The sequence below is a fragment of the Heterodontus francisci genome, chromosome 22 (assembly GCF_036365525.1).
Source record: "Heterodontus francisci isolate sHetFra1 chromosome 22, sHetFra1.hap1, whole genome shotgun sequence".
Classification (NCBI taxonomy): domain Eukaryota; kingdom Metazoa; phylum Chordata; class Chondrichthyes; order Heterodontiformes; family Heterodontidae; genus Heterodontus; species Heterodontus francisci.
Genome location: NC_090392.1, coordinates 37,665,629 through 37,809,807, shown reverse-complemented (window position 1 = coordinate 37,809,807; position 144,179 = coordinate 37,665,629). Strand labels below are relative to the sequence as shown.

Sequence of the window (144,179 nt, the reverse complement as noted above, 5' to 3'; positions counted from 1 at the left end):
GCGCTGCTCTCACACTCCGGTCATTGTATACTGCCACCTGTTCGTTAGGTTTCCTCTGTGTGATTCTTTGAGCAGCGCCATCTTTAGTCCTGGCAGCTGCCTCGGTCGCAATCTGTGACGTTTTAGTGGCACATGCTGTATTTGCGCATGTGCCAAAACAGCGCCACCTACCGTTTGCGTTGTCAACAAATCCGGTCTTGGTTATATGGCATGTAAAGCAAGCGACCTAGTGATGAGCCCTGTGGAAACCCAACAGGAAAGCAGGCATCACCAGTGAATGTGCTGGTGTCTCAGCAGTTTGTTTGAATTAGCAAATCCCTTCCCACACACACAGCAGGTGAATGGTCTCTCCCCAGTGTGAACTTGCTGGTGTCTCAGCAGATTGCCTTTACTTTTAAATCTCTTCTCACAGTCAGAACATTTAAAAGGTCTATCATCAGTGTGAACAAGTTGGTGTTCAGCTGGGTGGCATGCTGCTCTGAATCCCTTCCCACATACAGAGCAGGTGAATGGTCTCTCCCCGGTGTGAAGTCGCCGATGTATCAGAAGGTTGGATAATCGAGTGAATCCCTTCCCACACTCAGAGCAGATGAACGGCCTCTCCCCTGTGTGAACTTGCTGGTGTCTCAGAAGCTCAGATGAATCCCTGTATTTCTGCCCACACTCAGTGCAGATGAATGGTCTCTCCCCATTGTGAGCTTGCTGGTGCCTCAGAAGGTTGGACGATTGCTTAAACCCCTTCCCACATATAAAGCAGTTGAACCGCCTCTCCCCAGTGTGAGTGCGTCGATGAATTTTCAGCTTAGACAGGTAATTAAATTCCTTCCCAAAGTGCCCACATTTCCATGTTTTCTCTTTGATGCGGGCGTCCTTGTGTCTCTCCATGTCAGATGACCAGCTGAAGCCTTGTCCAAAAACAGAACACGTGTACAGTTTCTCCCTGCTGCGAATGGTGCGATGTTTTTTCAGGCTGTGAAAATGGTTAAAGCTCTTTCCACAGACAGTGCACTGAAATACTCTCACTCGGATGCGTGTGTATGTCTTGGTGCTTTTCCAGTCACACTGATGTTTGAAATCTTTTCCCACAGACAGAACAGACAAACATTTCTCCTTCCACAATCAAAGGCTGACGATATTCAGGTCCTGATGAATCGAGTGACTGTCAGGTCTGACGAGATGTTTGATTTGAGTTTCTCATCCGTAAATCCTCCCCTTCTAATCCCTGTAAAAGGACAGTACATAGGATGACATAGAATACAGAACACACAAACTGGCCATTCAGTACAACTAGGCTGCACAGGTGCTTATACACCTCATGCATCTGCTCCCATTCCAATTACCTCATTTGAGCCTTTTTATTCCCTTTGCTGTCATGTTTTCATCTAGTTTCCTCCTGAAAGCATCTCAGCTATCTGCCTCAACCAAATCCACATTCTCTGAGTAATCTCTCCTTATTTCCCTATTAGATTTAGTAGTAACTGTATTCATGGCCCCTAGATTTGGATTCACTCACAAGTGGAAACATTCTCTCCATGTCTACCCTGTCCAACCCACTGATAATTTTCAAGAGCTCTATCATGTCACCATTAAGTCTTCTATTTTCTAAATAAAAAAGTTCCAACCTTCTCAATCTTTCCCAATAGCTTTAATTTCTCAGTTCACAAAAGACATCACTGTCAACCCAGGATAGAGATTCAGAAGATACTAACATTTGTCTTGGTTTGAGTTTGCTGTGTGTAAATCCTGTAAAAGGAATTTATAAAATACATCACTATCAATCCAGGATGGAAATTCACAACATTCTCTCCTCCTGTTTCCTGGCCCAGGATGGCCCTGCATGCACACTGCCTCTATGAAGATGGTGGCCGTTATCCTGGGCCTGTCACTGGAAGAAGCCCCCAGCTGCCGTCCCGCTCGGTACAAATGTGGGACCGGTAGCTTCTTATTCGAGCTTTGAGGCCTACACCGGATGTTTAAGAAGCCTCACCACCCACCCACTGGCTCCATTCCTTTCCTGCTCTCGGCAGTTTCTCACCTGCTGCGGAAGTGACACGGCTGCCTTCCTCGAGCTCCAGCACCCGCACTGCACCTGCTCCCATCACAGCCCGCACTGCGCCTGCACAGGATCTCGTAGTGAGGATAGGGCACATGATGTCCCATGAGGAATGCTGGGTAACAGCTCTGCCATTGAAAGACCATATCACTGAAGAGAAAATAACGTTATAATCCGATTGCGATTGGAGCCAAGGGGCTAAGATATAAAATTAGTAATTAATTAATATAGAAACCGAAGTACAGGGGCTCTGTATCTTAATTTCACCCTGGATGTAATTAACAGTAGGAGTAATAGCGAACCAACCCCAATAGCCAAATGTGAACTCCCTGGTCTGTCAGAAAGTGAGGTGAACAAGTGAATCTCTTCCCACATACACAACATTTTCAATGGAGTCGATCCCTTCGCACACTTGAAGTCAGAGTTATTATCTTTCTTTGGGCCTCCTTATTTCGAGAGACAATGGATACGCGCCTGGAGGTGGTCAGTGGTTTGTGAAGCAGCGCCTGGAGTGGCTATAAAGGCCAATTCTCGAGTGACAGGCTCTTCCACAGGTGCTGCAGAAAAAGTTGGTTGTCGGGGCTGTTGCACAGTTGGCTCTCCCCTTGCGCCTCTGTCTTTTTTCCTGCCAACTGCTAAGTCTCTTTGACTCGCCGCATTTTAGCCCCGCCTTTATGGCTGCCCGCCAGCTTTGGCGGACGCTGGCAACTGACTCCCACGACTTGTGATCAATGTCACAGGATTTCATGTCACGTTTGCAGACGTCTTTATAGCGGAGACATGGACGGCCGGTGGGTCTGATACCAGTGGCGAGCTCGCTGTACAATGTATCTTTGGGGATCCTGCCATCTTCCATGCGGCTCACATGGCCAAGTCATCTCAAGCGCCGCTGACTCAGTGTACAAGCTGGGGATGTTAGCCGCTTCGAGGACTTCTGTGTTGGAAATACGGTCCTGCCACCTGATGCCAAGTATTCTCCGGAGGCAGAGAAGATGGAATGAATTGAGACGTCGCTCTTGGCTGGCATACGTTGTCCAGGCCTCGCTGCCATAGAGCAAGGTACTGAGGACACAGGCCTGATACACTCGGACTTTTGTGTTCCGTGTCAGTGCGCCATTTTCCACACTCTCTTGGCCAGTCTGGACATAGCAGTGGAAGCCTTTCCCATGCGCTTGTTGATTTCTGCATCTAGAGACAGGTTACTGGTGATAGTTGAGCCTAGGTAGGTGAACTCTTGACCACTTCCAGAGCGTGGTCGCCAATATTGATGGATGGAGCATTTCTGACGTCCTGCCCCATGATGTTCATTTTCTTGAGGCTGATGGTTAGGCCAAATTCATTGCAGGCAGCCGCAAACCTGTCGATGAGACTCTGCAGGCACTCTTCAGTGTGTTAAAGCAGTGTTAAAGCAGCATCGTCAGCAAAGAGGAGTTCCCTGATGAGGACTTTCCGTACTTTGGACTTCGCTCTTAGACGGGCAAGGTTGAACAACCTGCCCCCTGATCTTGTGTGGAGGAAAATTCCTTCTTCAGAGGACTTGAACGCATGTGAAAGCAGCAGGGAGAAGAAAATCCCAAAAAGTGTGGGTGCGAGAACACAGCCCTGTTTCACACCACTCAGGATAGGAAAGGGCTCTGATGAGGAGCCACCATGTTGAATTGTGCCTTTCATATTGTCATGGAATGAGGTGATGATACTTAGTAGCTTTGGTGGGCATCCAGTCTTTTCTAGTAGTCTGAAGAGACCACGTCTACTGACGAGGTCAAAGGCTTTGGTGAGATCAATGAAAGCAATGTAGAGGGGCATCTGTTGTTCATGGCATTCTCCTGTATCTGACGATGGGAGAACAGCATGTCAACGGTCGATCTCTCTGCATGAAAGCCACACTGTGCCTTAGGGTAGATGCGCTCGGCCAGCTTCTGGAGCCTGTTCAGAGCGACTCGAGCAAAGATTTTCCTCACTATGCTGAGCAGGGAGATTCCACAGTAGTTGTTGCAGTCATCGCGGTCACCTTTGTTTTTATAGAGGGTGATGATATTGGCATCGCGCATGTCCTGGGGTACTGCTCCCTCGTCCCAGCACAGGCATAGCAGTTCATGTAGTGCTGAGAGTATAGCAGGCTTGGCACTCTTGATTATTTCAGGGGTAATGCTGTCCTTCCCAGGGGCTTTTCCGCTGGCTAGAGAATCAATGGCATCACTGAGTTCCGATTTGGTTGGCTGTATGTCCAGCTCATCCATGACTGGTAGAGGCTGGGCTGCATTGAGGGCAGTCTCAGTGACAACATTCTCCCTGGAGTACAGTTCTCGGTAGTGCTCAACCTAGCGGTCCATTTGTTTGTGTTGGTCAGTGATTATGTCCCCGGATTTAGATTTGAGGGGGGCGATCTTCGTGATGGTTGGCCCAAGAGCTCTCTTCATGCCATCATACATTCCTTTGATGTTTCCGGTGTCTGAGGCCAGCTGAATATGGCTGCATAGGTGTTGCCAGTAGTCGTTTGCGCAGCGCCTAGCTGTTCTTTGTGCAGTGCTTCTGGCTGCTTTAAGTGCTGTGGATGTTAAATCGCTGGGGGCTTTCTTGTAATTCAACAGTGCAATGCGCTTAGCGGCTATGACAGGTTCCAGCTCTTCATTATGAGATTGAAACCAGTCTGCATTTCTCTTTGCACTTTTGCCGTAGGTGGTCAAAGCTGACTCATAGATGGCGTCTCTGATGTGGGCCCACTTGGTCTCAGCATCCCCTGTGGGAGTGTTTTGAAGGGCTGTTACAAGTGAATTTAGAAATTTTTGTAACAGCTGTGGGTGAGAAATTCTGCTCGTGTTGATGCACGGGTGGCCCTTCTGCTTGGAATGATGCAACTTCTTTGGTCTGAGTCTAACCTTGCTGCACACCAGGGAGTGGTCGGTGTCGCAGTCCGCACTGTGGAAGCTGCGTGTGATTTGAACACTGTTTAAGGAGGCTCGCCTTGTGATGATGAGGTCTAGCTGGTGCCAACGACGCAATCTTGGGTGCCTCCATGAAACCTGGTGACAGGGTTTAGTGTGAAAGAACGAGTTGGTGATGCAGAGGTTATGATAGGCACACAACTCAAGCAGTCTCTGCCTGTTCTCATTCATCCTTCCAACGTCATAGCGCCCAAGGCAGGAGGGCCATGAGTCATGGTTGGCCCCAACCCTGGCATTAAAGTCCCCCAGCAGGAATAGGTGTTCGGTGTTGGGGATGCTGCTAATGATATTATGGAGTTCCTCGTAGAACTGGTCTTTAGCTTCAGGTGGGGAGCAGAGGGTTGGAGCATAGATGTTGAGTAGGTGTACTGGACCAGAGGTGGTGAGCAGTCGGATGGACAGTATGCGTTCCGAGCCATTTGAGGGAGGGTCTATCATGCTGAGCAAGGGGTTTCTGATGGCGAAGCCCACTCCATGCTGTCTTGGTTCTTCAGGATCCCTGCCCTGCCAGAAGAAGTTGTAGGCTTGCTCTGCTGGAGAGCCACTCGCGGGGAGGCGAGTCTCCTGAAGTGCTGCAATGTCTACATTGAGTCTACTGAGCTCGTTGTTAATGATGGCAGTCTTCCGAGAATCGTTGATTTGTGTAAGGTCTTCCGACAGGCCAGGACACATAGTTCTGACGTTCCAGCTTGCAAAGCGAAGGGCTGGTACCTTCTTTCCTTTTTTCGTGTTGTTTGGTGCGGTGTATCAGTCCACCTTTCGGGCAATGACCCTGAGCTCCAAGCACCCATTGAAGCAGGTAGACTGTGGCGGGACAGAACCTTATTGACCGGGGACTGCCCAGTTTGAGGCGGGCGGTAGCTGTCCAGTGAGGTGCAATGACCTCTCCCACCGACAAAGGCAACCCGTGGCGCCCAGTTTCTACACCAATTTATCTGGATTTATAACCCGTAACTGCTACCTTCCGTGTTGTGTCAGTCGCTGTGAGGCAACTATGGAGTGACCTCTCCATGGCGCATGCCGGGGCAAATTTATGGAGGTTGAGAGTTGCCCAGTCGTCAAAACCCCCCTCTCAGCCTTTCTGGTGGGGTCCAAAGGAGTGCCGGGCACGACGTGTGGCACCAGTATGGCTGCAGGAACTGCCGGAAACATGCCAAAGGTGACACATGTTATTATGGCATAGAAGGAAACCGTTCAGTCCATTAAGTCACGCCGGTTCTCTGTAATGCCATCCAGTCAGTCCCACTCTCCTGTTCTATTCCCCATAGCTCTGCAAGTTTATTTCTCTCAAGTGCCTATCCAATTTACTTCTGAAATCTATCATTGCTTCTGCTTCCACCACCCTCATAGGCAGCATGTTCCAGGTCATTATAACACGCTGTATAAAAACGTTCTCCCTCATATTTTCCCTGTATCCCTCACCCAAAACCTTAAATCTGTGTCCATCAGCTAATGGGAACAGCTTTTCTTTGTCTACTCTATCCAAACCAATCATAATCTTGTACACCGTTGGCAAATTTCCCCTTAATCTCTTTTGCTCCAAGGAGAACAACTGCAGATTCTCCAACCTAACCTTGTCGCTAAAATCGCTCATTCCCTGGAACCATTCTGGTAATGGGCTGACAAGCGGCAAGTAACATTTGTGCCACAGAAGTGCCAGAAAATGACAATCTCCAATGGGAGAGAATCTAACCATCTCCCCTTGATATTAAAATAGCATTACCATCGATAAATCCCCCACTATCAACATCCTGGGGCTTACCATTGACCAGAAAGTGAACTGGAGCAACCACATAAATACCGTGGTCACAAGAACAAGTCAGAGGCTGGGAATTCTGTGGCGAGTAACTCACCTCCTGACTCCCCAAAGCCTGTCCACCATCTACAAGGCACAAGTTTTATTTATATATTATTCTTTCATGGGCTGCGGACATCAATAGCAAGGTCAGCATTTATTGCCCATCCCTAATTGCCCACGGACTGAGTGGCTTGCTCGGCCATTTCAGAGGGCAGTTAAGAGTTAACCACATTGGTGTGGGTCTGGAGTCACATGTAGGTCAGAGCAGGAAAGGACGGCAGATTTCCTTCCCTAAAGGACATTCGTGAACCAGATGGGTTTTTATGACAATCGATGATAGTTTCAGGGCATCATTAATGATACTAGCTTTCAATTCCAGATTTTATCCATTAATTGAATTTATTAATAGAATTTAAATTCTACCAGCTGCTGTGGTGGGATTTGAAGAAAAGAACATAAGACTCAGGAGTAGGCCATTTGGCCCTTTGAGACTGCTCCGCCATTTGATAAGATCATGGCTTCTCTGGTTGTGGTCTCAACTCAATTTTCCTGTCTGCGCCCCTCCCTCCCCCATAATCCTTGACTCCCTTGTCTATCAAAAATCTATCTAACTCAACCTTGAATAAATTCAATGATCCAGCCTCCACATTTTTTCGGGGGAAGAGAATTCCACATACTAACGACCGTCGGAGAAAAAAATTCTCTTCATCTTTGTCTTAAAAGGGAGACTTCTTATTCTTAAAATGTGGCTCATAGGTCTAGTCTCCCCCAAAAGAGGAAGCATCCTCCAGGTATCCTCTCAGGATCTTACATGTTTCAATAAGATCACCTCACATTCTTCGAAACTCCAACGGGTTTAGGTCCAACCTGTTCAACCTTTCTTCATAAGATAAGCCCTTCATCCCTGGAATTAGTCGAGTGAACATTCTCTTCCTCTTCTAAAGCAATTATATCCTTTTTCAAATAAGGAGACCAAAACGTAAACAGTACTCCAGATGTGGTCTCACCAATGCCCTATTCAGCTGCAGTAAAACTTCTTCTTGCAATAAATGCCAACATTCCATTTGCCTTCCTAATCACATGTTGTACCAGCACACTAACTTTTTGCAATTCTTGAACCAAGACACACAAATCCCTCTGTACCACTAAGTTCTGCAATCTCTCTCCATTTAAATAGGATACTACTTTTCTATTCTTCCTGCCAAAGTGAACAAGTTCACATTGTCCCACATTACACGCCATCTGCCAAATTTTTTGCCCATTCACTTCACCTATTTATATTCCTCTGTAACCTCCTCTTGACAACTTACATTCCTTCCTATCTTGGAGTCATCGGCAAATGAAGCTGCCATACATTCAGTTCCTTCATCCAAGTCATTAATATAGATTGTAAATAGTTGAGGCCCCAGCACTGATCCCTGTGGCACTCCACTAGTTACAGCTTGCCAACCCAAAAAAGACCCATTTATCCCTTTTAACTCATGTCCCCATGGCATTAGCCTAGGCCTCTGGATTACTAGTCCAGTAACATTAACATGATGCTCCTGCAGAGGTGTGATGGAATATTCTTAACTTGCCTGGATGAGTGAAGCTCCAACACCTGGAAGCTTGACACCATCCAGAACAAAGCAGCCCGCTTGATCGGCACCCCTTCCACCAACTTAAACATTCACTGTCACCACTGCTGACGCACAGTGGATGCAGTATGTACTACAAGATACACTGCAGCAACTCACCAAGTATCCTTCAACAGCACCTTCCAAACCAGTGACCTCTTCCACCTCGAAGGACAAGGGACACCACCACCTGCAAGTTCCCCTCCAAGCTACACACCATCCTGACTTGGAAATTGCCATTCCTTCACTGTCGCTGGGTCAAAATCCTGGAATTTCCTCCCTAATAGCACTGTGGGTGTACCTACACCAGATGGACTACAGCGGGACAAGAAGGCAGCTCACCACCAGCATCTCAAGATCAATTAGGGATGGGCAACAAATGCTGGCCTAGCCAGGACGCCCACAAGCCATGAACGAATAATTTTAAAAATCTGCAAAATACACTACAGCAATGCATCCCGCCTCCTTCAACAGCAACTTCTAAACCAGTGACCTCTTCCACCTAGAAGGATATGGGCATTAGTCGCCTGGGAACACCACCACCTGCAAGTTCTCCTCCAAGTCACACGCCATCCTGACGTGGAACTACATCACCATTCCTACACTGTCACTGGGTCAAAATCCTAGAATTCCCTTCCTAACAGCACTGTTGGTGCACCTAAACCCTAAGTACAGCAGCAGTTCAAGGTAGTTCACCACCACCTTCTCAAGGGCAGATATGGATGAGCAACAAATGTCGGCCTTGCCAGCGACGCCACACATCCCATGAAACCGAATAATTAAGAAAAATATCTTCTCTGCACCTTCTCAAGGACCTTCACATCCTTCCTAAAATGTGACCGGGACTGGATGCAATACTCCAGTTGGGGCCTAACAAGAGCTTTATAAAGTTTGAGCTTAACCTCCCTGTTTTTGCACTCAATGCTTCTATTTCGGAAACCCAAGATCCCATATGCTTTGCTAACTACTCTCTCAATATTTCCTGCCACCTTCAAAGGTCTATGCACATGTACCCCCAGGTCCCTCTGTACACTCTTTAGAACAGTGCCGTTAAGGATATAAGATCTCTCCCTATTCCTTCAGCTGAAATGCATCATCTCCCACTTCTCTGTATTAAATGCCATTTGCACTTGTCTTCTCATTCTGCTAGCCTATCTATGTCCTGTTGCAGTCGATGGGTATCATCCTCAGTTTGCCAAACCTCCAAGTTTGGCATCACCTGCAAATTTTGAAATTTTACTTTGTATTCCAATATCTAAGTCATTTATTTATATGAAAAAAGCAAGGGTCCTAACACTGACCCTTGGGCAACACCATTGTCTACCATCCTCCAGACTGTAAAACAGCTATTTACCACAACTCGCCATTACTGTCCTTAAACCATTTTTTTAATCCAAGCTGACAGTGACCCTCCTAGTCCATGAGCCTCAATTTTGTTAACCAACTTATGTAGTACTCTGTCAAATGCTTTCTCAAAATCTATACAGACCACATCCACTGCATTCCCTTCATCAACCTTCCCTGTTACTTCATCAAAAAATTTAATTACATTAGTCAACACGATCTGCCTTTTACAAATCCACACTGGCTTTCCTGAATTAACTCAAACCTCTCCAAGTGCCTGTTGATTTTTTCCCTGATTATTTTTTTTTACCCACCACAGTTGTTAAACTGATTGGCCTGCAGTAGGAATGTCCTTGCACCCTTTCTTGAACAAGGGTGTCACATTTGCCATTTTCTTGGCACCTGCCCTGTATCTCAAGAAGATCGGAAGGATATGGCAAGCCCTCCCACTATCTCCCTCCCATTTCCTTTAGCAACCTGAGATGCAAGCCATCCAGACCAGGCAACTTATCTACCCTAAGCACAGCCACCCTTTCCAGTATATCCTGCCTGTCAATTTTCAGCCCATCCATTACCTCTACCATCTCTGCTTCGATTGATATTTTGTCAGCATCCTCTTCTTTAGTAAACACCAATATAAAGTATTCTAGCCTTGCCCTATGCCTCTAAGCATATATTACCTTCATTGTCCCTAATGGGCCCACTCCATCTCTTACTACCTGCTTACTATTTACACGCCAGTGGAAGATTTTTGCATTCCCTTTTATGTCGACTGCTATTCGACTTTCATACTTTCTCTTTGCCAGTCTTATTTTCCTCTTCACCTCTTCTCTCAACTTATTGTATATGTCCTGGTTGTTTGGGCACAAATATTTGAGGGTGGCAGGACAGGTTCACAAAGTAGTTAATGAATTATATGTGAACCTGAACTTCATAATTAGAGGCATTGTGCACAAAGGTCAAGAAGTTACACTAAACCAATATAAAACTGCCTCTGCTGCTTCCCTCCCGAAACCTCACTGCCTTTTTACATTTTTCCTCCTTTAAGATGCTACTTAAAATTACCTTTTTAACAAAGCTTTTGGTCACCTGCCCCAATATCTCATGCTGTGGCTTTGTGTCAAATTTTGCTTTGTAACGCTCCTGTGAAAAGCCTTGGAACATTTTGTTACATTTAAGGTGCTAATATAAATACAAGTTAGTGTTGTTGATTTTGGACCTTTATTGCCATTCCTTCATTGTCACTGGGTCAAAATCCTGTAACTCCTTACCTAACAATATTGTGGGAACACTTTCATGACATGGACTGCAACGATTCAAGAAGGCAGACCACCATCACCTTCTCAATGGGCAACTGGTGATTCACAACACATGATGGTCCTGCTAGGGGAGCCCATATCCTGAGAATGAAGTAAAAAAAAAAACTCTGTATATGTAAAATGCATTAAAAGCCTCCACAGCAATATTTGTTCCTAAAATCAATACTCTTTTACATTGTGCAGACAATGTCTCTGGAACAACCTAATCTCCCCTAGAATCTACCTCCCCTGACAGTCCCACATGGGAAATTGTTTAGTCGGACTGGGCTCAAAGTACTCAGGGTTAAACCCAGCAGCTTCTCCTCCATCTCCACTCCAGCTCAAAACTTTTGCAACAAAAATGATCTGCAGAGGAATCCAGGGACCGACTTCCACATTCAACACCCATTCTAATTCAAACCAGCTTTTAATTGATCAGTCTAAGCTTCTAGACTCGGTTCCGTGAGCAGCACCTGCAATAAAACAAAAGCAAAATACTGCAGATGCTGGAAATCTGAAATAAAGACAGAAAATGCTGAAAATAAATAAGGTCAGGCAGTATCAGTGGAGAGAGAAACAGAGCTAACATTTCAGGATGTGCAGAATTTGGTCAATATAAGCTCAGAAATGGAAGAGAAGTGGACTCTAGCGTAGGAAAAACAATTCCCAACCATGAAAGATACAATGGGAAGATAAAGCTGGTAACTCAGCAATGCACGGTTGGGGATTGGTAGTGGTGGAATTAGGAGCAGGAGTAGGCCAATTGGCCCCTCGAGCCTGCACTGCCATTCAACAAGATCATGGCTGATCTGATTGTAATCTCAACTCCACATTTCCACCTACCCCTGATAACCTTTCACCTCTTTGCTTATCAAGGATCTATCGAACTCTGCCTTAAAAATATTGAAAGACTGCTTCCACTGCCTTTTGAGGAAGAGAGTTTCAAAGACTCATGACTCTCAGAGAAAAAAAATTGCTCCTCATCTCTGTCTTAAATGGGCAACCCCTTATTTTTAAACAGTGACTCCTAGTTCTAGATTATCCCCCAACCGGGCAACATCCTTTCCACATCCACCCTGATCTTATATGCTTCAGACAAGTCGCCTCTTACTCTTCTCAATGCCAGTGGATACAAGCCTAACCCGTCCAACCTTTCCTCATAAGGCAACCATCCCAATCCAGGTATTAGTCTAGTAAACCTTCTCGAAACTGCTTCCAACGCATTTACATGCTTCCTTAAGTAAGGAGACCAATGCAAACACAGTACTCCAGATGTGGTCTCACCAATGCCCTGTATAACTGAAGCATAACCTCCTTACTGTTATGTTCAATTCTCCTCGCAATAAATTATAACATTCTGTTAGGTTTCCTAATTACTTGCTATACCTGCAGACTAACTTTTTGTGATTCATGCACAAGGACACCCAGATCCCTCTGCATCTCAGAGCTCTGCAATCTCTCACCCTTTACATAATATGCTTCTTTATTATTCTTCCTGCCAAAATGGGCAATTCCACATTTTCCCGCATGATACTCCATTTGCCAGATCTTTGCCCACTCACTTGACCTATCTATATCCCTTTGTAGCCTCCTTATGTCCTCTTCACAACTTACTTTCCTACCTGTCTTTGTGTCATCAGCAAATTTAGCCTTTGGTCCCTTCATCCTTGTCATTTTATAAACTTGTCATTTATATAAATTGTAGTGACGGTCAGCAGAAATGACAGGAAAGTACCAAACATGGCTAAAGTACAGCCATTATTAGAGGGAAAGTAAGTTAGACAACGGCAGAGGCGCGATCGGGGAAGGCAGAGGTGAAACAGAGCAATAAATGGAAATGGATTCAGATCCACAGCAAAGGAGCACATCAGCCATAGAACCACTCACAGATAACACAACATAGCACAAAAAGTTCTAAATTATAGATAAATGTTCAAAATTCCTCACCTCTGAAACTACTTCATTCTTTTCAAATGCAAAATCTCCTCCTGGAGCCTGCAGCGGGAAAGTCCTGAAGTCACAGATTTCTAAATAGCCAAACAGTGATTTCTGACAACGCAGCAGCCCACTGACGTCATCGGAGTGCAGCAAAAGCGCAAGCACATGCGCAGATACATCTTGCCGGGTCTAAGTGGCGCGTGCACGGCATGACGCCATTGCGCAGCGTGACGTCATCCAGCATTAGCACCTGGTCCTCCTCCCCCAACTTGGCTGGAATAGCGGCTGAATGGGAGACTTTGAGGCTGGAGCTTGATCCCCGTCACTCGCTCCCGCCCCACTAGCCACTCTCCCCCCTCGGAAACTCACAGCAGGCCTCGACGCTTCCTCCCCTCGGCCACTCGTACCAGACCTCACTGCTCCCCCATTCCCCTGGCCGATTGTTCCTCGCTTTGCGCCATCCCGCCCTCTGGCCGCTCGCTCCCCGCTCCCCTCCAGCCGATAACTCTAGGCCACGCCGCTTCCCTCATCTCATCCTGCCAGGACTAAGTGGCATGGGTTGACGTCATCCCGCGATGTAAAGTTAGTTTGCTAGAACAATCCAGCCATAAACACTTCCTGTGATAAATTGAGCAGCGCCATCTTTAATCTTGGCAGCTGCCTGAACATCGCAGACACTGACGTTCCAGTTGAAGAGCCTGCATTTGCAAGTACTGTGCCACTTAGTGGTTGCGTTGTTAGCAAACGCAGCCATGGTAATAACCCTGTAACTTGGCTGCAGTTTAACATTCTGCATAAAAATCAAATAAATCAGTTTTGTTTTAAACATACTGTTGTAGATTTTTGTCTTTCTCACTGAGTGTTTAGCATCACCTGGCTGGAGCTCAGAAAGGACAATCTGGAGGAGGTGGGGGGGGGTGGGGTCAGGGGAGTATCGTATGACAGGAACAGAACTTTAGCCTGGACACAGTCCTTCAGGATCACACTGACAGGGACAAACGCACACTTTAGTCTTTCTCATTTTTCTTCACTCAGAACAAAGTCCCCATAAGGGTTATTCTTGAGACCTGTAAGAAATGTGTCCCAGTCGCTCTATTCCATGGTTCAGAGCACCTGGGCACGGAACAGAAGGCTCCTTTATAACTGTGTATAGAGTAAGCAAGAACAACGATGAATGCTGGAAACATGCTGTCAAATCAGAGATTGGTGAAAAACTGTGATGCGTTCCTAACTGAAAGTGAAACGGCAGGTTTAAGTTTCCAATCTGAAAATGACTGCAGTAATAATTTTACAAACCGTTATGACTAAGGCGGGAGGAGTGCACTGTTAATTCAGTCCCACTTCTCCACGAGTCACAGCATATCAATAAATTTTACCACCTACAAAAGAACAGCCAATTCCACACTCTATTTGACCCCCAGAATAAAGCACACCAACCAAGTTTCTTTAAGCAACATCAAAATTAACTATATTTTGTTAATAAACTAAGTCCTAACCAATAATGATAGAAAGCTATATACGAGAAGCTCTTTACTTCCCTAGCCCTCATGCACACACACATACATTCAAAAAGAAACCGATTATCTGGGGGAAGGGATTTTGGGGTATACAGTTGTTCCATAGGAAGAAAAGGAACAATAAAATTAATCAGTTTGTCAGGTTCTGGTAGGAAATTCTTCAGTTTGGTGAGGTGTCCCAGAATCAAATAGTCGGGTGCCACTTCAAAGTCTCTCCAGGCAAGGTTGAGGAACAGGCTTTGATGGGTAGGTGTTCAAGGCAATTCAACTGCAGCAGGCTTCACATGGGTCTTTTAGCAAGGGTGTATCAATGGCCTGCTTGGGTCTTAAAGCAGCAGTGTAGCAGTAGAAGTCGTCTTCAGATTTCAGGATTTCTTAAAACACAGGAGGCAATAGGAACCACACTTGATGCAGGGATTCTTCAGAGACAGGAGGCAATAGGAATCTGCTACCTCTGGCATACAGGGGTTTCTTCTCAAGAGATGCAGGCTTCCTTCACAGAGAAAGGTAACACTTTTTCTTGAGTCTTCCTCTCTGATCTCCAGGCAGGTCAAAGCCAAATTTCAACTGCCTGCTCTTTGTCCAACTCACTGTTTTTTAAAGGGTCCAAAGTGAAAGCAAAACTTTTCTGAGCAATCACATGACCAGACATAGAGTCTCCCTTGTCATTCGAAGAGTTGCTCTGAGGAAGTCAAAACCCCTTGCTGGTTTCCTTGAAATTACCTGCTTTCCTGTTCTTGTCAACATTCAAAAATTCAAGCTATTTGCAGGTGTCAAGGTCCATTGAAAAATACCATTTCAGTTTTTTAAAACACACAGAATTCTAAGTTTTTAATACAAAAATAAAACCCTTGTAACACTGTGACCTTCAGTTCTAGATTCACCAGCATTTTCTCTAAGTCCCTTAAGGGTTTTATATGTTTCAATTAGATCACCTCAAATTCATCATACTTAAAGGACTATCAGCCTCTTCTACTTAATCTCGACTCATCGAACAATCACAGAATCAAAACAGAGATCTCTGGTAATTTAAACTGAAGGAAGGGAAGTTAGACTGTGACAATCTTTTATCCCTCAAAAACTCTAAAGTCAGATTGATTCTATTGAAAGTGTTCGCAAGTTGTTAATTGTTGAAATCCATCGCTGAAGAAGGAAGAATCACTAACTGCTGGAGTTAGACTACGGACTGTTCTACTCTGGACAAACCTTTTTGTTGCATCGGATGGCTGTGAGCACTTCAAGCAACATTCTGTGAGGACTTCAAGCAACATTGGACTGTAAATTAGCAAGGACTCTAATTTTTTCTATTTTTCAATGTTGTTTATATCTTCATAGTGATTAAGAATTTAGTTCTTCTAATTAAAGAGTTAATTTGTTGAATTAAAGACACCTGGTTTGGTTAGCCTCATTCGGGGGTTAATAGATGGTACAAGTTGGCTGGGTCTTTCTTTAATTTGGAAAGTTTTGAATGATATGTTAGGTGATCTGTGGAGCGATGGGATTGAATTAACAGTGCATTTCTCCCAGGACAATCAGAATTGTATATTTTGATTGGGGGCTTTGACTGGAGCATTTGGAATCACATATTTATTGGGTTTCTTGTCTGGGATTTGAATAACATATTAATTGGGGGCTCACTCAAGATTTGAATCATATATTAATTGAATTTCTCGGGATTTGAATCATATCTTAATTGGGGGCTCGCTCGCAGTTGAATCATATTTAATTTGGTGTCTCACGTCTGGGATCAAAATCAGACAAATTTGGAGGGCTCACATTTGGAATCATAGTAATTACTCGTCTCTGGGATAATATATTTAAACTGTGGTCTTACGTTTGGCATCAGATTAATTGCTCTTAAATCTGCGATCTTATCAATTGGAAACTTGATTGTTGGGATCTAAATCTGACACCAATTACAAAGAAATTAAAAGAACCAGGTCTCTTGTATAATAAGGTACAGTCTATACCATTGTTATGGCATTAGGTGTTGCAGCAGAGTTTTGGGGAAAGCAGAATGTTTCCCTGAGTGACTTGCTAAATTTAACTATGAACAAATTAAAAGAATTGGCAGCAAAATTGGGGTTGGACTTGAAATCAGATGCCAAAAAAGCAGAGATAATTGACATAATAGCGGAACATCTGGAATTAGTAGAAGAAGATGATGATGATAATACAGATGAAGAGCAATATGAGGAACACGAAGGTAGTTGGTCCAAGAGTGATACAGTGGTATAGGCTAGGATTTAGTTAGAAACAAAAAAACTTGAGGCAGAAAAAGAATTAAGAAAACTTGAATTGCAAAAAGAGGAAAAGGAAAACGAAAAAGCAATATAGCAACAAGAAAACTTGAACTTCAGAGAGAGAGTGAAAAAGAAGAGAGGGAACTTAAATTAAAAGAGATGGAACTAAGACAAAGGGGTAGTCTTAAATCCAGGGAAAACTTGGGTCAGGAAGAATCTGAATTGAGATCAGAACCCAGCGAGAAGTTGTTTAAATTTATACAGGCTCTTCCTACGTTCGAGGAAAGGGACTTAGAGTCTTTTTTCATATCTTTTGAAAAAATAGCCAAACAGATGAAATGGCCGAAAGAAAGCTGGACATGGCTCATGCAGGGCAGGTTGGTAGGCAGAGCTCATGAAGCTTATGCCATGCTTTCTGAAGAGGCTTCTGCAGATTATGAGATGACAAAAAAGGCTATTCTCTTTGCGTATGAGTTAGTCTCTGAAGCTTACCATCAGAAGTTTAGAAACTTATGGAGATTGACTGGGCAGACATATTTAGAATTTGAGAGGGTGAAGCAAATGAATTTTGACAATTGGATAGGGGCATTAAAGATAGAAACCACATATGAGAACCTTCGACAATTGATTCTGTTAGAAGAGTTTAAAAACTCCATTCCTTCAGTAGTGAGAATTCATATAGATAACCTGAAAGTTTTGAAATCTAGGCAAGCAGCAGAGATTGCTGATGATTTTGAGCTTGTGAATAAGCCAACCTATTTTGTCCGTCAACCCCATAAACCCAGGAAGGATAGAAAGTGGGAGAGTTAAAGGAAGGCAAGTAGCTAGGGACAAGAAGGAACAGCTGGGAATGCCCCAGGATCACCTCCTCAGGTCAGAAAGGAAGGTGCTGAGGGTAGAAGTGAGGTTTGCAAACCAAAGTGTTATCTTTGCAACAAAACGGGTCATCTTCATTCTGAATGCTGGAAATTGCGAGGTAAACCCAAAGGACTTGTTGGGCTACGCAAAGTTAGTGCAGAGGAAAAGACTCCGGCTGAGAGTATCGCAGACCAGGCTCTCGCTTTAACGATAGCTGTGAATGTGAAACCAGACACTAGAACTAAGAGGAGTGTAGAGGTAAAGAATAAAATACCTGAGTTATAATGATTTTTTGTTAAAGGGGAGAGTAACTCTGTATCTTGTAAGTGAGGCAGGAAAACCTATCATTATACTCAGGGACACAGGAGCAACCCAAACACTCTTGCTGGGAAAGATATGAGGTTTCCACCAGAGAGCGCCTTGAACACTAAAGTTTTAGTAAATGGAATTGGAGGGGAATATATACCCGTACCATTGTATAAAGTATGCCTAGAGAGTAACTTAATATCTTGGATAGTAGCTGTAGGTGTTGTCCGCAGTTTACCAGTAAAGGGAATTGATCTACTCCTAGGAAACGATGTGGCTGGATCAAAAGCATCAGTTTCGCCTATAGTTAAAGAGGAACCAAGTGAAATTAAGGAAACGCGGCAATTACAGGAGCAAGTTCCGGGAATATTTCCTGCATGTGTAGTTACCCAAGCAATAGCTAAACAGGATCCATTGTCGGAGGTAAAATAGATAATCAGGCATCTGAAACCTTCATTGGAGATTTTGATAATCCAAATGAGATGTTTAACAGATCGTCTATCATTGCAGCACAGCAGGCTGATCCAGAGATCTACCAAATAGCACAGATGACTCTGTCAGAAGCTGAGGTGAAAGAAGTTCCGGAAGGCTATTATATGGCAAACGGGGTTTTGAGGAGGAAATGGAGACCGCCTCGTAGACCTGCCAACGAAGACTGGACCGTTGTTGAACAGATAGTTGTACCTCCTAAATATTGACAAGGATTCTTAAGGTTAGCACATGACATTCCTTTTGCAGGACAGGGAAATTCGGAAGACCAAATCACAGATAAGCCAACATTATTACTGGCCAGAAACAAAAACAAGAAATGCTGGATTCACTCAGCAGGTCTGGCAGCATCTGTGGAAAGAGAAGCAGAGTTAACGTTTCGGGTCAGTGACCCTTCTTCGGAACTGACAAATATTAGAAAAGTCACAGATTATAAACAAGTGAGGTGGGGGTTGGGCAAGAGATAACAAAGGAGAAGGTGCAGATTGGACCAGGCCACATAGCTGACCAAAAGGTCACGGAGCAAAGGCAAACAATATGTTAATGGTGTGTTGAAAGACAAAGCATTAGTACAGATTAGGTGTGAATATACTGAATATTGAACAGCAGCAAGTGCAAACCTGAAGAAAAACAACCTGAAAAAAACAGTGGGTAAGCAAACTGAACAAACTAAGATGAAATGAAATAAATGCAAAAAAAGATTGTAAAAAATGTAAAAAGGAATGTAAAAAAAAAGGAAGAAAAAAAAGGAAGAAAAAATAACTAAAAATGAAAGTAAAGTGGGGGGCTGTCATGCTCTGAAATTATTGAACTCAATGTTCAGTCCGGCAGGCTGTAGTGTGCCTAATCGGTAGATGAGATGCTGTTCCTCGAGCTTGCATTGATGTTCACTGGAACACTGCAGCAATCCCAGGACAGAGATGTGAGCATGAGAGCAGGGGGGAGTGTTGAAATGTCACTGACCCGAAACGTTAACTCTGCTTCTCTTTCCACAGATGCTGCCAGACCTGCTGAGTGAATCCAGCATTTCTTGTTTTTGTTTCAGATTTCCAGCATCCGCAGTATTTTGCTTTTATTATTACTGGCCAGGTCTTACAAAGGGTGTGAGACAATTTTGTAGGGCATGCCACACCTGTCAAATGGTGGGAAAACCACAACCTACCATAAAACTAGGGGATGAGGTATTAGTGTTGTTACCATCACAGGGAGAACCAGTGAAAGCACGGTTCAGTGGTCCACATAGAGTGATCAAAAGAGTGGGTAAGGTAGATTACTTGATTGACACCTCTGATCGCCGTATGAAGAATCGGTTGTGTCACATTAATTTGCTCAAACCATATTACTGCAGGGAGGAGGATAAGCCAGTACAGGTATGTCAGGTAATCAGGACTGTGGAGAAGGAAAAGGAAAGTGAGGATGAGGCAGAAGTAGGCCTAGGAAATTCTTACATTGAACCTCCATCTATCCAATCAGCGAATGCAGAATGGCTAGGAAAATTAAACAATAAGCTTTTATACTTAGAGGCAAAACAGTGTGAAGTCCTAACCAGGGTTTTCACAATGTTTCAAAAAGCTTGGAGGGATACGCCAGGATGTACAACCTTAGCCACACATGATGTGAGTAAAGGGGGAACCATTCCTTTAAAGCAACATCCTTGTCACTTAGGTCCGGACAGACAGCCCAAGTGGAAGCAGAGGTATAATGCATGCTGAAAGGTAGCTTAGATGAACCTAGTCAGGACAGCTGGAATTCGCAGATGGTCTTGATGACTAAACCTGGTGGGGCGGCTCAAACTTGCATAGATTCTAGAAAAGTCACTGTGGTAAAGAAGGTGGACTCCTACCCAAATTCTCATTTACAGGACTGTAAAGACAGAATGGGCAAGACAATGTGTCTTAAAGAGACAGATGTGTTGGAAGGACACTGTCAAATTCTTTTGACACCCCAGGGTACGAAAAAATCAGCTTCTGTTACACCGGACAGGGTTTTCCAGTGTCAAGTGACACCACATAGGTTAAGGGGTACTCGAGAAACTTCTCAGAGAATAGTGAACCCCCTAGTGGTCAGTGCTCCTAGCTGTGCAGCTCACCTGGCTGAGGTAATGGACAAAAGGGACACTTGGAAGGAAAACATGAAATAATTGGAAAACTATGCTTGTAAATTTGAAATGGGTTAATTGGAACAACCTTTTGAAAATTTAAAATCGAAATGTTCAGGTGGAACTTGTTGCTGCACTCTAAACATTTTTTTTTAGAAATGTGTATATCTGTAAATGCATGGGGAAAAAAGTTATTGTTTTTTCAATTTGTATTTTTTTTTACCCATTGTAATAAAACGCATTTCAGGAAAGGCGTTTCATTCCGCTAGAGGCGGAGGTGTCATGGTCCTGTAGTTTTTTTTCCGGCAATATGCAGTTTGCCATTAAGGCTTGCCAAGGATCAGTATTGCTTTAAGAACCAGCAAGCCTCAGGAGTTATAGGACGATGCATTTTTGTGCCTTGGAAACAGCCATTTGGAGACTGCGATTCAAAGGGTACATTCTCGTTACCATAGATACAGCCACTGGGAGCGAGTATGAAGCGATACATTTGTTACAATTCAGTTTTGAACTAGCTTATTAGTTGAAGACAGTTTGTTCGAACAGAATACAGACACAGAGGACACACAGACAGACAGCTGTGGTGTTTAGCACCTCAAAAAAGAGCTCTCAACCATTTAAACTGAAAGAATAGGATTTTTGTTTGTTAATTATTATCTCTCAAAATTCTAAAAAAAAAGTCAAGCCAAAACAGAGATCTCTGGTAATTTAAACTGAAGGAAGGGAAGTTAGACTATGGCAATCTTTTATCCCTCAAAAACTCTAAAGTCAGATTGATTCAATTGAAAGTGTTCGAAAATTGTTAATTGTTGAAATCCATCGCCGAAGAAGGAAGCATCAACTACTGCTGGAGTTAGACTACGGACTGTTCTACTCTGGACAAACCTTTTTTTTTGTATCGGACGGCTGTGAGGACTTCTAGCAACATTCTGTGAGGACTTCAAGCAACATTGGACTGTAAATTTGCAAGGACTCTATTTTTTTCTATTTTTAAATATTGTTTATATCTTTATAGTGTTTAAGAATTTAGTTCTTCTAATTAAAGAGTTAATTTGTTGAATTAAAGACACCTGGTTTGGTTAGCCTCATTCGGGGGTTAATAGATAGTAAAACTTGGCTGGGTTTTTCTTTAATTTGGAAAGTTTTGAATGATATGTTAGGCGATCTGTGGAGCGATGGGATTGAATTAACAGTGCATTTCTCCCACCACAATCAGAATCATATATTTTGATTGGGGGCTACAGGGTCGGTCGTAACAATGTTTCAATTAGATCATCTCAAATTCATCAAACTTAAAGGAATATCGGCCTCTTCTACTTAATCTCAACTCATCGAACAATCACAGAATCAGTCCAGAAAGCCTTGATTGTACTCCCTCTCAGGCAAGTATATCCAAAGTTTTATTAATCACATCCAGGTCTCATCCTTTGCAGAGGGTCCTTGTATTTGGGTTTCTGTATGAGTTATTTAATAATTTCATCAAAATCGGACCACAGAGTATCACTTTTCATCATGAATTAGGGCTGCAAATGACAGGGTTGTTACCCAGCAGGAATAAAGAAGTCTTACTAAAATTGTACAGGGCTTTGGTGAGACTGCACCTGGAATACTGTGTGCAGTTTTGGTCTGCACATTTAGGAAAAGATATACTTGCACTGGAGGTGGTGCAGCAAAGATTTACTAAATTCGTCCCTGGGATGAGGGGCTGAGTAAACTGGATCTATTTTCTCCGGAGTTTAGAAGAGACAATCTAATTGAAATTCTGAAAGGACTTGATAGGGTAGAAGCTGAGAGATTATTTCCACTGGTCAGCAAATCTAGAGCGCAGGGGCACAATCTCAGGATAAGGGGCTGATCAGTCAGGACTGTGATGAGGAGAAATTACTTCACTGAAAGGGTTGTGAATCTTCAGAAGTCTCTACACCAAAGGGTCGTGGATGCTCCATCGGTGAGTACATTTAAAGCTGGGATAAATATTTTGGTCTCGCAGGGAACTGAGGAAGATTGGGAGACGGCCAGAAAGTGGAATTGAAGCCCAAGATCAGCCATGAGCGCATTGAACAGCGGAGATGGCTCAATGGGCCATATCGATTCAGAGAGATACAGCACTGAAACAGGCCCTTCGGCCCACCGAGTCTGTGCTGACCATCAACCACCCATTTATACTTCTTCTTTGGCCTCCTTGTCTCAAGAGACAATGGGTAAGCACCTGGAGGTGGTCAGTGGTATGTGAAGCAGCGCCTGGAGTGGCTATAAAGGCCAATTCTAGAGTGACAGACTCTTCCACAGGCGCTGCAGATAAAATTGGTTGGCGGGGCTGTTACACAGTTGGCTCTCGCCTTGCGCTTCTGTCTTTTTTCCTGCCAACTGCAAAGTCTCTTTGACTCGCCACACTTTAGCCCCGCCTTTATGGCTGTATGCCAGCTCTGGCAATCACTGACAACAGACTCTCACGATTTGTGATCAATGTCACAGGACTTTATGTCGCGTTTACAGACGTCTTTGAAGCGGAGACATGGACGGCCGGTGGGTCTGATAGCAGTGACGAGCTTGCTGTACAATGTGTCCTTGGGGATCCTGCCATCTTCCATGCAGCTCACATGGCCAAGCCATCTCAAGCGCCGCTGGCTCAGTAGGGTGTATATGCTGGGGATGTTGACCGCCTCGAGGACTTCTTTGTTGGAGATACGGTCCTGCCACCTGATGCCAAGGATTCTCCGGAGGCAGCGAAGATGTAATGAATTGAGACGTCGCTCTTGGCTGACATACATTGTCCAGGCGCCGCTGCCGTAGAGCAAGGTAGAGGACACAGGCTTGATACATTCGGACTTTTGTGTATACTAATCCTACATTAATCCCATGTATCCTACCACATCCCCACCTTCCCTCAATTCTCCTACCACCTACCTACACTAGGGGCAATTTACAATGGCCAATTTACTTAAAAACCTGGAACACTCAGCAGAAACCCAGGGAAAACTTGCAAACTCTGCACAGACAGTACCCGGAACTGAACCCGGGGTCGTTGGAGCCGCCCATATAATCTCCTCCTACTAATATTTCTTGTGTTCCTGTGAACATTCACGCTACTGGAGGCCAGCGCGCAGGCGCGGTGCTGGACTGTATCTGGAGCATGCGCAGTGTCACTGTGGATCAGAACCATGCGCGTGCCGGAGCCGCTTTTGCAGCGGGTGAGAGCTGTGGGGTGGGGGCAGGGAGGCTTCAGAAACACCTGGCGTAGGCCGCAAGCCTCGAATAAGAAGCTCCAGGTCCCGCGTTTGCACGGAGGGAGGCGGCAGCTGCAGCTGCAGGGTTTCTCCCGGTGACAGGCCCAATTTGAAATCAGTAAGAAATTAAAAGCCAGGGCTAAGTTTCCTATTGAAGTGAGACCAGGAATCTTCGGGAACAAAAACAAGAACCACTGATGGACTGGGGCGGCTCGGGAGCTGGGAGGAGATTGTCGCGCAGGCGAACAGTGGCACTGACCGCCATCTTGGACAGGGTGGGGCGGCCAGGGAGAATACGGCCATCTTGATGTGGGCACAGAGTGGGCGGGGCTTCAAGGTCTGTGTTCCCAACCGGGTCTGAGTGCCCGGGAGATGGAGCATTCTGAACAAGGGTTGTGTAAGGGATTAAGCAGCTTCCCTCACTTCCAGGCATATTCAGGCACTTCCATTCAGTGTGAGAGATTACAAATTACCAGAAGGGACTGATGCACAACTTTTAGTTACAGTTTAGCCATACGCTCCTATTCTTTGGTTCCTCGGTGTGAAGGGGTTTGGGTAAGTTGGAGGATCTTCTCCTGGATAAAAGCAAAATACTGCGGATGCTGGAAATCTGAAATAAAAACAAGAAATGCTGGAACCACTCAGCAGGTCTGGCAGCATCTGTGGAAAGAGAAACCGAGTTAACGTTTCGGGTCAGTGACCCTTCTTCGGAACTAGCAAATATTAGAAATGTCAAAGGTTACAAGCAAGTGAGCTGGGGGTGGGGCAAGAGATAACAAAGGAGAAGGTGTAGATTGGACAAAACCACAGAGTAGCTGACCAGAAGGTCATGGGGCAAAGGCAAACAATATGTTAATGGTGTGTCGAAAGACAAAGCATTAGTACAGTTAGGTGTTAACGAACTGAAGATTGAGCAGCAACAAGTACAAACATGAAAAAAAAACAGTGGGTAAGCAAAATGAACAAACTACAATGAAATGAAATAAACAAAAGAAAAAATATTGTAAAAACTGTAAAAAAGAAAAAATAACTAAAAATAAAAGTAAAATGGGGGGCCTGTCATGCTCCGAAATTATTGAACTCAATGTTCAGTCCGGCAGGCTGTAGTGTGAATAATTGGAAAATGAGATGCTGTTCCACGAGCTTGCATTGATGTTCACTGGAACACTGCAGCAAGCCCAGGATAGAGATGTGAGCATGAGAGCAATAATTTCAGAGCATGATGGCCCCCCCCCATATTACTTTTATTTTTAGTTTTTTTTTTGTTTTTTACAATTTTTTTTCTTTTGTTTATTTCATTTCATTGTAGTTTGTTCAGTTTGCTCACCCACCTTTTTTCATGTTTGTACTTGCTGCTCAATCTTCAGTTCGTTAACAGTCCTATCTGTACTAATGCTTTGTCTTTCAACACACCATTAACATATTGTTTGCCTTTGCTCCATGACCTTCTGGTCAGCTATTCTGTGGCCTTGTCCAATCTACACCTTCTCCTTTGTTATCTCTTGCCCCACCCCTGGCTCACTTGCTTCTAACCTTTGACATTTCTAATATTTGCTAGTTCCGAAGAAGGGTCACTGACCCGAAATGTTAACTCTGCTTCTCTTTCCACAGATGCCGCGAGATCTTCTCCTGGACTTGCTCCTGGGCCTGGTTAAAACACCAATGTGTAGATCCAGGATGTGTGAGTACCATGTTAGGGTTGGGGAGTGGGGCGGAGCGTCACTCTGCCTGCCAGCCTCTCTTCTGTAATTTTGTCCGTGCCCGGGTGGCCCTGGAGAGGGAGCATGCTTGATACCTTCAGCGTCCGGTGGGCACCTCAGGGTATACAGTGTCTCTGACACTGCTAACAACATTCTGGTTTAGTTCGGAAGATTCCCTTTGCTTTTGGCTCTTTACAGTCTCTGGACTCGACATTGAGTTCAACAATTTCAGACGATGAACCCCATTCTGATTGTTTTCTTTTACCATGTGCTGGTCTTAAACTTATTTTTCATGTTCTTTATTCTCCCATTCACATTCTCTCTGGACAACTGTTTTTGTCTTCTGCAACTACTAGCACTCCCTTTGCCTTTTAGTCCATGACATCTTTGTCATTTAATCTCTCCCGGCATCCATCTGATCACAGACTTTCCCTTTTGTTCTTTTTACCCCCCTCTTTAACTTCTTCAAAGCCGATGAGATTTCTAATCTTTGCCAGTTCTGAGGAAAGATCATCAACCTGAAACATTAACTCTCTTTCTCTCTCCACAGACACTGCCGTTCCTGCTTAGTATTTCCAGTACTTTCTGTTTTTATTTCAGATTTCCAGCATCTGCTTTTATTCCCTCTGCTTTTTTGGGGGGACTTTGTTGCTTATTTTGGCTTCTTTTAGTTTGAATGGACCATTTTGGGGGGTACAAGAGAGAAAAGAATGTTCCATAGAAACTAGAATTGTCTGTTCTGAATTTCTATCCTGTACTGCCAGTGACGATGTTTGTAAACTCTTTACAGAATATTAGAAGGGGAGGATTTGCAGACAGGAAATTCAAACCAACATCACATCAAGATCTGACAGAGTCACTCCATTCATCAGGATCTCAATATCACCAGCCTTTGAAAGTGGAAGGCAAAATGTTTGACTGTTCTGTCTGTGGGAAAAAATTTCAAACATCATTGTGAGTGGAAAAGCACCCGAGTGAGAGTGTTCCAGTGCACTGACTGTGGAACGAGCTTAGCCAGTTACGCAGCCTGAAAAAATATTGCATCATTCACAGCATAGAGAATCTATAGACGTGTTCTGTGTGTGGACGAGGCTTCAACTGATCAACCAACCTGGAAAGACACAAGGACACCCACACCATGAGGAAACCGTGGAAATGTGGGGACTGTGGGAAGGGATTCAATTCCCCGTCTTACTTGGATGTTCATCGACGCACTCACACTGGGGAGAGGCCATTCACCTGTTCCGTGTGTGGGAAGGGATTCACTCAGTCAGCCAACCTACTGACACACCAGCAAGTTCACACTGGGGAGAGGCCATTCACCTGCTCCGAGTGTGGGAAGGGATTCACTTGTTCATCCAACCTACTGACACACCAGCGAGTTCACACTGGGGAAAGGCCATTCACCTGCTCCGAGTGTGGGAAGGGATTCACTTGTTCATCCACTCTGCTGACACACCAGCGAGTTCACACTGGAGAGAGGCCATTCACCTGCTCCGAGTGTGGGAAGGGATTCACTTGTTCATCCACTCTGCTGACACACCAGCGAGTTCACACTGGGGAGAGACCGTTCACCTGCTCCGAGTGTGGGAAGGGTTTCACTTGTTCATCCAATCTGCTGACACACAAGATCATTCACAGTGATAAGAGACCTTTTAAATGTTCTGAATGTGAGAAAACCTTTAAAAGCAGACGTGAAATGGTGAGACACCAACTCACGCACACTGGGGAAAGGCCATTCACCTGCACTGAGTGTGGGAACAGATTTACCTGTTCATCCACCTTGTTGGCACACCAGCGAGTTCACACTGATGAGAGACCTTTCAAGTGCTCTTACTGTGGGACTGGGTTCAGGCGATCATCTCACCTCACTGTACACCAACGTATTCACACTGGGGAGAGGCCGTTTACTTGCTCCATATGTGGGAAGGGATTTATTCAGTCATCTGACCTGCTGACACACCAGCGAGTTCACACTGGGGAGAGGCCATTCACCTGCTCAGAGTGTGGGAAGGGATTCACTCAGTCATCCAACCTACTGACACACCAGCGAGTTCACATTGGGGAGAGGCCATTCACCTGCTCCGTGTGTGGGAAGGGATTCACTCACTCATCCAACCTGCTGACACACAAGAACATTCACAGTGATGAGAGACCTTTTAAATGTTCTGAATGTGATAAGACCTTTAAAAGCAGATTTGAAATGGTGAGACACCAACGCATTCACACTGGGGAGAAGCCGTTCACCTGCACTGAGTGTGGGAACAGATTCATGTGTTCATCCAATCTGCTGAGACACCAGCGAGTTCACACTGATGAGAGACCTTTCAAGTGCTCTTACTGCAGGACTGGATTCAGGCGATCATTTGATCTCACTCTACACCAGCGTACTCACACTGGGGAGAGGCAGTTCACCTGCACTGAGTGTGGGAAGAGATTCACCTGTTCATCTGACCTGCAGAAACACAAGCGAGTTCACACCGGGGAGAAAAAGTTTATCTGCACTGCATGTGGGAAGGGATTCACTCAGTCAGCTAACCTGCTGAAACACCAGCGAGTTCACGAGTGACTGCATGGGTTGGATTCTGCTGTTATTGGTGCTGTTACTCATATCTGGGACTGAACCATGTTCATTCTGTTTTTATTTCAGATTTCCAGCATCTGCTTTTATTCCCTCTGCTTTTTTGGGGGGACTTTGTTGCTTATTTTGGCTTCTTTTAGTTTGAATGGACCATTTTGGGGGGTACAAGAGAGAAAAGAATGTTCCATAGAAACTAGAATTGTCTGTTCTGAATTTCTATCCTGGACTGCCAATGACGATGTTTGTAAACTCTTTACAGAATATTAGAAGGGGAGGATTTGCAGACAGGAAATTCAAACCAACATCACATCAAGATCTGACAGAGTCACTCCATTCATCAGGATCTCAATATCACCAGCTTTGTGAAACTAGACTTCTGGTCTTTGCATTTTGTAGAAGAACAATAAACTATTGATTTCAAGGGCCAGCTAAATTTAACAGACTTTCTGGAGAAAAACAGGTTGTAAGTAATGAAGCATCACATTGTAGCCTGAAGCTGGCTGTAAGAAGAGAATCCATCGGGTGAGGCCTCGAGGGAAGCTGTAAGAGAAGACACCCAGCAGGGGCAGCTGGAAGGAGAGAGAGAGAGCGCAATTGCCTGCTTTCTGAAGATATATAGCGAAAGGCTGAGTAAACTTCAACCTGTTTTTTTTTTAGAGTTGAATTGTGGAGGAGTAAAGGGTCCCACAGGATCACTGGAAATCACATTATCCATGGACGTCCAGGTTAGAAGTGCTTGGAGAAGTGAGCGAAGGAAAACATATTCTTTTTGCAAAGTCTGGGAGATTCAGCCCATTGCAACTGGGAGATAGTCAAATGTTGGATGAGTAATGACATTACCTTTGATTGTAATTTGGGTTATCAGCCATTTACAAAGTGCTATTTAGTTAATTTGGGATTTCTTTTAGTTTAGTTGTTTATAACAAAGGACTTAATACATGAAATCTTGTGTAATTTGACACAGACACAATGGGCTGAATGGCCTCCTTCCGTGCCATAGATTTTCAATGTTTCTATTCTGACAGTTGGGGGTTTGTTTCTGCTGATACTAATAAACTTATAACTTGGCTGCAGTTTGATGTTCTAGATAAGTGTCAAATAAATCAGCTTTGCTTTAAACACATTGTAGTAGATTTTTATCTTTCCCACCTCAGTGTTTCGCATCACCTGGCTGGAGCTCAGAAAGGACAATTTGGGGGGGAGGATTGTACGGCAGGAACAGAACTTCAGCCTGGACACAGACCTTTAGGGTCACACCGAGAGGGACAAATGGCACTTTGGTCTTTCTTACCTCTCTTCACTGACAGCAAAGTCCCCATGCGGGTTAATCCTGAGGCGTGTAAGAACTGAGTCCCAGCCGCTCTCTCCCATGGGATTCCATCACACTCCTGACTTGTGCCTTGTAGACGGTGGACAGTCTTTGGGGAGTCAGGATGTGAGTTACTCGCCATAGATTTCCCAGGCTCTAACCTGCTCTTGACCCCACAGTATTTATGTGACTGGTCCAGTTAATTTTCTGGTCATTGGTAACCCCCAAATGTTGATGGTGGGGGATTCATGATGGTAATACTGTTGAATGTCAAGGAAAGATTATCTTTTGTTGGAGATCCTTGTTGCCTGGCACTTGTGTGGCATGAATGTTACTTGTGTATGGGGCCTCCAGGAGTGGAATTTAAGAAAGCTGGGTTTTAATATTCTGAAAAATACATGTTGGGGAACCAGAGGAATCCTTACTAAGGAACTGTCTTGGTTTTAACTGTCAGCATAGATCTGGGGATGAATGATGCCTGACTCCTTCAACTGTCTTACATTTAACCCAGTTTGGAACAAGGTGGATTCTGTTTCCAGGAGAATAGGGACAAATATCAGCCGCAATTGAGGGAGACAAAAGCAGCAGTAGAGAAGAACAAAGAACAAAGATAATTACAGCACAGGAACAGGCCCTTCGGCCCTCCAAGCCTGCGCCGATCCAGATCCTCTCTCTAAACATGTCGCCTATTTTCTAAGGTTCTGTATCTCTTTTCTTCCCGCCCATTCATGTATCTGTCTAGATACCTCTTAAAAGACTCCATCGTGCCCGCATCTACCACCTCCGCTGGCAATGCGTTCCAGGTGCCCACCACCCTCTGCGTAAAGAACTTTCCACGCATATCCCCCTAAACTTTTCCCCTTTCACTTTGAACTCGTGTCCTCTCGTAATTGAAACCCCCACTCTGGGAAAAAGCCTCTTGCTATCCACCCTGTCTATACCTCTCATGATTTTGTACACCTCAATCAGGTCCCCCCTCAACCTCCGTCTTTCTAATGAAAATAATCCTAATCTGCTCAACCTCTCTTCATAGCTAGCGCCCTCCATACCAGGCAACATCCTGGTGAACCTCCTCTGCACCCTCTCCAAAGCATCCACATCCTTTTGATAATGTGGCGACCAGAACTGTACGCAGTATTCCAAATGTGACCGAACCAAAGTCCTATACAACTGTAACATGACCTGCCAACTCTTGTACTCAATGCCCCGTCCGATGAAGGAAAGCATGCCGTATGCCTTCTTGACCACTCTATTTACCTGCGTTGCCACCTTCAGGGAACAGTGGACCTGAACACCCAAATCTCTCTGGACATCAATTTTCCCCAGGACTTTTCCATTTACTGTATAGTTCACTCTTGAATTGGATCTTCCAAAATGCATCACCTCGCATTTGCCCTGATTGAACTCCATCTGCCATTTCTCTGCCCAACTCTCCAATCTATCTATATTCTGCTGTATTCTCTGACAGTCCCCTTCACTATCTGCTACTCCACCAATCTTAGTGTCGTCTGCAAACTTGCTAATCAGTCCACCGATACTTTCCTCCAAATCATTAATGTATATCACAAACAACAGTGGTCCCAGCACGGATCCCTGTGGAACACCACTGGTCACACGTCTCCATTTTGAGAAACTCCCTTCTACTGCTACTCTCTGTCTCCTGTTGCCCAGCCAGTTCTTTATCCATCTAGCTAGTACACCTTGGACCCCAAGCGCCTTCACTTTCTCCATCAGCCTGCCATGGGGAACCTTATCAAACGCCTTACTGAAGTCCATGTATATGACATCGACAGCCCTTCCCTCATCAATCAACTTTGTCACTTCCTCAAAGAATTCTATTAAGTTGGTAAGACATGACCTTCCCTGCACAAAACGATGTTGCCTATCACTGATAAGCCCATTTTCTTCCAAATGGGAATAGATCCTATCCCTCAGTATCTTCTCCAGCAGCTTCCCTACCACTGACGTCAGGCTCACCGGTCTATAATTACCTGGATTATCCCTGCTACCCTTCTTAAACAAGGGGACAACATTAGCAATTCTCCAGTCCTCCGGGACCTCACCCGTGTTTAAGGATGCTGCAAAGATATCTGTTAAGGCCCCAGCTATTTCCTCTCTCGCTTCCCTCAGGAACCTGGGATAGATCCTATCCGGACCTGGGGACTTGTCCACCTTAATGCCCTTTAGAATACCCAACACTTCCTCCCTCCTTATGCCGACTTGACCTAGAGTAATCAAACATCTGTTCCTAACCTCAACATCCGTCATGTCCCTCTCCTCGGTGAATACCGATGCAAAGTACTCGTTTAGAATCTCACCCATTTTCTCTGAGTCCAAGCATAACATTCCTCCTTTGTCCTTTAGTGGGCCAATCCTTTCTCTAGTTACCCTCTTTCTCCTTATATATGAATAAAAGGCTTTGGGATTTTCCTTAACCCTGTTTGCTAAAGATATTTCATGACCCCTTTTAGCCCTCTTAATTCCTCGTTTCAGATTGGTCCTACATTCCCGATATTCTTTCAAAGCTTCGTCTTTCATCAGCCGCCTAGACCTTATGTATGCTTCCTTTTTCCTCTTAGCTAGTCTCACAATTTCACCTGTCATCCATGGTTCCCTAATCTTGCCATTTCTATCCCTCATTTTCACAGGAACATGTCTCTCCTGCACGCTAATCAACCTCTCTTTAAAAGCCTCCCACATATCACATGTGGATTTACCTTCAAACAGCTGCTCCCAATCTACATTTCCCAGCTCCTGCCGAATTTTGGTATAGTTGGCCTTTCCCCAATTTAGCACTCTTCCTTTAGGACCACTCTCGTCTTTGTCCATGAGTATTTTAAAGCTTACGGAATTGTGATCACTATTCCCAAAGTAGTCCCCTACTGAAACTTCAACAACCTGGCCGGGCTCATTCCCCAACACCAGGTCCAGTATGGCCCCTTCCCGAGTTGGACTATTTACATACTGCTCTAGAAAACCCTCCTGGATGCTCCTTACAAATTCTGCTCCATCTGGACCTCTAACACTAAGCGAATCCCAGTCAATGTTGGGAAAATTAAAATCTCCTATCACCACCACCCTGTTGCTCCTACATCTTTCCATAATCTGTTTACATATTTGTACCTCTATCTCACGCTCGCTGTTGGGAGGCCTGTAGTACAGCCCCAACATTGTTACCGCACCCTTCCTATTTCTGAGTTCTGTCCATCTTGCCTCACTGCTCGAGTCCTCCATAGTGCCCTCCTTCAGCACAGCTGTGATATCCTCTTTGACCAGTAATGCAACTCCTCCACCCCTTTTACCTCCCTCTCTATCCCGCCTGAAGCATCGATATCCTGGGATATTTAGTTGCCAATCATGCCCTTCCCTCAACCAAGTCTCAGTAATAGCTATAACATCATACTCCCAGGTACTAATCCAAGCCCTAAGTTCATCTGCCTTACCTACTACACTTCTTGCATTAAAACAAATGCACCTCAGACCACCAGTCCCTTTATATTCATCATCTGCTCCCTGCCTGCTCTTCCCCTTAGTCACACTGACTTCATTATCTAGTTCCTTACAGGCTTTTGTTACTACCTCCTTACTGTCAACTGACCTCAATTGGTTCCCATCCCCCTGCCACATTAGTTTAAACCCTCCCCAACAGCGTTAGCAAAAGCACCTCCAAGGACATTGGTTCCAGTCCGGCCCAGGTGTAGACCGTCCAATTTGTAATAGTCCCACCTCCCCCAGAACCGGTCCCAATGTCCCAAAAATCTGAACCCCTCCCTCCTGCACCATCTCTCAAGCCACGCATTCATCCTGACTATTCTTTCATTTTTACTCTGACTATCACGTGGCACTGGTAGTAATCCTGAGATTACTACCTCTGAGGTCCTACTTTTTAACTTGGCTCCTAACTCCCTAAACTCTGCTTGTAGGACCTCATCCCGTTTTTTACCTATATCATTAGTGCCTATGTGCACAATGACAACTGGCTGTTCACCCTCCCCCTTTAGAATGTTCTGCAGCCGATCTGAGACGTCCCTGACCCGTGCACCTGGGAGGCAACATACCATTCGGGAGCCTCGTTTTCGACCACAGAACCGCCTATCTACTCCCCTTACAATCGAATCCCCTACGACTATAGCCCTTCCACTCTTTTTCCCGGCCTTCTGAACAGCAGAGCCAGCCACGGTGCCATGGACCTGGCTACTGCTGCCTTCCCCTGGTGAGCCATCTCCCTCAACAGTATCCAAAACGGTATACTTGTTTTGGAGGGAGATGACCGCAGGGGACTCCTGCGCTGCCTTCCTGCTCTTTCTCTGCCTTTTGGTCACCCATTCCCTTTCTCCCTCAGCAATCCTAATCTGCGGTGTGACCAATTCACTAAACGTGCTATCCACGACCTCCTCAGCATCGCGCATGCTCCAAAGTGAGTCCATCCGCAGCTCGAGAGCCGTCATGCGGTCTAACAAGAGCTGCAGCTGGACACACTTCCTGCACGTGAAGGAGTCAGGGCCATCAGCCATGTCCCTGAGCTCCCACATTGAGCAAGAGGAGCATGATACGGGTCTGAGATCTCCTGCCATTTTTAATCTTAAGTTTAAACTTAGTTAAATGAAAAAGGAACAAAAAGTTTTTACCAATCACAATAAAACCAGAGAAATCGAAAAAGCCTTACCTTATAAACACCCCACCGAGTCCTTTTTTTTTTTGGTTAGGGGAGGAGGGCGGGTGGGAGACACTACAAGTGTGGTGTCTCAGGTTTAGAAACCGCCCAAATATATAGTCTTTTACTTACCCAGCAGCCCCCTGGCCTCCGCCGAAAAACAAAAGGAAATTAAATTTACTTTCAAACTGACTTTCCCAGTGCTCACTCGCTCACACTCTGCTCCCGAAAAAGCTGCTGCACTGAAAGGAAAGTTATTTTAAACCGCCCAAATATATAGTCTTTTACTTACCCAGCAGCCCCCTGGCCTCCGCCGAAAAACAAAAGGAAATTAAATTTACTTTCAAACTGACTTTCCCAGTGCTCACTCGCTCACACTCTGCTCCCGAAAAAGCTGCTGCACTGAAAGGAAAGTTATTTTAAACCGCCCAAATATATAGTCTTTTACTTACCCAGCAGCCCCCTGGCCTCCGCCGAAAAACAAAAGGAAATTAAATTTACTTTCAAACTGACTTTCCCAGTGCTCACTCGCTCACACTCTGCTCCCAAAAAAGCTGCTGCACTGAAAGCTGAGTGATCTTTGGAAAAGAAGATAGTGCACAATTTATCGAACCCGATCAACATATCCTTTCATTCCTTTTTCCCTCGTACTTGTCTAGCTTCCCCTTAAATATATCTCTGCTATTCACCTCAACTACTCCCTGTGGTAGCACGTGCCACATTCTTCCCTCTCTTTGGGTAAAGAAGTTTCTCCTGAATTCCCTATTGGTTTTAGAAGTGACTATCTGATATTTATGACCACTAGTTTTGGAATCGCCCATAAGTGGAAACATTTTCTCTACGTCCACCCTGTACACCCTTTTAACAACCTTAAAGACTTCTATCAGCTCACCCATCAACTTTATCTTGAGAAAAGAGCTCCAGCCTATTGAGCCTTTCTTTTCCCTAAAATATACATTATTCATGAAATTTGTAAAAAAATACATTCCAAAATAATTCAAATTGGACATTTCAGAAAGTGCAATAGAGATAATATTCTTTCGATACAGAATATGAAGTGCCTCACAACTCTTGCCATTCCATTTTAATGTACAACGTACATTTGCATTGCATAGCAAAAATATTCCCAGGTGCATACAGCCCCTCGGTATACTATGGCAAGAGGACCTTACACAGTGGCCTTTCCCCATTGAACCTTTGCAGCTGCTGCCCCAAGCTTTAGTGCATCCCTCAACTCGTAATCCTGGACCTTGGAATGTGCCAGTCTGCAACACTGGGTCGTGGACAGCTCTTTACACTGGAAAGCCAGCAAGTTTTGGGCAGATCAGAGAGCATGTTTCAACAAGTTGGTGATCCTCCAGCAACAGTTGATGTTTATCTCTGTGTGCATCCCTGGGAACAGACTAGAGCATTATGGAGCTGCTCGGCAAAAACCACTGCATCTCTTTCCAGACCTGCTTTTCAAAGGCACATTCCAGGAGGACGTGGACCCCAGTTGCCTCAAGGACAGTGTGCAGAGACAGTGAGACTCCGGGCATGCAGGAGAATGTGATGGGGAGGGCCCTTCTCACCGTCAGCCAAGCTATGTCTTGGTGCTTCTTTGAAAGGTCTGGCGATGAGGCATTCTGCCAAATGAGTTTGACAGCCTGCTCAGGGAATCATCCAACAGGATCCACCTTCTCCCGCAGTGCCTCACAAACGTTAAGTGCGGACCACTGCCTGATGGATTTGTGGTCCAAGGTGTTTTTCTGCACAAACTTTTCTATGAGGGTCAGGTGTTACGACACGGTCCAACTGAATGGAGCATTCCATGGCAATGTGGCCAAACCCATCCTTCGCAACACCAGGGACAGATAGAACCTCAGCACTCAGTGACATTTGGGGTTTGTGTACCAGGGTGTGTACACACAGCTTGATGCAGCCACATACAAAGGTGGCCATCAGGATGAGGGTGTCATTGGATACGTTTTCTTCTCCTCCCCCACCCCCCCCCCCCCCCCCCACCCCCCCCACGCCTCCACCAGTTAACCGTTTGTGTATGCATGTGTGTGAGGGCTAGGATAAATAAAGGGCTTTAATATTTCAATTTCTGTGTATGTTCTATTTCATTACTGGTTAAAACTTGGTTTACAATAAACTGATAATTTTGTTGTTTATTAAAGAAACCTGGTTCGTGTGCTTAATTCTGGGGAAAAATAGAGTATGTTTCAGTAAGTGGGAAAATTTACATATATGTTGTGACCTGTGGAGAAGTGGGATTGAATTAACAGTGCACTCCTCTCGCCTCAGTCGTAACACCATGTCTGGTGAGTGTGGCTGTCCACTACCGCCATGGCAGCTCATCAAACTCTCCCAGTTAAAGACCGACCAACAGATCGGCTACAATCAAATGGTTCCAGTCATGGAAGGTGCATTAATCAGCCTGTGAATCTTTCCACTAATTCACACTGTTCTCCAAGGGAAGAATTCAAAGAGAAACAATCACTGCACTGCATTATTTCCTGAAATAATCCCTGCTGTCTGTCCTAAATGAATCCATGTCACTAACAAATGTTGAAATGTTTTCTCCACACCCACGGGCATTCATCTGTTTAAAGCCACAACAGAAAGGGCCAGTTTGCTCCTGGAATTTGAGAGAAATCAGCTTTCAAAATGATACAGAGTTTCAGCCAATGAGCGAGATCTAGGCTCAGCTCCGCCCACATGGTGCCACAGGCCCCGCCCCTCACTCCCTTCAATATAGTTGGAGGCCCAACTGCTTGCTCCGAACTCCAGCCCCAACCTGCTCTTCCTATTTGTTGGGAGCTGCCAGGTAAGAGGTGTGGAGGCAGCGGGTTAATAAATCCCGATGGGGAGCAGCTCCCGGGTTCACCCCGGCCGGAAAGCACAGTGTAAGCGGCAAACTCAGGGAGGAACAGCAAGACCTGGGAACTCTCAGGGAGTGTCTGTAAATTGAGGAGAAATAGAGACTAGTCACGGAGCATCTGGATTGGACTGGAAACAGCTACTTGAAGGTAAATCAGTGTCAGAGCTGTGGGAGGCATTCAAAGGGGAGATTCAAGGGTTCAGAGTAAACATGTTCCCACAAAGAAAAAGGGTGAGACAGCCAAACCTAGAGCCCCCTGGATGTCAAGGAGCCTACAGGGTAAGATAAGGCAGAAATGGAAAGCTTATGTCCGACACCGAGAACTCAATACTACAGAAAGCCAAGAGGAGAAGAGAAAGTGGAGCGGTGAAATCAAAAAAGAAATTAGGAAAGCAAAGAGAGAGCATGAAAGAATATTGGCAAGCAAAATCAAGGTGAACCCAAAGATGTTTTATCAATACATTAAGAGTAAGAGGATAACTAAGGAGAGAGTAGGGCCTATAAAAGACCAAAAAGGTAACCTATGTGTAGGGGCAGAAGATGTTGGTATTGTTCTTAATGAATACTTTGCGTCTGTCTTCACAAAAGAGGGGGACGAAACAGATATTGTAGTTAAGGAGGAGGAGTGTGAAGTATTGTATGTGATAAACATAGGGAGAGAGGATGTATTAATGGGATTAGCATCCTTGAAAGTTGATAAATCACCAGGGCCAGATGAAATGTACCCTAGGCTGTTTAAAGAAGCGAGAGAGGAAATAGCAGAAGGTCTGACCATCATTTTTCAATCTTCACTGGATACAGGTGTAGTGCCAGAGGATTGGAGAACTGCTATCGTTGTACCTGTTTAAAAAGAGAGCGAGGAATAGAATGAATAATTACAGGCCAGTCAGTCTAACCTTCGTAGTGGGCAAATTATTGAAATCTATTGTGACAGACAGGATAAACTGTCACGTACAAAGGCACAGGTTAATCATGGATAATCAGCATGGATTTGTTAAGGGAAGAACTTGTTTGACCAACTTGATCGATTTTTTTGAAGAAGTAACAAGGAAGATAGATGAGGGTAGTGCAGTTGATGTGGTCTACATAGATTTTAGCAAGGCTTTTGACAAGGTCCCACATGGCAGACTGGTTAAAAAAATAAAATCCCCTGGGATCTAAGGAAATCCAGCAAGATGGATACAAAATTGGCTCAGTGGCAGGAAACAAAGGGTAATTGTTGACAACTGTTTTAGCGACTGGAGGCTGTTTCCAGTGGCGTTCTACAGGGCTCAGTACTGGGTCCCCTGCTTTTTGTGGTATATATTAACGATTTGGACATAAATATAGGGGGCATGATCAAGAAGTTTGCAGATGACACAAAAGATTGGCCGTATGGTAGATAGCGAGGAGGATAGCTGTAGGCTGCAGGAAGATATTGATAGTCTAGTCAGATGGGCAGAAAAGTGGCAACTGGAATTCAACCTGGAGAAGTGCGAGGTGATGCATTTGGGGAGGTCAAACAAGGTAAAGGAATACACGATTAATTGGAAAATACTGAGAAGCGTAGAGGAAGTGAGAGACCTTGGAGTGAATGTCCAAAGATCCCTGAAGGTAGCAGGACTGGTCGATAAGGTGGTTAAGAAGGCATATGGAATCCTTTCCTTTATTAGCCGAGCTATAAAATATAAGAGCAGGGAGGTTATGCTGGAACTGTACAACTCATTGGTTAGGCCACAACTTGAGTACTGTGTGCAGTTCTGGTCACCTCATTACAGAAAGGATGTAATTGCACTTGAGAGGGTACGGAAGAGATTTACGAGCATGACAGGACTGAAAAAATGTAGCTATGAGGAAAGATTGGATAGGCTGGGGTGGTTCTCCTTGTAACAAAGAAGGCTGAGGGGAGATCTGATTGGTTTGTACAAAGTTTTGAGGGGCCTGGATAGAGTGGAGGTGAAGGGTCTATTCACCTTAGCAGAGAGGTCAGTGATGAGGGGGCATAGATTTAAAATGATTGGTAGAAAAATTAGAGGGGAGATGAGGAAAAACTTTTTCACCCAGAGGGTGAACTCACTGCCTGAAAGGGTAGTTGAGGCAGAAACCCTCAGCTCATTCAAAAGGAGTCTGGATATGCACATCAAGTGCCATAATCAGCAGGGCTACGGACCAAATGCTGGAAGGTGAGATTAGAATAGGTGGATCATTTTTCGGCCGGCACAGACACAATGGGCCAAGTGGCCTTTTTCTGTGCCTTAAACTTTCTATGATTCTATGATCTGTAAATGAAGGTGAAATGGAGACTAGGCAGAGAGTGGCTGTAAATGGAGGGGAAATGGAGACTGGGCAGGGAGAGTCTGTAAATAGAGGAATTTTTTTTTTAATTCATTCATGGGATGTGGGTGTCACTGACTAGGCCAGTATTTATTGCCCATCCCTAATTGCACTTGAGAAGTTGGTAGTGAACTGCCTTCTTGAACTGCTGCAGTCCATGTGGGGTAGGTATACCCACAGTGCTGTTAGGAAGGGAGCTCCAGGATTTTGACCCACTGACAGTGAAGGAACGGCGATATAGTTCCAAGTCAGGATTGTGTGTGGCTTGGAGGGAAACTTGCAGGTGGTGGTTTTCCCATGTATTTGCTGCCCTTGTCCTTCTAGTTGGTAGAGGTCGCGGGTTTAGAAGGTGCTGTCGAAGGAGCCTTGGTGCGTTGCTGCAGTGCATCTTGTAGATGGTACACACTGCTGCCACTGTGCATCGGTGGTGGAGGGAGTGAATGTTTGTGGATTGGGTGCCAATCAAGTGGGCTGCTTTGTCCTGGATGGTGTCGAGCTTCTTGAGTGTTGTTGGAGCTACACCCATCCAGGCAAGTGGAGAGTATTCCATCACAGTCCTGACTTGTGCCTTGTAGATGGTGGACAGGCTTTGGGGAGTCAGGAGGGGAGTTACTTGCCACAGGATTCCTAGCCTCTGAGCTGCTCTTGTAGCCACGGTCATAGAGTCATACAGCATAGAAACAGGCCCTTGGGCCCACCGCATCCATGCCGACCATATGCCTATCTATACTAATCCCACCTGCCTGCATTAATTTCATATCCCTCTATGCCTTGCACATTCTAGTACCTGTCCAGCTGCCTCTTAAATGTTGATACTGTTCCTGCCTCCACCACCTCCTCAGGCAGCTCATTCCAGATACCCACTATTCTTTGTGTGAAAAATTTACCCCTTTGATCCCCTTTAAACCTCCTCCCTCTCACCTTAAATCTATGCCCTCCAGTTTTAGTCACCCCTACCATGGGAAACAGACTCTGGCTATCTACCCTATCTATGCCTCTCATAATTTGATATACCTCTATCATGTCCCCTCTCAGCCTCCTTCGCTCCAGGGAAAACAGACCCAGCCTATCTAATCTCTCTTTACAACTCAAGCCCTCCAAACCAGGCAACATCCTTGTGAATCTTTTCTGGACCCTCTCTAGCTTAATCACATCTTTCCTGTAGTGCGGTGACCAGAACTGCACACAGTACTCCAAATGCGGCCTAACCATCATTATGTACAACTGTAACATGATGTCCCAACTCTTGTACTCAGTGCCTCGGCCGATGAAGGCAAGCATGCCATATGCCTTCTTCACCACCCTGTCTACCTGTGTTGCCACTTTCAGGGAACTATGTACTTGCACCCCAAGGTGTCTCTGCTCAACAACACTCCCCAGGGCCCTGCCATTCACTGTATATGTCCTGCCCTGGTTTAACTTCCCAAAATGCATCACTTCGCACTTGTCTGCATTAAATTCCATTTGCCACTCCCTTGCCCACTTTCCCAGTTTATCTATATCCTGTTGTAACCTGAGACAACCTTCTTCACTGTCCACTATACCACCAATTTTGGTGTCATCTGCAAACTTACTAATCATGCCCCCTACATTCACATCCAAGTCATTAATATATATGACAAACAACAGAGGGCCCAGCATCGATCCCTGCAGTACACCACTGGTCACCGGCCTCCAATCTGAAAAACAACCCTCCACTACTACACTCTGCCTCCTATCACCAAGCCAATTTTCTATCCAATTTGCTAGCTCACCCTGGATCCCATGTGTTCGAACCTTCTGGACCAGCCTACCATGCGGGACCTTGTCAAAGGCCTTGCTAAAGTCCATGTAGACAACGTCCATCGCCCTGCCCTCGTCAATCCTCTTGGTCACCTCCTCAAAAATCTCAATCAAATTCGTGAGACATGATTTCCCACGCACAAAGCCATGCTGACTATCCCTAATCAGACCCTGCCTTTCCAAATGCATATAAATCCTGTCTCTCAGAATCCCTTCCAATAACTTAACCACCACTGATGTAAGGCTCACCGGCCTATAGTTCCCTGGCTTATCCCTGCTGCTCTTCTTAAATAAAGGCACAACATTAGCTATCCTCCAGTCTTCCAGTACCTCACCCATGGCTAACGATGATACAAAAATCTCTGCCAGGGCCCCAGCAATCTCCCCCCTTGCTTCCCATAGCATCCTAGGATACTCCTGGTCAGGCCCTGGGGATTTATCCACCTTAATGCACTTCAACACCTCCTCCTTTGTAATGTTGATATGCTCCAGGATACCGCTGTTCCCTCCGTTGAACTCACTAGCTTCCATGACCTTCTCCACGGTAAATACAGACGAGAAGTATTCATTTAAGACCTCGCCCATTTCCTGTGGATCCACACATAGATTACCACACTGATCCTTGAGGGGACCTACTCTCTCCCTAGCTACCCTTTTACTCTTAATATACTTATAGAATCTTTTAGGATTCGCCTTTATCTTATCTGACAGGGAAATCTCATGGCCCCTTTTCGCCCTCCTAATTTCCTTCTTATGTGTAGTCCTACATCCCCTATACTCCTCGAGGGACTTGCTTGATCCCAGTTGCCTATACCTGACATATGCCTCCTTCTTTGTCCTGACCAGACCCTCAATATCCCTCGTCAAACAAGGTTCCCTAAACTTGCCAGCCTTGCCCTTCCATGTAACAGGAACATGCCGGCCCTGTACTCTTCCTATCTCACTTTTAAAAGCCTCCCACTTGTCAGACGTCCCTTTACCTGTAAACAGCCTCTCCCATTCAACATTTGAGAGTTCCTGTCTGATGCCATCAAAATTAGCCTTCCCCCAATTTAGGACTTCAACCTGAGGACCAGTCCTATCCTTTTCCATAACTATCTTGAAGCTAATAGAGTTATGGTCACTGGTCCCAAAGTGCTCCCCCACTGATACATCAACCACCTGCCCATCCTCATTTCCTAAGAGGAGGTCGAGTGTAGCCCCTTCTCTAGTAGGGCCATCCACATACTGCTTCAGAAAACTATCCTGGACACACTTAACAAATTCTTCCCCATCTGATCCCTTAGTACTAAGGCAGTCCCAGTCAATATTAGGGAAGTTAAAATCACCTACTATTACAACCCTATAATTCCTACACCTATCTGTGATTTCCCTACATATATGCTCCTCCAATTCCCTCTGACTATTGGGAGGCCTATAGTATAATCCCATCAAAGTGATCACCCCTTTCTTATTTCTAAGTTCTACCCATATGGCCTCACTGGACGTTCGCTCCGGGATATCCTCTCTAAGTACTGCCATGATGTCCTCCCTAATCAATAGTGCAACTCCCCCTCCTCTCTTACCTCCACCTCTGTCACGGCGGAAGCATCGGTATCCCGGAACATTGAGTTGCCAGTCCTGCCCATCCCTCAACCACGTTTCCATAATAGCTATAATATCACAATCCCATGTACCGATCCATGCTCTGAGTTCATCTGCCTTAGCTGTAAGGCTTCTTGCATTAAAGTAAATGCAGTTTAGCCTATTAGACCTTCCACGCTCCCTGTCCTGCCCCTGTCCGGCCTGCCTACTGGACTTGCTTGCTTTAACCTCTACATTTGCCTCGACTATCTCATCGTATTTATATGGCTACTCCAGTTCAGTTTCTGGTTAATTGGTAACCCCCAGGATGTTACTAATGGGGGATTCATCGATCGTAATGCCATTGAATGTCAAGGGGATATGGTTAGATTCTCTCTTGTTGGAGATGGTCATAGCCTGGCACTTGTGTGACACGAATGTTACTTGCCACTTATCTGCCCAAGCCTGGATATTGTCCAGGTCTTACTGAATTTCTACACGGACTGCTTCTGTATCTGAGGAATCATGAATGCTGCTGAACATTGTGCAATCATCAGTGAACATCCCCACTTCTGACCTTATGAATGAAGGTCATCGATGAAGCAGCTGAAGATGGTTGGGCCTCGGACACTATCCTGAGGAACTCCTGCAGTGATGTCCTGGAGCTGAGATGATTGACCTCCAACAACCACAACCATCTTCCTTCGCGCTAGGTATGACTCCAACCAGTGGACAGTTTTCCCCGATTCACATTGACTCCAGTTTTGCTTGGGCTCCTTGTGGGCGGCACAGTGGCGCAGTGGTTAGCACCGCAGCTTCACAGCTCCAGGGACCCTGGTTCGATTCTGGGTACTGCCTGTGCGGAGTTTGCAAGTTCTCCCTGTGTCTGCGTGGGTTTTCGCCGGGTGCTCCGGTTTCTTCCCACATCCAAAGACTTGCAGGTGATAGGTAAATTGGCCGTTGTAAATTGCCCCTAGTGTAGGAAGGCGATAGGAAATATGGGATTACTGTAGGGTTAGTATAAATGGGTGGTTGTTGGTCGGCACAGACTCGGTGGGCCGAAGGGCCTGTTTCAGTGCTGTATCTCTAAATAAAAAAAATTAAAATGCCGTATTTGGTCAAATGCTGCCTTGATGTCAAGGGCAGTCACTCTCACCTCACCTCTGGAGTTCAGCTCTTTTGTCCATGTTTGAACCAAGGCTGTAATGAGGTCAGGAGCTGAGTGGGGGTTACGGCAGGTAGCGTCTGTAAACTGTGGAGAAATGAGGATTGGGCAGGGAGCATCTGCAAATGGAGGAGAAATGGAGACTGGTCAGGGAGCATCTGTAAATGGATGAGAAATGGGGACTTATCAGGAAGCATATGTAAATTGAGCAGAAATGAAGACTGGGCAGGGAGTGTCTGTAAATGGAGGAGAAACGAAGACTGGTCAGGGAGTGTTTGTAAATGGGGAGAAATGGTGACTTTCCAAGGAGTGTCTCTAAATCAAGAGAAATGTGGAAAGGTCCGGAAGTGTCTTCAAGTGAGAAGCAAAGGCAACTGTTTTGGGAGTGTCTGCAAATGATGCAGCCACGGTCACTTATCATCTGTGAAGTAAAGAGATTTGGTACAGGTCAGGGCTTGTTTATAAAGAATCAGACTTACCTATTTAGCACACAGGCTAAAAGTCAACAGAAGCACTATCTAGAGACACAGCAATGTTACATTGGTATCTTCAGCATATCTCCTCCAGTCAGTTTGCTAAACGCTGTCATCAGTCTGATTAACCCTTTCCTTAAAGAGATACAACTCTCCCTGTCTCTCGGAGCCATGGCCCCATTACTGAAAACCATGTCATCAATTCTCAGGCCGTCACTGGACACATCTCTTCTAGAGGAGAACTGAACCCAGCCAGAGTCAGCTCCTTCAGTGCAGGAAAGAGAGGGGAACCAGTGAGTGTAGAACTGAACCCAGCCAGATTTGACAACTTTGAAATAAAAACAAGAAATGTTAGAAATACTCAGCAGGCCTGGCAGCATCTGCGGAGAGAGAAGTAGAGTTAACGTTTCAGGTCAGTGACCCTTCATCAGAACTGACAAATATTAGAAATGTAAAAAGTTTTAAGCAAGTAAAGCAGGGCTGCGGCAAGAGATAACAAAAGAGAAGGTGCTGATAGGGCAAGGTCACAGAGAATAACTGACCAGAAGGTCATGGAGCAAAGGCAAACAATATGTTAATGGTGTGCTGAAAGACAAAGCATTAGTACAGAGAAGGTGTTATTGACAGAAAACTGAGCAGCCTGGCCCCAAGCACAAACATGAAAAAAAGTGGGTAGGCACAGTAGAAACAAACTAAAATAAAATAAACACATAAAAAATAAAAAAAATAAAAATAACTAATAATAAAAATTAAAAGGGGGGGGTCCGTCATGCTCTGAAATTATTGAACTCAATGTTCAGTCTGGCAGGCTGTATCGTGCCTAATCGGTCAATGGGATGCTGTTCCTCGAGCTTGCGTTGGATGTTCATTGGAACACTGCAGCAATCCCAGGGCAGAGATGTGGGCATCAGAGGGGGGGGGGGGGGGGGGAGTGTTCAACAACTTTGGAGGTGGAGAGCGAGGGGAACCAGTGAGTGTTGAACTGAACTCAGCCAGAGTCAGCACCTTCAGGAGAAGAACATAAATAGGAACAGGAATGGGCTATTTGGCCCTTCGAGTCTGCTGCATCATTCAATAAGATCATGGATGATCTTCTACCTTAACCAGACTCCCACACTATCCCTATATTGCTTGACTTCCCCTAGCATTGAAAAATCTATCACTCTCTGTCCTGAATACACTCAATGACTGAGTATCCCCAGCTCTCTGGGGTCCAGAATTTCAATCCTGACTGAAAAAGGATGTATTTGCTGACAACACAGCCAGATGTGGCGACACTAGCACATGCGCAAATGCAGCCTCATTGACAGATCATTGTGACGTCACCGGAAGCTGCCGGTAATAAAGATGGCGCTGATGAATATGACACAAAAAAGTGAATTAAATATACACCCTTTCATTGGCCGCGATCTGATACCTGCTTAATCGCCGCTTCTCTTCCCGCACCCGTCTGCTCGACGCTTCCCTCTCGCCTCTCTATTGGGATATTCAATTGCAGGGTTCTGACCCAATATTCCCTCTTCACGCCACAGGAGACCAGTGCGCAGGCGCAGTGCTGGAGAGTTTTGGGGCGTGCGGACTGTGAGTGATGACAATGGAGAGACGCTGGTGAATCGCATCTGCAGCTGGTAAGCGCCGGCGGGCGGGGAGGCTTCAGAAACCACTAATAAGAAGGTTCTGGTCCCGCGTTTGCACCGAGCGAGGCGACAACTGCGGACTTCTCCTGGTGACGGGCCCAAGATAAGGGCCGCCAGCTTCCCAGCTCTTTTGGAGGAATTCAAGATTAAAAAACAATAACATCAAAGGGCAAAACTTTAAAGGAAACTTATCAGTTATAAAGGGGCCTGGGGGAGGGAGGGAGAAACTATTTGGGACACCACACAGGCCAGATGGTCCGCACTCCCTGCTTCCACAAAGACTGCCCTTGGACTGGGCCACACCTGGGCAGGGCTGGCTCAAGGTGCAGGAAGCTGCTGGGCTGAGCTGTGGACTGGGAGGAGTGGGGGGTTTGACTGACAGGCCTGGGGAGGGGGATATCAGGGCAGGTAGACACACTGCTCCGCCTTTTCCTGCTGGGATGTTCTACTGGAGTCGTGTTGGTGAGTGTTTCTAAACTCTGTCTCCCTATCACAGTAACGTAGGTGGATTGTAAGTTGTTGTGAGTGTTGGACTATATTGCCTCTTCTCATTCTTCCTCCTCCTCATACCCTGAGTTTCAGGCTGCAGGCTCTGGTGGTTTGATGCGCCTGAAATGTTAATTCTGTTTCTCTCTACACAGATGCTGGCTGACCTGAGTATTTCCAACATTTGCTCTTTTTATTTCAGATTTCCAGCATCGCAGTATTTTGTTTTATTACAGGCATTGCTCACCGAACTGAGTACGAGAAACACAGATAGGCCAATTAAGAGCCAGTTTGTATTGGGTTGGGTGTTGGATGCAGAACTAGGTCCCTGACCTGCGTAGGTCTTTTTTGCTGCAACAGTTTGAGCTGGACTGGAGATGAACGAGAAGCTGCTGGGTTTCACCCAGAGTACAGTTGGGCCCAGCAATTTCCAGTGTGTGACTGTCAAGGGAGGTAGATTCCAGGGGAGATGAGGTTGCTAAAGGGACACCAACCACTCTATGTAAAAGAGTATTGTTTTAGTAACAAGTATTTCTGTAGAGGCTTTTAATCTGTTTTACATATGCAGATTTTTTTTTTTACTTCATTCTTTGGATATGGGTGTCACTAGCAAGATTAGCATATATTGCCAATCCCCAGTTGCCCATTGAGAAGTGACGGTGGGCCGCATTCTTACAGCTTTGATCTGTCCCATCAAACGCTCCCAGGGCAGATACAGGCATGTTACTGAAATCTTCCTAGGATACCAGCATTCCAGGGGGTAACGTGCAGCAGGGAGCATGCATGGCCGCCCTGGGCCAGGAAGCAGGAGGAGAGAATATTGTGAATTTCTATCCTGGACTTACAGTGATGACTTTTGTAAATTCCTTTTTACAGGGGTTAGAAGGGGAGGATTTGCAGACAGGAAACTCAAACCAAACATCACATCAAGATCTGACAGTCACTTGATTCATCAAGACCTGATCATCACCAACTTTGAGTGTGGAAGGAAAAAGATTTGCCTGTTCTGCCTGTGGGAAAAGATTTCAGGTATGAGTGTGACTGGAAAAGCACTGAGATACACAAAACCCTGGTTAGACCACACGTGGAGTCCTATTTCAGTTCTGTGCACCACACCTTAGGAAGGATATGTTGGCCTTGGAGGGATTGCAGCACAGATTGACCTGAATGAAACCTGGATTACCACCTACCACACTCCCTCTGCTGATGAATCAGTACTTCTTCATGTTGAACACCAGTCCGAAGAAGCACTGAGGATGGCAAGGGCACAGAATGTACTCTGGGTGGGCATCTTCAATGTCCATCACCAAGAGTGGCTAGGTAGCACCACTACAGTCCAAGCTGGCCAAGTCCAAAAGAAGATATCTGCTAGACTGGGTCTGTGGCAGGTGGTGAGGGAAAACCTATTTGACCTCGTCCTCACCAATCTACCTGTCGCAGATGCATTTGTCCATGACAGTATTGGTAGGAGTGACCACCGCACAGTCCTCATGAAAGCAAAGTCCCGTCTTCACAGTGAGAATACCCACCATTGTCTTGTGTGACGCTACCACAGTGAAAAATGGGATAGATTTTGAACAGATCTAGCAATTCAAAACTGGGTATCCATGAGATGCTGTGAACCAGCAGCAGCAGCAGAACTGTATTCAAACACAGTTTGTAACCTCATGGCCCGTCATATTCCCCACTCCACCATTACCGTCCAGCTGGGGGACCAACCCTGGTTCCATGAGGAGTGCAGCAGGGCATGCACAAATTGCAGGACAAATCCGAAGCGGCCAATTACCGCCCCATCAGTCTACTCTTGAACATCAGTAAAGTGATGGAAAGGGCCGCGACAGTGCTATCAAGCAGCACTTGCTCAGCAATAACCTGCTCAGTGACGCTCAGTTTGGGTTCTGCCAGGGCCACTCAGCTCCTCACCTCATTACAGCCTTGGCCCAAACATGGGCAAAAGAGTTGAACTCTAGAGGTGAGGTGAGAGTGACTGCCCTTGACCGCACGCCAGCATTTGACTGATTGTGACATCAAGGAGCCCCAGCAAAACAGGAGTCAATGGTAATCAGGGGAAAACTCTCCGATAGTTGGAGTCATACCTAGCATCAAAGGAAGATGGTTGTGGTTGTTGGAGGTCAATTATCTCAGCTCCAGGACCTCATTGGAGGAGCTCCTCAGGCTAATGTCCTAGGCCCAACCATCTTCAGCTACTTCATCAATGACTTTCCCTCCATCATAAGGTCAGAAGTGGGGATGTTCGTTGATTGTCCAATGTCCACCATTTGAGACTCCTCAGATACTGATGCAGCCAGTGTCCAGGTGCAGCAAGACCAGTTCAATGGCATTACCATTGCTGAATCTCCCACTATCATCATCCTGGGGGTTACCATTGACCAGAAACTGAACTGAATCTGTCACATAAATACCGTTGCTACAAGAGCAGGTCAGAGGCTAAGAATTCTGTGGCAAGTAACTCACCTCTTGTCTCCCCGATGCCTATCCACAATCTACAGGACACAAGTCAGGAGTGTGATGGAATACTGTCCACTTGCCTGGATGAGTGCAGCTCCAACAACACTCAAGAAGCTCAACACCATCCAAGACAAAGCAGCCTGCTTGATTGGCACCCCATCCACCCCCTCAACCTTCACTCTCTTCACCATCGACACACAGTGACAGCAGTGTGCACCATATACAAGATGCACTGCATCAACTCACCAAAACTCCTGCGACAACACCTTCCAAACCCACAACCTCTACCACCTAGAAGGGCATGGGCAGGAGATGCATGGGAACACCACCTGCAAGTTCCCCTCCATGCACACACCATCCTGACTTGGAACTATATCGCCATTCCTTCACTGTCGCTGGGTCAATACTCTAGAACTCCCTTCCTAACAGCATTGTGGGTGTACCTGCACCACAAGGATTGTAGCTGCTCAAGAAGACAGCTCACCACCTTCTCAAGGGCAATTAGGGATGGGAAATAAATGCTGGTCTAGCCTGCAGTGCCCACATCCCATGACTGAAGAATAAAACTCCAAAGGATAAATTACGAAATGAGATTACACAAATGAGTCACTGAGTCATTACAGAACAGAAGGAGGACATTCAGCATTTTGATTCCATGCCAGCTCTCTGTAGAGCAATCCAATCAGTCCCATTCCCCCCACTCTATTTCCTGCAGCTTTATTTCCCTCAAGTGCCCATCCAATTTCCTTATGAAATCATTGTCTCTGCTTCCACCACCCTTGTAGGCAGCGAGTTCCAGGTCATTAGCATTTGCTGCGTTTTTTAAAAAAAAATTCCTCACATTCCCACTGTATCTCTTGCTCTAATCCTTGACCAATCTGTTAATGGGAACTGCTTTTCTTTGTCTACCTTATCTAATCCTGTCATAATTTTGAACACCTCTATCAGATCTCCCTTCAATCTCCTTTGCTCCCAGGTGAACAACCCCAGCTTCTCCAACCTGCACCCTTTCAAGGACTTTCACATCCTTCCTAAAGGATGACCAAAACTGGATGCAGTACTCTAGTTGTGGCCTAGCCAGAGCTTTTTAAAGATTCAACATAACTTCCCTGCTTTTACACTCAATACCTCTGTGAAGCCCAAGATGCCAAATATTTTGCCAACTACTCTCTCAATATGATAAATAAAAGCAAAATACTGCAGATGCTGGAATGCTAAAATAAAAACAAGAAATGCTGGAAATACTCAGCAGGTCTAGCAACATCTGTGGAGAGAGAAGCAGATTTAACGTTTCAGGTCAGTGACCCTTCTTCAGAACTCTCTCAATATGTGCTGCCAGCTTCAAAGATCTATGCACAGGAACCCCAGGCCTCTCTGTCCATACACACTGTTTAGAACTGTACCACTTAGTATACATTGCGTCTCCCTATCCCTTCTGCCAGAATGCATCACCTCACTATGAGGGTTGTATTCTCGGGAATTTAGCAGATTAAGGAGTGATTTGATCAAAATTTTCAAGATATAATTGAAACAATTAAGGTAGATAGAGATTAACTATTTCTGCTGGTTGCAGAATCCAGTACTACAGGGCATAGTTTAAAAGTTAGAGCCGGATGTTTATTTAATCCACCCCTGGCTCTTGTAAACCCGAGCATTAATCCACCCTGGAGCCCTGTAAATCCGAGCATTAATTTCCCCCCCCACCCGTGTCCTGTCAACCCGAGCATTAATCCACCACCGGGCCCCTCAACCTGAGCATTAATCCACCCCTGGGCCTTCTCAACCCGAGCATTAATCCACCCCTGGGCCCTCTCAACCTGAACATTAATCCACCCCTGTGTCCTGTAAACCCAAACATTAGTCCACCCCTGCTGTACATACACAGAATTACAGCCCAGAAACAGGTTGGTCAGCCGCACCAGTCTGTCCTGATGTTTATCATCCGCGTGGACCTCCTCCCAATCTAATTACCACGTCCCACCCTGCCCCCATATCCCTCTAATCCCTTCTCCCTCATAAATGTATTGAGCCTCCCTTAAGAACATCATTGCTCTCTGCTTCAACCACTCCACATGGCAGCAAGTCCCACATTCTCACCACTCTGAGTAGAGGAATTCCTCCTTCATTCTCTCTTTGACCTTTTGATGTCTGTTGTCTTTGCTGCCCCCTTGTTCTTAATCATTGATAATTTTGAAGACCTCTTTCATCTCTCGTCTTCTCTTTTCCAGAGAAAGGAGCCCCAGCCTGCTCAATCTTACTGGATAGTAGCATCCTCTCTGGTGACATCTTTGTAAATCTATTCTGCACTTTCTTCATTGCTTCAATATCCTTTTTTAATATGGAGACCAGAACTGCTCACAGTCCTTCTAAGCGAGTCTCTATAAATTTAAGATTCCATCCCTGCTGTTGCATTGTATTCCTCCAGAAAAGAACATCAGCTCTTTCTCTGCTCTCTTATCGACTTGTGTTGCTCCTTTTAGTGATTTATGTGACTCTGTTCCCAGATCTCTTTGCTCCTCTGCTCCATTTAATTTCTTGCATTCTAAACCATAATTGGCCTCCTTATTCCTCCTCCCAGAATGAACCGGCTCACATTTCACTCTATTGAATTTCATTTCCCATTTATCTGTCCAGTCTGCCAGCCTGTTTGTCTTGCTGGATTTCAGTACAGTCCTCCGCATTATTAATTCTAGCACCCAATTTGGTGTCATCTACAACTTGCGAGAACATCCCTTGAGTTCCTGAGTGCAAATGTGGGTAAAGGACAGAAGTCCCATTGTCCTTCGAACCATAGCTTGAGCACTCGGGTATCCATAGGAACATAAGAGCAGGAGTAGGCCATTCAGCCCATCGAGCTTGCTCCGCCATGCAATACGATCATAGCTGATCATCCACTTCAATGCCTTTTACCCACACTATCCTCATATCCCCTTATGATATTAGTATTTAGAAATCTGTCAATCTCTGGTTTAAACATACTCAATGACTGAGCTTCCACAACCCTCTGAGTAAAGAAATTTCTCCTCATCTCTGTGCTAAGTGGCTTCCCCTTATTTTGAAATATTTATTTAATTTCGTTCATTGCCTCTCAGTCTCCAATCTCGATGGGATGACACGAAAATAATCATCCATTCAATAACTGGAGCTTTCAATGGTGGATTAATTAGCAAGACTCCCCGTATATCAGAAAGTCCCTCTATCATTGACTACAGGAGCCCAGTGCACCAGCGTGGGATCGGACTGTGCTCTGTGAATGCACAGTGCAGACCGTGGAGAAGGACTGAGGCAGAACAAGAGGCTCGAGAGGCGGTTCTTGGTGTTGGGGGTGAATTGGAGCTGTGGGTGGATTGGGAAGCGTCATAAACACCTGGGGTAGCCCTGAGGCCCAAATAAGAGCCCTGCGCCTACCCCATGTTGACAGGCCCGGAGGAGCGGAGGCACTGGCTGCCATCTTAGACAGGGCAGGGTCAGGGCAACTGCATAGCTGTCTTGGTTAGCCCAAAGAGTCTGCAGGGCTTTAGGGTCTCTGTTTCCAACCAGGTCCTAATGCCCAGGAGATGGAGCAAGCTGGACAACAGGGTTTTAAGCAGCTTCACCTGCTCCCAGGCTGCATGTGATGATTTCAGTGTGAGAGGTTACAGTCCTTGTATAGTTCCCTGAAGGGGCTGCTCCTCAACTCGGCATAATAGAAATTTACTGCATGGAAGGAGACCATTCAGCCCATTGGGTCCACGCCAGTTGACAAGGAGCCATCCAGCTGAATCCCACTTTCCAGTTCTTGGTCTGTTGCTTTGTAGGTTAGGGCACTTCAAGTGCATATCCAAGTACTTTTTTAAATATTATGAGGGATTCTGCCTCTACCACCCTCCCAGGCAGTGAGTTCCAGATCCCACCACCCTCTGAGTGAAAACATTTCTTCTTGAATCCCTCCTAAACCTCCTACCTCTTATCATAAATCTCTGCCCCTGGTTATGGAACCTTCAACCAAGGGGAATGGGGTCTTCCTATCCACTCTATCAAGACCTGTCATAATTTTATAAACTTCAATTTGGTCTCCCCTCAGCTGCCTATGTTAGAAAGAAAACAACCGTCCCCTATCCAGTCGTTCCTCATAACTAAAATTCTCCAATCCAGGCAACATCCTCGAGAGGATGGTGTACTTGTAATCATTGAACTAGTAATTTAGAGGCCCAGGCTGATGCCCTGGGAACATGGGTTCAAATCCCACCACGGCCACTAGTGGAATTTAAATTGTAGTGTCTGCTCTGGCTCAGTGGGCAGCACTTTAGCCTCTTGAGTCAGAAGATTCTGGGATCAAGTCCCACTCCAGGACTCGACCACAAAAGCTAAGAGAGCACTGCACTGTCATGCCGTTTTTTTGGATGAAATATTAAACTGAGGCCCTGTGTGCTCTTGTAAAAGATCCCCTGGTGCTATATAAATGTACGTCTTTTTCCTGCGTATGTGGGAACTTCAGGACACATCATGTGTCTTGGGCGACCACGTGTGTGTGAAGTGTTTCCAGTTGCTTCAGCTCAAGCTCAAGATTTCCAAGCTTGAGGGACAACTGAAATTACTGCGGAGCATCAGGGAGCAGGAGAATTTCCTGGATTGTATGTTCCAGGAGGTTGTCACCCCACAGGCAGTAGGAGTTCCATTGGCAGACAGGAAACAAAGAGGAAGATTAAACGGGTCTTTTTCCGAGTGGCTGGCAGTGACTAGTGGGGTACCGCAGGGATCAGTGCTTGGACCACAGCTATTCACAATATATATTAATGATATAGATAAGGGAATTAAATGTAATATATCCAAGTTTGCAGCTGACACAAAGCTGGGTGGGAGTGGGAGTTGTGAGGAGGATGCAGAGAAGCTCCAGTGTGATTTGGACAGGTAGAGTGAGTGGGCAAATACTTGGCAGATGCAGTATAATGTGGATAAATGTGAGGTTATCCACTTTGGTAGCAAAAACTGAAAGGCAGATTATTATTTGAACGACGATAGTTTGGGAAAGGGGGAGGTCCTTGTGCACCAGTCACTGAAAGTAAGCATGCAGGTGCAGCAGGCAGTTAAGTAGGCAAATGGTATGTTGACCTTCATAGCGAGAGGATTCGAGTACAGGAGCAGGGATGTCTTGCTGCAATTATACAAGGCCGTGGTGAGATCACATCTGGAGTATTGTGTGCAGTTTTGGTTTCCTTATCTGAGGAAGGATGTTCTTGCTATGGAGGGAGTGCAGCGAAGGTTCACCAGACTGATTCCTGGTATGGCAGGACTGACGTATGAAGAGAGATTGGGTCGATTAGGCTTGTATTCGCTAGAGTTAAGAAGAATGAGAGGGGATCTCATAGAAACCTACAAAATTCTGACAGGACTGGACAGACTAGATGCAGGAAGGATGTTCCCGATTGCGTGGAATCCAGGACCAGGGGTCACAGTCTAAGAATAAGGGGTAAACCATTTAGGACTGAGATGAGGAGAGATTTCTTTACCCAGAGTGGTGAACCTGTAGAATTCTCTACCACAGAAAGCAGTTGAGGCCAAATCATTAAATATATTCAAGAGTTAGATGTCGTTCTTCGGGCTAATAGGATCAAGGGATACGGGGAGAAAGCGGGAACAGGTTACTGAGTTTGGATGATCAGCCATGATCGTATTGAATGGCAGAGCAGGCTCGAAGGGCCGAATGGCCTACTCCTTCTCCTATGTTTCTAGAGTAGGTGGGCGGCTATCAGGAAGAGTAGGAAGGGGCAGGAAGTGCAGGAGTCTTCAGGGTGTGTGCCACTCTCAAATCAGTCCTCAGCTTTGGAGACTGCTGAGAGTGACTACGTCTTGAAGAAGTGCAGTCCACACCATGGCACCAATGGGCAGGGGACTGCACAGGAGGGAGCAGCAAAGTGCAGAAATGTTAAGGCGATTCCATAGTCAGGGGAACAGACAGGCATTTCTATAACCTTTATTGAGAGTCCCACATGGAGTGTTGCCTCCCTGGTGTCAGGGTAAAGGACGACTCTGCAAGGGTGCAAGATATTCTGCAGGGAGAAGGGAGTGAGCCAGAAGTTATGCTACATGTTGGTACCAACAGCATAGCAAGGGCAGGTATTGTGGTCCTACACAAGTTTGGGAGGAAGTGAAAGAGTAGCACCTTGAAGGTATTGATCTCTGGATTACACCCAGTGCCACACACTAGCAAGTGTAGAAATAGGAAGATAGGGAGGATCAATGTGTGACTTGAAGCCTGGTGCAGGAGGGAGGGCTTCAGATTCTTGGGGCATTGAGACCTGTTCTAGGGCAGAAGGCACCTATTCAAAAGAGACAGGTTGCACCTCAACAGGTCTGGGACCAGTGTCCTCGTGGGAAGATCAACTAGTGTGATTGGGGAGGTTTTAAGCTAAATTGGCAAGGGATGGGCACCAGCTTATAGAAGTAGAAAAGAGGAATCAGGTGCATAATGTGAGAATGTTAGACAGTAGTAGAGAGAGTAATAGTTTCATATCTGGTGAGAGCAGACTGAGAAGGACTACAAGGAATGCAAAGACAATGCATGAGTGTAAAGTGTGGTGAATAGGGTTGGTGAGCTACAAGCACAAATAGCAGGATTATGATGTAGTGGCAGTAACACAAATGTGATTTAAAAATGGTGAGGACTGGGCACTTAATATACAAGGATAAAAAGTGTTCAGAAAAGATAGAGAAGGAAAAAAGGGAAGTGGGTGGCGGTACTGATTAGGGCAGACATTGCAGTGTTGGAAAGATGGGTTGTCCTTGAGGGGGCATGGACGGAATCCACTTGTTTGGAATTGAGAAGCAAAAAGGGTATGATCACACTACTAGAAGTATTCTCTAGGCCTTCAAATAGTGAGAGAGAAATGAAGGAGCAGATCTGCAGGGAAATCACAGAAATGTGCAAGAACTATAGAGTGGTTATAATTGGGGGACTTCAATTACTCAAATATCAACTGGAATAATTTTAGACTTAAGGGTTTTTTTTTATTCTTTCGGGCGATGTAGACGTTGCTGGCTATTTCAGCATTTATTGCCCATCCCTAATTACCCATGAGAAGGTGGTGGTGAGCTGCCTTCTTGAACCGCTGCAGTCCTTGGGGTGTAGGTCCATCAACAATGCTGTTAGGAAAGGAGTTCCAGGATTTTGACCCAGTGACAATGAAGGAAAGGCGATATAGTTCCAAGTCAGGATGGTGTGTGGCTTGGTGGGGAACTTGCAGATGGTGGTGTTCCCATGGATCTGCTGCCCTTGTGCTTCTAAGTGGTAGAGGTGGTGGGTTTGGAAGGCGCTGTCGAAGGAGCCTTGGTGAGTTGCTGCAGTGCATCTTGTAGATGGTGTACACTGCTGCCGCTGTGCGTGTGTGGTGGAGGGAGTGAATGTCACCCCATCCACAAACATTCAAGCAGGCTGCTTTGTCCTGGATGGTGTCGAGCTTTTTGAGTGTTGTTGGAGCTGCACTCAACCAGGCAAGTGGAGAGTATTCCATCATACTCTTGACATGCGCCTTGTAGATGGTGGACAGGCTTTGGGAAGACGGGAGGCAAGTTACTCACCACAGAATTCCCATCCTCTGACCTGCTCTTGTAGCCACAGTATTTATGTGGCTGGTCCAATTTAGTTTCTGGTCAGTGGTGACCCTGCCCACCCCCCAGGATGTCGATAGAGGGGGAATTCAGTGATGGTAATGCCATTAAATGTCAAGGGGAGATGGCTAGATTCTCTCTTCTTTGAGATGGCCATTACCTGGCACTTGATGGCACGAATGCTACTTGCCACTTAACAACCAAGGCTGGATGTTGCCACAGTCTGACTGCACCTGGACACTGGCTGCTTCAGTCTTTGAGAAGTTGCGAATGGTTCTGAACGTTGTGCAATCATCAGTGAACATCCCCATTTCTGACCTTATGATGGAGGGAAGGTCATTGATGAAACAGCTGAAGATGGTTGGCCTAGGACACTTCCCTAAGGAACCCCTGCAGTGATGTCCTGGGACTGAGATGATTGACCTCCAACAACCACAACCATCTCCCTTTGTGCTAGGTTTGACTCCAACCAGTGGAGAGTTTTCTCCCTGATTCCCATTGACTTCAGTTTTGCGAGGGCTCCTTGATGCCACACTCGGTCAAGTGCTGACTTGCAGTCAAAGGCATTCACTCTCGCCTTCCATCTGGAGTTCAGCTCTTTAGTCCATGTTTGGACCAAGGCTGTAACGAGGTCAGGAGCTGAGGTGTCCTGGCAGAACCCACACTGAGTGTCAGCGAACAGGTTATTGCTTAGTCAGTGCCGCTTGATGGCACTGTCAAAGACCCCTTCCATCACTTTGCTGATGATCGGGAGTAGACTGATAGGGCGGTAATTGGCCGGGTTAGATTTGTCCTGCTTACATACCTGGGCAATTTTCCACATTGCCAGATAGATGCCAGTGTTGTAGCTGTACTGGAACAGCTTGTTTAGGGGTGTGGCTAGTTCTGGAGCAGGAGTCTTCAGTACTGTTGCCAGAATGTTGTTAGGGCCCATACCCTTTGCAGTATCCAGTGCCTTCAGCCATTTCTTGATAACACGTGGAGTGAGTCTGGTTGGCTGAAGATTGGCATCTGTGATGCTGGGGATTTCAGGATGAGGCTGAGATGGATCATCCACTCGCATCCATCTTCAGCCAGAAGTGCCGAGTGCTTCAGCCTTGTCTTTTGCACTGATGTGCTGGACTCCCCCATTGTTAAGGATGGGATATTTGTGGAGCCTCCTCCTCCAGTTAATTGTTTAATTGTCCAGCACCATTCGCCACTGGATGTGGTAGGACTGCAGAGCTTCGATCTGATCCGTTGGTTGTGGGATCGTTTCGCCCTGTCTATTGTATGCTGCTTCCACTGTTTGGCATGCAAAATGTCCTGTGCTGTAGCTTCACCATGCTGACACCTCATTTTTAGGTATGCCTGGTGCTGCTCCTGGCATGCCCTCCTGCACGCTTCATTGAACCAGGGTGGGTCCCCCGGCATGATGGTAATGGTAGTGTGCGGGGGATATGCCAGGCTATAAGGTTACAGCTTGTGGTTAAATATAATTCTGCTGCTAATGGCCCACAAAGCCTCATGGATGCTCAGTTTTGAGTTGCTAGATCTGTTCGAAACCTCTCGCATTTAGCACGGTGGTAGTGCCACACAACACGATGGTGGATACCCTCAGTGTGAAGATGGGACTTCATCTCCACAAGGACTGTGCGGGGTCACTCGGACCAATACTCTCCTGAACAGATGCATCTGCAACAGGTAGATTGGTGAGGACGAGGTCAGGTAGTTTTTTCCCTCTTGTTTGTTCCCTTACCACCAGCCGCAGACCCAGTCTAGCATCTATGTCTTTTAGGACTCAACCAGCTCACTCAGTAGTGGTGCGACCGAGCTACTCTCGGTAATGGACATTGAAGTACTCACACGGTGTACATTTTGTGCCTTTGCTACCCTCAATGATTCTTGCAATTGGCGTTCAACATGGAGAAGCACTGATTCATCAGCTGAGAGGTGGTGGTAGGTGATAATCAGCAGGAGATTTCCTTGCCCATGTTTGACCTGATGCCATGATCTTCATGGGGCCTGGAGTCAATGTTGAAACTCCCTGGGAACTCTATCCTGACCACATACCACTGTGCCGCCACCTTTTCTGTTACTCATTCATGGGATGTGGGCGTCGCTGGCTAGGCCAGCATTTATTGCCCATCCGTAATTGCCCTTGAGAAGGTGGTGGTGAGCTGCCTTCTTGAACTGCTACAGTCCATGTGGGGTAGGTACAGGCAAAGTGCTGTTAGGAAGGGAATTCCAAGATTTTGAACCAGCAACAGTGAAGGAACAGCGATATAGGGCCAAGTGAGGATGGTGGCTTGGAGGGGAACTTGCAGGTGGTGCTGCCCTTGTCCTTCTAGGTGGTAGAGGTCGTGGGTTTGGAAGGTGCTGTCTAACGAGACTTGGTGCATTGCTGCAGTGCATCTTGAATGTGGTGTACACTGCTGCCACTGTGTGTCGGTGGTGGAGGGAGTGAATGTTTGTGGATGAGGTGCCAATCAAGTGAGCTGCTTTGTCCTGGATAGTGTCGAGCTTCTTGAGTGTTGTTGGAGCTGAACCCATCCAGGCAAGTGGAGAGTCTTCCATCACACTCCTGACTTGTGTCTTGTCGATGGTGGACAGGCTTTGGAGAGTCAAGAGGTGAGGCAATCATCGCACGATTCCTAGCTTCTGACCTGCTCTTGTACCCACGGTATTTATATGGCTACTCCAGTTCAGTTTCTGGTTAATGGTAATCTCCCAGGATGTTGATAGTGGGAGATTCAGCAATGGTAATCCCATTGAATGTCAAGGGGAGATGGTTAGATTCTGTCTTGTTGGAGATGTTGATTGCCTGGCACTTGTGTGGCACGAATGTTACTTGCCATTTATCATCCCAAGCCTGGATATTGTCCAGGTCTTGCTGCATTTCTGCACTGGCTGCTTCAGTATCTGAGGAGTCACAAATGGTGCAGAACATTGTGCAATCATCAGCAAACGTTCCTACTTCTACCCTTAAGATTAAAGGAAGGTGGGTGTGTCCTGTCGGCGGGACAGGACATACCCAATGATGGTGATCTCTGGGACATTGTCTGCAAGGTATGATTATGAGAGTATGACTATGTCAGGCTGTTGCTTGACTAGTCTGTGGGACAGCTCTCCCACAAGCTCCCAGATGTTAGTAAGGAAGACCTTGCAGTGTCAACAGGGCTGAGTTTGCCATTGTCATTTCCAGTGCCTCAAAGGCCTGCTATCCGACCCGAACCCGACAGCGTGTTGGGTTCGGGTGGGGTCGCTCTTCAGGGTCCGGCTCGGGCCGGGTCTGGGTCGGACGCTGTCCCACAGTATTACCTTTTGCTCTGCTGGAAAGTTGAGTTTAGTAAGTGTCAAAAGTTGAAAAGCCTGCCCGAGCTGAGAGTCCGGGACGTCCAGTAGGGAGACTCTGAGTCTGCACAGTGAGCGACTCTTTTGTTGCTTTTTTGCACAAACTGAAAAAGTGACAAACGGATTCGGAATTGGAAGGTAGGTAAAGTGAACATTCCGGTGATCAGGTCGGGTCAGGCGCAGGCAAAAATGGAAGGACTCGGGCCGAGTCAGGCTCGGGTCCTTTGTGGTTCTGTCAGGGTCGGTTCGGGTTTTTTTTCCTGACCTGAGCAGGCCTTTAGTGCCTAGGTCGATGCCAGGTGGTCTGTCCGGTTTCGTTCCTTTTCTTTGACTTTGTAGCAGTTTGCTTCAACTACGTGGCTTTCTAGGCCATTTCAGAGGGCATTTAAAAGTCAACCACAAGCCTTTCTTGTACTCTAAACCAGCAATATGGGACTGGGCCGATAATGGGGTTTGTTACTGAGGTTCTGTTGCCGATATTTACTGACATCAGTGTGGATTGTAAAATCTGCAAAAAAAATAGAAAAAAGGAAAACAAGGGCGGCGCAGTGGTTAGCACTGCAGCCTCATAGATCCAGCAACCCGGGTTCAGTTGTGGGTACTGCCTGTGGGGAGTTTGCAAGTTCTCCCTGTGACCACATGGGTTTCCTCTGGGTGCTCCGGTTTCCTCCTACATGCCAAAGACTTGTGGGTTGATAGATAAAATTGGCCATTGTAAAAAAAATCATTGCCCTTGGTGTCGGTAGGTGGTAGGAGAATAGAGGGAAGGTGGGGATGTGAGAGGGAAAATGGCATTAATGTAGAATTAGTATAAATGGGTGGTTGATGGTCAGCATGGAGTTGGTGGACCGAAGGGCTTGTTTCGGTGCTGTCTCTCTCTGACATTTCTGTGGGTCTGGAGTCACATGAGGGCCAGGCCAGGTAAGGACAGCAGATTTCCTTCCCTAAAGGACATTAGTAAACCAGTTGGTCTTTTACAATAATTGACAATGGTTTCATGGCCATTATTAGACTAGCTTTTTAATTCCAGATTTATTAATTGAATCTGCCATGATGGGATTCGAACCCATGTCCCCAGGGCATTAGCCTGGGGCCCTGGGTTACTATTCTAGTGACATTACCACTACACGAAGCACCTCCACATCAGGATAAGTAGGGGGAATAATTTCAAAAATGGTTTCAAAGAACAAAGAACAGTACAGCACAGGAACAGGCCATTCGGCCCTCCAAGCCAGCGCCGATCTTGATGCCTGCCTAAACTAACACCTTCTGCACTTCCGGGGACCATATCGCTCTATTCCCTTCCTATTGATATATTTGTCAAGATGTCTCTTAAACGTCGCTATCGTATCTGCTTCCACCACCTCCCCTGGCAGCAAGTTCCAGGCACTCACCACCCTCTGTGTAAAAAAACTTGCCTCGCACATCCCCTCTAAACTTTGCCCCTCGCACCTTAAACCTATGTCCCCTAGTAACTGACTCTTCCACCCTGGGAAAAAGCTTCTGACTATCCACTCTGTCCATGCCGCTTATAACTTTGTAAACCTCTATCATGTCGCCCCTCCACCTCCGTTGTTCAGGATAACTTACTTGATCAGTATGTTCTCAATCCAACCAGAAAGGAGACATTACTGGATCTGGTGTTGGGAAATGAGGTGGCCCAAGTGGACCACCGGTCTATCGGGGAGCACTTGGGTAAGCGTGATTATCATATCATAAGGTTTAAACAAAATGCAGAAAAGCAAGTAACAAAATAAGGTAGAACGTCTGGATTGGAACAGGGCTAATTTCAATGCAATGAGAAGGGATCTAGCAGAGTAAAACGGAACCAAAAACTGACAGGAAGAGCTGTTTCAGAACAATGTGGGTTATCTTTAAGGCTAGGTACATTCCAACAAGGGCGACAGGTAGGGGATCCAAGAACAGGGCTGCTTGGATGATGAGGGAGATAGAGATTATGAGACAAAAAAAGAGGGTGTATGATGCTTGCCAGGTGAATTCTTCAAATGAGAACCAGGGCATATACAATAAGTTGAGAGGGGAGGTGAAAAGGAAAATAAGACTGTCAGAGAGAATATGAGAGTAGTATGGCTGTCAATATAAAAGGAAACAAAAAATCATCATCTACAGGAATGTAAATAGTTAGCAGGTAGTAAGAGGTGGAATGGGGCCTATTAGGGACATAAAGGGTAATATAGAGGCACAGGGTGAAGCTAATATACTTAATGAGTTAACATTTCAGGTTCTGGTGAAAGGTCACAGGCCTGAAACGTTAACACTATTTCTCTTTCCACAGATGCTGCCAGACCTGCTGAGTAGATCCAGCACTTTCTGTTTTTATTTCAGATTTCCAGCCTCCACTTTATTTTGCTTTTATACTTAATGAGTACTCTGATCAGTGTTCACTAAGGAAATGGCGGCTGACAAAATATTAGAAGCAGAGAGAGTAGAGGCAATGCGCAAGGTGAAAAATTGAGAGGGAGGAGGTACTGGAAAGGCTAGCTATGCTTAGGGTAGGTAAGTCACCTGGTCCAGATGGCTTGCATCCCAGGTTGCTAAAAGAAGTGGGGATGAACATAAGAACTAGGAGCAGGAGTAGGCAATTTAGCCCCTCGAGCCTGCTCTGCCATTCAATACGATAATGGTTGATTGTACGGAGATTGTGGAAGGGCTTGCCATAATTTTTCTATCTGCCCTGGATATGGGGGAGGTGCCAGAGGATTGTAGAGTGGCAAATGTGACACACTTATTCAGGAAAGGATGTAAAGACAGTCCTAGCAACTACTTTAACATCAGTGGTTTAATAATCAGGGCAAAAAAATCAACAGACACTTGGAGAGGTTCGAGTTAATTAAGGATAGCCAGCATGGGTTTGCAAAAGATCATGCTTGACTAATCTAATTAAATTTTTTGATGAAGTAACAGAGAAAGTTGATGAAGGGAATGTGATGGATGTTATATGGATTTTAAGAAAGCATTTGATAAGGTACGATATAAAAGCCTGGTTAACAAAATTGAGGCTGATGGAATAGGAGGGTCAATGTCCAATAAGATACAAAATTGACTTAAGGATAGAAAACAGCAAGTTGTAGTAAATAAAAGCAAAATACTGCGGATGCTGGAAATCTGAAATAAAAACAAGAAATGCTGGAAATACTCAGCAGGTCTGGCAGCATCTGTGGAGAGAGAAGCAGAGTTAACGTTTCAGGTCAGTGACCCTTCTTCAGAGCTGGCAAATATTGGAAATGTAAAAGGTGATAAGCAAGTAAAGCACGGGTTGGGTAGGAGTTGTAGTAAATGGCTGTTTCTTGGACTGGAGGGTGGTTGACAGTGGTGTTCCCCAAGGGTCAGTGCCTTTTTTTGTTATATGTAAATGACTTGGATCTTAGAATAGAATGTAGCATTTCGAAATTTGCTCACGACACAAACTTGGAAGTGAGGCAAACAGTGAGCATGATAGAACCGCCTGCAAAAGGAGACATATAGGCTAGCACAATGGATAGATGTAATTTAATACTGACAAGTGTGAGGTGATTTATTTTGGCAGAAGAAATAGGGAGAGGCAATATATACTTAATGGCACAGTTCTAAAGAGTGTGCAGGAACATGGGGACCTGGGGATGCATTTGCATCGATTTTGAAGGTGTCAGGACATATTGAGAGAGTGGTCAGTAAAGCATAAGGGATCTTGGGCTTCATAGATAGAGGCATTGAATATAAAAGCAGGGAAGTTATGCTGAACCTGTATAAAGCTCTGGTGAGGCCCCAACTGGAGTATTGCTTCCAATTCTGGTTACCACACTTTTGGAAGAATGTAAAGGTCCTTGAGAGGATTCAGAAAAGATTTACCAGAATGATTCCAAGAATGGGGGATCTAGTTACAAGGTTAGTTGGAAAAGCTGGGGTTGTTCTCTTTAGAGCAAAGGAGATTTAATAGTAGTATACTAGGTTATGACAGCGAAAAAGCCCCTAGGAAGGACGGCATTACCCCTGAAATAATCAAGAGTGCTAAGCCTGCTATACTCTCAGCACTCTACAAACTGCTTTGTCTGTGCTGGGACTTGGGAGCAGTACCACAGGATATGCGCGATGCCAATATCATCACCCTCTATAAAAACAAAGGTGACTGTGGTGAATGCAACAACTACCATGCTCAACTACCCTGCTCAACATAGTGGGGTAAGTCTTTGCTCGACTCACTTTAAACAGGTTCCAGAAGCTGGCCGAGCGTGTCTACCCTGAGGCACAGTGTGGCTTTCGAGCAGAGAGATCCACCATTGACATGCTGTTCTCCCTTCGTCAGCTGCAGGAGAAATACCGCGAACAACCGATGCTCCTCTCCGTTGCTTTCATTGATCTCACCAAAGCCTTTGACCTCGTCAGCAGTCGTGGTCTCTTCAGACTACTAGAAAAGATCGGATATCCACCAAAGCTACTAAGTATCATCACCTCATTCCATGACAATATGAAAGGTACAATCCAGCATAGCGGCTCCTCATCAGACCCCTTTCCTATCCTGAGTGGCGTGAAACAGGGCTGTGTTCTCGCACCCACACTGTTCGGGATTTTCTTCTCCCTGCTGCTTTCACATGCGTTCAAATCTTCAGAAGAAGGAATTTTCCTCCACACAAGATCAGGGGGCAGGTTGTTCAACCTTGCCCGACCAAGAGTGAAGACCAAAGTACGGAAAGTCCTCATCAGGGAACTCCTCTTTGCCGACGAAGCTGCTTTAACATCTCACACTGAAGAGTGTCTGCAGAGTCTCATCGACAGGCTTGCGGCTGCCTGCAACGAATTTGGCCTAACCATCAGCCTCAAGAAAACGCACATCATGGGACAGGATGTCAGAAATGCTCCATCCATCAATATCGGCGAGCACACTCTGGAAGTGGTTCAAGAGTTCACCTACCTAGGCTCAACTATCACCAGTAACCTGTCTCTCGATGCTGAAATCAACAAGCGCATGGGAAAGGCTTCCACTGCTATGGCCAGACTGGCCAAGAGAGTGTGGGAAAATGGCGCACTGACACGGAACACAAAAGTCCGAGTGTATCAAGCCTGTGGCCTCAGTACCTTGCTCTATTGCAGCGAGGCCTGGACAACGTATGTCAGCCAAGAGCGACGTCTCAACTCATTCCATCTTCGCTACCTCCGGAGAATCCTTGGCATTAGGTGGCAGAACCGCATCTCCAACACAGAAGTCCTCGAGGCGGCCAACATCAACTACTGAGTCAGTGGCGCTTGAGATGGCTTGGCCGTGTGAGCCGCATGGAAGATAGCAGGATCCCCAAGGACATATTGTACAGCGAGCTCGCCACTTGTATCAGACCCACCGGCCGTCCATGTCTCCGCTTTAAAGACATCTGCAAATGCGACATGAAGTCCTTTGACATTGATCACAAGTCATGGGAGTCAGTTGCCAGCGATCGCCAGAGCTGGCGGGCAGCCATAAAGGCGTAGCTAAAGTGTGGCGTATCGAAGAGACTTGGCAGTTGGCAGGAAAAAAGACAAGCGCAAGGGGAGAGCCAACTGCGTAACAGCCCCGACAACCAATTTTATCTTCAGCGCCTGTGGGAGAATCTGTCACTCTAGTATTGACCTTTATAGTCACCCCAGGCGCTGCTCCACAAACCACTGACCACCTCCAGGCGCTTACCCATTGTCTCTTGAGACAAGGAGGCCAAAGAAGAAGACATAAGTGAGATGAGGAAAAACTGTTCCCATAAACTAATGGTACAAGGACTAGGGGACACAGATTGAAGGTTAGGGGCAATATGAGGAAGAACCTTTTTGCACTGTGGGTGAGAATGACCTGGAACTGGCTGCCCACAAAAGTGGTCGGAGTGGAGGCAATCAATGACTTCAAGAGGAAATTGGATGGCAATTTGAAGGTATTTGGGCCACATGGTGAGAGATATAAGGTATTCCCACTGTTCGACTCCCAGCTGAACACAAGTGTTTTTATTACTCGGGTTTTTGTCCCTTTTATTTGTCAAATAGACAGCAACAGGTTTTCTTGCAGGTTTCAAACAGATTGACTATTGAGCAAACATTCACTCCTGAAATGATCGCACATGTACATGTATTCAAACACACACACACACACACACACAAGGGGTAGCTCGAGAGGATAAGGGGTAAGGTATTTGAAGTGAGGTAGGTTTTTAGGGTTCACGGTAACCTGTTTAATATATTCAGATGTCCATTTTTTCTTTAAAGTTGAAGGTCTTGGTTTTTTGTGGATTTCTCTGTTGAATTTCAGTCTGGAGACAGGGGACCACTTTCAGTCCCCTGCTGCACAAGTTGAAGTATAGAACCCGCAGCAGGACACCTGTTTGGCTTGCTGGATGTTCTCTGAGCCCTCAGCTGGAAAAGCTTTCATGATCTTCCTGGGTGTGTCCCTCTCGCCCTCTCTCCCTCCCCAGAGAGCTACTTTTAAGGTCTCAATGGTCTCGCATTTTGCTGCTGTTGGGAGACCTAGATCTTCCTACTAGTGGTGACCGACAATGGTCCAGGATGTGGCTCCTCAGCTTAAAAAGGCAAGTAGCCCGTATGCCTTCATGACCACCTTAATTACCTGCCCTTCAGGGATCTGTGGACATGCACCAAGGTCCCTCTGTTCCTCAACACTTCTCAATGTCCACTTACACCATTTATTGTGTATTCCTTTGCCTTGTTAACTGTCCCCAAAAGCATTACCTCACACTTGTCCAGATTGAACTCCATTTGCCACTGCTCTGCCCACCTGACTAGTCCATTGATATCTTCCTGGAATCGATAGCCGCCTTCTTCATTATCAGCCACATGGTCAATTTTTGTATCATCTGCAAACTTCTTAATCATACCTCCGACATTCTGCCCCAAATCATTGACATATACCATAAAAAGCAAGGGGCCTAGTACCGATCTCTGCGGAACTCCACTGAAAACAACCTTCCAGTCGCAACGTCCATCAACCATTACCCTTTGCTTCCCGCCTCTGAGCCAGTTTTAGATCCAACTTGCCACTTTGCCTTGGATCCAATGGGCTTTTACTTTTGTGACCAGTCTGCCAGTTGGGACCTTATCAAAAGCCTCGGTTGCACTTTAGCCCCACTCCCCTAATCTTTGGTTGCTTGGTGAGGAGAGGTGTGGATAAGTCAGAGAATCTTCTGGATCTGCTCCTGAGACTGGTTAAAACAGCGATGGGTGGGTCCAGGCTGTGCAGGGATCATGTTTGGGATGGTGGGTGGGCGGTGTTATTCTGGCTGCCGGTCTGTCCGGTGGTCTTGTTCGTGCCTGGGTTGCCCTGGAGAAGGAGCACGTCTTCTGCGACTGTTGGACACCTTTGGGTACAGAGTGTCTTACAGACACTGGGAACAATATTCTGGTTTAGTTGGGGAGGTTCCCTTTGATTTTGTTGGGAAGGTTCCGTTTGATTTTGTTGGGATTTTGTTGCTTATTTTGGCTTCTTTTAATTTGAATTGACCACATGGCTCATTAATGTCATTCAGGGAAGGAAATCTGCCATCCTTACCTGGTCTGGCCGACATGTGACTCCAGACCCACAGCAATGTGGTTGACACTTAACTGCCGTCTGAAATGGCCTAGGAAGCCACTCAGTTATCAAGGGCAAGTAGGGATGGGTAGCAAATGCTTGCCAGTGATGCTTACATCCCATGAAAGAATAAAAAAAAGTTTGGGGGGAAGCAAGAGAGGAAAGAATGTTCCATTAAAAACTAGAATTGTCTGTTCTGAATTTCTATCCTGGACTTGCAGTGATGACTTTTGTAAATTCCTTTTACAGGGTAGGAAGGGCGGATTTGCGGATGGGAAACTCAAAACAAACATCACGTCAAGATCTGACAGTCACTCGATTCATCAGGACTGAACATCATTGGCTTCTGCATGTTTGTTAGTTCTGTCCGTGGGAAAAGATTTCAAACATCAGCGTGATTGGAAAAGCACCGAGACACACGTACACGCACACACAAGTGAGAGTGTTGCAGTGCACTGACTGTAGAAAGAGCTTTAACCAGTTACGCAGCCTGAAAAAGCATCGCACCATTCACAGCGGGGTGAAACTGTACACGTGCTCTGCGTATCGACGAAGCTTCAACTGATCATCTAACCTGGAGACACACAAGGACACCCACACCATGGAGAAACCGTGGAAATGTCAGGACTGTGGGAAGGGATTCAGTTACCCATCCAAACTGGAAATTCATCGCCGCACTCACACTGGGGAGAGGCCGTTCACCTGCTCCGACTGTGGGAAGGGATTCAATTACCTATCTAAACTGGAAATTCATCGCCGCACTCACACTGGGGAGAGACCATTCACCTGCTCCTTGTGTGGGAAGGGATTCACTCGGGCATCAGTCCTGCTGAGACACCAGCAAGTTCACACTGGGGAGAGACCATTCACCTGCTCCATGTGTGGGAAGGGATTCACTCGGCCATCAGTCCTGCAGATACATCAGCGAGTTCACACTGGGGAGAGGCCGTTCACCTGCTCTGTATGTGGGAAGGGTTTCACTTGCTTAACCAACATGCTGACACACCAGCGAGTTCACACTGGGGAGAGGCCATTCACCTGCTCCATGTGTAGGAAGGGATTCACTTGCTTTACCAACTTGCTGGCACACCAGCGAGTTCACACTGGCGAGAGGCCATTCACCTGTTACGTGTGTGGGAAGGGATTCCCTCAGGCATCCAACCTGCTGACACACCAGCGCATTCATACTGGGGAGAGGCCATTCACTTGCTCAGTCTGTGGGAAGGGATTCACTCGATCATCCCACCTATCGACACACCAGCAAGTACACACTGGGAGAGAGCATTCACCTGCTCCGAGTGTGGGAAGGGATTCACTCAGTCATCTGCCCTGCTGAGACACCAGCGAGTTCACAAGTGACTGTAGGGGTTGGATTCTGCTATTAGTAGGGGTGTGTCTGTGAGACACTCTGTTGCTGCTGTTAATTATGTCCAGGACTGAACCATGTTCACTCTTGACAGTTGGCGTTTACTTCAGTTGATAAATTCCAGCCCAGTTACTGGAATTAATATTCTGGATATATGTCAAATAAATCAGCTTTGCATTAAACAGTGTTCCAAGTCCTTGATTTCTCTAAGATAAGAGGAGACTGATGTTCTGTTACTGACTCTTCCATTTTTGAGCCTTTTCTCCTTTGTTAATGGAAGACTCATATTTGTGTAGCGACTTACATGACTTCAGGGTGTTGGTGTTTTACAGCTAATGAAGTTCTTCTGATGTGTACTCAGTGCTGTTGGCAGCTGTGGCTCAGTGGGCAGCACTCTCACCTGAGTCAGAAGGTTTGGGTTCAAGTTTTCTCCAGGACTTCAGCACAACAATCAAGGCTGACACTCCAATGCTGTACGGAGGGAGTGCTGCATGTTCGGAGGTGCTGTCTTTCAGATCAAATGTTTAACTGAGGCCCCGTTTTCCTCCTTCGCCTCTATGCAAAAGATCTCACATCAATGAAGAGCAGGGGAGTTATCCCCGGTGTCCTGGCCAATACTTATCCCTTCATCAACTTCAGTGAAAACAGATGATCTGGTCATTATGACATTGCTGTTGGTGGGAGCTTGTTGTGTGCAAATTGGCTGCTGTGTTTCCGACATTACAACAGTGACAACACTTCAAAAGTACTTCATTAGCTGTAAAATGCTTTGGAACAACCTGATGTCATTAAAGGCGCTATATAAATGCAAGTCCTTTTAACATTGGGAGTACTGCACTGGAGCATGCACAGTCTGGGTTTTGGACTGGACAGAGGCAGTCCTATTCAATCTGCAGCAAGTGAGAAACCACCAAGTGCAGGAGAGGAATGGAGCCGGTGGCTGGGAAGGCTTCAGAAACAGCCGGTGTAGGCCTCAACACCCCCAATAGGAAGCTCCCAGTCCCGCGTTTGCACCAAGTGGGGCGGCAGCTGCAGGGTTTCTCCTGGTGATGGGCCCAGGTTAAGGGCTGCCAGCTTTTCAGCTCTGTTGGAGGAACTAAAGATTAATAAACTGTAACATCAAAGGACAAAACTTTAAAGGAAACATAGCTCAGTTATAAAGGGGCCTGGGGGAGGGGAGGTAGGAACCATTTGGTGCAATACAGCACAGGGCAGGAGGTTCCCCTCCCCCACTCCCTGGGTTCAAAGAGATTCCCCTTGGACTGTGCCACACCTGCGTAGGGCTGGCTTTAAGGTGCAGGAAGCTGCAAACTGCTAGGCTGAGCTGTGGACTGGGAGGAGTGGGGGTTTGACTGACAGGTCTGGAGGGAACAAAAACAAGAAATGCTGGATTCACTCAGCAGGTCTGGCAGCATCTGTGGAAAGAGAAGCAGAGTTAACGTTTCGGGTCAGTGACCCTTCTTCGTCTGGAGGGATATCAGGGCAGGCACCCCTTTTTCTCCTGGGATGTTTTAATGGAGTCATGTTGCTGAGTGTTGCTAAACTCAGGCTCCTTATCCTGGTAATGTAGATGGATTGTTGGTTGCTGTGAGTGTTAGACTATACTGCCTCTCGTCAGGGTAATGTGCAGCAGGGTGCATGCGCAGCCATCCTAGACCAGGAGGCAGGAGGAGAAAATGGTGTGAATTTCTATCCTGGACTGACTGATGGCTTTTGTAAACTTTTTACAGGGGCTTGGAAGGGGAGGATTTGCAGATGGGGAAACTCAAAACAAACATCACATCAAGATCTACCAGAGTCACTTGATTCATCAGGCCTGAATGTTATCAGCCTTTGAACGATGAAGAAAAAAGTTTTGTCTCTTCTGTCTGTGGGAAAATATTTCCGGTACCAGTGTGATTGGAAAAACACTGAGATACAGAAAGACCTGGTTAGACCACACCCGGAGCATTGTGTTCTTTTCTGGGCACCCCATCTTAGGAAGGATATATTGGCCTTGGAAGGAGTGCAGCACAGATTTACCTGAATGATACCTGGTCTCTAAGGGTTAAAATACGAGGAGCGATTACACAAATGAGTCAGAGCCATTACAGCATTCAGTTTTTTGATTCCATATGAGGGTCTCTGTAGAGCAATCCAGTCAGTCCCCTTCCCCCGCTCTATCCCCGTAGTCCTGCAGGTTTATTTCCCTCAAGTGCCTATCCAATTTCCCTTTGAAGTAATTTATCGTCTCCACTTCCACCACCCTCGTCAGCATCAAGCTCCTGGTCATTACCACTCTCTGCGTAAAAAAAGTTCTTCCTCACATTCCCACTGTATCTCTTGACCAAAACCTTAATTTGTGTCGGCTAGTCTGTCAGGTAATTGAAATTGCTTTTCTTTGTCGACTTTATCTAAACCTGTCATAATCTTGTACACCTCTATCAAATCTCCCCTCAATGAATGACCTGTGTTCCAGGGAGCACAGCCCAAGCTTCTCCAACCTAACTTTGTAGCTAAATTCCCTCAGCCCTGGAACCATTCTGCTAAATCTCCTCTACACACTCTCCAGGACATTCACATATTTCCTAAAGTGTGGTGATCAGAACTAGATGCAATACTCTCGTTGTGGCCTAACCAGAGCTTTATAAAGGTTCATTATAACTTCCCTGCTTTTGCATTCAGTACTGCTATGTATGAAGCCCGAGATCCCAAATGCTTTGCCAACAACACTCTCAATATGTCCTGCCACATTCAATGATCTACGCACATGAACCCTCAGGCCCCTTTCTCCCTGCACACTCTTTAGAACTGTGCCATTAGTATATATTGCCTCTGCCTATCCCATCTGCCAGAATGCATCACCTCACTATGAGAGTTGTATTCCCTTGAACTTAGAAGATTAAGGGGAGATTTGATCAAAGTTTGTAAGATATCAACTGGAACTGATAGAGAGAAACTATTTCTGCTGGTTTGGGAACCCAGTACTAGGGGGCATAATCAGACCTTTCATTAATCCACCCTGGACCCAGTAATCCTGAGCATTAATCAACCCCTGAGCTCTATGAATATCATGAGATCATAAAAAATAGGAGCAGGAGTAGATTCGGCTCCTTGAGCCTGCTCTGCCACGCAATAAGACCATGGCTGATCTGATTGTGGCCTCAACTCCACTTTCCTGCCGCACACCTCCCCATAACCCTTGATTCCCTTGTAGATCAAAAATCTGTCCAACTCAGCCTTGAATAAACTCAATGACCCGGCCTCCACTGCTCTGTGGGAAAGAGAATTCCAAAGGTTAACGACCCTCTGAGAGAAGAAATTCCTCTTCATTTCCATCTTAAATGGGAGACGCCTTATTTTTAATCTGTGCCCCCAGTTCCAGATTTCTCCACGAGGAGAAACATCCTCTCGACATCTGCTCTGTCAAGCCGTCTCAGAATCTTGTTTCAATAAGATCACCTCTGAACTCCAATGAGTATAGGCCCAACCTGATCAACCTTTCAAAGAACAAAGAAAATTACAGCACAGGAACAGGCCCTTCGGCCCTCCATGCCTGCGCCGATCCAGATCCTCCATCTAAACCTGTCGCCTATTTTCTAAGGGTCTGTATCTCTTTGCTTCCTGCCCATTCATGTATCTGTCTAGATACATCTTAAAAGACGCTATCGTGCCCACGTCTACCACCTCCGCTGGCAACACGTTCCAGGCACCCACCACCCTCTGCGTAAAGAACTTTCCACGCATATCCCCCCTAAACTTTTCCCCTCTCACTTTGAACTCGTGACCCCTAGTAATTGAATCCCCCACTCTGGGAAAAAGCTTCTTGCTATCCACCCTGTCTATACCCCTCATGATTTTGTGCACCTCAATCAGGTCTCCCCTCAACCTCCGTCTTTCTAATGAAAATAATCCTAATCTACTCAACCTCTCTTCATAGCTAGCGCCCTCCATACCAGGCAACATCCTGGTGAACCTCCTCTGCACCCTCTCCAAAGCATCTACATCCTTTTGGTAATGTGGCCGAACCAAAGTCTTATACAACTGTAACATGACCTGCCAACTCTTGTACTCAATACCCCGTCCGATAAAGGAAAGCATGCCGTATGCCTTCTTGACCACTCTATTGACCTGCGTTGCCACCTTCAGGGAACAATGGACCTGAACACCCAAATCTCTCTGTACATCAATTTTCCCCAGGACTTTTCCATTTATTGTATAGTTCACTCTTGAATTGGATCTTCCAAAATGCATCACCTCGCATTTGCCCGGATTGAACTCCATCTGCCATTTCTCTGCCCAACTCTCCAATCTATCTATATTCTGCTGTATTCTCTGACAGTCCCCTTCACTATCTGCTACTCCACCAATCTTAGTGTCATCTGCAAACTTGCTAATCAGACCACCTATACTTTCCTCCAAATCATTAATGTATATCATAAACAACAGTGGTCCCAGCACGGATCCCTGTGGAACACCACTGGTCACACGTCTCCATTTTGAGTAACTCCCTTCCACTGCTACTCTCTGTCTCCTGTTGCCCAGCCATTTCTTTATCCATCTAGCTAGTACACCCTGGACCCCATGCGACTTCACTTTCTCCATCAACCTACCATGGGGAACCTTATCAAATGCCTTACTGAAGTCCATGTATATGACACCTACAGCCCTTCCCTCATCAATCCACTTTGTCACTTCCTCAAAGAATTCTATTAAGTTGGTAAGACATGACCTTCCCTGCACAAAACCATGTTGCCTATCACTGATAAGCCCATTTTCTTCCAAATGGGAATAGATCCTATCCCTCAGTATCTTCTCCAGCAGCTTCCCTACCACTGACATCAGGCTCACCGGTCTATAATTACCTGGATTATCCCTGCTACCCTTCTTAAACAAGGGGACAACATTAGCAATTCTCCAGTCCTCCGGGACCTTACCCGTGTTTAAGGATGCTGCAAAGATATCTGTTAAGGCCCCAGCTATTTCCTCTCTCGCTTCCCTCAGTAACCTGGGATAGATCCCATCCGGACCTGGGGACTTGTCCACCTTAATGCCTTTTAGAATACCCAACACTTCCTCCCTCCTTATGCCGACTTGACCTAGAGTAATCAAACATCTATCCCTAACCTCAACATCCGTCATGTCCCTCTCCTCGGTGAATACCGATGCAAAGTACTCGTTTAGAATCTCACCCATTTTCTCTGACTCCACGCATAATTTTCCTCCTTTGTCCTTGAGTGGCCCATCCTTTCTCTAGTTACCCTCTTGCTCCTTATATATGAATAAAAGGCTTTGGGATTTTCCTTAACCCTGTTTGCTAAAGATATTTCATGACCCCTTTTAGCCCTCTTAATTCCTTGTTTCAGATTGGTCCTACATTCCCGATATTCTTCCAAAGCTTCGTCTTTCTTCAGCCGCCTGGACCTTATGTATGCTTCCTTTTTCCTCTTAGCTAGTTTCACAATTTCACCTGTCATCCATGGTTCCCTAATCTTGCCATTTCTATCCCTCATTTTCACAGGAACATGTCTCTCCTGCATGCTAATCAACCTCTCTTTAAAAGCCTCCCACATATCAAATGTGGATTTATCTTCAAACAGCTGCTCCCAATCTACATTCCCCAGCTCCTGCCGAATTTTGGTACAGTTGGCCTTCCCCCAATTTAGCACTCTTCCTTTAGGACCACTCTCATCTTTGTCCATGAGTATTCTAGAACTTATGGAATTGTGATCACTATTCCCAAAGTAGTCCCCTACTGAAACTTCAACCACCTGGCCGGGCTCATTCCCCAACACCAGGTCCAGTATGGCCCCTTCCCGAGTTGGACTATTTACATACTGCTCCAGAAAACCCTCCTGGATTCTCCTTACAAATTCTGCTCCATCTAGACCTCTAACACTAAGTGAATCCCAGTCAATGTTGGGAAAATTAAAATCTCCTATCACCACCACCCTGTTGCTCCTACATCTTTCCATAATCTGTTTACATATTTGTACCTCTATCTCACGCTCGCTGTTGGGAGGCCTGTAGTACAGCCCCAACATTGTTACCGCACCCCTCCTATCTCTGAGTTCTGCCCATATTGCCTCACTGCTTGAGTCCTCCATAGTGCCCTCCTTCAGCACAGCTGTGATATCCTCTTTGACCAGTAATGCAACTCCTCCACCCCTTTTACCTCCCTCTCTATCCCGCCTGAAGCATCGATATCCTGGGATATTTAGTTGCCAATCGTGCCCTTCCTTCAACCAAATCTCAGTAATAGCAATAACATCACACTCCCAGGTACTAATCCAAGCCCTAATTTCATCTGCCTTACCTACTACACTTCTTGCATTAAAACAAATGCACCTCAGACCACCAGTCCCTTTGCGTTCATCATCTGCTCCCTGCCTACTCTTCCCCTTAGTCACGCTGACTTCATTATCTAGTTCCTTGCAGGCTTTAGTTAATACCTCCTTACTGACCTCCTCATTTGGTTCCCATCCCCCTGCCACATTAGTTTAAACCCTCCCCAACAGCATTAGCAAAAGCACCCCCAAGGACATTGGTTCCAGTCCGGCCCAGGTGTAGACCGTCCAATTTGTAATAGTCCCACCTCCCCCAGAACCGGTCCCAATGTCCCAAAAATCTGAACCCCTCCCTCCTGCACCATCTCTCAAGCCACGCAATCATCCTGACTATTTTTTCATTTCTACTCTGACTAGCACGTGGCACTGGTAGCAATCCTGAGATTACTACCTCTGAGGTCCTACTTTTTAACTTGGCTCCTAACTCCCTAAATTCTGCTTGTAGGACCTCATCCCATTTTTTACCTATATCATTGGTGCCTATGTGCACAACGACAACTGGCTGTTCACCCTCCCCCTTCAGAATGTTCTGCAGCCGATCTGAGACATCCCTGACCCGTGCACCTGGGAGGCAACATACCATTCGGGAGTCTCGTTTTCGACCACAGAACCGCCTATCTACTCCCCTTACAATCGAATCCCCTATGACTATAGCCCTTCCACTCTTTTTCCCGCCCTTCTGAACAGCAGAGCCAGCCACGGTGCCATGAACCCGGCTACTGCTGCCTTCCCCTGGTGAGCCATCTCCCCCAACAGTATCCAAAACGGTATACCTGTTTCGGTGGGAGATGACCGCAGGGGACACCTGCGCTGCCTTCCTGCTCTTTCTCTGCCTTTTGGTCACCCATTTCCTTTCTCCCTCAGCAATCCTTATAAGACAAGCCCCTCATCCCAGGAATCAGCCCAGTGAACCTTCTCTGAACTGCTTCCAATGCAAGTATATCCCTCCTTAAGTGAAGAGACCAAAACTGTGCACAGTTCTCTAGGTGCTGTCTCACCAATGTCCTCTTTGTCAACATTTCATTTGCCTTCATATTTATTTGTTGTACCTGTATGTTAGATTTTTGTGACTCCTGTACAAGGACACCCAGATGCATTTGGACTGCAGCATTCTGCAGTCTCTCCATTTAAATAATGTTCTGCTTTTCTACTCTTTCCACCAAAGTGGACTACCTTACACTTTCCCATATTAAACTCCATCTGCCAAATTTTTTCCCACTCACTTAACTATCTATATCTCTTTGTGTCCTCCTCACAACTTGCTTCCTACCAATCTTTGTATCATTCGAAAACTTGGCTACAATACAGTCTGTCCCTTCATCCAAGTAATTAATATAGATTGTAAATAGTTGAGGTCCCAGCACTGATCCCTGTGGCACTCCACTAGTTACAGTTTGCCAACCTGATAATGCCCCATTTGTCCCGACCCCTTGTTTCCTGTTAGTTTGTCAATCCTCTATCCATGCTAATATATTACTCCCAATACCATCTTGTGTAGTAACCTTTTATGTTGTGCAAATGCACGACATCTATTGATTCCCCTTTATCCACCCTGCTCATTTACATCCCAAACAACTTTAATAAATTTGTCAAACATGATTTCCCTTTCATAAAACCATGTTGCCTCTGCTTGATTATATTATGATATTCTAAATATCCTGCTACTAATTCCTTAATAACGTTCTCCAGCATTTTCCAATAAAGGTGTTAGGCTAATGGCCCTATAGTTTCCTGATTTATCTCTCCCTCTTTTCTTGAATAAGGGTGTTACAGTCACAGTTTTCCAATCCACTGGGACCTTTCAGAAATCTAGGCAATTTTGGACAATTACAAACAATGCATTCACTTTCTCTGCAGCTACTTCTTTTAAGGCCCTAGGATGCAAACCATCAGGGCCAGAGGACTTGTCAGCATTTGCTCCCAATAGTTTTCTTCGTACCTTTTCTCTAGTGATATTCACAGAATTGTTTCAGCACAGAATGAGGCTATTTAGCCCATCGTGTCTGTGCTGACTCTCCTAAGCAGCAATTTATCTAGTGCCACTCCCCTGCCTTCTCCCTGTAGCCCTGCACATTCTTCCTTTTCAGGTGACAGTCCAATTCCCTCTTGTTCGGCGGAGAGTTTCATCTGTTGACTTTTTTTAAATTAAAATAAAACCACCCAGTTTGTATTTTTGAACTTGCCTCTACCACATTCTCAGCCAGTGCATTCCAGATCCTAACTACTTGCTGCATGAAAGTTTTTCCTCATGTCGCCATTGCTTCTTTTGCCAATGACCTTAAACTTCTGCCCTCTTGTTCTCAATCCTTCCACCAATGAGAACAGTTTTTCCCCATCTACTCTAGCCAGACACCTCATGATTTTGAATACCTCTATCAAATCTCTTCTCAACCTTCTATACTCCAACGAAAACCGTCCCAACTTTTCCAATCTATCTACATAACTTGAATTCCTCATCTCTGGAACCATTCTCATGAATCTTTTCTGAGCACACGAATGCCTTCACATCTTTTCTAGATTGTGGCACCCAGAACTGGAAGCAATACTTCAGTTGAGGCCAACCCAGTGTTCTATACAAGTGTAACATAACTTTCTTGCTTTTGTACTCTATGCCTCTATTAATAAAGCCTGGGATGCTTTATTAACCGTGCTCGCAACCTGTTCTGCCACAACAGAAAGGGACAGTTTGTTCCTGGAGTTTGAGAGAAATTAGGTTTCAAAATGATGCAGAGTTTCAGCCAATGAGGGAGATCTGGGCTCAGCCCCGCCTACTTGGTGCCTCAGGCCCCACCCATCACTCCGATTGGTTAGAGGAAGGTAGAAATGTGATGGCTGTATTCATTACAAGGGGGAGGAGAGGAAGAACAGGAGAGAAGGTCTGTGATAGGGTGGAGGGCAGGAGAGATTAAATGACAAAGATGTCATGGAACAATAGGCAAGGAGAGTGGTAATTGTTGTAGTAAAAGACAAAGCATTTGTCCAGGGAGAGAATGATAATGGGAGAATAATGAACAGCTCTATCCGAAAGCAAAAAACATGAAAGATAAGTTTAAGATCAGCATACAGTTCAAAAGAAACAATCAAAATTGAGCTCATGGTCTGAAATTGCTGAATTTAATGTTGAGCCCAGAAGACTGTAAATTCCATTGACTTGGTTCGCCAGACATGATCAGCTCAGATACAGCATGTGTTTAATGAAGCTTAAAGCTCCCTTGACACTACCTAATGAATCACAACCAACTCAGATACCAGATGTTGTCACTGCAGAATGAAAATCCCTCTCCATGTAAGTGTCATATTTGACATGTGAGCAGTGTTTATTAACATGTTCAGCTCCGCTCAACTTGCCACATCAAAGGCAAAGTCTGATGACAGATGCTGAAATGCTCCCAGTTGCTGGTTACCTGTCAGGTAACTTTTTAAAGCTAGTCTGGGCGGAAAGAAGAAGCCAAAGGGAAATTTCTTGTCTCTGAAATTACCAGTTACAGACCCTGGTGAGGATGTGGAAAGGTCGGGTACAGTTTACAAATACTGGTCGAATAGAAACCTTTTGGGGGCCGGACTCTGGCCTGTGGGCTGAATGTCAGACAAACCTGCTCTACACTGTCGCTGTAAACACTTACAGGGCAAGTACAGCACAAGGTTAGAAAAAAAAACTGGGTTAGATACAAAGTAAAGCTCCCTCTACACTGTCCCATCAAACACTCCCAGGGCAGGTACAGCATGGGTTAGGTAGAGAGTAAAGCTCCCTCTACACTGTTTCCATCAAACACTCCGACAGCACATAGATTGTCTCCACACTTTGACAAACACACCACACAGGAACACAGAACCATATACATATCTTGTCTTTGTGTAAAAACTGGCCAGCTTTAAAACATTTATCTCCCCCTGCCCCGTCTCCAGCCTGATTTCACACATCTGTCTTACTCTGTCCTGATTTCTCATTCTTGAGCTCTCTCCATGTCTCTCTCTTCCTTCCCTTCTCTCCCTTTCCCTGTCTACCTCTCCCTATCTCTTGCACTCTGTCTCTCTCTCTCTCATCCCCAGTTTCTTTCACTCTCTCTCTTTCTCTAACCTGCTCTCTCTGCCTGGTGCTATATGTTCCGTGTATGTGTCAATGTCAGCTCCAATAAAGAGGTTATTAAGACACAGTTAATTGTTAAGTTGGATAAGATACCTAATACACAGGTTACAATGTTACAAATAATTGTTAAATTGTATTCATTTACTGATACACAGCAAGGAAAGGTTATTATTCATTGTTACCTTGGACTTGATTAGCATTCCACAGGGTATAAAGTCAGCTTTGATAGTAAAATTGAGCTTTATAACTGATATAGAAGAGAATACATTTACTGAAAATTATAAAATTGGTCTTGATAACCAATGCGCAGTTACTAGATATAGTTAATTGTGTGATTTTTTTTGTTTTATTTATTCATGGGATTTGAGTGTCGCTGGCTAGGCCAGCATTTATTCCCCATCCCTAATTTCCCTTGAGAAGGTGGTGGTGGTGAGTTGCCTTCTTGAACCACTGCAGTCCATGTGGGGTAGATACACCCACAGTGCTGTTAGAAAGGAAGGCCTAGGAAGTTGACCCAGCGACAGTGAAGGAATGGCGATATAGTTCCAAGTCAGGATGGTGTGTGGCATGGAGGGGAACTTGCAGGTGGTGGTGTTCCATGCATCTGCTTCCCTTGTCTTTCTAGTTGGTGGTAGAGGTTGCAAGTTTGGAAGGTGCTGACTAAGGAGCCTTGGTGTGTTGCTGCAGTGCATCTTGTAGATGGTACACACTGCTGCCAGTGTGCATCAGTGGTGGACGGAGTGAATGTTTGTTAATGGGGTGCCAATCAAGCGGGCTGCTTTGTCCTAGATAGTGTCGAGCTTCTGGAATGTTGTTTGAGCTGCACTCATCCAGGCAAGTGGAGAGTATTCCATCACACTCCTGACTTGTGCCTTGTAGACGGTGGACAGGCTTTGAAGAGTCAGGAGGTGAGTCACTCGCTGCAAGATTCCTAGCTTCTGACCTGGTCTTGTAGCCACGGTATTTTTATGGCTACTGCAGTTCAGCTTCTGGTCAATGGTAGCCCCCAGGATGTTGATAGTGGGGGATTCAGTGATCATAATGCCATTGAATGTCAAGGGGAGATGCTTAGATTCTCTTTTGTTGGAGATGGTCATTGTCTGGCACCTGTGTGGCGCAAATATTACTTGCCACTTATCAGCCCAAGCCTGGATTGTCCAGGTCTTGCTGCATCTGGACACGGACTGCTTCAGTATCTAAGGAGTCATGAATAGTGCTGAACATTGTGCAATCATCAGTGAACATCCCCACTTCTGACCTTATGATTGAAGAAAAGTCATTGATGAAGCAGCTGAAGATGGTTGGGCCTCGGACACTACCCCGAGGAACTCTTGCAGTGATGTCCTGGAGCTCAGATGATTCTGAGCAGGTTATTGCTAAGCAAATGCAGCTTGATAGCACTGTCGACAACACCTTCCATCACTTTACTGATGATTGGGAGTAGACTGATGGGTGGTAATTGGCCAGGTTGGACTTGTCCTGCTTTTTGTGCACAGGACATACCTGGGCAATTTTCCACTTTACCTGGTAGATGCTAGCGTTGTAGCTGTACTGGAACATCTTGGCCAGGGGCATGGTAACGTTTGGAGTATAGATCTTCAGTACTATTGCCAGAATGTTGTCAGGACCATAGCCTTTGCAGTATCCAGTGGCTTCAGTTGTTTCTTGATATCATGCAGAGTGAATTGAATTGGCTGAAGACCAGCATCTGTGATGCTGGGGACTTCAGGAGGAGGCCGAGATGAATCATCCACTTGGCACTTCTGGCTGAAGATTGTTGCAAGTGCTTCAGCCTTATCCTTTGCACTGATGTGCTGGGCTCCCCCATCATTGAGGATAGAGATATTTGTGGAGTCACCTCCTCCAGTTAGTTACATAATTGTCCATCATCATTTCCGACTGGACGGGCAGGACTGCAGAGCTTAGATATGACCCATTGGCTGTGGGATCACAACTCTGGCTATCGCATGCTGCTTGTGCTGTTTGGCATACAAATAGTCCTGGGTTGTAGCTTCACCAGGTTGTCACCTCATTTTGAGGTATGCCTAGTGCTGCTCCTGGCATGTCCTTCTGCACTCTTCTTTGAACCAGGGTTGATCCCCTGGTTTAATTGTAATGGTAGAGTAGGGATATGCTGGGTCATGAGGTTACAGATTGTGGTTGAGTACAGTTCTGCTGCTGCTAATGGCCCACAATGCCTCAATAATGCCCAGCTTTGTGTTGCTATATACGTTCGAAATCTATCTCATTTAGCACAGTGGTGGTGCTACAGAACACGATGGAGGGTATCCTCAATGTGAAGATGGGACTTTGTCTCCACAAGGACTGTGCGGTGGTCACGTCTACCAATACTGTCATGGACAGATGCATCTGTGGCAAGCAGATTGGTGAGGACGAGGTCAAATATGTTATTCCCTCTTGTTGGTTCCCTCACCAATGTTATATGGAGGTTATAACATTAGTTAATTGTTAAATTGAGATTGCTAACAATGAAAGGTGAATAAATTTGCAATTAGTTGTTAAATTGAGTATAATAAACAATGCACAGGGGAATACAGTTATATTTAATTATTAATTTGTTCTTGATAACAATACACTTTGAAATTACATTGTTGTTACTTGTTCCACTAGCTGTAGTGAACAATACACCAGGGGATAAAGTTACAGTTATTTGTCCAATTGAATGGGGCGAATACATTCGCTAATAAAATTAATCATGATAATGAGTGCATAGAGGTGCAAAGATCTAGTTAATTGTTAATGTTGGCACGATATCCAATACCCAGGGAAATAAATTTAAAGTAGTTGTGAAATTGTGCTTGATGGCCAATGAACAGGGCATAATGTTACATTTAATTTTTAAATCGGCCTTTGTAATCAATACACATGAGAATAGAGTTGCAGTTAATTGTTTAATCAGGCTTCATAACCAGTATGCAGAGAATAAAGATCCAGTTCATTGTTAAATAGAGGTCCACAACCAATAGAGAGGGACCCTTCGTGTGAAGAAATTTAAGGTCTGGAACATAGGAGCTGAAAGTGTTTTGGAATCAGATTTTATAGGGATTTCAAAAAGCAATTGGGCATGTACTTGAAGAGGACTGATTTACAGTTATTGGGAAAAAGGCAGGGCAGTGGGAGTAAATTGCTCAGCTCTTTCAAACAGCTGGAACAGGTCCAATGGACGTAATGGACTCTTTCTGTGCTGTAAGATCCTTATCTTCTGATTGTGCAACCCCTGATCATGTCCAGTGAGACTGTAAATGAGCCTGATCATGTGACCCAGTGACACCTTGAGTGGGAGGAGCTCTGGCTCCTTTGTGACATCATTTCTGGCTGCCTTGTGATTGGCTCCTTTTGTGATGTCACCTGTTTCTGCCACTGGTTACATCCTATCAGTGGGATGGCAGTGTGGAAGGAGCTGGAGTGACAGCGGACACTGGGAGTGAGTTTGGTCCCAAGAAACAAGGAAAACAACAGAAAAGTAATTAAATCGAACTTATTAACTGCAAATATAGTCATATTAAATATAATTATAGTCAAAAAACTATCCCACTGATGTGGCGATTCTGGGATTAGTCAGAAGGTTCCAGGCACAAGTCCCACTCCAGGAAATGAACATAAAAATCCAGGCTGACATTCCAGTGCAGTACTGAGGGAGTGCCATCTTTTGGATGTGATGTTAAGCTGAGTTGGTTATGATTCACTGGGGAGTGTTAAGGGAGCTGTTTGCAGCATTGATAATGCTTTTTCTGAGTTGGTTATGATTGATTGGTAATGTCAAGGGAGCTGTTTGCTGCATTAAGCACTTGCTGTATCTGAGCTGGTTATGCTTCATTGGGTAGCATTAAGGGAGCTTATGAAAATGTGCTAGGTCGAATGATGATTTTGAATCCACTACTGCAAACCTGAATATTAAACAGGTGGAGACAAACCACTCAAACTTTGCAAGCTTTGAACTCTCCTGCTGACAACGAGCACTGAGGCATATTCCCTGCTGCAGAGTATAGTGTTCAGTGGTTTAATTGATCTGTATTTGATTGTGTTAGTCTGTTTACCAATTGATGATCACTGTGGTTAATTACTTAAGCCTGAGGGTGTTGCTAGGGTAGAGAAGTTTCTGGAAAGGACAGACAGAAACTGCTTTGAAGGAAATCAGCCACATTGCTGCATCCCAGAGAACCACTGAATCAGCCATCCACATTTTCAAATCAGAAGCCAGAGAACCACTGATTCAGCATCCAGATCTTCAAACTGGAACTCTCAGGGCCACCAAAGGAAGGTCACACAACCACCGAATTCAGCCTGAAGCCAGCGGAGTCACCAATCTCCATAGACTGTATACCCCTTTAATTTCTCGGACTCTAATTCGACCAATCTATCCTTCCCCACTCTGTAACCTATTTGTGTGTGTGTGTGTGTGTGTGTGTGTTTGTGTAAGTTGGAGTGTATTTTATTATTTTACTTAGATAGGTTTAAGTACAATAAAGCTGAACTCTTCCTTTGTTAAACTCAAGGAAACCTGTCCGATGGCTCATTTTATGATTGCAGCACATAAACAGTTAAACATGCACTGAATGGCAAGTATAACCATTAAAAAAAATAAATAAACCTTTTGTGGTCAAACAAAGAGAGGGAAAAGAGGGGAGCCCTTCAACCTCTCATCACCTGATTGGAACAGAGCTGTATGCTGCATTGGAAATATGATGTTGTGGCTACAACAGAGACCTGGTTCAAAGGGCAGGACTGGGTGTTAAATATTCCTGGATATAAGGTGGTCAAGAAAGATAGAAAAAAAAAAGAAAAAGGAGAGGAGTGGTGATATTGATTAAGGCGAACATTGCAGTGCTGAAGAGAGAGGATGTCCCAGAGGGGTCAAGGACAGAATCTATTTGGCTAGAGCTAAGGAACAAAAAAGTTGCAATTACATTACCCGGTGTAGTTTATAGGCCACCAACTAGTGAAAAGGATGACGAGGAACGAATTTACAAGGAAATTCCAGCGAGATGCAAGGATTATAGAGTAGTTACAAAGGGCGACTTTAGTTGTCCCAAATGTAGACTGGGATAGTAGTAGTGTAAAGGGCAGAGAGGGGCAAGAGTTCCTAGAGTGCATTCAGGAAAATTTTCGACAGTAGTATTTTTCCAGTCCAATGAGAGGGGAGGCACTGCTAGACCTGGTTCTTGGGAATGAAGTTGGCCAAGTGGATCAAATACCAGGAGGAGAACATTTAGGGGACAGGGATCATTGTATCATAAGGTTTAGGTTGGTTATGGAAAAGTACATAGAGCAATCTAGGGTAAAAAATAATTAACTGGGGGAAAGCCAAATTCAATGAGGTAAGAATGGATCTGGGCTGAATAAATTGGAATCAAAGGTTGGCAGGAAAAGCAGTAGCGGAATAATGGGCTGCGTTTCAATAAGAGATAGTTTGGGCACATTTGAAGGGGAAAGGTAGGCAAACAAATCCAGAGCTCCCCGGGAGACAAAAGAGATAGAGATGAAGATGAAGAAGAAAAAGTGTGCTTATGACAGATGTCAGGTAGGTAATACAATGGAGAACCAGGCTGAATATAGAAAGTCCAGAGTGGAAGTAATAAAGCAAATAACAGAAGCAAAGAGAGAGAAGGAAAAGAGACTGGCAGCTAACATTAAGGGGAATCCCAAAGTCTTCTATAGGCATACAAATAGTAAAACCGTGGTAGAAGGTGAATTAGGGCTGATTAGGGACCTAAAGGGGGAGTTATGCATGGAGACAGAGGGAATAGCTGAAGTATTAAATGAATACTTTGCATCTGTCTTTACCAAGGAAGAAGAGGCTACACAGGCCACAGTGAAAGAGGAGGTAATTAATACACGAGAAGGATTTAAAATTAATAAAGAGGAGGCATTAGATAGGCTATCTATATTTAAAGTTGAGGAAGCACCAGGGCCAGATGAGATGCATCCAATGATACTGAGGGAAGTGGAAGTAGAAATTGCAGAGGCACTGGCCATAATTTTCCAGTCTTCCTTAGACTCAGGGGTGGTGCCGGAGGACTGGAGAATTGCAAATGTTACACCATTGTTCAAAAAAGGGTGTAAAGATGAGCCCAGCAACTACAGCTCAGTTAGTTTAACTTCAGTTGTGGGGAAACTTCTGGAAACAATAATTCGGAACTAAATTAAGAGTTACATGGACAAATGTAGGTTAATTAAGGAAAGGCAGCATGGATTTGTTAAGAGAAAATCATGTTTAACTAACTTGCTGGAGATTTTTGAAGAGGTAAGAGAGAGGGTTGATGAGGCTAATGTCATTGATGTGGTGTACATGAACTTCCAGAAGGCATTTGATACAATACCACACAACAGACTTGTGAGCAAAGTTATAGCTCATGGAATAAAAGGGACAGTAATAACATGGATACAAAATGGGCTGAGTGACAAGAAACGGAGAATAATGGTAAATAGATGTTTTTCAGGCTGGTTGAGGTTTGTAGTGGAACTCCCCAGGGGTCAGTGTTGGGACCCTTGCTCTTCCTGATATGTATATTAACAATCTAGGCCATCGTGTACAGGGCACAATTTCAAAATTTGTGGATGATACGAAACTTGGAAGCATTGTGATCTGTGAGGAGGATAGTGTAGAACTTCAAAGGGACATAGAAAGTTGGTGGAATGGACGGACAAGTGGCAAATGAACTTCAATGCAGAGAAATGTGAAGTCATTCATTTTGGTTGGAAGAACATGGAGAGGCAATATAACATAAAGGGCACAACTCTAAAGGAGGTGCAAGAGCAGAGGAACCTTGGGGTATATGTGCATAAATCATTGAAGGTGGCAGGACAGGTTAAGAGAGCAGTTAATAAAGCATACAGTATCCTGGGCTTTATTAATAGGGACATAGAGTACAAGAACAAGGAGCTTATGTAAACTTGAATAAGACACTAGTTCGTCCTCAGCTGGAGTATTGCCTCTATTTCTGGGTGCCGTACTTTAGGAAAGATGTGAAGGCATTGGAGAGGGTGCAGAAAAGATTCACAAAAATAGTTCCAGGGATGAGGAAATTCAGTTATGAAGATAGATTGGAGAAGTTAGGACTATTTTCCTTGGAGAAGAGAAAGCTGAGAGGTGATTTGATAGTGGTATTTAAAATCATGAGGGGTCTGGACAGAGCAGATAGGGAAGAACTGTTCCCTTTCGTGAATGGATCGCGTACGAGAGGGCACAGATTTAAGGTAATTAGCAAAAGAAGCAAAAGCGGCATGAGTAAAAACTTTTTCACGCGGCGAGTGACTGGGGTCTAGACTGCATTGCCTGAGAGTGTGGTGGAGGCAGGTTCAATCAAGGCATTCAAAGGGGAATTGGACTGTTATGTGAAAAGTAAGGTGAATTGCTCAATCGGAGAGCTGTTGCAGACATGATGGGCCGAATGGCCTCCTTCTGCACTGTAACAATTCCGTGCTACTGTGAGAGAGAGAGAGCACTGCGAGACCAGCGTCAGGTCTGAGAGTGCAGCGAGGTTAAAGCAGTGGCAACAGAGAGACCACTGTCAAAACAACGGGGGTTCTGAGAACACAGCAAGGATAAAGGAGCAGCGGAGAGACAAAGTGAGAGCACTGCAAGAACAGCAGGTGGTCCGACAGCACAGCAGGTTTAAACCATCTTTAAGAGCACTGCAGGAGCAAGTCAACAAAAATAAAATCATTGCATGACATGCCAGGAGAGCAGGTATGTGATTGGTGAGTATTAAGTTCTTTTCTACCTAAATTTGGGCAGTGATTTAAACTAGGACCGGTAACTATACTGTGTTACATTTATGGCTTAACTATTTAAACAATTTTTTTTATAACTACAAATAAGTAAAACATTTAGTTCCCTACAAAATAAAACAATTAAAAGAAAGTAATATCAGCATAAGGGAGGCAGCTGATTGGTGAGTCTGTATTTACTTCAGTTTATTTCGATTGAGTCAGTTAATAGTCTGATAAATAAAGGCATGGCAGGGCATCTCAGTCCCGCGGAGTGTACATCTTGTTCCATGTGGGTACTTTAGGATGCTTTTTGTGTAAAGGACAACCACATGAACAGGAAGTGTCATCAGCTGGAGCAGCTTGACCTACTGTCACTGTGGTGCATACGCCAGGATGTGAGTTTCATGAATAGCACTTTTCTGGATGAGGTCACCCCACAGCTGAAGAGTATGCAGGTAGAGAGGAAATGGTTGACCACCAAGCAGGCAAGGAGAACCAGGTAATTAGTGCAGCAGTCCCCATAGCTCATCCTGCTCTCCAACCAGTATTCAGTTCTGACTCTCCCCAGTGTACAGAGACTGTGAATACAGTATACTAGATGGAAAAAGATACAAGTAAATCACTATTTAACCTGGAAAGATGTTTGGAGTCTTGGACGGTGAGAAGGGGGGAGGTAAAATGGCACGTGTTGCATTTGTTCCGCCTGCTTGAGAAGGTGCTTTGTGAAAGGGAGATTGTGTTGGGGTGATTGAGGTGTAAACTAGGGTGGCGTGGAGGAAACAGTCCTTTCGGAATGCTGAAAGGGGCAGGGAGGGGAAGATGTGTCTAGTAGAGGCATCACACTGGATCTGGCAGAAAATGCAGAGAAAGATCCATTGATTGTGAAGGCTGGTGTGGTGGTAGGTGAGGACAAGAGGAACCCTATCATGGTTCTGGGGACAGGGATTCTGTCCCGGGCTGTATGCAAACTTGCTGGAACGAACCTTTTCGTATTGAATGTAACCGCACTGATCTGAAACTGTACACACAGAATGTAACGATAAGAACACAAGAAATGGTATCAGGAGTAGACCGTGCTGCCCCTTGAGCCTGCTGTGCCATTCAATATGATCTTCTCCCTCAACGTCACTTTATCACCCTCTGCCCAAATCCCTTGATTCCCTGAGAGACCAAAAATCTGTGCATCACAGCCTTAAATATACTTAACGATTGATATCCACAACCCTCTGGGCTAGAGAATTGCAAAGATTCACAACCCTTTTGAGTGAAAAAGTTTCTCCTCTTCTCAGTCTTAAATGATCAACCCCTTATCCTGAGACTGTGCCCCCCACTCCCCCCTCCCACTGACCTTTTAGATTGCCTAGACAGGGGAAACAACATCTCTGTATCTACCATGTCAAGCCCCTTCAGAGTCTTGTATGTTTCAATGAGATCACCTCTCATTCTTCTAACCTCCAGAGAATATATAGCAAACTTACTCAGCCTCTCATCCCAGGAACTAATCTCGTGAACCTTCGTTGTAACACCTTCAATGCAAGGATATCCTTCCTTAAATATGGAGACCAAAACTGCAGACAGTACTCCAGGTGTGGTCACTCCAAAGCCCTGTGCAATTGGAGCAAGACTTCCTTATTTTTGTATGCCAATCCCCTTGAAATAAATGCCAACATGCCATTTGCCTTCCCAATTGCTTGCTGTACCCGAATGCTAACTTTCTGTGTTCCTTGTATGGGTTTCTCTGAACATCAACATTTAGAAGTTCCATGCCCTTTAAAAATATTCAACTTTTCTATTATTACTACCAAAATGAAAAACCTCACACTTCCCCATATTATACTCCATATGCCAACTTGTTGCCCATTCACTTAACCTGGCAATATCTCTTTGCAGCCTCTTTGTGCCCTCCCCACATTCCTGAATATGCTGAATTGGACCAGTTTACACTGAATTTAAACATGCTGAACAGGACCTGTCCACACTGAAAGCAATGACGCTGAACTGGACATGTTCACACTGAATGTAACTGTGCTGAACTGAACTTGTTCACGCTGTGCACATTAAATATGCTGACACTAACCTGGGCAAGTTTGCATAGAAAACAATTGTGACGAACTGGGCCTGTGCACACCGAATGTAACTGTACTGAACTGGACCTGCCACACTGAAAACTTGGGTAATTTTGTTAATGTGAATGTACAGTCTGAGAGAGATTTGGAACCACATTACATAGAAACATAGAAAATAGGAGCAGGAGTAGGCCAATCAGCCCTTCGACCCTGCTCTGCCATTCATTATGATCATGGCTGATCATCCAACTCAGTAACCTGTTCCCACTTTCCCCCCATATCCTTTGATCCCTTTCGCCCCAAGAGCTATATCTAACTCCTTCTTGAAAACATACAATGTTTTGGCCTCAACTGCTTTCTGTGGTAGCGAATTCCACAGGCTCACCACTCTCTGGGTGAAGTAATTTTCTCCTCATCTCAGTCCTGAAAGGTTTACCCTGTATCCTTAGACTATAACCTCTGGTTCTGGACTCCCCCACTATCGGGAACATCCTTCCTACATCTACCCTGTCAAGATGTGTTAGAATTTTATAGGTTTCTATGAGATCTCCCCTCACTCTTCTGAACTCCAGCGAATATAATCCTAACCGACTCAATCTCTCCTCATATGTGATCACGTGGACTGAATAATGGTCAGATGTCAGATACTTAGCTGCATTATCCTTCAGGACCAGAATATCTCTGGTCAGATATACCTCATGTTAAGGCCATGTAACTCAGCATTGAGGGGTTTAGCCCAGTAATTCCTCATTTTCAATGCTCACTTTTACCATTGCAACCACCTATTAGGCATTTCATTATCTTTTATGAAGAAATGTAACTGGGATGATACTGTGGTATCTGGGTATTTCACTTTAATGCCATGTGAGAGCCTTTTAAAAACATTCCATTCCATCAAACCATAAACTAAAGCCTGGCAGCAGCTGCACTAATCTCTCTGTTTCAATTAGTGTAATTAATGTAAAAGATCAAACCATCTAATTATCTCTCTGGAGCCTGACATCGGGTATAAATGTGACAATCTTTCAGTGTAGTGCAGAACACACTCAGAGTTCCTAATAGAAATGCACGGATCACCAAAAGGTCTGGTGTTTGGCATTTACTATCCCAGCCTTGCTGCTATTGGGGTTCCAGGTAATGTATTGTAGTTAATTATTGGTTACGGGAATCATTGGTTTGTTGTTTCACTGTTTCCATTTACCAGGAGCATTTGTCCACAGTACCAATATCCTTTCTCCTCTTGACCAGGGGAATTTTTCCCTTCTAACTAATTTTTCCTCTTTGACAGTGTCCTTTTTATGACTTCAACAGTATTAATTGCCAATCTTAACAAAGTAATTTCTTCCCTTTATTGACATAACTTGTCTCATTAAAGTTATAATTTCTCCACTTTAACAGTGTCTTTTCTGCCCTTTACCACCATTGTTTCTTAACATTACAAGTAAAATGGTATACTCTCATCCCTTGACATTATTATGATATAATTTATCCCATTGATCGCTACCATCTTACAATGTAAATGTAATTCTATTGTGGTAATTCACCCACAGTAACAATGTCAATATCACACTGATATCATAGTTTAAAAGTATTTCTGTTGTGTTATTGGCACTGTTACTCTGGGTGCATTATCATACTGATATCATGGTGTAAATTTAGTTCTATTGTGTAATAGACATTGATACTGTAGGTAAATTATCACACTGTCACCACGGTGTAAATATAGTTCTATTGTGCTATTGACACTGTGAGTGAATTATCACACTGTTATCTCGTTGTAAATGTAGTTCTATTGTGTTATTGACACTGTGGGTGAATTATCACACTGTTATCACTGTGTAAATATAGTTCTATTGTGTTATTGACACTGTTATCACTGTGTAAATATAGTTCTATTGTGTTATTGACACTGTTACTGTGGGTGAATTTTCACACTGTTATCACTGTGTAAATATAGTTCTATTGTGTTATTGACACTGTTACTGTGGGTGAATTTTCACACTGTTATCACTGTGTAAATATAGTTCTATTGTGTTATTGACACTGTTACTTTGGGTGAATTATCACACTGTTATTACGCTGTGTAAATATAGTTCTATTGTGTTATTGACACTGTTACTGTGGGTGAATTATCACACTGTTATCAGGGTGTAAATATAGTTCTATTGTGTTATTGACACTGTTACTGTGGGTGAATTTTCACACTGTTATCACTGTGTAAATATAGTTCTATTGTGTTATTGACATTGTTACTGTGGGTGAATTTTCACACTGTTATCACTGTGTAAATATAGTTCTATTGTGTGATTGACACTGTTACTTTGGATGAATTATCACACTGTTATTACGCAGTAAATGTGGTTCTCTTGTGTTACTGGCATTGACAGTGACAGAGTAATTTCCACAAATGATTCATTGAGAATTTTGAACTATTGAATAATTCCCCACTGAGTTAAATGAATGAATTTATTGAAGAGACATTATTTGGTATCAAGGTTTTGACATGAATGTAAGCAGTGGCTGTTTTATGAATGATCTGTATTTGTCCCAAGCTCACGCAGCGCAGTGTTTCTGCTCTCGCTCTGTCACTCTCTGGGTAGGTGGTAGGGAAATATAGAGACAGGTGGGAATGTGGTATGAATATGGGATTAGTGTAGGATTAGTATATATGGGTGGTTGATGGTCGGCACAGACCCAGTGGGCCGAAGGGCCTGTTTCAGTGCTGTATCTCTAAACTAAACTAAACTCTCACTGGTTCACCCCAGCTCTCCTCTTCCACATTAGCTTCTGCAGACAGTTCTGCACTGACTGCTGCTGCGTCCGGAATTTCCTTCTGCTCCTTGCAGCTGACAACGTCCCGAACTGTCCCGTCCTCAGTCTTTTCTCCACATCGAGTGAGGCCGCATAACTGGTGCTATCTCTCGCATCTGTGGCACAAAGATTAAATTTGATATTCATGATACAACAAAGCTGATTATTTATCCCAAGAGCGCAGTTCAGTTCTGAGGACGGGCTGCATTATAGGAGGGACCTTTCTCCAAATGAAACCTCAGTTCCTGTGTTCAGATCGACAGTGAAGATCCCAGGTGACGATCAGGTGAAGAGCTGAGAGTTATCACCAACATCCTTTTTCAAATTCACTAAATGCTGATAGTTCAATCCTCTCCAATTGAGGATCTTTATCAATAAGTTTACATGCCGAATTTTCAAATAGTGAATAATTTTATAGTAATTCATCGGATGGGATCGTTTTTGATCCTTGGTGTAATATAATCCTCTTTCCACACTTATTGCTGTTTGCTGTGTTACTTACCCTCTTCACTCTTTTCTGTAATTCTTTGCAGATGTGTCATTTTTGTTGTCTATTTGATGTTCTCATGTGTTTACGATGCCTTCTTGTTTTGCATTATGTTCTATTGCATTATTTTACCTCCTGCCTTAATTTTAAACTGGATCATTATTTTAAACACAGGAACTGGTGCCCATAGTGTAACCGATGGCTTTCAAATTAGGATCATGTGTCAGGCATGCATTTTTCACATAATCCTGTAAAATGCATACCCTCCTCTTTCTTTCAGTCTCTCTCTCTCTCTCTCTATTACAGCTAACCTGGCAGTGATTGTGATCCTATCCCGAGGAAGGTGCGGTCTCTCCAGATGTATCACTTACTACCTGGTGGCCATGGCAGTGACGGATCTCCTGGTCATTATCACTGCTGTGATATTAAACCGGATTGCTGGTATTTATTTCCCAGACAGTTTCCTGTTCATCACACCCGTATGCAGTCTCTGTCTTGCTCTAATCTATGCAGCCATAGACAGTTCTGCCTGGTTAACGGTCGCTTTCACCTTTGATCGATTTATGGCCATTTGTTGCCTGAAGCTGAAAATAAAATATTGCACCGAGAAAACGGCAGCACGAGTTATAGGAACCGTGTCTACACTGAGCTGTCTAAAAAATACCTTCCTCTACTTTGCATATGAACCTTTGTGCATAATTAACAATATACCCTGGTTTTGTGGCATAAAATTAATGTTTTATAGGTCACCTGCATGGGCAGCATTTGACTGGATACAGTGCATTTTAACCCCTTGTGTCCCATTCATTCTGATTTTACTGTTCAATGCTCTAACTGGCAGATACATTCTCACGGCCAATGGACTCCGCAGGAGACTCCGGGCCCGCAGTAATGGAGAGAATCAGAGTGACCCGGAGATGGAGAAGCGCAAAAAATCCATCATTTTACTCTTCAGCATCTCGGGTAGTTTCATCCTGTTATATTTGTTATTTTTTATAACTTTCCTGTACGTCAGAATTGCGAATGCCTCCTATTTCTCAGGTTCTGATTTCAGTGAATCAACATTTATTCTGGAGGAAAACGGATATATGCTTCAGCTTTTGAATTCCTGCGTCAACCCATTGATTTATACCGGGACCCAGAGTAAATTCAGAGAGGAGTTAAAAAAGGGGGTAAAATATCCACTGAGTCTAATTGTTAAATTAGTTAAATGAAGAAAACAGATCAATCCAACATAAATTATACACTATATTCTATCCTATACACTTGTCAATGCCACACATGTCCTCCCCTCCTCGCTTTGAGATCCTTACCCACTATGTGAATTTAAGGAACAGTGCATCAGTGCATAATTCAGTGTTGTAGTCTGATCTCAATTAGTTTCCAGTTCTCTTCCCTGTGCTGACTCAGGCCTGGTGCATTCCTATCCATCCCGAAGGCACCAGAGTATCTCTGCATTCATGTGGGAGACAAGTAGGCCACGGTGAGGAAGTAGTGGGCGGGGGGGGGGAGGGGGTTGTTGAGGGCCGGAGGGGGGTTGTTGGTGCAGGGGCGGCCTTTGGCACCGAGGCTTTCCATGAGCCGCAGATTGCCCAAGCAGGAGGGCCCGACGAGCCCGGCCTACTTACCTGCTCTCTGAGGCTCCATGGCTGCTCCTGATCCCAGGCCTACTACAGCACCAGCAATGACCACCGCTCCCACTGGTGCTGCTGGAATTGCCAAGTTGCCAGACCTCTGATTGGCTGGCAGCTCTTGGAGATGGGAGATCCCCCCCACCCCTCCACCAGCTCACAGGGAGGCTGCCGGCTTTTAATATGCAGCCTCCCCGCATGGCAGATGCCACCCTGCCGCTGCTTAAATGCCAGGCGTGGCAGAATGACGGCCTTGAGTGGCCATTAATTGTCCACTTAAGGGCCTCAGTCGGCCTCCGGGTGGGAAGGCCGTCATTGACCTTTCCCGCCCCTGAATTAATCGGGGGAGTTGGGAAGGTGACAGACACTCTGCCCCCTGATTCAATGGACCCCACCTCCCAGCCCACTCCCGCGGGTGAAATTAAATTCCGTCCAAGTTACCAAGTTTAACTATTTAATGAAGGAACCTCAGTATCCCCCCTGCATACGCTTTGGATCTAAAGAGTAGGATGCACGCAGAAATGGGAACACATATTGTCCTCACATATTGTTCTCCTCTCACAAGTCACCACCCCACAGCCACATTCCTGTGCCCATGCACATAGAAACAGAGGAATTACTGGAGGAAAAAAAAAATCATAGGCCAATTAGGGTGACACTCCCAATGTCATCAAACGATATAAAGTTATTCCAACAGAAGTGTCCCTTTTTAAAAGCATTCAAACAATAAACAACCAAATCATAAAATGAAACTTAGCAAATTAAATGAGAATATTACCTTCACGATCGACTGTGAACTTCAGCCTAATTTGCTTTCTGCCATCCTGATAGCCACATGCTACAATGATAATGGAGTTGTTGACTAATCATTGCAATCAATCTCTATCAATTAGTTTACAACAGACCCAGACATGAAGTGAGGAAAATCCCAGTGGATACCTTTAAGATCCAGAAGCATAAGGCAGGAACATACCGTCATCCTCAATGTTCCCAGTGACGCCAGATGTGATGACCTCTAACATTACCAGTCCCATGATGCTGAGAACCATCTCCGCTGAAGGACTTAGGAAATGCAGGCGTCCTTGACCCCACCAGTTCTACTCTGCTCATTTATAGCGTGTGCCACCTTGTCTTGCAATAGAGCAGGCAGAATGTCAGTGATTGTGCAGCACTATGCTTGTGTGATGTTCCTGCCATCGCTGAATAGCTGGAGACATGTGGAGGCAGAGAGAGGCAGGTATGAAGCTGGCAGCATCAGTAGGTGTGTGCAGGTGAGGTGGAATATCTAGCTGTTAGGTGTGTGTTAGCGTGGGTGAGCGATGAGGGTGTGATGCATTGAGCATCCTGAGAGGTAGAGATGTCATGTGAAAATGACTTCACTGACCTTATCCAGCCACGTGAGTTCATTAGACTTCTTGTGGCACTGCTACCAGGTCCTCGGGCCCAGACATTGACACCTCTGTGACCACCTGCCCCCATTCCCTTCTTTGGGTGGTCCATGTAGAACCATGGAGACTCTTCTCTTGCCCAGCTCCACACCAGTGCCTGCTGCACTGCATCCAACACCCTGGAACTCTTTCTCTGCCTTGTTACTCACTTTTCCATCATTTAAATTCCACCAGTATTATCCAGTGCAGCTTTCCTTTAAGAGGGACAGTGTGCCTTTAAGAAAAGCAGGCTGGCTGCACCACATGGTATCTTCACAGCGCTGCTCGGTCTCCTGAGCGAAGAAGCAGCCGGCAACGCCAAGAATATGAGTACGGTGGGGGATCCACTACAATCGAATTTGTGAGCTTCCCGCCATGAATCAGAGCCAGGGTAGACAGGTCACGAATCACGACACCACACCCAAAAATTAAAGCACACAAATTTCTCACCCTATAGGTCCGTCACCTGTTGCTCCCAAGCACTGACCGTATCTCATGTTTCAAACTAATCTCATACTGTATCAAATGGTATTCTATGAGTGACATCTGTCTAATTTACATTTTATCTATCAATATTAACTGTTTCACTGTCTCCCTCAGGAGTCTGCTCCGTTAATCACCCACTCACTGAAATATTACTTCAGTAGAATCATTTTGAATTTACCATCTTCAAGCGCTGCCTGTCTCCTTTGGTCCTGCTGTTCTGCACAAGGTGAAATAACTTGTCGAGCTCAACATTATCCAGTCCCTTTAAAATTATAAAACCAGCAAACATATCACCTCTCAATGTTCTTCTTTCCAGTGAGAACATGCTCAATTTGCATAATCACCACTCACAATCTAATCCATCCATCCCCTCAACCATTCTGGGCACTCTCTTTAGTGTCCCTTCAATAGCTGCAATATTCTGTTGTTGTCCACAACTATACAAAATGATCTAACTGCGGTTGCAGCAATGACTTATAAAGTGACAGGATTAGATCAGTATTGACTTTGTAACATATCACACCAGCTCGTTTGCTTTACTCATTGTTGTGACAGTTTCAATTTATTGTCAAACAGAACCCTAGATGTCTTTCATTTTCTATATAAAATAATTCCTTTTCATTTCAGTTGACAGGATTTCCTCTCTCCATATTTTGTACTTTGCATTTCTCTACATTGAAGGTCATCTGTTGCCTGCTTGCCGAATTCTCAAGTATCTAAATTCCCCGGTAGCTTACACTCTTCAACTTTGCAGTCTACCACCTTCAGCAGCTTTATTTGGTCTGCAAATTGTGACTCATAGTTTCAGATCATTTATAAAGATATTAAACAAAAGAGCACAAAACAGATCTCTGACAGAGATGTGCAAGAACTATAGAGTGGTGATATTGGCAGACTTTAATATCCAAATATCGATTGGGATAAATTGAGAGTATAAGGTACAGAGGGGGAGGAATTTCTGAAATGTGTTCAGGAGTACTTCTTTGATCAGTATGTTCTCAGCCCAACTAGAAAGGTGGCATTGCTGGATCTGGTGCTGGGAAATGGGTTGGGCCAAGGGGACCAAGTGTCTGTGGGGTAGTTTTTGAGTAAGAGTTTTCATCGTATCAGAAGTTTTCGACTAGTATTGCAGAAAAGCAAAGAACGAGATAAGGAAGAACAGATTGGAAGAGGGCTAATTTTAATGCGATGAGAAGGGATCTAGCCAAGGTAGAATATAACCAAAGACTGGCAGGAAGAGCTGTATTGGAAAAATGTGTTATTTTTAAGGAAGAGTTATTCAGCTACATGCTAGGTACATTCCAACGAGGGCGAAAGATAAGGGAACCAAAAGGGGCTCCTTGGATGATGAGGGGGATAGAAGTTATGATGAAACAAAAAAGAGGGTGTATGATGCATGTCAGGTGAATTCTTCAAGTGAGAACCAGGCCATATACAATAAGCTGAGAGGGCAGGTGAAGAGGAAAATAAGACTGACAATGAGAGATTATGAGAATAGAATGGCAGTTAACATAAAAGGGAATTCAAAAATCTTCTACTGTAAATAGTAAGAGCTGGAGTGGGGCCGGTTAGGGACAAAGTGTCATATATGCTTAGACGCGCAGGGTAAGGCTAATATAGTTAATGAGTACTTTGTATCAGGGTTCACTAACGAGAAGGAATCTAACAAAATATCGGTAGAAGCGGAGAGAGTAGAAGCAATGAATAGGGTAAACATTGAGAGGGGTGTGGTCCCAAAAAGGCGGATATGCTTAGGGGCAGATAGGTTACCTAGTCAGGCTGACTTGCATCCCAAGTTGCTAAAGGAAGTGGGGATGGAGATGGTGGAAGAGTTTGCCATAATCTTCCAATCTTCCCTGGATCCAGGGGTGGTGCCAGAAGATTGGAGAGAGGCAAATGTGACAGCCTTATCCAAGAAAGGGCTTAAGGACAGTCCTAGCAACTACAGGCCAGTTAGTTGAACAACAGTGGTGGGTAAAGTTTTAGAAACAATAATCAGGGGGGGAAAAAAATCAATAAACATTTGGAGAGGTCCAAATTAATTAAGGACGGCCAGCACGGATTTGTAAAAGGCAGATCATGCTTGACTAATCCAATTGAATTTTTTGATGAAGTAACAGAGAATGTTGATGAAAGGACTGCGGTGGATGTTGTTTATGTGGATTTTAAGAGAGCGTTTGATAAGGTACCACATAAAAGCCTGGTTAACAAAATCGAAGCTTCTGGAATAGGAGGTTCAGTGTCCTATTGGATAAAAAAATCGGCTTAAGGACAGAAAACATGGAGTCAGGGTAAATGATTGCTTTTCAGACTGGAGGGTGGTAATCAGTGGTGTTCCCCAAGAGTCATTTCTGGGACCACTGCTTTTTTTGCTATAGATAAATGACTTGGATCTTGGAATACAGAGTAGAATCTCAAAATTTGTCAATGACAGCAAACTTGGAGATGTGGCAAACAGTAAGCATAATATGCACCACTTGCACGCACAGTGGCGCAGTGGTTAGCACCGCAGCCTCACAGCTCCAGGGACCTGGGTTCAATTCTGGGTACTGCCTGTGCGGAGTTTGCAAGTTCTCCCTGTGACCGCGTGGGTTTTCGCCGGGTACTCCGGTTTCCTCCCACCGCCAAAGACTTGCAGGTGATAGGTAAATTGGCCATTGTAAATTGCCCCTAGTGTAGGTAGGTGGTAGGGAATATGGGATTACTGTAGGGCTAGTATAAATGGGTGGTTCTTGGTCGGCACAGACTCGTTGGGCCGAAGGGCCTGTTTCAGTGCTGTATCTCTAAATAAACATTTTTTAAAAATTAAAAATAACATAGATAGGCTAGCAGAATAGACAGAGAGGTGGCAGATGGAACTTAATTCTGAGAAGTGTGAGGTGATGCATTTTGGCAGAAGGAATAGCGAGAGGCATTATCCCCTTAATGGCACAGTTCTAAAGAGTGTGCAAGAACAAAGGGACCTAGGGATGCATGTGCATAGATCTTTGAAGGTGGCAGGACAGAGTGAGAGAGTGGTTAGTAAAGCATATGGGATCTTGAGCTTCATAAATACAGCAATGAGTACAAAATCAGGGAAGTTATGCTGAACCTACATAAAGCCCTGGTTAGGCCCCATCTGGAATATTACATCCAGTTCTGTAGGAAGGATGAGAGGGTACAAAGGAGATTTACCAGAATGGTTCCAGGGATGGAGGAATTATAGTTACAAGGTTGGGTTGGAAAAACTGGGGTCGTTCTTCTTAGAATAAAGGAGATTGAGGGGAGATTTAATAGAAGTGTACAAGATTATGACAGGCTTAGATAAGTTAGACAAAGAAAAACTGTTCCTATTGACTAATGATACAAGGATTAGGGAACACAGATTGAAAATTTTGGGCAAGAGATGCAGGGGGGAATATGAGGAAGCACTTTTTTTACACAGTGGGTGGTAATGACCGGGAACTTGCTGTCCATAAAGCTGGTGGAAGTGGAGACAATAAATGACTTCAAAAGGAAATTGGATGGCCACTTAAAGGAAATAGACTTGCAGAGTTACGGGGATCAAGCGAGGGGGTGAGACTGAATGGATAGCTCTGTGGAGAGCCAGCATGGACTTGATGGGCTGAATGGCCTCCTTCTGTGCCGTAAATAACCCTATGACTCTGGAACGCACCGGTAACATTCTCCCAGGCAGATGGCAATCCGTGTATCCTCACCCTCTTGGCTATATCGATCAAGTAATTATGAATACCTTGTGAAATATTTCCACTGATTCCCACTATATTTCTTTTCCGTACTATCCTTTCCAGTGGAAATGTATAAGAGACCTAGAGAATTCCAAGTGCTCCACATCCACTGCCTTATCCCTAACAAACTCCTTTGCCACAAGCTCAAAGAAAACTAATGAACAAGATTGGCAAGGTCTTCCCTTCATGAACACATTTTTGCTATATTTTATTATATTTCTATCCAGATCCTCCATGATCTTATCCTTAATAAGGGTTTCCACAGCATTATCCACAATGGACGTCTAACCCACTGGTCTGTAGTTCCTGAATTACTTTTGGATCTGCCTTTCACTGGTCGCAAATGATCTCCAGTATTCAATACTTTCTCCGAGATTTATGGATGATATCCTGCAATTTTTTTCCTTATTTCTGTAAGGATGCTCGGAAACATCTTATCCGGCTGCTGAAGTTCGTGCATCTTCAGTTTGAACATGTCTTTTGCTTTTGAATCCAAATGAAATCTGTGCCATTTTCTTTTATTTTTCCAAAAATATACTTTATTCATAAAAATCTGTGTAAAAAATGCATTACAAAACAGTTCAAAACAGCACCAAGTTGACATTACAAAAAGTGCAAAGGAAATCAGTTTTCTTCGCTACAGGATTGAGCTGCCTCACAACCCTTCCATTCCATTTTACATGCCATGTGTGTACATTTTACAGCAAACCCATATCTGGTGTATACAGCCCGAGGGGCTTCCCATGGGTCCAGCCCCTCAGTTTACTTTGGTGGGAGGACCTTACACAGTGGTCTTTCCCCATTGAGCCTTTGCAGCGGCTGCCCCAAGCTTTAGTGCGTCCCTCAGCACGTAGTCCTGGACCTTGGAATGTGCCAGTCTGCAACATTCGGTCGTGGACAACTCTTTGCGCTGGAAGACCAGCAAGTTTCGGGCAGACCAAAGAGTGTCTCTCATCAAATTGATGAGAGCAGTTGATGTTTATCTCGGTGTGCGTCCCTGGGAACAGCCTGTAGAGCACAGATTCCTGTGTTAGAGTTGCTTGGGATGAACCTCGACAAAAACCACTGCATCTCTTTCCACACCTGCTTTGCAACGACACATTTCAGAAGGAGGTGGGCAACTGTCTCTTCCCCACTGCAGCCACCTCGAGGGCAGCTTGTGCAGGGGGCGAGACTCCGGGTTTGCAGGAAGGATCTGACAGGGAGGGCCTTTCTCACCACCAGCCAAACTATGTCTTGGTGCTTCTTTGAAAATTCTGGTGATGAGGCATTCTGCCTAATGACTTTGGCAGTCTGCTCGGGGAACCATCCGACCAGATCCACCATCTCCTTTTCCCGTAGGGCCTTGAGGACATCCTGTGCAGACAACTCTCTACACAAACATCAGTAGCACAGTCACAATCAATGGGTGGGAATCAGAAAGTTTCCACATCAAATCTGGAGTCAGACAGGACTGTCCTCTTTCCCCTGCCTTGTTTGTTTGCTGTATCGAACCTTTTGCTGAGTCCATTAGGAAGGATGCAGGCATAAGAGGGGTGACAATCCCAGGCAGCGGAGGCACTCAAGTAAAAACCTCCCTGTACATGGACGACGTCGCCGTCTTCTGCTCGGATCCGCTGTCCGTTCACAGACTAATGAGCATCTGCGACCAATTTGAACTGGCCTCGGGAGCCAAAGTAAACCATAGCAAGAGTGAGGCCATGTTCTTTGGGAACTGGGCCGACTGATCATTTGTTCCCTTCACCGTCAGGTGAGACCATCTGAAGGTGCTGGGGATATGGTTCAGCAGGGCGTGCACCAAAACCTGGAAGGAGTGAATAGCCAGGGTACACCATAAACTGAGCATGTGGGAGCAGCAATCTCTCTCCATTGTGGGGAAGAACCTGGTCATCAGGTGCGAGGCACTCACGTTGTTACTGTATGTGGCACAAGTCGGGCCCATATCCCATTCCTGCGCCGTGGCGGTCACCTGAGCTATTTTTCGCTTTATCTGGAGATCTAAAGTGGACTGGGTCCAGAGGGACACGATGTTCAAACCTCTGGAAAAAAATTTACCCAACATCGCCCTCATCCTGACGACCACTTTCGTGTGCAGCTGCATCAAGCTGTGCATAGAGCCCCAGTACGCAAACACCAAGTATCACTACGTGCTGAGGTTTTATCTGTCCCCAGTGTTACAAAGGATGAGTCTGGTCGCATGCCACAGAACGCTCCATCCAGTTGGACTGTGCCATACCACCTATCCTTCGTGGGAACGTTTCTGCGGGAAAACACCTTTGACCACCAAATCTGTGCCGTTTTCCTTCATGAACGTAAATGCTTTATTTTTTTCGGTGAATTCCTGGAACAATATTTTTAGGGTCATGTAGTTCCTCCCCGCACATCAAGGTGCAGTCATTGGAGAGGGGCATATTTGTTGGTGGAAATACAAATTCATTAAAAATGCCAGATAATTATATAATTGATGATAATTTGTTGTCGACCACCCATTGACTTAAAACGTAAATTCATGAAATGTTTACATCAAATTCAAACAATATGTGATTAATTTGAATATGTCTTCACAACAGCAGAGAAACCAGCCAATATCACAGAAAAGCAGAAGGGGTAGAACAAAGAGTTAGGATAAAAATAGGTAAATAGTTTGGCAGTGCACAAAGTGGAAAAGTCACCTAATGGGATGGCCCAGATGAGATGGATCTTAGGAAGTTGAAGGCAGTAAGGGTGGAAATATCAGAATCTCTGGCCACAATTTATCAACATTCCTTGGATACACAAGGGTTGCCAGAACTCTGGAGTAAATGTTATGCAAATGTACAATAAAAGGGTGAAGGGGTTAAATCCGGCAATACAGACTAATGTTGATGGCAGGAAACATTGTATTGAGCAAAATTCAGGACAAAATTAATTGTCACTTGGAAAAACATGTGTTAATAAATGACAGCCAACATAGATTTATGAAAGGGAAATTGTGCCTGACAAATTTGATAGAGTACTTCGATGAAATAACAGAAAGGGTTAATGAAGGTAGTGTGATTGATGCATATGTGGATTTTTAAAATGTGTTTGATAAAGAGCCATAGAATAAACTTTTTAAAATGTTGAATCCTATTGGATTAAAGAGGCAGTGACAGTATGGATACAAAATCAGCTGAAAATAGAAAGCAGAGAGCACAGTCTTCAGACTGTGAGGAAGTATAAAGCGGCGTTCAACAGGGTTTGGTATTAGGCCCACAGCTCCTTTGGATATATAATAATAACCTGTACTTCGGTGTAGGAGGACATCATTTCAAAGTTTGCAGATGATGCAAAACTGATAAATGTAATATTCTGTGAGGAGGATAGTAACAGACTTTAGGAGAACCTCTACAGGCTGGAAAAGAGTGCAATATATGGAAGATGAAATTTAATTCAGAGAAGTGTAACATGATGCAGTTTGGTAGCAAGAATTAGGAGAGACAATATTACCTAAATGTTAGAATTTTAATGGAATGGGAATGCCGGAACAGATAAACCTGAGGGTGCACATACACAAGTCTTCCTAGGAGGCAGGACAAGGCTGTTAAAAAAAAAAATACAGGAATTTGGCCTTTATGAATAGAGGTATTGAGTACAAGAACAAGGAGGTTAAGCTAAACTTTTATAAATTACTGCTTAGCCTTTTCAGTGCCAATCTGAAACTGACCCATTACCATTTGCTTTAGTTAACATTTATCCAGAATATGAAACAGTTCTTGATATTATTAACATTAATAAAAACAGAATCCAATCCCTGGAATTACATGTAAACCCGCTGATGTCTCAGCAATTAACGTGAATCACTAAAGCTCTTCCTGTGCATGGAACATTTAAATGGCCTCCTCCACTGTGAAGATACTGGTGTGAGCAGGTGGGAGGACTGTTTGAATCCCTTCCCACACATGGAGCAGGTGAACGGCCTCTCTCCAGCGTGAGTGCATCAATGAATTTCCAGCTGGGACGACTAATTGAATCCCTTCCCACAGTTGCCATATTTCCAGTTTCTCCATGGTGCAGGTGTCCTTGTGTCTCTCCAGGTTGGACAATCAGTTGAAGCCTTGTCCACACACAGAATACATGCAGTTTCTCCCCACTGTGAATGGTACGATTTTTTTTTCAGGCTGTGAAACTGATTAAAGCTCTTTCCACAGTCAGTGTATTGAAACCCTCTCACTCGGGAGTGTGTTTCTCAGTGCTATTCTAGTCACACTGACATTTGAACTCTTATTCCACTAACAGAACAACAAATATTTTTCCTCTCTGCTTCATTCAACTCAACACTCATTGATTCCCCTCTGTCTCCTTCCCGTGAAAGTGCTCGCTCAAGCTGGGTTCAGTTTTACACTCACTGGTTCTGTTTTCACTCCTCCCCTGATGGTACTGTCTCTGGCTGGGTTTAGTTCTACATTGACAGTTGCCTCTCCTCTCCTGAAGTTGCTGGCTCATAGGAAGAAACATTAGAACAAGAGTAGACCATTCAGCTTCTGCCATGTCATTCAATTAGATCATGGATGATCTGTATATTAACTTCACTTAGCTAGCTTGGTTCTCTTAAATACCCTGCTGAAAAAAGTACATCAATCTTAGTTTTGAAATTTTCAGTTAACCCCAATTCAATAGCACTTTAATGGCGTTTGATAGAAGATTGGCTGGCTGTCAGAAAACAGAGAGTATGCATAAATGTGTCCTTTTCTGATTGGCAGGATGTGAGGAGTGGAGTCCCACAGGTGTCTCTGCTGGGGCCTCAACTTTTTACAATTTATATCAATGACTTAGATGGTTGCTAAATTTGCAGATGACACAAAGATAGGTAGGAAAGTATGTTGTGAAGAGGACATAAGGAGGTTGCAGACCGACATAGTTAGGTTGAGTGAGTGGGCAAAAATCTGGGAGATGGAGTATAATGTGGGAAAATGTTAAGTTGTTCACTTTGGCAGGAAGAATAAAAAAGCAGAGTATTATTTAAATGGAGAACATCAGCAGAATTCCGAGGTGCAGAGGGATCTAGGTGTTCTAGTGCAGGAGTCACAAAAGGTTAGTATGCAGGTACAGCAGGTTACAAAGAAGGCGAATGGAATGCTATCCTTTATTACGAGAAGAATTGAAAATAAAAGTAAGAATGTTATGCTTCAGTTATACAGGGCATTGGGGGAGAGCACATCTCGAATACCGGGGCTCCCTATAGAATTTGGCAGTCCCACCCCTGGAACTTCCAGCGTCTCCTCCCTCCCCCAACAGTCCAAACAAAAACAGTTCTCCGGTGCTCCAACACCCACCACTTCAAAATAACTTGCAGGTCCTCTTTTCTGACCACTAAATATTAACAGTTCCACACTTGTATTTGTAAATCTCTCACTTCTCTCCTCTCCAGTGGTAACTCCACCAGTCTGCACAGGTGCAGCTGTTTCGCCTGATTGCACTTAGGAAGTACTCCAAACTCTCCAGCCAATTCTGTGTTGGACCTGCCCTGAGAGTGTTTGATGGGATAGTGTAGACGGAGATTTTCTCTGTATCCCAGCCAGAGTCAGCACCTTCAGGAGAGGAACATAAGAACATAAATAGGTGCAGGAGTAGGCTACACATCCCTTTGTGTCTGCTGCACCACTCAATAAGAGTATGGTGGATCTTCTACCTCAGCACCATCCTCCTGCACTGTCTCCATATTCTTTGACTCCCTTAGTAACCAAGAATCTATCAATCTCTGTGTTGACTATACTGAATGTCTGAACATCCACTGCCCACTGGGGTAGAGTATTTCAATCCTTTAAGTGAAAACAAATCTTATATTGTCTCAGCACAATCTTCCCAAGGGCAATTAGGGATGTGCAACAAATACTGGCCTGGCCAGAGTAGCCCACATCCCACGAAAGAATTTAAAACAAAACCCGAAATGACTAAACTCTTATTGTGAGATTGTGAGCTCGTTCAAGACACACCAGCCAGGGGAAACATCTTCCCAGCATCTACTTTCAAGCCGCTAAAGAATTTTATACATTTCAATACATCATCTCAAATTCATCAAACTGGAAGAAATATAGGCCTCTTCAACTTAATCTCTCCTCATAGGGCAATCATAGAATCAGGCTAGAGAGCCTTTGTTGTACTCTCTCTCAGGCAAGTATATCCAAAGTGTCGCGGAGGGAACGATCCCTTTGGAATGCTGACAGGGGAAAGGATGCATCTGCTCTGATGATGCTACCTTCCACGACGGTGCTTCTGATATGACCTCCTTTTTCCTCAACCGAGGATTCCCCCCACTGTTGTTGACAGGGCCCTCAACCGTGTCCGGCCCATTTCCCGCATCTCTACCCTCACCCCTTCCCCTCCCTCCCAGAACCGTGAGAGGGTTCCCCTTGTCCTCACTTTCCACCCCATCAGCCTCCATATCCAAAGGATCATCCTCCGCCATTTTCGTCACCTCCAGTGTGATGCCACTACCAAACGCATCTTCCCCTCCCTTCCCCTGGCAGCATTCCGAAGGGATCGTTCCCTCCGCGACACCCTGGTCCACTCCTCCATTACCCCCACCCCCACCACCTCGTCCCCGTCCCATGGCACCTTCCCCTGTAATCGCAGGAGATGTAATACCTGCCCATTTACCTCTTCTCTCCTCACTATCCCAGGCCCCAAACACTCCTTTCAGGTGAAGCAGCGATTTACTTGTACTTCTTTCAATGTAGTATACTGTATTCGCTGCTCACAATGTGGTCTCCTCTACATTGGGGAGACCAAACGCAGACTGGGTGACCGCTTTGCGGAACACCTCTGCTCAGTCCGCAAGCAGGGCCCTGAGCTTCCGGTTGCTTGCCATTTCAACACTCCCCCCTGCTCTCATGCTCACATCTCTATCCTGGGCTTGCTGCAGTGTTCCAGTGAACATCAACGCAAGCTTGAGGATCAGCATCTCATTTACCGATTAGGTACACTACAGCCTGCCGGACTGAACATTGAGTTCAATAATTTCAGAGCATGACGGACCCCCATTTTACTTTTATTTTTAGTTATTTTTTCTTTTTTACATTTTATGCAATTTTTTTTTGTTTATTTCATTTCATCTTAGTTTGTTAAGTTTGCTTACCCACTGTTTTTTTTTTCATATTTGTACTTGCTGCTGTTCAATCTTCAGTCCGTTAAAACCCTATCTGTACTAATGCTTTGTCTTTCAACACACCATTAACATATTGTTTGCCTTTGCTCCATGACCTTTTGGTCAGCTATTCTGTGGCCTTGTCCAATCTGCACCTTCTCCTTTGTTATCTCTTGCCCCCCCCCCTCACTTGCTTATAACCTTTGACATTTCTAATATTTGCTAGTTCCGAAGAAGGGTCAGTGACCCGAAATGTTAACTCTGCTTCTCTTTCCACAGTGAACCACAATGAGTGGTTCCAGCATTTCTTGTTTATATTTCAGATTTCCAGCATCCGCAGTATTTTGCTTTTATTAATTGAATATGCCCTATTCAGTCGACAGGAGCCTAGCGTGGAGGCGCAGTGCTGGCCTGTATCGGGAGCATGCGCAGTGTTACTGTGATTGGAGCTGTGTGAGTGCTGGGGACACTTTTGCAACTGGTGAGAGCAGGCGGGTGGGTGGGGAGGCTTCAGAAACACCTGGTGTAGGCCGCAAGCCTCGAATAAGAAGCTCCCGGTCCCGAGTTTGCACCGAGTGGGGCAGCAGCTGCGGGTCTACTCCCGTTGACAGGCCCAGTTTGAAGCGAATAATAAATTCAAAGGAGGGTCTAAAATCTCCCATTGAAGGGAAACCAGGAATATCTGGGAACCAAAATCACTGACGGACTGAGGAGGAACGGGAACAGATTGTGGGCGCAGGGGAGGAACTGGAGCCGTGGGTGGGCTGGGCAACTTCATAAAACACTTGGGGTAGGCTTGAGGCCCCGAATAAGTGGCCACAGGCCCCGTATTTACCCCAAGGTGACAGGCCCGGATGAGCTGGGATGCTGACCGCCATGTTGGTAAGGGCACATGTGTGGCCATCTTGGTGAGGGCCCAGAAAATGGGCAGGTCTTCAAGGTCTCAGTTTGCAACCGGATCCTAGTGTCGGAGATATGGAGCAAATTGTACAACGGGTTTTAAGCAGCTTCACCCTCTCAGGCTACAAATGATGTTTGCAGCCGAGAGGAGTCTATGTATATATTCAATGTGAGAGGTTATAGCCCCTGTATAGTTACCTGAACGGGCTGCTGCTAATCTTTTTGTTACACTTTAGCCCTATGCTCCTTGGTAGCTTGGTGTGGAGGGGGTGGATAAGTTCGAGTATCTTCTCCTAGACCTGCTTTTGGGCCTGGTCAACACAGCAATGTGGAGGTCCAGGATGTGCGGGGGCCAGGATGGGGGTCACTCTGGCCGCTGGCCTCTCTTCTGTGATCTTGTCTGTGCCCAGGTAGCCCTGGAGAAAAAGCACACTTGATACCTTCTGCGTCTGGTGAGCACCTCAAGGTACAGAGTGTCTCACAGACACTGGCTTCATTAGGAAGGTTCCCTTTGCTTTAGGCACTTTACAGCCTTCTGGACTCGACATTGATTTCAAACATTTCAGACCATAAACCCCATTTTGATTTTTTTTAAAAATCGTGACAGTTTGAAACTTGTTTTTCATGGTTTTTGCTTTTGGACAGATCTGTTCATTATTCTGCCATTAACACTCCCTGGACAAATGCTTTGTCTTTTACTAGAACTGTGAGCACTCCCTTTAAAACTTTTGCTCCATGACATCTTTGTCATTTAATCTCTCCCACCCTCTGCCCTATCACAGACCTTCCCTTTTGTTCATCTTCCCCACCACCCCCCCTTCACCTTTCACTTACTCAAAACCTATTACATTTCTCACCTTTGCCAGTTCAGATGAAAGGTCATCGACCTGAAACGTTAACTCTGCTTCTCTCTCCACAGATTCTGCCAGACCTGCTGAGTATTTCCAGCACTTTCTGTTTTTATTTCGGATTTCCAGCATCCGCAGTATTTTGCTTATATTCCTTTTGCTTTTGTCGGGACTTTGTTGCTTATTTTGGCTTCTTCTAGTTTGAATGGGCCACTTGTTTGCGGGGAGCAAGAGAGAAAAGAATGTTCCACAGAAACTAGAATTGTCTGCTCTGAATTTCTACCCTGTACGGACAGTGATGACTGTTGTAAACACCTTTTACAGGCTATTTGAAGGGGAGGATTTGCAGACAGGAAACCGAAACCAAATATCACATCAAGATCTGACTCGATTCATCAGGACCTGAATATCATCGATGTGGAAGGAGAAATATTTGTCTATTCTGTCTGTGCAAAAATATTTCAAACATCAGTGTGACTGGAAAAGCACCGAGACAAACACACCCGAGTGAGCGTGTTCCAGTGACTGACTGTGGAAAGAGCTTTAACCAGTTACACAACCTGAAAAAACATCACACCATTTGCAAGGGGGAGAAATCATAGACGTATTTCTGTGTGTGGACGAGGCTTCAACAGATCATCCAAACTGAGAGACACAAGGACACCCGCACCATGGAGAAACTGTGGAAATGTGGGGACTGTGGGAAGCGATTCAATTACCCATCCCAGCTGGAAACTCATCAACGCAGTCACAACGGGGATAGGCCATTCTCCTGCTCTGTGTGTGGGAAGGGATTCACTCAGTCATCTGGCCTGCGGACACACCAGCGAGTTCACACTGGGGAAAGGCCATTCACCTGCTCCATGTGTGGGAAGGGATTCACTCAGTTATCCGACCTGCGGACACACCAGAGAGTTCACACTGGGGAGCGACCGTTTACCTGCTCTGAGTGTGGAAAGGGATTCACCTGTTCATCCAGCCTCTATAAACACCAGCGAGTTCACACTGGGGAGAGGCCATTCACCTGCTCCATGTGTGGGAAGGGATTCACTCAGTCATCCGCCCTCTGGAGACACCGGAGAGTTCATACTGGGGAACGACTATTCACCTGCTCCAAGTGTGGGAAGGGATTCACTCAGTCATCCAGCCTCTATGCACACCAGCGAGTTCACACTGGGGAATGGACGTTCACCTGCTCCCTGTGCGGGAAGGGATTCACCCATTCATCCACCCTGTTGGCACACCAGCGAGTTCACACTGGGGAGAGGCCATTCACTTGCCCTGAGTGTGGGAAGGAATTTGCGCAGTTCGCACACCTACTGTTACACCAGAGAGTTCACACTGGAGAGAGGCCATTCACATGCTCTGTGTGTGGGAAGGGATTCAGTCAGTCATTCAACCTGCTAACACACGAGCGAATTCACACTGGGGAGAGGCCGTTCACCTGCTCCTTGTGTGGGAAGAGATTTACTGATTCATTCAGCCTGCTGAGACACAAGCGAGTTCACACTGGGGAGAGGCCATTCACCTGTTCTATGTGTGGAAAGGGATTTGCTCAATCATCCGACCTGCTGAGACACCAGCGAGTTCACAAGCGACTGCAGGTGTTGGATTCTGCTGTTAATCACATCGAGGACTGAACTGTTCTGACAGTTTAAGAAAGATCTTCACATATACAGCACCTTCCATGATATCAGGCCACGCCAAAGTGCTTTACAGCCAATTAAGTATAATCACTGTAGTCATGTAAGAAACACACAGCAGGCTCTCCAGGTTGGGACTTGAACCCACAACCTTCTGACTGAGAGACGACAATGGTACCAACTGAGCCACAGTCATGGTTTGTTTCTGTTGATGTGAACTGGTGTTAGGAACGCTGGACCTTGCAACATGATTATGTTTTATAGATTGTGATTTTTTTTTTTAAAGTTGAAGATGGAATTCAGGAGGTCAGCTGACCTCACCTCCACTCTGCAAAAGGTTACCAGGACGACAGAGAGAACCGCTGTATAGAACCTTGGTTGCACTGCACTTGGAGTACTGTGTGCAGTTTTGGTCCCCTTACCTTAGGAAGGATATTATTGCCATAGAGGGAGTGCAACAAAGATTCACCAGACTTGTTCCAAGGATGGCGGGACTGTCCTATGAAGTGAGATTGGGGAAACTGGGCCTGTATTCTCTAGAGTTTTGAAGAATGAGAGGTGATCTCATTGAAACCTACAAAATACTTAAAAGGATAGACAGGGTAGATGCAGCTAAAATGTTTCCCCTAGTTGGGGAGTTTAGAACCAGGGGATGCAATTTCAAAATAAGGGGGAAGCCACTTAGGACAGAGATGAGGAGAAATTTCTTTACTCAGAGGGTTGTGAATCTTTGGAATTCTCTACCCCAGAGAGCTGTGGAAGCTCAGTCATTGAGTATGTCTAAAGCAGAGATTGATAGATTTCTAAATGTAAATGTCATAATGGGATATGGGGATTGTGTGGGAAAAAGGCATTGAAGTGATCATATTGAATGGCGGGGCAGGCTCGATGGTCTGAATGGCCTACTCCTGCTCCTATGTTCCTAACAGATCAAAGATCGTTTTCTGAAGAGCAGAGACTACAGCACTAACACCTGAAGAGCAATGGATTTCATCGTCCCGAACCTTTGGGTTGTAAAACAAGGAATCAGCCATTGAGAACATGCAAACGAGCCATCTGGGGGCAATGGAAAGGCTGAATAGCTTTGTGAAACTAGACTTCAGCTCTTTTGCATTTTGGAGAAGAATAATAAACTATTGAATTCTAGGGCCAGCGAAATTTCTTTAGAAAAACAGGCTGTAAAGAATGAGCCATTACATTGTGGCCTCAAGCAGGCTGTAAGGAAACCCATCGGGTGAAGCTTTAAGAGAAGGCACCCAGCAGAGGCAGCTGGAGGGAGAGAGAGAGTGAACGCCTGCTCTCTGAAGGTATACAGCGAAAGGCTGTAGAAACTTGAACCTGTTTTTTTTTTAAAGAGTCATTGTTTGCATAGGAGTAAAGAGCCCACAGGATCACCGGAAATCGCATTATCCACGGATGTCCAGATATGCTTGGAGAAGTGAGCAAAGGAAAATATTGGTTTTTTGAAAAGTCTGAGAAATCCAGCCCATTGCAACCGGGAGGAATTTGGGACTTTTAACGGCAAACCATTTTGTCATCAGAGGACTGTGTAACATATAATTGTGGTGTGAGATATTCAAGTGTTAAATGAGTAAAGAAAATACCTTTGATTGTAAATAGCCAATACCCCAAATTACAAAATGCTATTTAGTTAATTGGGGATTTCTTTTAGCTTAGTTGTTATAATAAAAGACGTAAAAAGTGAAATCTTGTGTAATTTGTTAAATTGGTCTGGGGGTTCACATCTCATATTTTTCACGTGAACGAGCTCTTCGAGGTATTAACAACTGGAAAGTGGAATTAAGCTGGATACATCTTTTTCAGCTGGCACAGACATAATGGGCTGAATGGCCTCCTTCTGTGCTGTAAATTTTCTATGTTTCTATTCTGACAGTTGGGGTTTGTTTCTGCCAATATTAATAACTGTATAACTCAGCTGGAGTTTAATATTCTGGATAAATGTCAAATAAATCAGCTTTGTTTTAAACACTTTTTTGTCTTTACGACCTGAGTGTTTTGAATCACCTGGCTGGAGCTCAGAAAGGACAATCTGGGGAGGATCGTACGGCAGGAACAGAACTTCAGCCCAGACACAGTCCTTCAGAGTCACACTGAGAGGGACAAATGGCACTTTGGTCTTTCTCGTCTCTCTTCACTGACAGCAAAGTCCCCGTGCGGGTTCATCCTGAGGCCTGAATGAAATGTGTCCCAGCGGCTTTTTTCCATGGTTCAGAGCTCCTGAGCATAGAACAAAAGGGTCCATTACAACAGTGTTTAGGAAGAGCAACAGCGAATGCTGGAAACATGCTGTCAAATCAGAGATTGGTGTACGACTGTGATCTGTTCCTGACTGAAAGTGAAATGGCAGGTTTAAGTTTCCAGTCTGAAAATCACGGAGGTAATTATTTTACAAAACTTTAGCATGTTTGTGTGATAGTCCTGAGTCGATGATTTTAAGGCAGGCATCAACTCATTGAAAGTAAATTGGTTAAATTCTGCGTGGTAACTGCTGGTACAATTTTACAACAGTCATTTAAGATCCAGATAAAGAAGAATCTGCAGAGTGTTTCTAGGAATTCCCTATTTATATTAGTGACAGATGGCAGGATACATGACCTGGAAACAGTAGTGGTAATGTTGGGCATGGTATAAATCAGAAAGTTAGAGATGCATGTAACATGAATAATTCAGTAGTAATGGATTAATTTAATTTACATATAGACTGGGTAAACCTAATCACTAAGGCTGTGGAGGATGAATTCCTGGAATGTGTACGAGATGGGTTTCTGGAGCAGTAGGTTGAAGAACCAACTAGGGATCAGGCTATTTTAGATTTAATATTACGTGATGAGAAAGGGCAAATTAATAACCTTGCTGTAAAAGAGCCTTTGGGAAATAGTGACCATAATAAGATAGAAGTTTACATTAAATTTGAAAGTGATATAGTTCACTCTGAAGCTAGGGTCTTAAATCTGAACAAAGGAAACTATGAAGGTATGAGGGGCAAGTTGGCTCTGGTGGTTTGGGAAAATACATTAAAAGATTTGACAGACAGGCAATGGCTAGTATTTAAAGAAGTATTACATGGTCTACAAAAATATGCATTCCTCTGAGACACAAAAACCCAACAGGAAAGATGAATCAACCGTGGCTTAAAGATTGCATTAGCTCAAAGGAAGTGGCTTACAAGATTGCCAGAAAAAGTGCTAAGCTTAAGAATTGGGAGCAATTTAGAATCCAGCAAAGGATGACCAAAAACTGAGAAAGGGAAAAAAGAATATGAATGCAAGCTAGCAAGAAACTTAAAGGCAGACTGTAAAAGCTTCTTTTAGGTATGTGAAAAGGAAAAGATTAGCTAGGACAAATGTGAGTCCATTACAGACGGAGACAGGAAAATTTGTAATGCAGAATAGGGAAATGGCGAAGAAACTAAACAATTACTTTGTGTCTGTCTTCAGTGAGAAAGATACAGAAAATCTCCCAGAAATACTAGGGAACCAAGGAACTTGTGAATATGAGGAACTGAAAGAAATTAGTATTAATAAAGAGGTAATACTCGAAAAATTAACTGTGTTGAAAGTTGATAAATCCCCTGCACCAGATGAGATACATCTCGGAGTGTTGAAGGAAGTGGCTATAGAGATAGTGGATACATTGGTGGTTATCTTTCAAAATTCTGTAGATTCTGGAAAAGTCCCTGCAAACTGGAAAGTAGCAAATGTAAATAGAAAATAGGGAACTACAGAACTGTTACTTTGATGTCAGTAGTGGGGAAAATGTTAGAATCTATTATAGAGGGTATGATGACTAGACACTTAGAAAATAATGATATGATTGGGCAGAGTCAGCATGGATTTACGAAAGGGAAATCTTGTTTGACAAACCTGCTGGAATTTTTTGAGGATGTTGCTTGTAGCTAGATAAAGGAGAACCAGTAGATCAAGTGTATTTGGATTTTCAGAAGATGTTTGATATGTTCCCACACAGGGGGTTAGTAAACAAAATTAGAGCACATGGGATTGGGGGTAATGGTTATGGATTGAGATTTGGTTAATGGACAGAAAACAGAGAGTAGGAACAAACAGGCCATTCTCAGGATGGCAGGTTGTTACTAGTGGGTTAGTGCAAGGATCAGTGCTGGGATCAGAGCTGTTATCAATCTATATAAATGACTTGCATGTGGATACCGAAATTTCGAAATTTGCTGATGACACAAAACTAGGTGGGAATGTAAGTTGTGAGGAGGATGCAAGGAGGCTTCAGGAATTTGGACAGGCTAAGTGGATGGGCAAGAATATGGCAGATGGAATATAATGTGAATAAGAATAATCAGCTGAGGGAAAGCCAACTTCAGTGGGGTAAGAACAGAGCTGGGGTGAATAAATTGGAGCAGGTCCAGAGTGAAGTGAAAAAGAAAATAAGAGAAGCAAAGCGAGAGCATGGAAAGAGATTGGCAGCTAACATTAAAGGGAATCCCAACATTTTCTATAGACATATAAATAGTAAAATGGTGGTAAAAGGAGAGTGGAACTGATCAGGGACCATAAAGGAGATTTACATATGGAGGCAGAGGGCACAGCTGAGATATTACATGAATACTTTGCATCTGTCTTCACCGACGAAGATGATGCAACCCAGGATATGGTGAAAGAGGAGGTAATTCAGACACTAGAAGAGTTTAAAATTGATAAAGAGGACGTATTGGATAGGCTGCCTGTACTAAAAGTGGACAACGCACCCAGGCCAGATGAAATGCATCCAAGGGTACGGAGATAAGTGAGGGTGGAAATTGTGGAGGCACTGGCCATAATTTTTCAGTCTTCCTTAGACTCGGGCATGGTGCCAGAGGACTGGAGGATTCCAAACGTTATACCCTTGTTCAAAAAAGGTTGTAAAGATAAGCCCAGCAACTACGCGCCAGTCTGTTTAACTCTGGTGGTGGGGAAACTTCTAGAAAGAATAATTCAGGACAAAATTAATAGTCACGTGGACAAATGTGGGTTAATTAAAGCAAGCTAGCATGGATTTCTTAAGGGAAAATTATGTTTAACTAACTTTCTGGAGTTTTTGAGGAGGTAGCAGAGGTTTGATGTGGTGTACATGGACTTTCAAAAGGTGTTTGATACAGTGACACAACAGACTTGTGAGCAAAGTGGGAATAAAAGGGATGGTAGCAACATGGCTATAGAATTGGCTGAATGATAGGAAACAAAGAGTAGTGGTTAATGGATGTTTTTCGAGCTGGAGGAAGGTTTGGAGTGGAGTTCACCAGGGGTCAGTGTAGGGACCCTTGCTTTTCCTGATATACATTAATTACCTAGACTGTGGTGTACAGGGCACAATTTCAAAGTTGGCGGATGATACAAAACTTGGAAACATTGTGAACTGTGAGGAGGCTAGTGTAGAACTACAAAAGCATATAGACAAGTTGGTGGAATGGGCGGATAGCTGGCAGATGAAAGTGGACCATCTTACAGTGCTGACATGGGTTGCATTAGAGTGCTATAGTGGAAGTTCGGTGACTGAGGAAGTTCGGTGAGGACAGAGTGAGGAGCTCCTTTCATTTCCTACCTGTCCTCAGAGTGAGGGGAGCCGAGAACTTCCAAAGAGCACAGCTGACTGGTGAGTAAGTCCTGGTGGGTATTTTTCAAAGTGGATTGAATTGTAAGTCATTGTTTTAGCAAGACTTAATTGTTTTTTTAAATTATAATCTTTTAAAGTTTTAAATTTAAAGGGTTTAGTCCTGGTAGGAGAGCCTGAAGCCGTGGTTTGCTCCTCTTGCTGCAAGTGGGAATCCGGGAACATTTCCAGTCCCCGGGACCAGCATGTGTGCAGGAAGCGTGTCCAGCTGCAGCTCCTGGAAGCTCTGGTTTCAGAGCTGGGATGGCGCCTGGAAACACTGTCGAGCATCCGCCAGTCTGAGAGCATTTTGGATAGCACGAATAGAGAGGTGGTCACACCGCAGCTGAAGGGACTTGAGGAAGGAAGGGAATAGGTGACCACCAGGCAGTCCCAGAGAATCAGGCAGGTAGTTCAGGAGTCCCCTGGGGTCCCGCTTGCAAATCGGTATTCCATTTTGGAGGCTGATGAGGCTGGTCTTCCAGGGAGTGCGGACAGAGCCAAGCTTCTGGCACCGCAAGCAACCTGTCTGCACAGGAAGGGGGAAAGAGAGGAAGAGCAATAGTAATAAGGGATTCTATAGTCAGGGGAACAGATAGGCGCTACTGTGGCCACCAACGTGACTCCAGGATGGTGTGTTGCCTCCCTGGTGCCAGGGTCCGGGATGTCACTGAACGGCTGCAGGGTATCCTGAAGGGGGAGGGTGATAAGGCAGAGGTCATGGTACATGTTGGTACCAATGACATAGATAGAAAGAGGGATGAGGTCTTGCATCAAGAATTCAGGGAGTTAGGCAGTAGACTAAAAAGCAGGACCTCTCGGGTTGTAATCCCTGCATTACTCCCAGTGCCACGTGCTAGCGAGAATAGAAATAGGAGAATAGCACAGATGAATGCGTTGTTTAAGAGTTGGTGCAGGAGGGAGAGTTTCAGATTCCTGGACCACTGCGACCGTTTCTGGGGAAGGTGGGACCTGTACAAGCGGGACAGTCTACATCTGAACCAGAGGGGGACTAACATCCTTGCTGGCGGGTTAGCTAGTGCTGTTGGAAGAAGTTTAAACTAATTTGGCAGGGGGAGGGGACGCAGACTCCTTGCAGAATAGGGACACAGCTAAACACAGGAAAGCGAACAAGTCAGAGGGAATACAGCAGAAGTAAGTTTCAAGGGAGTAAGAACAGGATGGAAGGCCTCTACTTTAATGCCAGGAGTATTGCAGGTAAAACGGATGAGTTAAGGGCAATGATTGACACGTGGAATTGTGATATAGTAGCCATCACGGAGACATGGTTGAGGGAGGGGCAGGATTGGCAGCTCAATATCCCGGGATACAGAATCTTCAGGCGAGACAGAGGAGGGGGTAAAAGAGGAGGGGGCATTGCAATATTAGTTAAGGAGTCAGTTACTGCAGTAAGGAGAGATGATTTCTTGGAGGGGACATCAAATGAAGCTTTATGGGTAGAGTTTAGGAATAAAAAAGGGACAGCCACATTGCTAGGTGTTTATTATAGACCCCCAGATAGTCAGCGGGAAATTGAGGAGCAAATATGTGCGCAATTTGCAGAGGTGTGTAAAAATAATAATAGGGTAATTATATTAGGTGATTTCAACTTTCCCAACATTAATTGGGATAGTCATCGTGTTAAGGGCTCAGATGGAGTGGAGTTCTTAAAATGTATAGAGGAGAACTTTTTAGCTCAATATGTAGAGGATCCAACAAGGGAGGGTGCAGTGCTGGACCTAATTCTGGGGAATGAAGCCGGACAGGTGGTTTATGTGTTGGTGGGGGTGCATTTTGGTGATAGCGACCACAACATGGTACAATTTAATCTTGTTATGGAGAAAGAAATAGACAAGTTGCAAAAAAAGGTTTTGGATTGGGGGAGAGCAAATTTTAGTAAAATAAGGCAGGATCTGGCCAAGGTAGACTGGAAAGAGTTACTTGTCGGGAAATCTACAGAAGAGTAGTGGGGGGCATTCAAAAAGGAAATGGGGAGGGTACAGGCCCAACATGTTCCCTCGAGGGTAATAGGTAGAAGCAACAAGCCCAGAGAACCATGGATGACCAGAAACATTCAGGGTACGATGAGAAGGAAAAGAGAGGCTTTTAGCAAATACAAGGAGAGCAAATCAATGGAAGCATTAGTGGAGTACAGAAAGTGTAGGATGGAGCTTAAGAAAGCAATTAGGAGAGCAAAGAGGGGATATGAGAAAGCTCTGGCTGGTAAAAGTAGGGAAAATCCCAAGATATTCTCTAAGTATATCAATGGGAAGAGGATAACCAGGGAACGAGTAGGACCCATTCGGGACCAAGGGGGAAAATTGTGGGTGGAGCCAGAGGACATTGGTAGGGTGTTGAACAAATACTTCACATCTGTCTTCACCCAGGAGAAAGAGGATGTAGATATGGAACTTAGAGAGAGAGAGACTGTGAGGTTCTTGAGAAAATTGTCATAGGGAGTGGCAAGGTATTGGAGGTTTTGGAAGGCTTAAAAGTGGACAAATCTCCAGGTCCGGATGATGTGTCCCAGGATGCTGTGGGAGGCGAGGGTGGAGATTGCAGGGGCTCTGACCCTAATTTTTAATTCCTCTCTGGCCACGGGGGAGGTGCCAGAGGACTGAAGAACAGCTAATGTGATCCCACTATTTAAGAAAGGTTGCAGAGATAAGCCAGGGAACTACAGACTAGTGAGTCTCACGTCAGTGGTAGGGAAACTATTGGAAAAAATTCTGAAGGAGAAAATCTATCACCACTTGGAGAGACAAAATTTGATTAGGAATAGTCAGCATGGCTTTGTCAGAGGGAGGTCATGCCTAACAAATTTGATTGAATTTTTTGAGCATGTGACCAGGTGTGTAGATGAGGGTAGTGCAGTTGATATCGTTTACATAGATTTCAGCAAAGCCTTTGACAAGGTCCCACATGGGAGACTTATCAAGAAAGCAAATGCACATGGGATACAAGGTAACTTGATAAGGTGGATTCAAAATTGGCTTAGCTGTAGGAGACAGAGAGTGATGACAGACGGCTGTTTTAGTGACTGGAAGCCAGTGTCCAGTGGTGTACCACAGGGATCTGTGCTGGGTCCCCTATTGTTTGTCATTTATATAAACGACATAGATGACTGTGGGGGGTAGAATCAGTAAGTTCGCGGATGACACAAAGATTGGCCGAGTGGTTAACAGTGAGGTGGAGTGTCTTGGGTTACAGGAAGATATAGACGGGCAGAATGGGCAGAAAAGTGGCAGATGGAATTTAACCCTGAAAAGTGTGAGGTGATACACTTGGGAAGGAGTAATGTGACACGGAAGTATTCAATGAATGGCCTGACACTGGGAAGTTCCGAGGAACAAAGGGACCTTGATGTGTTTGTCCATAGATCTCTGAAGGCAGAAGGGCAGGTTAATATGGGACACTTGCCTTTATCAATCGAGGCATAGATTACAAAAGCAGGGAAGTCATGTTGGAGTTGTACAGAACTTTGGTAAGGCCACAGCTGGAGTACTGTGTGCAATTCTGGTCGCCACATTATAGGAAGGATGTGATTGCATTGGAGGGGGTGCAGAGGCGATTCACCAGGATGTTGCCTGGGATGGAACATTTAAGCTATGAAGAGAGGTTGGATAGGCTTGGGTTGTTTTCGCTGGAGCAGAGAAGACTGAGGGGTGACCTGATCAAGGTGTACAAGTTTATGAGGGGCATGGACAGGGTGGATAGGGAGCAGCTGTTCCCCTTAGTTGTAGGGTCAGTAACGAGGGGTCACAAGTTTAAGGTGAGGGGCAGGAGGTTTAAGGGGGATTTGAGGAAGAACTTTTTTACCCAGAGGGTGGTGACGGTCTGGAATGCACTGCCTGAGAGGGTGGTAGAGGCAGGTTGCCTCACATCCTTTAAAAAGTACCTGGATGATCACTTAGCGCGTCATAACATTCAAGGCTATGGGCCAAGTGCTGGCAAATGAGATTAGGTAGACAGGTCAGGTGTTTTAATGCAGCGGTGCAGACTCGATGGGCCGAAGGGCCTCTTCTGCACTGTATTATTCTGTGATTCTGAGATGAAGTTCAATGCAGAGAAATGTGAAGTGATTCATTTCGTTAGGAAGAACATGGAGAGACAGTATAAAATAAAGGGTACAATTTTAAAGGGGGTGCAGGAGCAGGGAGACCTGGGTGTATATGTGCATTAGTCATTGAAGATGGCAGGACCAGTTGATACAGCATACAATATCCTGGGCTTTATTGGTGGGGGCATGAAATACAAGAGTGAGGAAGTTATGTTGAACTTATAGAAGACACTAGTTCGACCTCAGCTGGAGTATTGCGTACAGTTCTGGGTACTGTACTTTAGGAAAGACGTGAGGGCATTGGAGAGAGTACAGAAAAGATTCATGAAAATGGTTCCAGGGATGAGGAATTTCAGTTATGAAGACAGATTGGAGAAGTTAGGACCGTTTTCCTTGAAGAAGAGAAGGCTGAGAGGTGATTTGACAGAGGTATTCAAAATCACGAGGGGTCTGAACAGTGTAGATAGGGGGAATCTGTTCCCATTCGTGAAAGGATCGAGAACAAAAGGGCACAGATTTAAAGTAATGGGTAAGAGAAGCAAAAGCGACATGAGGAAAAACTTCTTTACACAGCAAGTGGTTAAGTTCTGGAATGCACTGCCTGAGAGTGTGGTGGAGGCAGGTTTAACTGAAGCATTCAAAAGGGGATTAGACTGTTACATGAAAAGGAAGAATGTGCAGCGTTATGTGGAGAAGGCGGGGGAATGGCACTAGGTGAATTGCTCTTTCAGGGAACTGGTGTAGACACGATGGGCAGAATGGCCTCCTTCTGCACTGTGATAGTGCTGTGATTCTGTGAAACCAAGTGTGAGTTTATCCACTTGGTAGAAAAAAACAGAAAGACAGAGTATTTCTTAAATGGTGAGAGGTTGGAAAGTGTTGATGTCCAAAGGGACCTGGATATTCTTGTTCATGAGTCACTAAAAGCTAGCATGCAGGTGCAGCAAGAAATTAGGAAGGCAAATGGTATGTTGGCCGACATCGCAAGGGGTTTTGAATACATGAGTAGAGAAGTCTTGATGCAATTGTATAGAGCCTCAGTGAGACCACACCTGGAGTATTGTGTACAGTTTTTGTCATCTCATCTAAAGAAGGAAATACTTGCCATAGAGGGAGTGCAACAGAGGTTCACCAGACTAATCCCTGGGGTTGTGGGATTGTCTTATGAGGAGAGATTGCAGAAACTGGATCTGTATTTTCTAGAGCGTCAAAGAATAAGAGGTTATCTCATTGAAACTTACAAAATTCTTACAGGCGGACAGTGTGGCTGCAGATGTTTCCCTGGCTGGTGAGTCTAGAACCAGGGACATGGAGAAAGGCCATTTAAGACTGAGATGAGGAGGAATTTCTTCACTCCAGAGGGTGGTGAATCTTTGGAATTATCTACCCCAGAGACCTGTGGAAACTGAATCATTAAGAATAAATCGATAAGATATCTGGATACTAATGATCACGGGATATGGAGATAGCACAGAAAGGTTGAGGTAGATGATCAGCCATGATCTAATTGAGCAGGCTCGACAGGCTGAATGGCCTACTCCTGCTCCTATGTTCCTATGGGACATCCATGCGGGTGCGATCCCGACAGTTATTCTGGATTCATTCCCGCTGTGGAAACTCCACCACTGGCCTTGCTGAAGGTTGCAGACTCAGGGAGTTTTTCTCATGGGATGGGAGCATCGCTGGCAAGGCCAGCATTTGTTGCCCATTGTTAATTGCCCTTGAGAAGGTGGTGGAGAGCCGCCGCCTTGAACTGCTGCAGTCCATCTGGTGTAGATACCCACATTTCTGTTATGAAGGGGGTTCCAGGTTTTTGATCCAGTGACAGTGAAGGAACAGTGATATAGTTCCAAGTCAGGATGGTATGTGTTGGAGGGGAACTTACAGGTGATGGTGTTTCCATGCATCTGTTGCTCTTGTTCATCTAGGTGTAGAGGTCACGGGTACAGAAGGTGATGTGGAGGAGTTTTGGTGAGTTGCTGTAGTACAACTTGTATATGGTACACACTGCTGCCACTGTGCGCTGGTGGTGGAGGGAGTGAATGTTTAAATCGGCGGATGAGGTGCCGATCAAATGTGTTGATTTGTCCTGGATGGTGCCGAGCTTCTTCAATGAACTGCACTCATTCAGGCAACTAGAGAGTATTCCTTCACACTTCTGACTTGTGTCTTGTAGATGGTGAGCAGACTTTGAGGAGTCAGGAGGTGAATTACTCACCACAGAAGACCCAGCCTCTGACCTGCCCTTGTAGTAGCAGTATTTATATGACTGGTCTGGTTCAGTGATGGTAATGCCCTTGAGTGTCAAGGGGAAATGGTTAGATTCTCTCTTGTTGGAGATCCTCATTGCCTGGCACTTGTGTGGCGTGAATGTTACTTGGCAGTGGGGCCTCCAGGAATGGACTTTAAGAAAGCTGGATTTCAGTATTCTGACAAATACATGGTGAGGAATCCTTACCAAGGAACTGTCTGCAGTTTTACCTGCCAGCATAGATCTAGGGATGAATGATGCCTGACTTCCCAAACTGTCTTACATTGAACACAGTTTGGAATCATATGGATTCTGTTTCTAGGAGAATAGGGACAAATATCATTAGCAATTGAGGGAGACAAAGCTGCCATTAGAGATGCTAAGAGATTTTTGGAAAAGAAGATTATGCATAATTCATCAGCATATCCTTCCATTCCTTTCTCCCTCATGCATTTACCTTGCTTCCCCTTAAATGTATCTCTGCTATTCACCTCAACTACTCCCTGTGGTAATGTGTTCCACATTTGTCCCTCTCTTTGGGTAAATAAGTTTCTCTTGGATTCCCTATTGGATTTATTGGTGACAATCTGATATTTATCACCACTAGTTTTCAAATCACGCACAAATGAAAACATTTTCTCTACGTCCATCCTGTATAACCTTTTAACAACGTTACAGACCTCTATCAGGTGACACATCAATCACTCCTTTATCTCGAGAAAAGAGCTCCAGCCTGTTCAGCCTTTCCTGATAAGTATTTCCTCGCAGTTCTAGGACCAACCTTGCAAATCTTCTTTGCACCTTTTCATAATGTGTTCAAACCAAGGCTCAATACACGATTAACATAACTTCACTTATTTTCAATTCTTCCCCTCTAGAAATGCACCCGAGTGCTTCATTTGCTTCTTTTGTGGCCTTATTAACTTATGTTGTTTCTTTTATTGGTCTGTGTATCTGCACACAGATATGAGTCAGCTTTGACCACCCATGGCAAAAGCGCAAAGAGAAATGCAGACTGGTTTCAATCTCATAATGAAGAGCTGGAACCTGTCATAGCTGCTAAGCACATTGCACTGTTGAACTACAAGAAAGCCCCCGCGAGTTAACATCCGTAGCACTTAAAGCAGCCAGAAGCACTGCACAAAGAACAGCCAGGCACTGCGCAAACGACTACTGGCAACACCGATGCAGTCATATTCAGCTGGCCTCAGACACCGGAAACATCAGAGGAATGTATGATGGCATTAAGAGAGCTCTTGGGCCAACCATCAAGAAGATCGCCCCCCTCAAATCTAAATCAGGGGACATAATCACTGACCAACGCAAACAAATGGACCGCTGTGTTGAGCACTACCTAGAACTGTACTCCAGGGAGAATGTTGTCACTGAGACTGCCCTCAATGCAGCCCAGCCTCTACCAGTCATGGATGAGCTGGACATACAGCCAACAAAATCGGAACTCAGTGATGCCATTGATTCTCTAGCCAGCAGAAAAGCCCCTGGGAAGGACAGCATTACCCCTGAAATAATCAAGAGTGCCAAGCCTGCTATACTCTCAGCACTACATGAACTGCTATGCCTGTGCTGGGACGAGGGAGCAGTACCCCAGGACATGCGCGATGCCAATATCATCACCCTCTATAAAAACAAAGTTGACCGCGGTGACTGCAACAACTACCGTGGAATCTCCCTGCTCAGCATAGTGGGGAAAGTCTTTGCTCGAGTCGCTCTAAACAGGCTCCAGAAGCTGGCCGAGCGCATCTACCCTGAGGCACAGTGTGGCTTTCGTGCAGAGAGATCGACCGTTGACATGCTGTTCTCCCTTCGTCAGATACAGGAGAAATGCCGCGAACAACAGATGCCCCTCTGCATTGCTTTCATTGATCTCACCAAAGCCTTTGACATCGTCAGCAGACGTGATCTCTTCAGACTACTAGAAAAGATTGGATGTCCACCAAAGCTACTAAGTATCATCACCTCATTCCATGACAATATGAAAGGCACAATTTAACATGGTGGCTCCTCATCAGACCCCTTTCCTACCCTGAGTGGCGTGAAACAGGGCTGTGTTCTCGCACCCACACTTTTTGGGATTTTCTTCTCCCTGCTGCTTTCTCATGCGTTCAAGTCCTCTGAAGAAGGAACTTTCCTCCACACAAGATCAGGGGTCAGGTTGTTCAACCTTGCCCGTCTCAGAGCAAAGTCCAAAGTACGGAAAGTCCTCATCAGGAAACTCCTCTTTGCTGACGATGCTGCTTTAACATCTCACACTGAAGAGTGCCTGCAGAGTCTCATCGACAGGTTTGCGGCTGCCTGCAATGAATTTGGCCTAACCATCAGCCTCAAGAAAACGAACATCATGGGACAGGATGTCAGAAATGCTCCATCCATCAATATTGGCGACCACGCTCTGGAAGTGGTTCAAGAGTTCATCTACCTAGGCTCAACTATCACCAGTAACCTGTCTCTCGATGCGGAAATCAACAAGTGCATGGGAAAGGCTTCCACTGCTATGTCCAGACTGGCCAAGAGAGTGTGGGAAAATGGCGCACTGACACGGAACACAAAAGTCCGAGTGTATCAAGCCTGTGTCTTCAGTACCTTGCTCTATGGCAGCGAGGCCTGGACAACGTATGTCAGCCAAAAGCGACGTCTCAATTCATTCCATCTTCGCTGCCTCCGGAGAATACTTGGCATCAGGTGGCAGGACCGTATCTCCAACACAGAAGTCCTCAAGGCGGCCAACATCCCCAGCTTATACACACTTTTGAGTCAGCGGCACTTGAGATGGCTTGGCCATGTGAGCCGCATGGAAGATGGCAGGATCCCCAAAGACACATTGTACAGCGAGCTCGCCACTGGTATCAGACCCACCAACCGTCCACGTCTCCGCTTTAAAGACGTCTGCAAATGCGACATGAAGTCCTGTGACATTGATCACAAGTCGTGGGAGTCAGTTGCCAGCGTTCGCCAGAGCTGGCAGGCAGCCATAAAGGCGGAGCTAAAGTGTGGCGAGTCGAAGAGACTTAGCAGTTGGCAGGAAAAAAGACAGAGGCGCAAGGGGAGAGCCAACTGTGTAACAGCCCCGACAAACAAATTTTTCTGCAGCACCTGTGGAAGAGCCTGTCACTCTAGAATTGGCCTTTATAGCCACTCCAGGCGCTGCTCCACACACCACTGACCACCTCCAGGTGCTTACCCATTGTCTCTCGAGATAAGGAGGCCAAAGAAGAAGTATCTGTACCCTCGATCCCTTTGCTCCTCTGTCCCATTTAGATTCTTATTTTCCAAGTAATATGTAATCTCCTTATTCTTCCTCCCAAAATAAATCAAAGCACATTTATCTATATTGAAATTCATTTGCCAATTCTGCCCCCATTCTGTAACTTTAATGATTGTCTGCATTTTCTCACAGCTTTTCTCAGGAGTAACTCTTTCTCCTGATTTGCTGTCATCCACAAATTTTGAAATTGTACTTCCAATTAAAGAGTCTAAGTCGTTGTGTTGAATGGTGAATAACAGTGCTCCCAGCACCGATCTCTGTGGAACACCACTTCCCACCTTCCACCAGTCTGAGGAGCTACTCTTAACCCCTACTCTGTTTTCTGTTTTGTAACCAGCTTGCTATCTATAACAGTATGTACAATCTACAAGTTGGCCAAGATCACGCTGTGTGGAGTGAAGGACCAGGCAGCAGAGTGGATGGAAAATTAGCTACAAAACAGAAATCAGAGGGTTGGATTTTCAGGGAATTCATAGCCATATCTGGTCGGTGTGGCTGTTCACCTCCATTGTGTGAGTTGTGGAAGCTTGTCAAACTCTCCCAGTTAAAGACTGATCAACAGATCAGCTGGAAACAAATGGTTCCAGCAATGAAAGGAGCAATTTTTCCCAAAAATAGACTTTATTCATAAAATTTAGCAAAAATGCGTTACAGAACAATTCAAATTTGACATGTCATAAAGCGCAATAAAGATCAGTTTCTTTCAATACAGAACATGAGGTGCCTCACTACTCTTGCCAATTCAGGTTATATTTACAACATACATTTGAATTACCTACCAAAAACATTCTCTGGTGCATACAGCCCGAGGGGTTTTAAGCGGTTTCCAGCCCCTCAGTTCAGTTTGGTGGGAGGACCTTACACAGTGGTCTTTCCCCATTGAGCCTTTGCGATGACTACCCCAATCTTTCCTGCATCCCTCAGCATGTAGTCCTGGACCTTGGAATGTGCCAGTCAGCAACACTTGGTCGTGGACAATTCTTTGCATTGGAAGACTAGCAGATTTCGGGCAGACCAAAGTGGCATCTTTCACCGAGTCAATGGTCCTCCAGCAGCAGTTGATGTTTTATCTTGGTGTGCGTCCCTGGGAACAGACAGTAGAGCTGCTCTGGATGAACCTCAACAAAAACCACTGTAGCTCTTTCCACGCCTGCTTTGCAAAGACAAATTCCAGAAGGAAATGGATGATGCTGTCTTCCCTACCACAGCTGCTTCGGGGCAGCGTGCAAAGATAGTGAGATTCTAGGTGTGCAGGGGAGGGCCCTTGTCACCACTAGCCAAGCTATGTCTTGGTGCTTGTTTTAAAGTTCTGACAATGAGGCATTCTGCCAAATGACTGACAGTCTGCTCAGGGAACCATCTGACAGAATCCATCATCTCCTTTTCCTGCAGGGCCTCGAGGGCAGTATGTGCAGACCACAGTCTGATGAACTTGTGGTCAAAGGTGTTTTTCTGTACAAACTTTTCCACGAGGGACATGTGGTACAGCATGGTCCAACTGGAGCATTCTGTGGCAATGTGGCCAGACACATCCTTTGCAGCACCAGGGACAGATAGAACCTCAGCATGTAGTGACTGTTGGTGTCTGTGTACTGGGGGTCTATGCACAGCTTGATGTAGCCACAGAGAAAGGTGGCCATCAGGATGAGGGCAATGTTGGGTGCAATTTTTCCTGCTTTATCCAGCGATCTGAACATCATGTCCCTGCAGACACGGCCCATTTTCCATCTCCAGATGAAACGGAAGATGGCTCGGGTGACCGCCACGGCGTAAGCGTGAGGTATGGGCCAGACCTGTGCTATGTACAGTAACAACATGAGTGCCTCACACCTGACGACCAGGATCTTACCCACAATGGAGAGGAAGCATCGCTCCCACATGACCAGTTTCTATTTTCCCATGGTTGTTCACTCCTTCCAGTTTTTGGCGCACGCCCCAGTCCTTCTGAACCATATCCCCAGCACCTTCAGTTAGTCTGACCTGATGGTGAAGGGGACAAAGGATCAGTCAGCCCAATTGCCAAATAACATGGCCTCACTCTTGTCGTGATTTATTTTGGCTCCCGAGGCCAGTTTGAACTGGTCACATGTGCTCATCAGCCTGTGAACTAACAGCAGATCTGAACAGAAGACAGCGATATCATCTATGTACAGGGAGGCTTTGTCCTGAGTGCCTCCGCTGCCTAGGATTATCACCCCACTAATGCCTGCATCCTTCCTGATGGACTCAGCAAAAGGCTCGATGCAGCAAACAAAAAAGACAGGCAAGAGAACACAGCCCTGTCTGACTCCAGATTTGATCGGAAAACTTCCCAATTCCCACCCATTGATTGAGACTGCGCTACTGATGTTTGTGTAGAGCAGTTTGATCCAATTGCGGATTCCCTCCCCAAACCCCATTTTAGACAGCATGTCCATCATGTAGGTGTGTGATATCCTGTCAAAGGCCTTCTCCTGGTCCACCCCCCTGTTCCGTACATAGGCAATCATATCCCTGAGTAGCGCAAGGCTATCAGAGATCTTCCTGCCGGGTACAGTACAGGTCTGGTCGGGGTGAATTGCCAACTCCAGAGTCGACTTGACCCGACTGGTGACGTTCTTGGACGAAATTTTGTAGTCCACATTGTTATAGAACTTCCAAGCCTGTTTCTGAAGACGACACTGAGACTAGGAAGCTTAGGAAGAGACTGTTCAATGCTTTCCGCAGAGCTTACGTCTCCACTCCTAACAACACACAGCTAGTGCTGGCTGGCTCTTCTTTATAGATACACATTTCAAAACAATTAACTAGTTAACACCCAACACCTGTTCACCCTATTAGCTTGAACTGCCAGGTATTTATCATCCATTAACAGAACTTCAGACCCTAACACACATGAAGCAGTGAGATGAACCACCAATTTCTGATTCCCACCCTCTCCCCCTTCCACTTGTAGATCAGGGTGATGATGCCTTTCCTCCTGGATTCTGGCATGTTGCTGGCACATTCAGCAGATCTGGACCGATCCAGTAACACAGAGTCGAATACAACTCGACCAGTAAGCCGTTGCTTCCGGGAGTTTTACTCTTCTTGAAGGAACTGAAGGCCTTTGTCAGCTCATTCAGAGTTAGGAACATAGGAGCAGGAATAGGCAATTCAGCCCATCGAGCCTGCTCCACCATTCAATATGATCATGGCTGATCATGTCATTTGTATTATAGAAATCTGGCAATCTCTACTTTAAAAACATACTCAATTACTGAGCTTCCACAATCCTCTGGGGTAGAGGATTCCAAAGATTCACAACCCTCTGAGTGAAGAAATTTCTCCTCAACTCCAACCTAAGTGGCTTCCCTCTTATTTTGAAATTGTGTCGACTGGTTCTAGACTCCCCAACCAGGGGAAATATCTGCATATATCCTGTCTATCCCTTTAAATATTTTGTAGGTTTCAATGAGATCACCTCTCATTCTTTGAAACTCTAGAGAATACAGGCCCAGTTTCCCCAATCTTTCTTCACAGGACAGTCCCGCCATCCGAGGAACAAGTCTGGTGAACCTTCGTTGCACTCCCTCTATGGTAATAATATCCTTCCTAAGGTAAGGGAACCAAAACTGCACACAGTACTCCAGGTGCGGTCTAACCAAGCTTCTATACAATTGATGCAAGACTTCACTACTCCTGTACTCAAATCCTCGTGCGATAAAGGCTAGCATACCATTAGCATTCTTAGTTAGTGGTTTGTCCAGTCTCTCCAGCATACTGTCATCTAAGATCTCTGTGATAGATGACAGGAAGGACTGGGAGACCGTGCTCTCCATGGGCTTCATGACGTACAGCCCAGCATAAATGGATATACATTCGAACATATGAATTAGGAGCAGAAGTAGGCCATTCGACCCTTTCAGCCTGCTCCGCCATTCAGTAAGATCATGGCTGATCTGTTTGTGTCTCGAATTCCACACTCCCATCTACACCTGATAACCCTTAGATTCCCTTTCCTAATAAGAATCTATCTACCTCCACCTTAAAAATATTCAATGACCCCTCTTCCACCACCTTCTGAGGCAGAGAGTTCCAAAGTCGCACAACCCTGAGAGAAAAATTTCTCCTCATCTCTGTCCTAAAAGGGTAATCCCTAATTTTAAAACAGTGCTCCCTAGTTCTGGACTCACCTACAAGAGGAAAATTTCTCTCCACATCCACCTTGTCAAGACTGTTCAGGATCTTATAAACTTCAATCAAGTCTCCCCTCACTCTTCTAAACTCCAGTGAAAATAAGCCCAGTCTGTCCAACCTTTTCTCATAAGATAATCGGCTCATTCCAGATATCAATCTAGTAAACCTCTTCTGAACCACCTCCAACGCATTTACCTCTTCCTTAAATAAGGAAACCAAAACTGCACACATTATTCGAGATGTGGACCGGAATTTTTACAGTGGGCGGACAGGAGCCGGACTCCGATGTAAGTGTCGGTGGCGAACCCGCTTCCACCACCCTGGGGATCTGTCCAATATTTTACAGATCCCCAGGCTTTAATTGGCCCGAGGCAGGATTTCACCCACTTGAGGGAGGAGGTCCCGCCTCAGTGAGCTGCCGGCCAATCAGCGGACCGGCTGCTCTTAGTCTCAGCAGCACGACCGGGCGCGGTGGCCACTGCTGGGACTGCAGCCCAGCCGACCGAGGAGGATACCAAGGAGCCGGGATAGAAGGTAAGTTTGGGTTGCCTCACGAGGGCATTCGGTCATGCCTGGTGAGACTAGGGAGGTCGTTTGGGGGGAGGGGGGCGTCTTGGATCCCGGGGTTGGATTGGGAGGCGGGGGCAGCCCTCAATCGGGCACCCTGTGCCCGACTGTCATGCGCCCCCCACCCCCCCCCCCCCCCCCCCCTCGGGTGCGGAAAGGCCGGCAACTATCGCTGGGCGGCCTTTCATGTCCCCAGCACACCCGCTTGCCACGGGTAAAGCCACTTAAGAGTCTTGATTGGCCTCAGGAAGGCGGGCTTTCCCCACCCCCCCACAACCCCCGCCAGACCTCCGTAAACTTGGTCGGAGGCGGAATTGGGGCGGGTAGACCTCCCATAGCCTGCTGCTCAATTTTACACCGCCCCCACCCCACCATACGACCCGCTGGGGCGGCGTAAAATTCCGGCCGTGGTCTCACCAATGCCCTGTATAACAAAAGCATTACATCCTTCCTTTTATTTTCATTTCCTCTCATAATAAAAGATAGCATCCATTAGCCTTCTTTATAACTTGCTGTATCTGCCTACTAACTTTTGTGACTCATACACTAGAACAGCTAGATCCCTCTGCACCTCGGAATTCTGCAGTCATTCTCCGTTTAAGTAATACTCTGCTTTTTATATTCTTCCTGCCAAAGTGAACAACGTCACATTTTCCCACATTATACTCCATCTGCCAGATTTTTGCCCACTCACTCAACCTAACAATATTGGTCTGCAACTTCCTTATGTCCTCTTCACAACATACTTTCCTACTTTGTGTCATCTGCAAATTTAGCTACCATGCCATCCCTCCCCTCATCTAAGTCATTGATATAAATTGTAAAAAGTTGAGGTCCCAGCACAGATCCCTGCGGGACTCCACTCATCACATCCTGCCGATCAGAAAAGAACCCATTTATGCATACTCTCTGTTTTCTGCCAGCCAGCCAATCTTCTATCCATGATAATATGTTACCCCCTACACCATGAGCTCCTAAGCTGCACAATAACCTTTTATGTGACCTTGTCAAATGCCTTCTGGGAATCCAAGAACAGTACATCAACAGGCTCCCCTTTATCCAAAGCGCATGTTACTCCTTCAAGATTTGCTGATCCTTAGTATGTCAGACTGCAATGTCATTAACGAGCCATCCTCTTTCTTCAGGCTGCTGATCACACAGCTCTCTGTGTGAATCCTTTGAAAGAATAAGTGCGAGCACATCTCATCCTGCTCCATGGAGTGGACTCTGGACTGGAAGATGATCTTGGAGGTCTCCAGGGTAAAGAGTGAGGCCTGCTGGCTCTTCACCTCTTGGAGATCCTCCTTGACTCGACCCCCATCGACTGCATGTTTTTCTGGAGTCGGGACATTTCCCTCTATCTCTCTCACCCTCTGAAACCCTTTGAGGATGAAGAACTTCTTGATGTTCACCTTGATCGCTTCCCACCAGTGCACCCAAGACTCAAAGAGGGGTTTCACGGTTCTCCAACCTTTGTAATCTCTTTTGAGTTACTCAATGTCCACTGGAATCAACAGCTTTACATTCAGCTTCCAAGGTCCCTCTGGTCGTTCTGTAACTGAGAAGCGGACTGTGGGAGACAGTGGTCAGAGAAGAAGACTAGCTTGACGTAGGTGGACCTGACAGAGAATGCTCAGGACACAAACAGGAAATGTATCCTGGAATGGACGGCCCCGTCTGGTCTTGACCAGGTGTATCTACTCTGCTCACCATCTGCAGGGTTGCCGAAGACATCATGCAGCTTGGTATGGGGGGGGGGGTCACCTATTTGACACAGCGATGAGGAGAGGTTCTTTCTCTCGGGGGGGTCGTGGGTCTTTGGAATTCTCTTCGTAGGGGGGCGGTGGAGGCAGAGTCTTTGAATGTTTTTGAAGCGGAGGTGGATGGATCCTTGATGGGCGGGGAGGTGGAGGGTTGTCGAGGGTGGGTGGAGGTGTAGGGTGGTCGGTCCAGCCGTGGGCTTGTTGAGTGGAGGAGCAGGCTTGGGGGGGCTGAGTGGCCTACTCCTTCTCCTAGTTCGTACTTCACACCTTCCTTGTTTCAGAAGAAGCATTCAATTCTGGAATGTTTTTAGGATGGGGTGGAATTGACACCTCTTAGCTTTGTCTTTGTTTTTGTCAGACAGTTTGGAGGCCAGTTTGGGATTATTGTTCACCATTTTTAAAAAAAGATTGATTTTCTTTAAAAGACAAAGTCCGTTTTTCATAACTCTTCAGAGTTAGTCCATAGTTTGTATCATCACACATCCAGTGTGCATGACAATCTGGAATGCACTACCAGAGAGTGTGGTGGAGGCAGGTAAATCGAGGCCTTCTGGAGGGCCTCCAGGATTGTTATCTGAAAAGGAAGGATGTGCAGGGCATGGAATGGAAAGCGGAGGAGTGGCACATGCTAAATTGCTCTTTCGGAGAATCAGCAAACACATGATGGGGCGGCACAGTGGCGCAGTGGTTAGCACCGCAGCCTCACAGCTCCAGCGACCCGGGTTTGGTTCTGGGTACTGTCTATGTGGAGTTTGCAAGCTCTCCCTGTGACCGTGTGGGTTTCTGCCAGGTGCTCCGGTTTCCTCCCACAGCCAAAGACTTGCAGGTTGATAGGTAAATTGGCCATTGTAAATTGCCCCGAGTGTAGGTAGGTGGTAGGAAAATGGTGGGGATGTGGTAGGGAATATGGGATTAATGTAGGATTAGTATAAATGGGTGGGTGCTGGTCGGCACACACTCGGTGGGCCGAAGGGCCTGTTTCAGTGCTGTATCTCTCTAATCTCTAATCTTTTATTGTTTCCATCAGGAGTCTGGACGTGGCGTCCATTTGACTGTCAACCCTACTGGATCGTCCAGCCACATCAATGATGCGGTTAACGTCACTGCCTAGAATGACCGGCCTGGACGTCGCTAGCAGCAGTGAGAGCTGCTGGAAGACGGTCAGCTGCTCATTGTATCGAACCGGGACACGCATGTTGATTAACCGGAGCGGAGCATTTTTGTACATCACATCTGCTATGAGGAGGCAACTACCCATCACCTCCTTAACTTCGAAGATGGTGAATTTGCCTCCACACAGCAGAATAACCAGGCCAGAGATCTGGACTGTGTGTTAGTTTCTGTTTGTCTCTGAACTCTGTGTTGGGACAGTGAGCCACTGCCTGGTGTAAGAGAGATTCCTGCTGTGTGTGTGTGACGAACTGCACTTTTATGCCCCCTGGGACTGGGCTTTATTGCCCACATTGCCCTAAATTTTCCCCCCAGTCAAATTATCTTCCCCTTTGATCAGAACCCAGAACCCTATATCTAATCACCCTCCCCTCTGTCCAGACCACTCTGTATAATTATCCTCCCTGTGAACAGACCCAGTCTAATATATCATAGCTTTTACAGAAACATGGCTTAAGGAGAGACAGGAATGACAGCTCAACATTCCTGGTACAGGGCTTTCAGATGCGATAGGGAGAGGCATAAGAAAGGAGGGGGAAGGGCAATTTAGGTTACAGAAGCTATTACAGCTGTGAGAAGGTATGTTGGAAGGTTCATCAAATGAGGCCATATGGATTGAGCTAAGGAACAAAAAAGGGGCAATCACACTGCTGGGAGTGTACTATAAACCCCCAAACAGTCAGAAGGAGATAGAAGAGCAGATTTGTAGGCAAATCTCTGAGAAGTGCAAGAACAATAGGGCAGTAAATGTAGGGGATTTTAACTACCCCAATATTAACTGGGATAGTTTCAGTGTGAAAGGAATTGAAGGAACAGAATTCTTGAGGTGCATTCAGGAGACCTCTTTTGGCCAATATGTAGCAAGTCCAGCAAGAGCAGGTGCAGTTTTAGTTTTTGGAAATGAAGCTGGGCAGGTGGAAGGATTGGCAGTGGGAGAGCATTTTGGTGGTAGTGATCATAACTTAGTCAGTTTTAACATAATTATGGAAAAAGACAGAGATAGAACAGGAGTTCAGAATTGGAGCAAGGCCAATTTTACTGAACTGAGGAGTGAGTTAGTGAAAGTGGACTGGAAACAGATACTTGAAGGTAAATTAGTATCAAAGCAGTGGGAGGCATTCAAAGGGGAGATTCAAGGGGTTCAGAGTAAACATGTTCCCACAAAGAAAAAGGGTGAGATGGCCAAATCTAGAGCCCCATGGATGTCAAGGAGTTTACAGGGTAAGATAAGGCAGAAAAGGAAAGCTTATGTCCAACACTAAGAACTCAATACTACAAAAAGCCGAGAGGAGTATAGGAAGTGGAGGGGTGAAATCAAAAAAGAAATTAGGAAAGCAAAGAGCCGGCATGAAAGAATATTGGTAAGCAAAATCAAGGTGAACCCAAAGATGTTTTATCAATTCTGTTACGAATGCTCAGGACAAAGCCCCCGATCACGCTCTGGAAGTGGTTCAAGAGTTCACCTACCTAGGCTCAACTATCACCAGTAACCTGTCTCTAGATGCAGAAATCAACAAGCGCATGGGAAAGGCTTCCACTGCTATGTCCAGACTAGCCAAGAGAGTGTGGGAAAATGGCGCACTGACACGGAACACAAAAGTCCGAGTGTATCAAGCCTGTGTCCTCAGTACCTTGCTCTATGGCAGCGAGGCCTGGACAACGTATGTCAGCCAAGAGCGACGTCTCAATTCATTCCATCTTCGCTGTCTCCGGAGAATACTTGGCATCAGGTGGCAGGACCGTATCTCCAACACACAAGTCCTCGAGGCAGCCAACATCCCCAGCTTATACACACTACTGAGTCAGCGGCGCTTGAGATGGCTTGGCCATGTGAGCCGCATAGAAGATGGCAGGATCCCCAAAGACACATTGTACAGCGAGCTCGCCACTGGTATCAGACCCACCGGCCGTCCATGTCTCCGCTTTAAAGACGTCTGCAAATGCGACATGAAGTCCTGTGACATTGATCACAAGTCGTGGGAGTCAGTTGCCAGCGTTCGCCAGAGCTGGCAGGCAGCCATAAAGGCGGAGCTAAAGTGTGGCGAGTCGAAGAGACTTAGCAGTTGGCAGGAAAAAAGACAGAGGCGCAAGGAGAGAGCCAACTGTGTAACAGCCTCCACAAACAAACTTTTCTGCAGCACCTGTGGAAGAGCCTGTCACTCTAGAATTGGCCTTTATCGCCACTCCAGGCACTGCTCCATACATCACTGACCACCTCCAGGCGCTTACTCATTGTCTCTCGAGATAAGGAGGCCACAGAAGACTCTACTAATAATTTACAGCATTTTCTGTATACCATCGGCATCTATATAAGTTAACATGGTTAAATACATGACAAAGCAACAGTGGTAACATTATTTTTCTCTTTTGTTTTTGGCAAGGGTCCTACACAGTCTACTAATACCCTGCTAAATGGTTCCTCAATCACTGGTATGGGAAGTAGTGGTGATGGTTTTATGGTTGGTTGTGGTTTTCTCACCATTTGATATGTATGGCATGTCCTATAAAATTGTCTCACGTCCTTTGTAAGACCTGGCCAGTAATAATGTTGGCTTATTTGTGATTCATTCTTCTGAATTCCCCTTTGTCCTGCAAAAAGAATGTTGTGTGCTAACCTTAATAAACCTTGGTGATATTTAGGTGGTGAGTCGAAGAGACTTAGCAGTTGGCAGGAAAAAAGACAGAAGCGCAAGGGGAGAGCCAACTGTGTAACAGCCCCGACAAACAATTTCTACTGCAGCACCTGTGGAAGAGTCTGTCACTCTAATATTGGCCTTTAAAGCCACTCCAGGCGCTGCTCCACAAACCACTGACCACCTCCAGGCGCTTACCCATTGTCTCTCGAGACAAGGAGGCCAAAGAGAGAGTCTTCGTCTACTGGTCTATGAGGTGGTCTCCATTTCCTCCTCAAAACCCCGTTTGCCATATAATAGCCTTCCGGAACTCCTTTCACCTCAGCTTCTGTCAGAGCCATCTGTGCCATTCAGTATATCTCTGGATCAACTTGCTGTGTTGCAATGATAGGAGATCTGTTAAACATCTCATTTGGGTTATCTAAATCCCCAAATAAGGTTTCAGATACTTGGCTATCTGTTTGTGGTGCCACTTTTACTTCAGACAATGGATCTTGTTCAGCTATTCCTCGGGTGACAATGCACGCAGGAAATATTCCCGGAACTTGTTCCTGTAATTGCTCCGTTTCCTTAATTTCACTTGGTTCCTCTGTAATTATAGGAGAAACTGATATTTTTGATCCAGCCAAATTATTTCCTAGGAGTAGATCAATTCCCTCTACTGGCAAACTACGGACAACTCCTACAGTTACCATCCCAGATATTAAGTCACTCTCGAGGTGTACTTTATTTAAAGGTACGGGTACATACTCCCCGCCAATTCCATTAACTAAAACTTTAACGTTCTAGGCACTCTCTGGTGGAAACATTATTTCTTTCCCCAGCAAGAGTGTTTGGGTTGCTCCTGTGTCCCTGAGTATAATGATAGATTTTCCTGCCTCACTTACAGGATACGGAGTTACTCTCCCCTTTGACAAAAATTCATTGTAACTTTCAGGTATTTTATTCTTAACTTCTACACCCCTTTTAGTTTTAGTATCTGGTTTTATAACTGTCATTAAATCTATAGCCTGGTCTGCTATACTCTCAGTCAGAGTCTTTTCCTCTACATTCGCTTTGTGTACCCTAACAAGTCCTGTCTCACAATTTACAGCATTCTGAATGAAGGGGAACCATTTTGTGGCAATGATAACACTTTGGCTTTCAAACCTCACTTCTCTAGTCTCAGCACTTTCCTTTCTGGCCTGAGGAAGTGATCCTGGGGCATTCCCAGCTGTTCCTTCTTGTCCCCGGCTACTTGCCTTCCTTTCACTCTCCCACTTTCTATGCTTCTCGGAGTTATGGGGGTGATGGACAAAAGGTTTAAGTTTATTCACAAGCTCAAAATCATCAGCCATTTCTGTTGCTTGCCTAGCCTTTCAAAACTTTCAGGTTATCTGCATGAGGTCTCACACTGAAGGAACGGAATTTTTAAACTCTTCTAAGAGAATCAACTCCCGAAGGTTCTCATATGTGGTTTAGATCTTTAATGCCCATATCCAATGGTCAAAATTAATTTGCTTCACCCTCTCAAATTCTACATATGGCTGCCCAGCCAATCTCCATAAGTCCCGAAACTTCTGATGGTGATCTTCAGGGACTAACATGCACAGTGAGAATAGCCTTTTTTGCCATCTCATAATCTACAGAAGCCTCTTCAGGAAGCATGGCTACCAGCCTGCTTTGTAGAAGCAGTGTCCAACTTTCCTTCAGCCACCAGTTTGGCTATTTTTTCCAAAGATATGAAAAATGTCTCTACGTTCCTTTCCTCAAACTTAGGAAGAGCATGAATAAATTTAAAACAGCTTTTCGCTGGGTCCTGAGCTAAATTCAGATTCTTCCTGACCCAAATTTTCCCTGGATTCAAGGCTACCCCTTTGTCTTAGTTACATCTCTTTTAGCCTAAATTCCCTCTCTTCTCTTTCACTTTCTCTCTGAAGTTCAAGTTTTCTTATTGCTATTGCTTCTTCTTTTTCAGCCTCAAGTTTTTTCATTTCTAACTGAATCTTAGCCAGTACCACTGCATCACTCTCTAACTTATGACCTTCTTGTTCTTCGTATTCCCCTTCTTCTTCTTCTAATTCCAGATGTTAGGCTATTATGTCAATTATCTCTGCTTTTTTAGCACCTAATTTCAATTCTATTCACAATTTTGCTGCCAATTATTTTAATTTGTTCTTGGTTAAAGTGATGAAGTTTCTGAGGGAAACATTCTGTTTTCCCAAAATCTCTGATTCAACCGCTAATGCCATTACTATGGTATAGACTGTACCTTATTATACAAGAGATCCGGTTCCTTTTATTTCTTCATAATTGGCATTAGCTTTCGATCCCAACAATCGAGTTTCCAACTGATATGTTCCCAGATGTGAGAGCAATTAAGTAACAATGATATGATCGCGGACGAGCCTCCAATTAAAAATATGTTATGACCACTCAGGACAAAGCCCCCAATCAATATATATAATTCTGATCACGGTGGGAGCAACACACTGTCATTTCAGTCCTGTCACTCCATAGATTGCATCATATTTCTTGAAGCTTTCCAAATCGAAGAAAAAAGCAGCCAAATTGAACAATCTAGTAATCCTCAAATGAAGCGAACCAAACCAGATATCTTTAGATATCAACAAATTAACTATTTATTAAAACAAATAAAATCTTAAACACGACTAAGATAAACCAATGTCTAAAGACCTTATAACTTCTTATTAAGAATCTAATTCCCGCATTCGCATATGTTTTAAATTAGCTGACCGAAAAAATAGAAAATAATAAAGTCTTTGCAAATTATGTTCCTGATGAATGGTCTTCCAATATAACACAGTCAAAGTTCACTTGCAGTCTTTCAAGACCAGATGAAAACAGAAGGTCCTTCCAAAGATAGGGGTTCTACAGTTCAGCTGTTGTAGTATTAAACTCTTCTTTTTTCCCAGCAATGAACACAGCAGATACAAATAACTTGTTGTGAAAGAAAAAAGCTTTTCTCTCATTTTTTATGGAATTAATTTGGCTTGAAGTTTGTAAAATTTTGAGAGAGAAAAAACACAGCTTTTCTTACTGCAGATTAAATTGTCTCAGACCCCTGTCTGCTTAAAACCAGTTTATTGCCAGCTACTTTTCACGGTCAAAACTGCACTATTGAATCTCATGTTCTCTCTCTCTCTCTCTGGCTGTTGCTTGACAACCAGAATGCACCCTGGCTCACTGTGCCTCTGTAGATATCTTAAAGGTGCACGGTTCTTTTTACAGTCTTAAAGGGGCATTTCCGAGGAGAGAAAAATAAACACAGGACCATGACAATACATTAAGAGTAAGCGGATAACTAAGGAGAGAGTTGGGCCCATAAAAGACCAAAAAGGTAATCTATGTGTAGGGCCCGAAGATGTTGATATTGTTCTTAATGAAAACTTTGTGTTTGTCTTCACAAAAGAGGGGGACAATGCAGATATTGTACTTAAGGAAGAGGGCTGTGAAGTATTAGATATGTTCAACATAGGGAGAGAGGAAGTATCAATGGGATTAGCATCCTTCAAAGTTGATAAATCACCAAGGCCAGATGAAATGTACTCCAGACTGTTAAAAGAAGAAAGAGAGGAAATAGCAGAAGGTCCGACCATCATTTTCCAGTTCTCACTGGATACAGGTGTGATGCCGGAGGATTGGAGTAATGCTAACATTGTACTTCTGTATAAAAAGGGAGCGAGGGATAGACTGAATAATTACAGGCCAGTCAGTCTAATCTCAGTAGTGGACAAATTATTGGAATCTATTCTGAGAAACAGGATAAACTGTCACTTAGGAAGACACAGGTTAATCAAGGAAAGTCAGCATGGATTTGTTAAGGGAAGATCTTGTTTGACCAACTTGATCGAATTTTTTGAAGAAGTAACAAGGAAGATAGATGAGGGTAATGCAGTTGATGTGGTCTACATGGATTTTAGCAAGGCTTTTGACAAGGTCCCACATGACAGACTGGTTAAAAAAATAAAATCCCATGGGATCCAGGGAAATGCAGAAAAATTGGCTCAGTGGCAGGAAAGAAAGGGTAATTGTTGACGGCTGTTTTTGCTGTTTCCAATGGCGTTCTGCAGGGGTCAGTACTGGGCCCCCTGCTTTTTGTGGCATATATTAACAATTTGGACATAAATGTAGAGGGGTTGATCAAGAAGTTTGCAGACGACACAAAGATTGGCCGTCTGGTAGATAGCGAGGGGGATAGCTGTAGGCTGTAGGTTGCAGGAAGATATTGATAATCTGGTCAGATGGGCAGAGAAATGGCAAATGGAATTCAACCCAGAGAAGTGTGAGGTGATGCATTTGGAGAGATCAAACAAGGCAAAGGAATACACGATTAATGGGAAAATACTGAGAAGTGTAGAGGAAGTGAGGGACCTTGGAGTAAATGACCACAGATCCCTGAAGGTAGCAGGACAGGTTGATAAGGTGATTAAGAAGGCATATGGCATCCTTTTCTTTATTAGCCGAGGTACAGAATACAAGAGCAGGAAGGTTATGCTGGAACTGTATAACTCATTGGTCACAACTTGACAACTGTTTGCAGTTCTGGTCACCTCCTTACAGAAAGGATTTAATTGTACTAGAGAGGGTAGAGAGGAGATTTATGAGGATACTTTCAGGACTGGAAAAATGCAGCTATGAGGAAAGACTGGATCGGCTAGCGTTGTTCTCCTTGGAACAGAGTAGGCTGAGGGGAGATCTGATTGAAATGTACAAAATTTCGAGGGGCCTGGATAGAGTGGAGATGAAGGGCCTATTCACCTCAGCAGAGAGGTCAGTGTCAAGGGGACATAGATTTAAAGTGATTTGTAGAAAAATTAGAGTGGAGATGAGGAAACATTTTTTAACCCAGTGGGTGGTGGGGGTCTGGAACTCACTGCCTGAAAGGGTAGTTGAGGCAGAAACCCTCAACTCATTCAAAAGGAGTCTGGATATGCACCTCAGGTGCCATATGTTGCAGGGCTACGGACCAAATGCTGGAAGGTGGGATTAGAATAGGTGGATCATTTATCGGCCAGTACCGACGCAATGGGCCAAGTACCCTCTTTCTGTGCCTTAAGCTTTCTATGATTCTATTTCCCCCCTCGCTGTGAACAGACCCTGTCTAATTCTTTAATTCACAATAATTCCTGCCCAGACCAGCAACTGTGAATCTATAAAATGCACCCCTGCACCTCCAGCCAAAGAGAGGGGCAGACATGTAGCAAGGGCATGCAGAGGCTCGTTGGTGTTCTGTCCCTTCATGCACAGATGATCCCAGCCCCAGACATATCCATCACTGCAGGAAGGTGTTTCCCCCACCCCCACCAGTACCCTGAGCGTGGTGTTTCTCCCCCTGAACAGAGAACAGACACAGAAATAAAAACTGAAAGTGCTGGAAATACTCAGCAAGTCATGCGCATCTTTGGAGAGAAAAGCACAGTTAATGTTTCAGGTCTGTAACCTTTCATCAGAACTGGCAAAGGTTAGAAAAGAATTAGGTTTTAAGCAAGTGAAGCGGGGAGGGGGGTGGGGGTCGTTTGGTGGGGAAGAAAACAAAAGGAGAATTGTGTGATAGGGCAGAGGGCAGGAGAGATTAAATAGGACAAAGGCAAAGAGCATGATAATGCTTGTGATGAAAGACCAAGCATTAGTTCAGAGGGAGTGCTCATGGAAGAATAATGAGCAGCTCTGTCTCCATGAAAAACAAGCACCTGGTTCAAAAAAATAAAAAAGGCTGCGTTTGCTGACAACGCTACCACTAGATGGCGCTGCAGAGGCACATGCGTAAATGCAGCCTTTGCCACTAAAACATCATAGTTTGCGACGTCAGCAGCTGCCAGGACTAAAGATGGCGCTGCTCAAATAATCACACGAAGGCAACCTAAACACTCCAGAGGCTGGGAGCTGGGCAGTGACAACACACTGGAGACCCTCAGATCCTGTGTCTCCTCATCCCCCTGTTTTGCTATCTCTCCTACTGTTCCCTCTCCTTTCTCTCTGTCCTGTTTCTCTCATTCAGAGAGAAAGATAGAGAGAGAGAGCCACAGAGAGAAATCCACAATCAGAAACTCAAATCAAATGAGTTAAGATGGCTGCTGCACATTGCATTTAAACCTCAAAATTCATCTCACTGCCTAGAGCACAAGCATTATTTGTGAATTATAACAAACTTTGTGAAAGGACTCCCGCTGTGAAATTAGACAATGAATTAATTTTAGAAACACTGGCATTGTTGCAAAGTCCAAAACACTGAAGGCAATTTGTGCACAGCAAGATCCCTCAAGCAGCAATGTGATAACAGATAAATGGGGGCCACTCCTTCCTCATCCTCTCCTACTTATAATAACAACAAATCACATCACTATTGGTGGCATTTTTATTCCTTATTAAAAGTTTAAACAGAGAAATAGAGCGAAGGCTGGGGAAAAATAGAGAGAGAAAGCTGAAGACAGAGACAGAAATAAGTCTGGAAATACTGCAGGCAATTTGTACACTGTTACGACCCAGTGAGAAAGGGGTCTAGGGTTCCCTCTCAGCCTTCACCTGGTCTTACCGTAACTGGGTTTAATTTTAAATGTACCGTTTTTTTAGCTCCCCCTTAGTGAATCCTTGTTCATTAACTTCCAATTATAAGGCAAGGAAACCAGTCAAACAGGTTTTCTTAGGTTTAAAGAAAAATGTTAGAACTTTATTAAACTTAAACTCTAATTTGGTTCATGCCTATGGATACGCAACACGCCCATGCTAGCATGCATACATGATACACACATGCAGATAGAGACAGAAAAGAGCAAAAGAAATGAAGTAGAAAAGTTTGAGGCAATATCCGAAGATGGTTTTGGTTACTGTTCTTCGAACTCGCTGTAAAGTCCTTAATTGTAGGTAGATCTTGCTTTTTGTTGGGGCCCAGTATTCTTCTTAAACCTTGTTCGATGTAGGAGATTTTTCTCTCTTGAAGTTCATGTGTCTTCAGTGGGTCCAGAGGCTTGTGAGAAAGAGATGGGAGCAGACAGGAGAGGTCTTCTCACTCCAGGAGCAAACAGTCTTTTTCAGTCCAAATTTTTTGTACAATTCAGAAAAAACCTAGGTTGCCAAGCAGGTTAGTCATGTAACTAACTGGTCTGACCATGTCTGTTTGTGGATTATTTTGTCTTAGCTGACCCTGCAATACCTTACATGCAATACCTGGTGCTCAAAGTCCATTATGTGTTAAATTGGAGCCCCTTTGTCCCTCCAAGCACTGTCTGTTAATATGCAAATGTTTTTTCCAGCCACGGCTGATCTGTTTAACAAGTCATTTCCTCACTCCAGCAACAGTTTAAAATCAATTAATATACCTCATTCTTGGCAGGTGGTGGGGTGGGGGGGCAGTGGCAGGGTGGTGGTCTGCATGACACCTCCACACCCAGCGGAATGAAATGCAATTTCATTAAAAAGGGTTGAGAGAGAAAATATAGGATACAGGAAAAAAGGCATGCGTCTCCCTCTCTCTCATTCATTCATATTCATTCATAAATCATCAAATTTATTATAGCCTGTCTTTTCTTGGTGTCAATGCTGTTTAACTACCCCCGTTTTGACATCTCAATAAACATGTGGTTCTTTGGGGAGGTTTTTCTTCAGTTTGCCCATTTCCATGACTGCCTAGGGTCTTTGTTCCTGTTGAGGTCTGCAAAGGTAGTTGGGGGTGGGGGGGGGGGGGGGGGGGGTCGGTGAGGAGGGGGGTGTTAGATTTAATTAGCCCTAAGTTGGAATTTATTTTCCTCAGGAGACTCAGTAGTGGGCGGGTCTATCCTGAACTCTCTTTCCAGGCTTTGCTGAGTCACACAAAGGCTTTTGACTTCAGGGGATGGGTGGTTCTCTTTTTTTCAGACTGTGGGGGAGGATTCTTTGCTAATCTCCCCTTTCTCCTCTGGGACACTCCTGCCTGCAGGTATTTGGGCAGACCTCACGGTTTCTGTGCCCCCTCGAGGTCTCGCTTTGTCTCTGCAGGTTCCTGTAAATGCTGTCAGCAACTCTGGTTTGGTGCTTCTTGTGTCTGCATTTATGTAGGAGGATGTGGGGTCTAACTTTTCACATTTTTCAGGGTTGGCTGACTGGACAGTAGGGGTTTTCATCTGGGATTCCTTCCGGACTTCCTTTAACCTGCCCTCATGGTTACTTTTTCCCCTTCCCTTTCTAACTTTTTGCCAGCCTTGTGCCTGCCTTTCCCCTTTTGTTCTCAGGCGGTCCCTTACAGTTCACCAGCCCTCTGCTGGAGGGTCCTTCTAACATCGGTACATGATCTAGGGATGCAGGTTTCACTGTAGGTTGGGATTTCCCCTCAACCTGGCACATGTGGCAACTCCTGCAGTACTCCACCACATCTTTGTGAAGTTTTGACCAGTCAAACTGCTGTCTTATGCGGGCTTTGGTCTTTCGTATACCGGCATGTACATCCACTGTAGTCTCGTGGGCCCTTCTTAATATTTCTCTCCGGTACCTCTGCGGCACCACTAACTGGTGAATTACTGTCCACTCCTTGCTCTTAGGTCTGTGAGGAGAACTCCATTTCCTCATCAGTACCTCATTCTTTAAGTAGTAGCAATCAGGGACTCCCTCTGCTTCAGTTTCAGACTAGACAACTTGTGCTGACTCTCTCAGGACTGGTCAGCTTGCTGAGTTTCAGCTAGGGAAGATTTATTTAAATCCTGTGTCTTCTAACTTTCCAAAGACAGTCTCAGATAGAGAGACCTCATGGTCATCTGGAATGTCTCATCTTACACACAATACCTGGTGTTCAAAGTCCATTGTGGGTTAAATTGGAGCAGGGAATAGCCCCTTTGTCCCTCCAAGCACTGTCTGTTAATATGCAAATGTTTTT

The 144,179-nt window shown here is 45.1% G+C and overlaps 4 protein-coding genes across 6 annotated transcripts; 3 read left to right on the top strand and 1 right to left on the bottom strand.

The window, feature by feature from the left end:
* Positions 1-267: 267 nt before the first annotated feature.
* On the bottom strand, positions 268-885 carry LOC137381539 (zinc finger protein 664-like). Its single transcript, XM_068054237.1, has 2 exons — positions 499-885; positions 268-366 (listed from the first exon to the last, which is right to left on the bottom strand). Exons 1-2 carry the CDS (start codon positions 883-885, stop codon positions 268-270), a joined length of 486 nt encoding a protein of 161 aa, XP_067910338.1.
* A 22,709-nt stretch (positions 886-23,594) lies between these two features.
* On the top strand, positions 23,595-29,130 carry LOC137381318 (zinc finger protein 229-like). Of its 3 annotated transcripts, none has more exons than XM_068053703.1 (2): positions 23,595-23,694; positions 26,221-29,130. In XM_068053703.1, exon 2 carries the CDS (start codon positions 26,569-26,571, stop codon positions 27,997-27,999), a length of 1,431 nt encoding a protein of 476 aa, XP_067909804.1. In that variant the 5' UTR covers positions 23,595-23,694; positions 26,221-26,568; the 3' UTR covers positions 28,000-29,130. The 3 variants fall into 3 exon arrangements, with proteins under 3 accessions (XP_067909804.1, XP_067909805.1, XP_067909806.1); XM_068053704.1 differs by lacking the exon at positions 23,595-23,694 and adding an exon at positions 23,706-23,848; XM_068053705.1 differs by lacking the exon at positions 23,595-23,694 and adding an exon at positions 23,862-24,285.
* Positions 29,131-45,770: 16,640 nt separating this feature from the next.
* LOC137381323 (zinc finger protein 229-like) lies at positions 45,771-111,780 on the top strand. Its single transcript, XM_068053718.1, has 4 exons — positions 45,771-46,235; positions 47,136-47,288; positions 67,435-68,466; positions 108,951-111,780. The coding sequence occupies exons 3-4, from the start codon at positions 67,787-67,789 to the stop codon at positions 109,825-109,827; spliced, it is 1,557 nt and encodes a 518-aa protein (XP_067909819.1). The 5' UTR covers positions 45,771-46,235; positions 47,136-47,288; positions 67,435-67,786; the 3' UTR covers positions 109,828-111,780.
* LOC137381586 (probable G-protein coupled receptor 139) lies at positions 89,829-93,276 on the top strand. The gene is made up of 2 exons (XM_068054281.1): positions 89,829-89,898; positions 92,369-93,276. The coding sequence occupies exons 1-2, from the start codon at positions 89,829-89,831 to the stop codon at positions 93,274-93,276; spliced, it is 978 nt and encodes a 325-aa protein (XP_067910382.1).
* Positions 111,781-144,179: the final 32,399 nt, after the last annotated feature.

Coding starts and splice junctions, on each gene's coding strand:
- LOC137381539 (XM_068054237.1), bottom strand. CDS start 885: ATGGAGAGACACAAGGACGCCCGCATCAAAGAGAAAACATGGAAATGT. Junction 367..498: donor AGAGACCATTCACCTGCTCT/GTATGTGGGAAG, acceptor CTGAGACACCAG/CAAGTTCACACTGGGGAGAG.
- LOC137381318 (XM_068053703.1), top strand. CDS start 26,569: ATGAGGAAACCGTGGAAATGTGGGGACTGTGGGAAGGGATTCAATTCC.
- LOC137381323 (XM_068053718.1), top strand. CDS start 67,787: ATGGAGAAACCGTGGAAATGTCAGGACTGTGGGAAGGGATTCAGTTAC. Junction 68,467..108,950: donor CAAGTACACACTGGGAGAGA/GCATTCACCTGC, acceptor CAACGGGGATAG/GCCATTCTCCTGCTCTGTGT.
- LOC137381586 (XM_068054281.1), top strand. CDS start 89,829: ATGCACGGATCACCAAAAGGTCTGGTGTTTGGCATTTACTATCCCAGC. Junction 89,899..92,368: donor TGCTGCTATTGGGGTTCCAG/GTAATGTATTGT, acceptor TCTCTATTACAG/CTAACCTGGCAGTGATTGTG.